A 144,179-nucleotide genomic window follows, 5' to 3' on the forward strand; every position below is an offset into this window, starting at 1 on the left:
CGTAACTGGCCACACACTCTCGTCACCCAGTCCCTTCGTGGCACTCCCCTAAGCCTGTCCACACACGCAACTACAAATTCACTCAGATCTTCGTGCGGTTCTCCCGCAAACTCCGGTAATGGGCTAGCCACCTCGACCACTCGCATCACTGTACTCGGATGACCATGACCTATGGGCTCTCTAATGCCCTCGTCGCGGTGACCCGGTAAATGACTCCCCGATTGTCTGTCATTACTCTCCCCGCTACTCTTCACGTCCGCTAGTCCCCATGGGCATTCGCACGAAAGGTCCTGTCCGTGTCTCCCCCTGAACGGAAGTCCACACCCCACACACGTGTCCATCACCCTCGCCTTTGTCTCATCCGGTCCCTCCATTTTTCCGGTCGTCACACGGCTTCACTTGGTTATCCGATCCTTCTCGGCTCAGTCGGCGAACTCGCCTCTCGGTGCGCGATAAGCCGCAGCGCGATACTGCGCGAATTCGAGCCCGGCGTGGGTCGCGCCGCCTTATCTCTCTCCCGCGTGAACCTGATCCCGGCGTGGATGCGTCTCCTTATCTCTTTCCCGCGCCGCTCCTTCCGCCTGCTTCCGCCGCTCCGCCGCGCCAGGCAGCTCCCGCGCCGTTCGCGTGACGCAACTCGCGCTACGTCGCACGCTACTCCAGTCCGTATAATGTCCGTGATGTCCTTTCCGCCCACTTTGTCCGTGTTCTTGGCAACCCGCACTTTGCCAAATTACGCCCTTTGAGACAAAATTTCGAAAGTTTGAAAGTTTTGAAAAATTTGAAAGTTTTGAAAATTTGAAAGTTTGAGAATGCGTTGCCACCTAGTTGGGGGCCACTTGTCGCCGCTCGGGCTGATCCCCTTATTGGTTGTGTAGGTTCTTGGGCTAGCTCAGGTGGGGGTGGGTTTCGGGCCGCGTGGCAGTTAAGAGGATCTAGCCTGCTAATAATGAAACTTCATAGGGTTTCGTGGCACTCACTCTTTTTATTGGCCACTATTTGCACCGGCACGGGGCTATCGCAGTTCCCGCCTACGACCGTTCTTAGGTGAGGCCTGACTACACGAGAATTTCCCCTTACACGGCCGCCTTTGGGAAGTAGTAGGCGCCGGCGTCGCGGCGCTAGCCGATGGCGTTTGTCCCCAAACCGGCAGGGCTTTGATTTCCTGTCCTATAGCGACTTCAGGCAAGCACTATCTGCGAACACAGCTTCTGAATTGTCCTATTAATATGGCGAGGTCTCGTCCATGACACAATGGTACTATTTTATCCTAGGCAATGCACGACTATACAAGCGAATAAAGATATATATATACATACATACGAGAGGAAAGGAAAAAATTATGAAACGCTAATAAAAAGAAAACTAAACTATCTACAATAAGGCGACCCCTTGGCAATAGTTGACATACTAATCTCCATAGTTCCGAACTGCCTGACACGACTCGAAGACTGTTGCCGATCTATTCCCCGCGTCACTGTCGTTAAGCCCGGAGGCCTCTATGCTCACCCGTTTCACTCGTCTTGGCGAGAGCTCGCGACCGACACGTCTCTGCACCGCGGTTCTCCAGACGCGACTCCCTCCTCTGCTCGCGCCGGCCCCCTCCCCGCGCGCGTCTCGTGCAGCACCTGACGTCCTCGTGGACGGGAACCCGCGACTTGTTCACCCCGTGCATATTAAAATACATGTTATTTACCCTTCTAATTTAAATTATACATGATGGATTATATTATAGTTTTTACAATAAAAATTATGTCCTGCTGAAAGAAAAGAAAATATACATAAAAAACTACGTCGGAGGGACACTGGTTTATTGAAGGTGGCACCACTGGCTCCCGCACACGCCCGCGCACAGAAGAAGGCGGTGACGCGCCATAACGGCCTGTAGGAGCTAGGGTGGCCTCTGGGTCGACGTCAAATTTTTAGATAATAAAACTGCTTGTATAGCACCATTTTCCACCTTGAAATACAAATTTTTCCGGGGGAGGAACCCCTGCTACAATAGGGGGGATCGATGATTCTTTATAAAAAGGTATATTGCCCCCCCCCCTTTTGAAAATTTAGTTGTTGCGCCCCTGCATACAAGCTAGTGAATGGTACCGATACGGTCTCGCTAGCTCTATCGATAAAATTAATGTTACATTTTTAACCTGCACATACACCTTATGCTTTTTCCTTATTTTTGACATGACGTCTAATAAATCGAAGAACGCCGACTGCACGCACGAAAAAGTGTTCCGTAACGCAACGTTTGTTTCGTATTTTCGTTTTGTCGTGTTTTTGTTTCGTTTCAACCGTTATGCTGCATTTTTTGGGTTCAATATTTCCGTGTCATCATCATTTGTGGGTTTTTTTTCGTTCTCTTAGTACATTTTTTTCTTTGTTTGGTTGACCATATTCCTGTTACGGAATATTTTGTGGTGTTTATATACGTGTTGACAACAGTAATTTTTTGCTTAATTTTGTGATTTTTTTTTGTCCTTTTTGGGTTTTATTTATTTATTTCTTTATTTTTTAGTTTAAAGTTTTTCTTCAACAGAAAAAAAGTTCTTAGCAATGGAGTATGTCCAAAAAATTACATAAAGTCCCACTACGATGTGTCCCGTTACGCTCATTGTACGCTTGCGCCGCATCTCTCTTCCACTCGATTGGAACAACCATCGATTTGATTTTTCATTCATGTTTTCGTCGTTTGAATTATTAATATTATGTAATTTAACGATCCTCCACCGATTTTCAGCACAATTGGTACGGTTATTTAAAAGTAATGTTGAATTTTCAAATATGTTTTTGTACGCACAAAGGTGTTTTACAGTTACACATAATAATTCTAATTACACCCGGGATCTTTTGCACAATGTTTTAAAAAAATATTGTAACACATTATAAATAAGTTTGGTGTATTTGGGATGCGTATTTGTTATAAAATTATATTATAAAAACGAAATCATATTATTCCCCTATGGTGCTGCCATCTATGGTGACAGACACGAGCCGAATGAATCGTGCTATCTACCCGCTTCCGCGGCAACCAGGCACTCGTTAATACATATTTTCCTTTGTTTATCGCGAGGGGTGTTATTATGAATAAATTATAAATAAAATTTCGTGCCTGGGGCCACAATTGTATATCATTTTGAGCACTGGAAGACATAAAAACATAAAATATTATCAACGAATTTTAATCTCAGCCCCAGCGCCCCACGAGTGTCTGGGTTAGAGATTAAAGCTGAAATTATTTCTTAAACTTACTAATACTTATTTTATTAACTGCTAGGGCATTTTTATTAAATTCTACGTTTAATTTCACGACGAACAAACTTCGTCGTTAAATGTGTAATTGCGTAAAACATTCTCGACGATCTTGAAGTTAAATAGCAAACATGTTGTCATGTCCACCAGTTTGGCCTCGGCTGGTATGATAGCACAAGCCCCAAGTGCGCCACCCATCCTACATATTCTATGGGGAGGAAAGTTAATTCGCCACCCGCCCCTAGAAGCCTTTAAATTATACATGTGAATGTAAATAGCATTGTAATTCGAATATGTATGCACAGGAAGGGTACAGATGTGCCCTCCCTGATGAATATGTATTGACGCCGTCCCCGCTACCTCTGACCATTTAGACGTGATTTTTGTTCAGTTCGTGATCTCAGGGAAGGTTCGGCCTTGTGGCTAGAGGTAGGGGTCAACGCAGTAGGGCCCCCCGAGCTGTTATGGCCGCTCGGGACGCCTGAATAATAACACAAAGCTTCTGAAGATAGTTGGTGAATTTAATACAGCACAGCCCAATACATGGTGCTGCCCGTTCTGGCCGTAACGGTTTTCCCGACGCGACTAGTCACACGCGCAGCTCACTTCCTCAGTGGCGGCTCACGATTTTTATGTGCGTGAGGGGCTAACTCGTACACGTGATGCGATAGTTACAAACAATACACTCTGACATGGCACACGATATCTTCACGCACAATACACTACACTATTACCTAACTCTAAATAAACTGGGCTAGCAGCACGTAGGCCCGTGTCTCCGGCGACTCTACGTGGTGTCTAGGTGTGTCCCAGGGACTGAATCGTCATTAAGTTCGATGGCACGCGTCGCCTGCTGGCTGCCCCGTGCGGGCCAAAACTATGTAGCCGGTAGGCTAGGTTGGGCGTGAAGCGTCGACGTAAATCCACATAATCTCCCCACAGTACTTACGTATGACGTAGAACACTCATCTTGGAGCACTGATTGAATTAAGTTAAGTACCTCATGGTAAATTTAGGCCGACCGCGGAACTGTACGTAAAAGGTTTGAAAAGAAATTACACTATTGAAAAACTACATGTCGGTGAATGCAAAGGTTGAAGGTTCCGCGTTGCGCGCAGGCTGCCGGCCTCTCGAGCTCCCGGAAGGACACTGACTGCGTCGCCGCGCGCGACCCCCCTCCCCCGCCAGTCCTCCCGCGGAAACGTGTGAATTTCGCGGGAAACTGAACCGGCCAGGTTCGGGACAAATCGCACAGTGAAACATGGTTTAGCAAAGACTGAATTATTAATTAATGAAAAATAATGTTTAATAAAATCCTGTGGAAAAACATAATTGTAACAACTTGTTGTAGTGCGGCGGAAGGATATGCCACACCCGGCCGGATCCTTCCGCCGGCGCAGCACTCGTTGCACGGCGATCGCCTCGACGCACGCACTACACTTAGCTGCGCGCACGGGCGCGTTCGGTGCACACGCTTCTAGGAGACGTTGATGAGGCATAGCGGTCTATGCGACATAGAGGAGCATTGGCGGTCGGCGTCAGTATATACATTGTATATTTACTCTGGCTGAGCTAAGCCAGGCAGAAAGCTCTTCTGAGTAATACTGGGTTAATTAAAGTGACAAAAAACTTGAGCAGTATTATTTAGGCAACTACCTCTCTGGAGGACCGCTCCTCCTTCCTACCTCTCCCTGCTCTTGGGCAGCGACCCCTGCTCGGGGACCGCTTCCGCGCTCCCCCCTTCCCACCTCTCTGCTCGATCACTCCCTGCTCTTGGGCAGCGACCCCTGCTTGGGGACCGCTCCCACTTCTCCCCTCTGCCTGGGACAAGTCAATGTATAAAAGTTATAGTTAAATAATCTCTTCGTTAAAGTAATAAACATATTTGAATTAATGAGTGCAAATAAAAGTAAGTTTATCAATTAAATTGTAGATTTCATTTCACTCCATCTTTGTATCCATACAAAATAGTGATAATCATTTCATCAATGTTTTGTTATGACGTTTTTACGTTAAACTATCGTCCGTAAACTGACTTTACAGACAACCAATTTTTTTTTTCAATTGCTTTTAATACTTTTTTTTTTCTGCATGAGACACAACTGTAAATGGGTTGTGGATATTGTGATCAGGAACCTGTAGTAAGTATGGTTTTTGGATACATACTATAATTTTAATCATTTCGGCATGTTTTTCTTAATATTTAAAAACATCGGTTAAAACATCGATGTATCGGTTGTCAGAACGATGTTTTTTTACATCGATACTTTTTCGTTTGAACATCGATGTTCGTGATATCGATGTTTTTAAGAGCGATGTTGCATCCCTATTACGTGATACGAAACTATTAGTACAAAAATGAAACCTACACCAGTGAAATGAAAATCGACAAAGTATTTTCCCGAAACAGGGTCTATATTATTTGATTATGAAAGAAATTTATGAAAGAAATAAGTGTTCTCTAGCAAAAATGTCATCCCTATTTATTTGTTTGTATAGAATTACTTCGTTAGTTTTGGCTTAATATATAACCTAACAAAATCATGAGTTTCAATACAAGAGTAAAGTTGAAAAAACACGGTTTTGAATCGTAGATTGTAATTTTATGGTTTAATACAAAGCAGGTTTGACGTCAAAGTAGTTTTTGGTTAATTTAATTATATCTGTTGCAAGATAAAGTTCGCGGCACATTTCTTTACTGCAGCTGTAAACATTCCGAATCACAATACAAACAAACAGCTGACTAACTTTCTACCAGAAAAAAAAACTGTCTTGCAACAAAAGTTACCAAATCCTGGTTTATTTCATGACCAACACACCCATTATTACACCACACGCTTCGTCAGGTTCCGGTTAGCCAACCGCAGGCTAAATATGGGTCATAATACACCTGAAAGCTAGCTAACCTGAGGATTTAGCCGGAGGTCATAATATCGGCCCTAAGAGTTAAATAAACATAGAGTTACTTATTTCTAGACGAAATCACGCTTTTTTGTTCAACCTTTTGAAACTAAAAGATCCACCAGTTACACAAGTCATCAATATCAATATCAATATCAATTCATATCATAATCATGATCATAATGTTTACATATTATGTAATCATATTTTGACATCAATATTATATAAAGTCAAACAAATTATATTAATTTCAAAATAATATCAAATAATAATAATTTGTTTCAAAATCATAAAATAATCATATCCCTCATAATATTTATATCAAAATCATATCACATATCAAATAATTCCAAAAAAAAAGTATCTAATTATAAAATTATTAAAAAAAAATTGGTTGTCGGTAAAGTAGGTTTACGGACGATAGTTTAACGTGACAACGTCGTAACAAAATATTAATGAAATGATTACATACTTTTATGAATAAAATTGAATCATTTTTATGAATTATCACTATTTTGTGTGGATACAAAGAAGGAGTGAAATGAAATCTACAATTTAATTGATAAATTTACTTTTATTTGCACTCATTAATTCAAATAATTATGTTCATTACTTTAACGAAGAGATTATTTTAACTATAACTTTTATACATGCTTGCTATTTAACTTCTTTCAATCTGTGTTATTCTGTTAAGGATAGGACGATGATAGGAAAAGTAGGAAACGAGTGGGAGTGTTTCAAGTTTAATGTACCTCGAAAAAGACAAATCGATGGTTGTTCCAATAGAGTGGAAGAGAGATATATGCGGCGCAAGCGTACAATGAGTGTAACGGGACACAGTGTAACGGGACATTTTTTCGTGCGTGCAGCCGGCGTTCATCGATTTATTAGACGTTGTCACGTCAAAAATTAAAATCTAATCTAATCAATATCATATGTTTTACATATCTAATCATATTGATTCACATCAAAATTACACATTGAATCATATAAAAAACATAAAAAAAACTTAAGAAAACATATCATTCATTCCATTCAGTAAGAACCAACTGCCTACGGTTTATATGACCATGCTAGGTCCTACTGCCCATGTAAAATTAGTTGCTAGTTTGCAAGGTATCTTGCCTCCTGGATTCTAAATAGTTCAAGATTTCATGCCAGCACCCACTAGGCTCATCCCAGCTCCAGGTGACGGCCTCGTAACCGTGGTTGACAGTAAGGTTGAAATAACAAAATGGTTTTAAGAAATTCTAACTTCCTTATTATGTAGACTACACAATCAGATTCCTTCAATCTTTTTATATATGTTCAAAAACAATATTGTTCTTTCTTTATTTTTCATTTTTCATTTACTGTGTAGTTAATTTGATATTGTTATAAAACTAATATTTATTGTATATTATTCTGAAGCAGAATGACATTTCCTTAAAAAAATTTACAAAGAGCATTTTTTTTTGTTTTTATTTACCAGGCATTTTTTTATCATTTTTAAATGAACATTGTTTTTCAACAAGTTTATATTTTCCCACCTGTTGCCCTGTGGATGATGGTGTTCCGGGTTTGAGCCCCGGTCGTTGGCTAGCTAAATCGTAGATTTTCAGGTGTGGGCCACGTAACTTTGAACAGGGTAGATATGGTGATATGTTATGTGGAATGACTACGAACTCAGCTGCAGGACCTCGGGTTTAATGCACAAAAGATGGCTCTGTACAGAGTGATGTCCATGGAGATGAACTTGCATGTACTGGTGCTGGAGCATGTCCTGGCACACTGTCTGATAATGTTAGATACGAGTCGCATGCTGAAGGTGGCGTAAGTGACAGTGACTATCTTAGTAGCGAGAGTTTTAGACACAAAATTACATAAATGAAACACTGAGAAATTAGGCCCTTAACAAACATAATAAGATTATACTTGACAATTACTACATGGCAATGAAGAAGTTCACACTAGATACTAAAATTTTGTACTGTCGCGTGGCAGCGACTACATTGTTAAACTGAAAGGAGAAATTACATATTAAGCTTGGGTGGAGGGCCCCTGTAGGTATGCATCTCTCATGGTCAATACATGACCCGTCCCAATGTTCCCATGTAGAAATTACTGTTAATTAATCGAGGCGTACTTTTAAGCTGTGGGCTGTCCAGAGTGGGCGATGTCCAAAAGTCAGGTAATTAACACTCACTGATCGAGGAGGGGTCCATGTGGAGTGGCCCTTCGACTGCACTCCTGCAGAGTCTCAACTATGAACACGTTAATGCAACGATGAAACTATTACATTAAGCGGCTTAGTTTTACCTCGAGTCGAATGGAGGTCGACTGCGGAGTGAAAAGAAAAGGTTTAAAGATGATTTTATTATAGCAGTTAAAAACGGTAACTGCAAATATATGATGGATCTGCGGTGTGCCTGGGCGTCCAGCCTCTGCGCTAGGTGAACGACGACTGAGTTGGCTTGTGCGGTGCCGTGTGGGGTCTCTTTCGCGCGCGAAATGTGCAGAAAACAAAAGATGGTTCAGGCCATTTTCATGAACGAAAACACATGTTGAATAAAAGTGAATGAATTATTGAAATAAGATGATAACATAAAAAGTCAAAAAATACATGAAATAAATAATTCTGTTACTAGTAGCAGACTAATACATAAAACTCCTGTAGAGGAGTCACATGACAGCCGTGTGGGTGGCTATCGCCATATCGGCTACGGGGCCATTCTACGCGCTGCACTGGATACATTTGTATCACTCACTCTGCACTCGTGGGAAAACTATCACATGGGCGGTAATGGGCAACAATAGCCTAAGCGACCAGGAGGGAGATGTCAAAGTAGTTAACTAATATTAGACACTATGTATAGGCTAGGTTAGGGTAGTTATACATGATAAAATGTAATAACAAGTTAACAGTTCATATAGTGAAAATGATTGGTTAGTTTTTCTTGTCAATATTAATAATTCAGTAAAATAATTTGAATTGTTTCTTACATTATATTAGCAATATAGTATTTTAATAAATATTTTAATTTATTTTATAGTATTATTTAGAAAATAGGATAATAGTAAATCGTTAGAACTAATAATACATAATGTCTTAATGTTCAACTCTCATAAGGAAGACAAAATACTGGCAATTCTTACTTTCATTCAACTTGTGTTACACAAATTGAAGAGGGAAAAGTATCAGAATATTTAATGAAGCAGTCAATTTTGTAAAGTTCGTGTATTTTTGGTTGTCTTAAGAATGTGCTTTGTAAATTCGGAAGTAAATAAAAGGCCATGCACACAATCTTCATTTGGCTAATATTATTCGCCGACTATGAAACATGAAAATTGAATTTGTTGTCTTGAGAAACAAGACTGTCTTCGCCAAGACGGTATCAAGATGGTGATCAAGACACATTTATGATTACCTGCCTTTATCGTTGTTAGATCCTAAACTTCGGGTATGATCGTTCGAGAATTCATAACGTGTTATTTTTTGTGTTTGTTGTAGGTGTATGGGGATTTCGGGTATCTTCGGCAAACAAATGAGCTCTAAAAGGTTCTTTATTTTTAACGCTGAGTTACAAATCTTGTGTTTATAGTCCTTGGAACGTGATGTTGATGGTTGATGTGGAAATAAAATTTTGAGCGAATGATACTCTTTATTTACTCTATGTAATTATATTTTGAAGGAGTGTATTCACGAAACGGTTACGTTGAGCAGTAAACATTCAATAATGTGTCCAATATACTTGCTTAGTGTTACTTTTCTCTTTATAGCTTTTTTCGGTTGTGTTAATAGTTATTTCATTACTGTTGACGCTCATGCCGAGGAATGTTTTTTTGATAAAGTAAAATTGGGAACTAAAATGGGCTTAATGTTTGAGATAGCTGAAGGAGGATTTTTAGACATAGATGTGAAAATAATTGGCCCTGATGGGAAAGTGATATATCAAGGAGAACGGGAGACCAGCGGCAAGTACACCTTCGCTGCACACGTGGAAGGCGTGTACACGTATTGTTTCAGCAACAAGATGTCGACGATGACCCCGAAGGTGGTGATGTTCAATATGGAAGTGGGCGATGCTCCTACCGGCGAGCAGGAAGGTGATGGCAAAGATGATCACAACAAGCTGCAGGACATGATTAAGGAACTGTCGACGGCGCTAACGGGCGTGAAGCACGAGCAGGAGTACATGGCGGTTCGAGATCGCATCCATCGCAGCATTAACGAGAGCACGAACTCACGCGTCGTCATGTGGTCGTTCTTCGAGGCGCTTGTTCTGGTGGCCATGACCATGGGACAGGTGTACTACCTGAAAAGGTTCTTCGAGGTACGGAGAGTTGTGTAAGTGTGTCGGACGACCTAGCAGCGTCTTTTATACTTTCTGAGCCACAAATATGTCCATATGGCAATCTCCAGCAAATTAACTTTACGATTTACAAAACTAGATTGGATTATAAAAAAAAAGTGTAATTGCTAAATACAAAATGTAATAAATTTGCTGTCACCATGTATGTATTCCTACAAAGACAGTGTTTCACTTTAAGAGGGTGTTTTCTTTTGTCACACACTAGCTATTATAAACTCTTTTTGACTGATGCCAAACTCACATGTTATCTTTCAGCACACCTTGTCATGATTACAGGATTCACAAACACCAAAGGTAAATATTAATATTTAGCTTGTTCCAAAAAAAAGTGAATTGATCAAATAATATTTCTTAATTACATCTTAAACATAATTTGTTTCCAGCAGTGCTGTGTGATGTATCAATTTTTTACCTTTAAAATGTTTATATTTTGTACTTTCTTCCATTTGCATTGTATCTTATTTATTATCCTTTTAATATTGAGTATGGAATTTACATTTTTGCTATTTGTGTCTTGTGATACAAAAGAACAATGTGTAATTGCTAGCAATTTATTTGTACCAATTTATAATATTTTGAGATTCATTCAATATTCTTTGTGATTTTCTTCCAGGATAGATAAACTTTTATTGCAGGTCCAGGTTAGATTAATTCTACTCCAGATTAAGAAGAAAACAGGTTTATATGGGCAAGTTTGGCACAGGAAAAATGTCAGTAGTTAGGTGTGCTGGTGTAGCAGTAGGGTAAATTCACTAATTGGCAGTATGTAAATGATAGAAATTTATTTTTGTGAAAGCTCAAAATTTATGCTTATTGTGATAATTTTTTTTAATAGTGTCAATTGTTGACTAATATTATATATGTTAAATTATGTAAAAGTATTAAAATTGTGTTTGAATGTAAAAAAAACTTTTGATGTAGGTACAGTTGTTTTAAAGTCTCTTTAGTTTTGTGATCCAACCTAGTTTGTATGATAGGTTTACCCAACCTTCATTTAAGAATTAAAAACATTTTTATAATGGTTACAGGTGATCAAATGCATTTCATTTGGGATTGAATTAAGCTTTTCATCAAGCTTGCATATTACTAAAAAATATTAATTTAATTTTGTACTTTGTATGGACCTAACAAGTGTTAAAAGTATACTACTGTGAATTAGTTTACTGTTTAGTTAAGTGCATTTCATCAAGGAATACTAATACATTCATATAATAATTTATGTTCAGATTTTACAGGTCTCATTAAAATTATAAGTAAAATGGTTATAAGATAACTGAAAATAAATAAAAAAACATTCTTGGGTTTTAAAGATTGAACTCAAAGAAGATATGTAAAGAACCTTCGGGGTGCTAACCATTAGGATTCTATTGATCATTGAATATATACAGTATGTAGCTTAAGCTAGCAGCAGCCATACAGTGATGTCTGTAATATATGTTAGGCTATCCCTGCTTTTTTTTTTTATATATTTAAAATAGAATTTAATAATGCATTCTATCCCCAATGAAGTGGAAGCATTGCTTAGTCTCCAATTTTTTCTTAGGGTCCACATTAGTTGAGAAGAAACATACGCCATGCACGAAATGGTATTTACACAATGCACTAAGGGTTAATAGTTTGATTTTTTATTTAATAGTAGGTAAAAATAATAAAAGTGACTTTTCAGCCTTACTTTGCACAACTTCATTAGTATTTTTTTTTTGCAACATTCCAAATCTACATTGAAATGCTGTTATATAAATGCCTCACATTTAGATAAATATGGAGTTTAGGAATTCTTTGAAGGAAAAATCTAAAACAAATTTATATTTTAAGCTGTAACTACCAAATTTTATTATCCTGGTGGATTCTAAGCACAAGAGTGGGGAAGGCTTTGAAGACTTGGGAAAATTTTTAATCATCAATGAAAACTCTTCACACAATGAAATACCCCAAATAAAAACTGAAAAAAAGTTATAGCATCCACAGTGGTGATGCAGCTGTAGGTGGGAAGAATAGTCGCTGGAGGTAGGCAAGAAGTGGCAGCCACAGCAAAAACCAAATTATGCAAATTTGTATTTAAAAAAAAAAAACTTTTTTCTTTAAAGTATTCTTTTACTTTATTTCTTCTATTTGTGCAATATTTCATAGGATTGAAATTAAGTGATTTTATGGCCCTTACTAATGAAGGAGTTCTTCAGAATTTTCAGAATAAAGATAAACATTTTGAGACACTCAAAAACTTACTAATGCTTTTAACTATTTTTGATATGGAAGCAGACCTAACCAACTTAATCTTCTGTTAGATGAATAACGGTGAAATACTTAGGCTTTAATTCACCTAGTATTCGTGGAACAATCATGGCATCAACTGCAATGTATTATAACATTAAAATGGTTCATGAACACAAGGGAATCAAACCCACAAGAAAAATCACTTCTTACAGAAGCTACAGAACTCATTTTTTTAATATACATGCTGTACTAAGAACACAACATTGTGTTCTTAAAATATATGATGCAAGATGGATTCAGGTGGTACTTGAAATTTCACATGGTAACAATTTTGACAACTGCAATAAATCACTTTAATGTATATTATGTATTTACAAAATTAATAAAAAAAATTTCAACCAAATCTTGGACTTACAATACCAAACTTAAATTATTTATTAAGATTGGCTAGGTTAGTTTTTAAAGGTAAAGTAATAAACACATCAATACCATAATGTAGGAAATAGTAATAACTCCACTCTGTAGTCTAGTTAACCACAGGCAATGAATAACAATTATGTTACAATTGTATACAATATCTAACTATAGAGTAGAAGCGGAAACAAAAATATTTCGCTCATTAATCCCCCTTTTAGAGCTGTCCAACTACACATTTATTTATATACTAGCTCTGATATTTTAGACTATGATTTGAATGGTTTTTATAAATAATATGTTCACCATAAATCAAAGGCTTCACATATACATCAGATCACAGCTTGGGTGTTGTTTAGTTCCCTTGTAAACTATTTTTAAAGTTATGCTTCTTTAAGCGCTTTGAGGGTGAAATTTAAGCATGCAATGGAAATGCATAGATCTGCACATGCACCAAGGATGGAATTTTAACACGATGAATTCTGTGTGCCCAAGAGTTGAAATTGTCCCGATATCGTGCCACTTTTGGCGGCATTAACATGAGGGGATGTACCAAGTACATTGGTGTGCCAGTATTGGTGATAACAAAACTATCCTGGAATACATTATAGACAATAGTCACAAAAAAAATATGTTGAGATCCTGAGATTACACCATTGATACATAATCCATTATTCTTTGCCATCTCCCACAGTGACTGTGTAGTTCATTTTATAAAAGAATGATTATGAACCTCAAGTCTGGTGGTCCGAAGCATAAACAATTTTCATGTGTAACATCTTAGCTCAGAATACTGCATTTGATAGGAGTAATTTCATGAAGGAATGGAAATATGTAACCACGGTGCTGCCTCTGTGGCAGATGGCATGAACCAGAATTCACAAATCCCAAGGATAACTTTATATATGTAGTATTAACATTTTAATGAATTTTAAAAAGATTGGCAGTATTTTCAAAAAATTTCTTGTCGAAAATTAGGTTCAAAGCAAGGGTATATTTGTTTGTTCAATTTTTTTTTTATTCATTTTTATTGGAACTATTTTATTATACAGTTTCACTCTGCAACTTGTATGATTCCAATAGTCGATAGTCCAATAGTTGCCACAAATTCTTGTGGCAGGTGTGACAACTACCTGCGATTCTCATCCATTTACCACAGTTCACACAAAGAAAAATGTTAAAGTATTAAATGTTTAATGAATTTTGACAAGATGGGCACTATTTGAATAAAATTCCTTGTCCAAAATCCGGTCCAAAGCTGTAGTTTGATATTTTTTCCCAAGAGTCTTTAGTTTTTTAGTTTTCATTATATAGTTAAAAAAATTTAGTTTTCAAATGGAATGATTTGATTGTCGACATAGCTGCTACGGCAGTGAATTCTAGCGGCAGGTGCAGAAACTACTGTGTGATTCACGTCCAGGAATTTAGTTGAAACACCAATTTCCATTTATAAACAAGCTTGGCATTATTTAAAGAATTCTACATTAAATTAGGTAACGAAAAATCACAGTGCAGTGATATTTAAATGCACCGTGAGTAGTAGGTGACTATCGGAATGCAGACTTTTAAAGTTAGCCAAAAGCAGTACATCACCCTTCGTTGTACGAGACTCCCAGTTTCGGGCAGTTGCAGGTTAAGCCGAATGAAAGTACATAAATGTTTCTTGTAAAAGCACCCTTGAAAATGCACACTACTGCTACTGCATTTGGTAGTACACCATTGACATATAGGCCATCTCCTTACACATGAAGCATTATATGTCACTGCACTGCGTATGTGAGGAGTACATAGCTGTAACCTTGCAGGGTGTTTTTGGACATATATTCCTTAACAAAAGTTGCTTGTTTTGGCATTTACTGCCACCCATTAAATTTATGCCTCGCCATTTGCAAACAACCTGCATCTATAAAGTACGTAATTGACTGTTGAGATGGCACTTAAAAATCTTAAATAATAAACAAAACACTAGGTCTACTCAATAGTATGTTCAATAAAGGATGATGATATTACCAAGCTGTTATATTTCCACTAATACAATTTTAAGAGTAATTAAAAGTACACATTAAAGCCCTTTTTATGATATGTATTTTTATTTCACTGATAAGTAATTAAATAATTCTTAGCCTAAAACTGTAATCCCCATGTTTGTGAACTAACATAATTCTACTGAAACAACCAAACATGAATACAAACTCTATATTCAAAGTCACATATTAAAAATTATATCAAATTATAATCAAAATGAAAATTAATAGAACACTTATTTTGAAAGTAAGGTTTCCCACAAAGTTGCAGATGCTTTAAATTTTGCTGCACATTGATAATGGTGCCTGTATTGAGTTGCTGAAAGCTGCAGTATTCTTGTTCACTCGAGCCATTCCTTCATGTACACACAACTGTGGGAAGTCACAGAGCCGATGTCACTGCAAGATCGCAACACCTGCAACAAAATGACTTTACAGTGTAACATTCTGACCCTCCAGCTAGCTCAAAATTAGCTTTGACTGCACAAACATAAACACTTGAGAATTTTGATCGCGGCTGAGAATAATAATATTAAGTTCCACAGAATATTACTTGCTTTTGACACACGGTACAAACAGATGAGAGACCTTTGTCTGCCAGCTGGCCACTAATTTAATTAAATTAAATTTAAAAAAACTCACTGTGGACTTATGCTCTGCCACCTGTGCGAATGACCACAAAGCCATGCAAGGTGTGGGCATGTCCCGAACACCCATAATTTTCGATATGTTCGATTTCAACTTTCATTTTCATAAACTTATAATAGCTTTGTAAATGCTTTATTTCTTGTTTATCATGCTTCTCATGCCTGGTAAGGGCTTACTGTTGAGCCCATCTGACACGTCTGCAAATGATATCAAAATTCATTTACGACACTATTGTCTGTCAATATATTAGTGTCTTGCATTATTTAAATTCTTTCCAAGGCACTAGGCTGGCTCGTATATGTGTTTGTATTTAAGCCAGTTTATAATTAACTTTGTAATTTATGTTCTGCAGTACAATTATTGTTGACTGTTACATTTTAAATGCATGTGTTGTGTCATAATTTGTAGAATTCTATATTATTGAATTTTTCTACTAGTAACTTAGTATGTTTGTGTGTCATGCATTTCACGTATGCGTTAAATACCCAATTGTTTGTAATAAAATTTACATATGTATTTCATGGTATAACTGGTAATCAGAGGTATACAAAATAAATATATTTATTTCATTATACAATTTTTAATTTACAATTATCAATTTACAATTTTCAATTTACAATTTTGAATTCATGTAGTTAATTTTGATTAACGTAACGATTACATGCATTTTTAGGAATCATGTCTTTGTAACAATTATAAATAATTCTTTTATAGTGCAGCTTGAAAGCACTTGTTACAGTTATAAACGCTCAATTTGTTTAAAGATAACTAACTTGATATAATTAATGTAACAAATTATGTAAGGGAGTTATAGTTCTGGAAGACGTGCGAGTGAAGCCTACATTTTATTTATTTTATGGTTTAAGGAGGGAAAACAGTTTTGGAAGTATTGATTAGTCATTCATGTCCTCTATGGAATTTATAAATTTTGATATTTCAAATTTAGCGCTGTTATCTTCTTCTTTTCCTTACTGGTTTTGTTTTATGAAAGTTTTAACGTCGATGGTTGTCAAAATAATTTGGCGGTTGTTTTAGAATGTTTGAAGGATTCGAGGCTTTGGTATGAAAGATCTACGAAGGGAACAGACATGTATTTGGATCGAATCACTATTTTCATCCGTTATACTATCTATAAATTGATCCGGGACAACCGCGGAGTTCATTATTTAGCTGACAACGACGAGTGAATAGAAACTTCTGCACTTTTAGTGACGGAATTAGGGAAATTTCCGAACTTCAAGTAAACTACCAAACCGCGTCGGTCGTTTCGTTTGTTGGGGATTATGCACGAGAAAGACATTTAAAATCTTCGGAAGAGCTCCAGAGGAGAACCACCAGGCGTTCCTAGCATTTGGCGATGCCGATCCCGAACATCCGAAGGACGAGTCTTTGCCGGGACGACATCCCGCTGTCTACAGATGTGACTGCAGTTTCTTCAGTGAACAGACTGTTGGTGAGGTCCATCCGTTTCTGATTTTACCACTTTCCAGAGCCAGAAGGACGTCCAGTCGCGGAAGAACGAGACGACGAATTCGCCGTAGTTTTGAACCCTATTTTCAGTTCGAATCCAGTGTCTACCCAAATCCAGGAAAAACCCAGGAGTCCTACTTCATCACTCATGCTCTCCGAGACACTAGCTTTACTCTTACGTATTAAAGGAAGTTATGACTCTTACAGTAATATTAAATAATAATGGAAATATAAATTGATAGTTTCAACTATATGGTGATTACTGTGATGAGTAAACGAGATTAAATCCTAATTGTACGAATGAATCCTTTCCGGTTTGTATGATTTATAAGTCAGTAGTTTCAAGGCGCCCTATAATACATAAATTTATATACCGACTAAGTTTCGCTATATATATATATATATATATATCTAATATATAAAATTCTCGTGTCACAGTTTTCGTTGCCATACTCCTCCGAAACGGCTTGACCGATTTTGATGAAATTTTTTGTGCTTATCCGGTATCTATGAGAATCGGCCAACATCTATTTTTCATCCCCCTAAATGTTAGGGGTAGTCCAACCCTAAATTTTTTTTTTATTTCCAGTTTTTGGTAGGAAATCACCATGGCAACGGCTGTTGCTTTGTTGATGCTTCATTCGTCTCTATGGCAACGGCTATTTCATTGTTAGTGCAGTCCTCATCACCGTTGAAATTTTGCAAGTACTTTAAATATCAAAAATTGCCCTTTTTTTTCAAGTATATATATTTTACAGACTTGAAACTTCACAGTAATGTTCCTTATGTTACGCAGGATGACATTTTCCGAAAATTAGATCCCATAGCATAGGTGGTTAAAACCAGGCAACAGTGCGTACTTTGTCTGCATGAGAACAGTATTTTGCATTGTTCATGCCTTCTGTGTCTCCATGGCAACAGGCATCGCGCGGCAGTGGCGTACCCACAACGAGGGGCATGTATTATGAGCGGCGCAAGAGTGATCTGCCTGTAGACTGCCGTAGCGAAGTACGGGTACATCAGTTTTATGTTGCGTGCACGAGTCGGGAAACCATCGGTACATTATACAGCATTGTAATAAATTTTCACGGAATTTTTTATTATTTACCATTACTGTAAATGGGAGATATGGCATAATTCTTTTTCCATTAGTATAGCCGTGCGAAGCCGGGTCGGGCAGCTAGTATGTATATATATATATATATATATATATATATATATATATATATATATATATATATATATATATATATATATATATATATATTCTAGCCAGAAGTAGAGTCATCTTAGTATGACTAACAAAATTTGAAGCAGGTGAGCAACCATACAGTGAATGCCAATAGTTTCTATCTTGAATGAATATCAAAAGAAAATAATTATAATTTACTGAATGATTTGAAACGTAATGTGTCGTTTTAACGTTTCATTAATTTTAATTCTCTTACTCTCCCCAAACATAATTATAGATCTGTAAATTTAAAGTAACATGATAACTTTTCGTAATTAATCACAATTTTACTTGATACTTATACACATACATGTTCTTGTTATTTCCATAGACAAAACGATAACAGTTTCTTTCTATCAACACAAAATAAAAACCGTCAATTTATATAAACAAACATAAACGAGAAATCGTTATAATGGATGGCGCTAAATTTGAATTCATTTTAACACGCCCCTCTCAAATTTTTGCGTCTCTACCAGGGGCGTATTCTCCATGAATGCAATGCATGCAGTGCATGCTCTAAATGAAACTAATATTTTATGGGCATTGTGGCATTGATCACTATCTCGCTGTTTAGTTCTGTAATTGTTTTCTGCTTAAGTTATTCCCTTTTCTTTATAGCTAATCTCGTTCCGTTCACGATTTGTGCGACGTGTGGCAAACAAATGTATTAGCGCTACCTATTGACTACAGCGTGAATGATACTTGTAATAGTTCCTCAGATTGTCGCGGTACGGCGCTGTGGTGTTCTCTAAAGCCACTCTCCAGATGTGACGTCACTACCAACTCTCGCGAAGATGGGGTCGCATGCATGCACTAGTTGCTTCTGCATTCACTGATCAGTAACACAGCGCGGCCACGAACGAGTCCATTTAGTGTCTGTTCAGTCGGTTTTTTTTTTAATTTGGGTTAGAATTATATAACATTCATAGACACATTTAGTTGTAATTCAACTCTTAATTTTACTATTTTTCCTTTTCACTGCAATCTTAACGCGTGCGGCGTGGGTGTTTGTCGCAGCTTGTGTTAAGCTTATGTGTCACGTGGGAGGTGCAGGTGCTTGAAGGTGACATTTTATTCAGCATGAACAGGAGTAGATTGTGTGATGGTTAGTGATTTAGTGATAAGTTTACAATTAAGTTTGTTGTAAAATTGTAATTTTGCAAGATGAATAACTGTAAAAATGACGTCGTAGAGACTATTTTTAATAAACCTTTTCAATCATGTTCATTTGATGAAAAGTTAGAAATCTTAAAAACGGGCGCCCGACGCCAGCGCTTAGTAATCTAAAAACAGATAACAAAACTAAAAATTTTGTACGGACATTTAATCCTGAGCTTTATAACAAAATTGTGTGGTTATGTGGCAGTGAAACATTAACAAAACTCTTCTGTTGGCCATGTTTGTTGCTTGCAAATGAAAAATCACCCCGGAACTGTAAAGACCGGGGTTATTCAGATCTTAATAATTTTCACACGGCAATTTCAAGGCATGAAATGTCAGTCTCTCATATACATGCGTGGATATCGCTCGGTACGTTCGGCAAAAGTAGGGTTGACTTGCAACTGGATTCACAGAAACGTGCAAGCATTTTAAAACACAATGAAACTGTAAAACAGAATCGGGTAATACTGAAGAGACTGACTACAGCTACATGCTTTTTAGGGCAACAGGAACTGTCATTTCGAGGACACAGGGAAAACAGTGATTTTAACAATTGAGGCAATTATGTAGAGCTAGTTCATTTGTTGGCTGAGTTTGATGACAAATTGAGAGTCCACTTGTCTACAAGCTCTGTGTTCACTGGATTATCACCAATAATTCAAAATGATTTAATTCAAAGTATCAATGATGTAATGATTTCGGAAATAAAAAATGAGATTAAAGAAGCAACGTTTGTTGCTATTTTGCTTGACGAAACATGTGATGTAACAAATTTTTCACAGCTATCAACAGTGTTAAGATATGTGTACAAGGGGCAAGTATACAAAAGGTTCGTAGGCTTTCATGATGTCAGTGGAGACAGGTCAGCAGAGGCACTAGCAAAACTTGCAATAGACACTCTTGAAGTATTTCAATGTAAGGACAAACTGGTCGCGCAGACGTATGATGGTGCGGCGGTCATGGCCGTACATTTGAATGGTGTGCAGGCAAAAGTTAGAGAGGTGATTCCTCATGCTGTATTTGTACATTGTTAAGCCCACAAGTTGAATTTGGTGTTATCGCAAGCAGTTTCATGTATAAGTGCATGTAGAGTGTTTTTGCTAACCTTAGCGACTTTGTCAGTTTTTTTGTCCATTCCTCAAAAAGAACCAATTCATTAGACACTATAGTGCAGAAGAGATTTCCTAAACTTGCACCGACAAGATGGAGTTATTCAAGTTGCTTAGTTCAGACTGTCGCTGATCATAAAGTAGAACTTGAAGAACTGTACGAGCACATTTTAGAAAATCCGGAAGACTGGGACACAACTGCTATTAACGAAGCTCGTGGATTTCTTATGATGTTAAGGGATTTTCAGTTCAACTTCTTGTTGTGTGTATTTGGAGAGTTATTTTCGTTGACAGATGTTACATTTAACATTGTGCAGTCAAAATACTTGGACATTAAATTTTGCAGCAAAGAAGTTGAAGCTCTGAAGGATAAGTTAAACACAAAGAGAAATTGCGATTTTGATAAAATATGGTTGAAAACTGAAACCGTATCTGACTGTGAGCCTGCAAGGAAGAAAAGAAAAGGAAACTGCTCAGAAGCCACTGTAAAGGACGATTTTAGGAGGATGTACCTTGAGATTTTGGACACAGTAATCATGCAGCTGAATATTCGGTTTCAATCGTTGCATGATTTGAAGTTCATTGAAATGTTTGATTCAAAAAATTCTCAACATTTTCAGATGTTTTCCCCGAGGAGGCAATTCAAAAATTAAGGACACTCAATGGAAAATTTTTTGATATTGTTAGGCTGATATCTGAATTGAGTGCTATGTTTACATCTAAACATTTTGAGGGAAAGACAGTGCAAGAAATGCACCATTTCCTGTATCAAAATGAACTCCAAAGTGGACTTCCAGAACTCTATAAACTGTGTGTAATGGTTTCAACTATTCCTGCTACATCGTCATCCATAGAACGTTCGTTTTCTGCACCAAGACGAATAAAATCATTCAAAAGAAATGCGCAAGGACAAAGTCGTTTGTCTGCACTCTCCATCATGTCCATAGAAAAAGATCTGTTGGTGCAGATGAAAGCCCGCAACTCGTTTTTCGACGAAGTCACGGAGCAGTTCTGCAGGAAAAACCGCAGAGCCGAGTTCCATTATAAGTAAATACATGGTGAGTGACAATTTGATATCTTTGTTAATTCTTCTCTCTAAGTTTATCACAAAAAATTTAATGTTGTTACCAGTTTTATGTTTAATTATTTTTTTAAAAAACTGCCTAAACAGCACCATTTTGCTCCCTGAAAACCAAAATTTTCCGGGAGAGGGCCCCCGGACCCCCCTTCTTCCGGGGGGAGGGGTGTTTGGATGTATTTTATATTGCATGCGTTACCAAATTTGTCAGGATACGCCCCTGGTCTCTACAGACTTTTAATCCAATTGCTTCTGCATGACGATGATGCGCAGGTCTTGGAAGCGGCTTTGTGAGAGCATCAGCAGGCATCATTTCTGTTGGTATATATTTTAAACTTAGTTCATCATTTTTCAACAATTGACGCACAAAATGGTATCTTGTAGCAATGTGTTTAGTGCGTGAGTGACAAGTAGCATTTTCTGCAATGTATTTCGCACCTCTGTTGTCTGTTCCGAGATCTATTTTTGATAAATCAGTCAAGTTCAATTCCAACATTAATTTTCGTAAATACAAAGCTTCGCGAGATGTTTCTGACAATGCTACATATTCAGCTTCAGTGGACGAAATTGCAACTGATTTCTGTTTCTTCGAACGCCATGATATTGCAGCTCCACTTAATGTAAATACATATCCTGTGTATGAAATTCTATCGAAGATATCATTTGCATGATCTGCGTCAGAATATCCTTGAATCCCATATGAGTTCTTCTTAAATGCTAGGCCATAATTTTGGGTACCTCGTAAATAACGTAATACACGTTTAGCTGCTGACCAATGAATATCTTGGTACTTTTCATTGAACTGCGATAATCTGTTTACAATAATTGTAATGTCCGGACGAGTTGCGATTGCCAAATACATCAATGATCCAATTAATTGTCTGAATGGTTTTTCTTCACTCCCTTTTCGATTTGAATTTCCATCTGGTAACTTTGCTTGATGTTCACAGGGAGTGTTTACAGGATTACATTCTTCCATGTTAAATTTTTTCAAAAGATTGTTTATATATTTTTGTTGACTCAATATAATTTCACAATTTTCTTGATTAATTTCCACTCCTAAACAGTGTCGTGCTAATCCTAAATCTTTTACTTCGAATTCTTTTGCCAGACCAGTATTAATTTCATTTAGCTTCTTTTCATTCTTTGATATGTACAAAATATCGTCAACGTAGACAACTAAAATCGTATACTGACCTTCACTCATGTTGTAATATAAGCAAGTTTCGCTTGCGGCCGAAATAAGTCCAATACCTTGCAACACTTCACTTAATCTTTTATGCCACTGACGACCAGCTTGTCGTAGACCATAAAATGCTTTCCTTAACTTACAAACTTTATGTCCTTGTGCTAGTGTCAGGAGCATTTTTTGAGCTTCTTTTCCTATTTTGCTGTTTATACCATCATTTTTAATTATTTCTTGTAAAGCTTCTTGAATGTACTCTGGGGGTTCCATAAATATTTCTTCTTCTAAACTTCCATTTAAATAAGCTGCGACAATGTCCAATTGAAAAACTGGCAATTTTTCGCGAGCAGCCAGTGCCATCAAAAGTCTAACAGAATCTAATCTTGCTACAGGAGCAAATGTATCAGTAAAATCAATCCCTTGTCGCTGCGTAAAACCACGAGCTACAACTCTTGCTTTTCTTCATTCAAGTGTTCCATCGAGCTTTAATTTATTTTTAAGAACAATTTTACATGTGATAACTGCTCTATGTTTAGGACGTTCAACTATTTCCCAAGTATTATATTTTATCAAACCTCGAATTTCTTCAGCGATAGCTTTCATCCATTCAGCTGCTTCGTTTCCAGTCATAGCTTCTTTCAGTGTTATGTTAACAAAGTTTGCTTCTTCGATTATGTCAATTTCATTTTCTGCACCACCAACAAATATTTCATCATCACTCATAACTCCTTGCGTTCCAGTATGGTTATAATTTTCATATTCTTCTCGATCTTCATTTACTTTTGCTGTTGGTCCAGTGTTATAAATTTTACGCGGTCTTCCTCGCTTACCTAATCTCTCCAATCGTGGTCTTCCGGGCATTTTATGCAAACTTGGCTGCAAAATTTCATCTTGTGCCTGTTCTTTTTTATTTATTTGCTCATTTCCTATTTCTTCATTTTCTTCCTGAATTTTATTTTGCATATGTACACATTCAAATTCATCTTTATTTCTCTCAATGGTTTGACTTCCCTTTTCTTCATTCAAAAATTGGTTTTCCAGTATTCGTACATCTCTTGCTACAACAACTTTCCTTTCGACTGTAATCCATACTCGGTAGCCTTCAGAATAACCTACCAGCACACCTTCCTGTGATCGTGAATCAAATTTTGATTTTCCTAATCCTTTTTCCAAAACAAATGTTTTTGCGCCAAACACTATCAAGTTACTCAAGTCCGGCAGTACTTTGTTCCAAGCTTCAAATGGAGAATGACTGCCTAAACTAGACGTTGGGCACCTGTTTCTCAAATAATTTGAAGTAAATACTGCTTCAGCCCAAAATCCATGACCTAATCCAGAACTTATCAAAAGACATTGTGCCATTTCAACTAATGTTCTATTTTTTCGTTCTTCCATTCCATTTTGTTGTGGCGTATAAGGAACTGTCAGATGTTGACGAATACCATTTTTTTTAAGAAATCATCAAATTCCTTATTGCAATATTCTTTACCGTTGTCTGACATCAAACATTTTATTTTACGACCAGTTTGTATTTCAACACAAACTTTGTATTCCTTAAAAACTTGAAAAACATCACTTTTATTTCTAATGAATCGAACTTCACACCAACGAGTGCTGTCATCAATGAATGTGACAAAATACCTAGCGTGTCCTAATGACTCTGTTCTTGATGGTCCCCAGACGTCGGTATGTATTAATTCCAATAATTTTGTAAATTTTTCAGATTTCTTGGGAAATGGCAAGGCGGTCATTTTTTCTCGTAAACATACCTCGCATGTTCCCAACTGCTTTTCTCCATTTCGCTTGATTCCAACAGCTAATCCTTTTCACGGAATCTTTAACAAGTCTTCTTCATTCAAATGACCAAGACGATGATGCCATAACTTCAAACTAGCGGAATTATCACTTGCAACATTTGTTTCTTCTCTACTACCGCAAACATAGTATAGATTTCCAACTCTTTGTGCTAACAGTTTTAACTTACCATCTTTCCTGAAAACAGTTGCACCAGTTTTGTGAAAAGTGACTGTATTTTCGTGATCCGTGATTCTCGCAACAGATAACAGATTTGTTCTAAATTCTTTTACTAACAGTGTATCATTTAGTTTTACTGACCTGTTTACTTTCCCATCCGTAGTAGTAACTTGCGCAGTTCCTTTCGCAACAATTTCAATCTCCGCACTGCTAGCTAACAAAACATTTCCATTTGTTGATGTCATATTTAGAAACGCTGCTTCATTATAACACATGTGAGACGTGCAACCACTATCCAGACACCATCGATCATCGCTTGATGTAATCTTCGTATGTAAAGATTCCTCGGTAATTTTCTCTTTCATTTGGAACACATCTTCAACTTCAGATTCAACTTTTGACGAGTATTCTTGACCATCATCACTTAATTTTCTGCAACAATCAATTTGCCTTATGTCCTATTTTATTACATTTAAAACAGTTGTATTTGAAAGGCCTATTAAAATCACTATTGTATCTACGTGGACTTCCTCGATATTGCTTGAAACTTTTCTGATTTTTCCTTACCCACATAACCTCAGAATCGTCTGTATCTCGTTGATTTTTAGCTTCATACCTTTCGATAATTTTTTCTTGAAGAATATCCGGTTTTGGCAATTCGTTTTGAGACTCCATTGCACATCTAAACATTTCAAAACTTGGTGGTAGTGCGTTTAGAAGTAACATTGATTGTAAATCATTGTGCATCTCAACACCCATAGCTGACAGTTTTGCAATTATATCAGAAAACTCCATCAGTTGTGTGTGGAAATCATAATTTTTCATTATTTTGTACGAAGTTACGTGTTTTAATAAACTTGCCCTTTTTACTGGTCCTGTGGAAGCATATTCTGACTTTAACTTATTCCAAACTTGCTTTGAAGTTTTTAAACCTTTTACCATATGTAATAAACTGGGATCTATTGCAATTATTAGATCTGATTTTGCTTTAGCATCATCATCCTCCCACTTTTCAACGTCTCGTAATGAAGCGTCCTTACCTTCAACTGATTCTGGTCTTGGCTTTCTTCCATTTACGTATACTCATGTTCCATTTTTAACCATCACAGCTTCAATTTGAATTGCCCAAGTATCGTAGTTCTCCTTTGTGAGAGGTTTAATCGAACTTGACGACAAAGACATCTTAAAAAACTTAAGTCTGATCAAATTTTCACGAAGCACAACTTTTACATTCAGTGGATCAAAAATTTATATTTTAAGCACTCTGGGCCCATAACCTGATAACTTTTCGTAATTAATCACAATTTTATTTGATACTTATACACATACATGTTCTTGTTATTTACATAGACAAAACGATAACAGTTTCTTTCTATCAACACAAAATAAAAACCGTCAATTTATATAAACAAACATAAATGGGAAATCGTTACAATGGATGGCGCTAAATTTGAATTCATTTTAACATAACAGAACTTTACATTATAGCATTCTCTCGTAATTTATCGCAGTTTTTGTACACTGTTGGAACTCAAGTAGTCCCGGGACACTATAATTCAAACTACCTATTCCACACATCCCACTGTTATCATCTTTGCCTTTTATGAAAAGACATTTTCCTACATAGTGAATCCAAGTCGTCATCATCATTAGCTGCAACTCCGGCTGCTTTCAAGTTTGTGAGTAACTCCTTGTGTAACTTGTACAGCCAACTCACTGCCATATTAAAAAAAAAAAAAAAAACTGCTACCCCAACTGCACTCCTACCAGCAGGGTGGCACTCTCACTACCAGAGCTTGTGAACACTACTCCAACACCCCGCTGGGAGCAACATCTACATGTTTAAATATTTTTTAAATTAATTAATTAAATTAATTAATTAGTGTTATGATTGTCACTTATTGTGTCGTGCCTAAGACAAAAATTATGTAACTGTTGGGAAGACTGTTACTAAAAAAATATTAAAATATTAATTTTTAATAAAAATACTTAACTTGCTAAATAACATATCAAATATTGTGAAACTCTTTTAAACTCACAAATTTTGCTCACCAATCATCCAGAATTAGAAATGAGCTGGAAATAAATTAAATGTCTGTATTTTGACCACACACATCAGATATAAGTATGATTCATCATCCAATCACTCCATTCAGCATTCAGTCTTCAAATGATTTCACATGGTCCTCATTTGACCCACAATTCCCCATGCCAACCAGAACATGTCTAACAGAGAAGAGTAACCACGCGCCTGTGTCATGATGCACTATTTCTGCTCACTTCTCAAACACACATGGGCAAAACATAATGCTTCCCAAAGAAACCAGTTACTTTGAGGTTTTAATAATTATTAAATAAAATGTTGCTCTCTTGCTGCTAGCTGACTAGTGAAGTGATGGCATGGCCCCGGTGTACCACTCACCGGACACACCCCGCACGGCATGCAGACTATCCCGGGGGACGGCAGCAGAGACTTGATTGCACGATACAGACGAGTGCTATCCATAGCCGTAGAGCGCTCCACCTTGCCATCGTACACCAGGGTGTCAAGGATAGTTTCCATGTCATCTACTGAGAGTTGCACCTGCCACACACCACCAACACCTTTACACCTAAATTGGTAATGTAATCATAATTACATTTAAGCAGTTTTGGCCAGGATTACTTTCCCTTCTAGTTAATGTGTAGTTGTATTCCTCACAAAGTTGTTCTGCCTTGCGTTGTTTTTTTTTTATTACGTACAAATTTTAAAGTAATTTTAGCTCTTTTTTTTTTTTTTTTTTTGTAAATTTCTCGCCTTCTGACAATGTAAAAGTTTTAGTGCCAATGTTCTCTAAATTTTTAAACATCTAGTCCCTCTGAATCCCTATGTGTATGTCTGAAACTAAGATTATGCTTCACTAATTACACCTCGTTTGCCTCCTTGTATCAGCACAAGGTTTTTCCTACTTTCTGTTCTTTACTCGTCAAGCATGATTGAAGGGTACTGGTAGCAACGATCCCAGTTCACTTCAACATTACCAGCACAGAGATCATACAGCAAGGCTCACAATTACATTTACAAGTGTGTCTCCATTACAGGCTGCTTGCAGTTCTAGAAAACCTATGTATGGTTTGTTTAGTTAAAAAATGAATATTAACAAATAAAAGAAACATATCTTGTTTATCTCTCACTTTCTAAAGGCATGCTTAATTTGCCTACTTCCTCCAAGCTTGGAGACATGTCTAAGAAGCAGTCCAGTACCTTCGCTTCTACAGGCCCTTCGACAATTGCTGGAGAAGGGTAGCAACATAGAACATAGTATGTCCACTCCTATCAACACCCTAAATACCAGCGACGAGCACATTTAACGGGGATAGAGGAAGAAATAGGTCATGATCATTGGCAGTGAAAACTTTTTGTGTCAAGATATTTGTCAAAATAGCAAGGATGTCAGAACATGTCCATGCATTGATTTGTCTGCAGATTCAGAAAAAATTAATCCGTGTTCGTGTTTCCTCCAAAACTCATATTATTAAAATTAACCTTGGAAAGAATTAAAATATGTGTAATAACAGTGCATGTAAAGTTCAATTTAAGCTGCACAGAATTAAGGGCCCCACCACGTGGATAGGCATGTGGACTTGGCTAGCGACTCCGTCCCAGAGTCATCACATGGCCCATGTGACAGCTAGGCCCGATTCCCCCCTTATCCCTATAAATCGACCTAACCAGCCCGCTCTGAGCGGAAGGCATGCTATAGTACTACAGTAGAACTCTGGTCGTCAATGACTCTTTGGGTCCCGGTCTCTAGGTAGGGAACACACGTGGACGAAGAACAAAGTGTGAGTGGTCTCTGATAAAGGTTTTATTTACAAATTGTTACTCAAGATTAGAATTAGTATCAACTTTAAAATTAAAGAAACTGTAAAAACACACCAATAGGAATTCCTCTGGCTTACATGCGGACCAGGGCACCCAGGTGCGTAGGAAGCAAATATTTGATGGGGGGGCAAAGGAGAGTATCATTATAAGTGGTGGATTTAACAAAGGGGGTGTCCGGGGGTTCTCCCCGGGAGAAAAAAAAATTTGTATTCTAAGGAGAAAAATGGTGCTATTTAAGAATCTTTCGTACATAAAAATAGAATGTACTACTAGCAGAAATTTTAACTTTTTTTTATAACAAATTTACTTAAGGCTCGGCATCACAAAACAGTGTTCACTTTTCGCCTCGTAGAATTCATTTTAAAGGCAATTTGTTGAATTTTCCCACTGCACAGAGTACATAAATCACAAGCACCTTCAAATTTAGTCCCCAGATATCATCAAGTTATCTAGAGCTGTAGAAAAGGCAAAGATGTATTTATAATTAAAAATATGTTTGACTAATTGCATCATAACTACATGACGGTGGTTGAAGATTAATATTTGTAGTGTGAGATAATATATTTTGCCAACTATCTATAGCTATAGTTACATTTTCTTAATATGTGCTAACAAACAACTGCAATAATCAAAACAAGCTATAATCAAATATTTAAGTGAGGCTGAGCCTTGAGTAAACAATTTAACAAAGACTTCATTATCCCACTCATTGCCCACTCTTAAGTAAATTCATTTGAATATCAGGACAGGAGAACTCTTAATGTTACACACCTTTAATTAAATATTCTTAGATGATGCCAATATTCAGAATGTATTGACACAAGCATATGGTGTACCTAGTGTCCACTGAATATTAATTTAAAACGTGACAGAAAAACTGCTTTACCATTAATAAATCTGAAAATATAAATATCTTATGATAAGTTATATGACAAAATAACACATTCAAATCACAATAGTATAACAAAACTCGGAATAGTGAGCCGTTCTACATATTACTATCATAGCATTTTTATGTTCCTCATAACTTAATTTACAATACATTAAAACATTCTCAAAATTCTCAGAATTATTTGTACGAACAATCCGTATTTTTTCATTGACAACTACACAGCTACTAGAAATGGCATCACAAGTTTAGATGTAAAGGAAAGAATTATTACAGCACCCAGACTTCATGTTTTGATGAGTAGCAACAGAAAAATTAAACTTTACCAAAAACGCTCTTTCTCTCGTCCTTGCGGCAGACAAATTCTTTCATAACCGACTTGATGTCTATTGATGCAGTTTTATCACTATGGATATGAAGCAAAGTCAAATGAGTGAGACGTCTTTGGGACATTGAAGATCGCAAGTATGCCTTCAAACGACGAAGTGCACTAAATGAACGCTCTGCAGATGCGGCTGAAGCAGGCACAGTCATGATGAGTATCATGAGTCGAGTAACTTGATCGAGCAAAGCACGGGTCGTATCACTCTCTTTACCCAACTTTTCAGCGAATGCTGCACAAGTGTCGGGGACATTTCCACGAAGATTCTTCAATAGCTGTAACTGTGTAAGGAGACTGTCTAAATTAAAATCTTCGGCAAAGAATAAAGTAACGCACAGACAAGAAAATCCCACAAAACCAATTAGCATTGCAATGAAGACAATGCCTCTTGTTCATCTGATTCAATGGCCGGGCAAAACCATCACTTTGCCCGGCCATGAAATGTTATGGCCGGGCAGTCGCCTGGGTCGCCCCCCCCGGTTCCTACGCGCCTGAGGGCACCAGGTGACCTGGTTTAGAGTACGAGTCGTGTCGTGTTGTTAAAAATATCCTTAAAGAACTTAAATTACTTAGCTAAACAGTCTACCACCCAGAGTAGCCTCAAAGATTAAGAAAAAGGTTTCAAAATTAATTAAATGCAGTGGATACTAACAGATCAGTTAATACATACAGTGAAGTAGATGAGGTGCGGAAGACGTCCTACACTCCGGGCGGCGATTGAGAGAGACTGGGCTGTGGTCTGGGTGTCACGGTGGCGGGAAGCAATGGTGTTACAATTAAGTCATTTAGAATTACATTACGAATCAACCCTTCACATACTTATTACTAATTAACAATTAATTATTATGTATTATTTTTACATACATATTATTTAAGTTTGAACATAAACTGCCTGCGAGAGGGTGCATTTAGTAAGTGCTACATCCTTACAACACACCTGAAAACACAAACTCTTGGAGGGAATTGAAGCAATGAATATATAAAAAAAATACAATCAATGGAATTGAGTAATTAGGGGGGCACTGGCTGTAAGCATGCCTCTTGCAGGGTGAGCTAACTCACTCACACCCGCACCTGTTGGTGGGTGGTTTAAAAGAAGTTGATGGTGGAGAAGGGGTCTGCAGCGAGCGAGGCACATCAAGCTTAGGGAGGGCGTAGCCCTGTTCAATGTCAAATTAATGTTATGTGTTTCAACATGTCAGATCAGCCTGGCTAAATAAGTAATTCTAACAGTCAAGAGTACATGAAAACATTTGCAAAATTATGAAACACTATAAAAAGCGGTTGGAGACAGTTATTAATTTGGATGTCGATGAATTTACAAGAATTGATAATGAATTTATGCTACAATAAAGAAAATATTTTTCAAATAAAAATTCACCATGACCATCATTACACATCCAAAACACCTTTATTATACCTTGCACAGAAAGTTTGCCATTAAAGACAAAAATGTACTTTTTCGTTGTTATGAAAATGGATGTATTTGAAGAAACATTACTATTGACAAATAAGTCCTACAGTTACGATGTAACTGGGTACAGCCAAGGAAAAACTTTGTTCTTGGAACAACTGCAAAGGCTTACCATTGTACATTCATGTACCTGACCGACATCTGTGATGAAAATAAAACTGTAAATTCTGTCCACAAAAAAGTAAAATACAGCATGGCCTGGACCAGCAAATGTTAAGTTTTCTCCCAAACTACATCTCACGTAATTAACTTATGAGCTTCTGAGCCGCACGACATACTGGGGCCATGTCTGAGAGGTGACTGAAGGACAACAGTTACGCCCTCCCACATAGGGGCGTGGTAGTCACCTAGGCCCACCAACCAATAATAACATATCTCCTATACTTCTTATAACAGACAAAAATATTTCCGAAGTTCGTAGCAGGGGACTTTCCCAATAAAAATCTCTAAATAACCTTCAACAAAAATTATAATCTATAAAAACTACATAGTTTCACCACTGTATAAACACTGAACAATTTTCCCATGCTATCATTACAAGTCAGAAAATGCTGGAAGTTTTCTACTTCATATAAACATTCAGTTACCGCAAAAGTGACCATGTTATAGAAACAACACAATATCCAAGCAATGAATTTAAAAAAATTAAAATTACTAAAATAAAGCTAAATTTAAATAAAACAAAAGACTAAAAACATAATTCCATACATGCCAATCTCAACAATTAAAACTATATAATAAGGGTCATATTTCCTTCCAGCAGAGAGTTTTTGAAACTCTATAGTTTTTAATTTATTAATTGTTAAGTGTATCAATGTTGGCTCTAAGACTCCTGAAGGCCAGCAGATAGAACCAAATGTTACAACAATTTATTAAACATATAATGTTTGTATTTTTTAATTGCTTCATGCCGCACTACATTATGTTATTAAAATAAGTATTTAAATAAACCAAAACTGTCACTGTGTGGCACAAGAACACTAACGAGCGACCATTGGAGTTACCATCCGACAGAGAAGCCCCATATTGCCACTTCGGGTAGGACATCTTCAGCACCTCACGGACATCATCTTTGCTAGTCATGTTTTGACTTCAATCTGGTAACTTAATTACATTATCAAAAGAGTGGATATGTATCTATAAATTTAAATAGCCTTAGATGTGTTAACAGTTTTAGAGGTGATTCCGTTGAATTTTAAAACTGAGTAGAGCACTGAATTTTATCTTCTTTCGCACCTAACAAACACCAAGCAATCTAATCACCACCCGAAAGGCTCCAGTTAACGATAAAAGCATTGGAGTACAGTCCAACCACTGTAGAGGCAGTACCTTGCTGATGCCCAGCTCAGAGATAAACCTCCACACGTCTTTGGAAGAAGCATAGGCCATGTTGCGTGCAGCCAGGGGCCCACCCTTGCTGTCGAGGGTTACCCCTGCTTTCTGCTGCAGGAAGCGGTAGCACTGTTGGTTCAGCACATCCACGAACTCTGCCTCAAAATCCTGGTCACAGTACCATGCACCACCCGTCACACTGCGGTCCGGCTCCAGGTTGTACAACATGTACACCTTCTTCTTGCTCGCCTGCAACACATGTGCCAACTCTGTACATTAATTGTAACATATATTTTTTTTGTGTTTTGAGTGGAAAAAATATTCTCTTTGTGATTGTAGTGAAGTAAAAGTTTTAATATTGATTACATCATAAAACATGTTTTCACTGACCCAACCATGAAAACATCAATATAATGGATATACTTGTCTACTATACTATAAAAACTATGGATCAAAGAATACTTCTGAACATACAACACAAGTTTCATATTAATTTTTTTTTATTTGCTAAAATAAATGTTTAATTAATGGATATGTATTTTACTAATGTTCCATAGCTCTGGAGACTTACGTATAATTCTATGTTATAAATTTTTCAAACAGAATGTGAAAGAAACATTTTGTTTTAGTATAATTACTGAGCCTACAATCAGGAACAAACTGTTATAGTGAATAACATTCTAGAACTAAAAGATGTCGCAATATAACCTGACGTGTGTCCAATTGTTCCATAAAATACAACTTTATACTGAATAGTCACTGATAATTATTAAGGTGGTCAAAATTGTGTCTAAAGAAAAAAGAAGAGTTAGTAAATGTATTTATTTGTGAGTGCTGAAACTGAAATATTTTATGTAGCATTGCCATGTATGGCTGGAACAATGCTAAGAAAAATGTAAAATATTGTCGGACTGAATTTGTACGTCAATTATAGTGAAAGTTAACATTGTTCATCGAGGAAGATCAGAGACATTGCAGTTACCAGAGCCATTCAGTTGTGAGGAGTCATGAAACGAGAGACCAGTTTGAACCCCGGAGGAGTGAATGAGCGGTTACAACATGAACATGGCTTTGTGAAGATCTGTGCTGGTGTCAGCACAACGCCCAGCCATGAGGATACTTTGGTGAACCAAGATCCAGTTTGCTTCCCGTAGGATTGAAAGAGCATTTAGGACCTGACATCAGTGATACCAAGCCATACTTATTCCAGTAGTATAGTGACATCTGCCTTGTCACTACATTTCATCCAATATTATTTTATTTAGACTGTATGTTCTTTTATTGTAAACAAGTGATTAGGGGGTAGTAATTTAATTTCTAATGAAATTAGATTGTGTAATTGAGCTCAATTGGTAATTTCTTTATAATTTGATCTAAAAGTAATAATTTTTGGATTACCAAGTTTAATACACTGGCAAGTTAAGGGGCCTCCCTAGTAGCATCAGAAGTTAGCGGAACACTATGTTTTTAAAATAATGATGGGACTTTATTAATCGACACTACGAATCTGAAAATTTTTCACCCACGAGAAGATACTACACAAATGGTCTGTATACTTTTACATTTTTGTTTTTTTCTATCAAAATATGAAATAAAAAATCACCAACTTGTCCAACTTTGGGGCCATTTTATACTGCTTAGGAGAATGACAGAAAAAAAGTACAAGTCTAGAAAAAAAGATAATTTTTTTCTGAAGAAATTCATGTATTTAAAACATATAGTCATCGCTTTGAATTCCGAGATATCTTTTCCACAATTTCTGCAAATCCTGAAAGTTTTCCACCGTCTCGTGCTGCCGCTCGGCGAAGCCAGCTCGCAGGCCACACAGCTTAGGTAGCGGGGTGGAGGAACCCGTTCCCGGAGGGGAGGCAGGCTACCTGTGTGTGCGTGCGTGCGTGAGAGGGAGACAACCCACAACCGGCACCGGTAAAAGATAATCCCGTGACCGAAAGAAATTCTCAGAATCGCTTTTAGTGTGACTCGCCACAGTACCATGTGCTCGACTTACTCTGTGACTATATTCGTGTATCTCTAAAACATTGCTTTTGTTTAAACTACAAATATCCTAAAGCTTACCATACTAGAACATGTATTACGAAATAAAGTATTGAAACTAATCAATCAACACGTTGAAAGTTGTCGTACAAACTATTTATTGGTGGCTTTACAGTCTCGCTAGCTAATTCGACAAATTTTTTATTTAATTTTTAACATGAAAATACACTTTGTTTGTTTTTCCTTCTATTTTTAATAAAAATTCAAGAAACAATTATTATACTACCCAATATTTTTTTAAATTATTTTAGTTTTCCAAAATGATTTTACACATCTTACAACGCCGGGGAAGAATTTTATACTGGTATTAACCAAATGGTTAACTATTTACAAAAGTTTTGATACTTAAAAATGTAGGTTTATATAAAATGTATCTTAAATTAAAAGAAAAATCATATTTTGAAAACTAAATGTCTTTTTGCTATGCTTTTTGGTTAGATAGATATCTGATTGTCTGCACTGTTTTAAAAATGTTCATGGAATGATAAATAAAAAATAAAAACTAGGGAAGTTCTATATTAAATAAGCTAGTCAGAATTATGTAAATGTTCCTCCTGGCGCAGGAATCACGAGGAGGATTGAAGATGAGGTCAGTGACCGATCGCTCACATATGTAGTTATGGATGGTACGTTATTAATTACAAAATTCAAAAACCATTTTGAAGTTAAAAAGTATAATTAGTGGCAATGTTTAATAAAGATGGCGTAAATTTTCAGATAAACTTATTTCTACAGCTCGATTAATTAATAAGGGCAGGAAATAAATTTTTTTACAGCAATTATACAAAATTATTAAAATTTTACAAACCACAATTAATTTATCCAAAAACCAAAATTAAGTAAATATTGCCCACACATTACAACATCCACGAAAGAACCTTGCAAATTATTTTTGTTAGATGCATTATTTTGCATTCAAGTTCGTTATTTTTTAATACTTCACCTACTTAAAATTGTTACATATTTGGCACATGGTCCGTCACGCCCAATTAAAGGGCCTGAATAAGTAGAACGCGTTTCTGATCAAATTGCACGCCTGTTACTTTACCTGCAACCCGGAGCGGTGTGAAATAAATTATTGTACATTCGTGACGTTGGCAATCAACTTAAATATTTATGAGTTAAAACAAAACATAACTATAACGGATAATCAAAAAAATTGTGAAATTTTGAAAGCTTGTTCTGTTTTTATATAGTACACAAAGCAGTTAAACCATAAATTATTTGTTGTTGAAAAAAAATAATCCTTAATCTTTCATGTTTTTTTTAAATTTATTTTTATTACCAGATATTTCCGTTGAAGTAATACTTATATATACATATATATATATGTATGTATGTATGTGTATATATATATATATATATATATCTAAGTTAACTAACGTCTATCATAACATATTTGGAATAAGGCTACCTAATTTTTTTTTCTAGATTGCTATATTTTATATATATATATATATATATATATATATATATATATATATAAAATATAGCAATCTAGAAAAAAAAATTAGGTAGCCTTATTCCAAATATGTTATGATAGACGTTAGTTAACTTAGAATATAAATTCGCTTTACAACCACAGCTTGTACACAAGTAAAAAAACATGGGTTCTACTTACAGGCCGTATTGAACGTAGTAGGTTTATGACAAATACAACAGCAATAAACATATGGCTGAGTCTGCTTCCACGTACACTTTTTTTTAAGTTTTCACTTTTAAAGCGGGTAAAGTGTACCTATAAAGTAGCTTAGCATTACCCAAAGTGAATGTCGTGCTCCAGAAAATGTTCGAACTATGTAATATTTGTATCACTGTTGCGTTACAGACCTGCAACTTTTTTCAGGGCGCGATGTCACTCTTATGTAAAAAAAATATGTCGTGTTTAGCGCAAACGTGTTCGAATTAATCCACATCGAGCTGCCAAAGAATACCTATCGATGTCGGCAACATACATAAGTATACAAACCATCGTTTACAAGTGTATTCATACGTAAGTATAAAACTGGCGGCGGGCCATGATGCAGTTGGTTCTTCGCGTACAGTCCACTGACGGGATAAGAAGCGTCTAAGATCTTATATGGCTATTCTGTAAACTTGTATGACATTTCACTGCCTGCTTTAGACAAACAACATCCATTACTTTTAACTTTGGCTTGAAAAGAATTACTCCGGCCGGCTTTCTTATAAGACTTATTTCAGCTCCTCGTGCGACCAGTGTGTATAATTTGTCCGCGGCCTTATCTTTGGGTGAAAGTTATTTGGAAGGGAAGTTGTTTCGGTAATGTTATTGTTCATCATGTATTACATAACAATTTGACTTAGATACGCACATGTATTTTTAATATATGTTTAAAAACTTGCAATACGAAGTATGTGTTGAATTTCATGTATTGAATTTTTTTTTTTTCATTATGTACGAACATAATAATCACAATATTTCATGAGAAATTTTTAACACTTTTTACAAAGCAATCTCTAATTTCTTCCACACCTCATGGTTAACCTTACTATTTTATTTCATGTTTCAGTTTATTTAAACTGTTTGGAATCATAATATGACGGACAATGCAGGATATTAGTTTCAGTAATTTTTATGAGAGGATTTATTTATTACTTTAATTTACCTCAATTTTTACCTCAAAGGAAAATATTGCATATCATTAAATGATAAATATTTGTTTCCCATTAATATAGTTTATGAACATTACTTATTGTGATAATATCTACATTAGTTAAATTGCGTTTTTGTAATGCTCTCATATTGCAGTAAAATTCTTGGGCAAATTGAATAGCATATAGTCGATCTTTAACATAAGCCTTTGGAATACATAAATGTAATAAATTATGTTCTCGTGATTTTTACAATTAAATATTTCTTCGTATGAAAAAATTAATTAACTAAAAAAAAATATTTCAGTAAATTTATACTCAAGGACTAAAATTTTTTATTTAAAATAATATTGTATGTATACTTATCTGAAAAAAGTATATTCAAGAAAACAAATTTTCTTCTTTTTTATTTTGTTCTTTAACTGACTTGACAAGCAATATTGAACTTCAACATTATAATTTCGTTATAGCACTTTTTGATTTATTCTTCTTCAAACGGGAATTAAAAGTAATGAATAAATAGCATTTTCCTCTATAATAATTATTGCAGCCGTATACTGAAAAGTTTAACTTTCCTTTATTTGCATGACGCGGAGCTCCAAACTAGACAAAACTTTTGTTATTTATTTTGAACGTTATATTTATGTTTACTTACAAACTTAAAGGAACCTCTTAACATTTAATTTCATCAAAAGTTATACAATATAAGTATCAAGTTAAAATATTTTTAGCAATTAATTTATAAATACTCCAAAACTGATCTGTAATTTATTTCATCTCATGTTTTTCAACCGCATTCCTTTCCTTGTGCGACAGTGCCTCTCTAGAAGTCTTCCTGGAACTGCCCTGACTGGACAGTTGTAATCTGGGGTCCCGTTGCTACCCGAATGTCCAGTGACGTCGGCGGGCACAGGAGTGGGGGAAAAATACACAGGCGCTTACCTAGTTAGTCTTCCTACTATCATACCGTGTGCGTTATCGTAACCCAAAACGCTGTGTTTGTAATTAAATAAAGTACTAAAAGTGTTAAAAATACAGATGGAAGAAAACCTAAGTGAACAGAAAAAAAAAAGACGTCGCTTGAAGCTCAGTGAGCCACGCAAGAAAAGGAGAGCGACTGCTTTAATCGCGTACACCAAAAAGAGGTGAGCTTCACTTAACTACTCGTATTCGTTAGTGAAAAAGTAAACTAGCCAAAACATATAAAATAGTTCTGCTTGAAAAAAAAATTCAAACTTTTTTTTGTGACCTCAGTAGCCAGTCTGGTTCATTTCGGCTGCTTAGACGCATGAGTTTGATTCCCTGTCAGGGTATAGGGATTTGTAACTTATATTTCATACTAAACAGATTAAGACTCATGTGTAAGTTAGGTTAATTTGTTTCTAAGCCCACCCCTGAAAAACTTGCCTGTTTAAAAATGGCAGAATTTGATTTGATTTTATTCTTTTTCCTAATGTATAGAAAATTGCAGAGACTGGAGGATGCTGCTGCTTCAGCATCAGCAGCCATTGTAAACAGGGGTGCTTATTCTTTGTCTGAAGGGATCGACACAGGTGGTACACCAACTCTAAATATCATCGATGGAAATAAGTAAGTGATTTTTAGTGTAATTTTAATACTACTTTTTAGTTAAAATGCGAATGTCTAAATAATCGCGCTGGATGGTTACTGTTTCGGTTAAATTTTGGCCTACGTACTGCACCAGCCCTATTAGGTCAGTGTGCCAGGTTAACCAGGATATCATTGTGCTATAAAACCAATAAATTTATTAGGTATTTGTGTCAAACTTCCGACATTCATATGAAACAGGTAAATAATTTTATCACATTTAAATTTTTACGTATTTTCCGCTCATTTGGTAAGGAATTTGTTAAATTATTTGGGAAAATAATGGTTACATTTTGTAGAAATACTAAGTATGAGAGCTTGGTAAGTTGAGATAAATATCGTATTAAAATCGTTAAAAAACTTTAGAAATATAATTTGTTTTATAGCATCAGTTTAAAATTTATTTATAAAACGGTTGATATTCTAAAATAATTTTTATGTAGGTGTATTTTGATGTTCACAGTGATTTTACAAAATCAGAGGAAAGTTCTAATCCACAACACGAGAAAGCAATTGGCAAATACCAATTAACAGAACTACAGCCGACACATCTGTCTGCTTTCTGCAGAAGCGAAAATATTGAAGATGATTCTAGAACAAACATTTCGTCAAATTGTCACTCTGCCGAACAATCAGACAATATTAGGTTAGTATGTTTTTTTTTATTTAAGACATTTGCAATGCGTAATTTTGTGGTTAAATAAGTGTGTAGAAACTATTTGATTTTTACTGAATTTTTTTTTATTTCAGGGACTTATCAAATAAAGAGCAAAATCAGTGTTCGGAAAAAACAAAGGATGTGATGAAAAATTCATTCTTAGAATTTCAATTGGTATCCAATTCAGAACACAGTATCAACCACGGGAGTGAAACGGCAGAAACAATTCCTAAAATAAGGGAAAATAGCTTCTCAGATGCAGAACATTTCCGTGGGGATGATGTATTTACTTCAAATGAAGATGATAGGTTAGTAAATGAAATATTTATTGGCCAATACTGCCCAAGAGCATTGTGACATGATATTGTACTTTATAATTTTAAAACACTGTTTTCTGAAGACTATGTTTGATTTTATTTCAGAACTCTTGAAATCACTGATACGAACACAAATAAACTTGAATTTCGTATGGAAGGCAGAAGAATTGTGGACCTAGGCTATCTTGTAGACAGCATTATGTCTATTGGACGTCATTATCCATTTGACTGCACGTTTTCGGACATGAAACTTATCAACGAAAAACGCTTAGGTTTCTGCAGTGTTTTAACTTTTAAATGTTTAATGTGCAATATGATTAAACACGTTCGCACAGAAAAACCTGATCAGGCTGCCGAACTTATGAATGTCAACGCGGCTGTAGTTTCGGGTGTTGTAACAACCGGAGGTGGCTACTCGCAACTGGAAGAAATGTGTGCTTCTGTTAGTATGCCGTGTATATCGAGAGATACCTGGCAGGTATACCATGGCCAGGTGTCTGAATCTATAAATAAGACACTTCAAGACGTCATGAGAGAAGCTGGAGCAGAAGAGGCTGAGTTGGCAAAGGCTGCTGGCGAGGTTGACAAGGATGGAATCCCTCTAATTGTAGTCGTCGCGGATGGTGCCTGGGCTAAACGATCATACAAAACCAAGTATGATGCACTTTCTGGTGTGGTGAGTAGTAATGCATCAATATTTTTTTTTGTTCAAGCTGTGATTTTCTAACTTTGATTGAGCCAATTAGTTTATTGACGTCAGTGTAGTTCGAATGGTTAAATTTTTTAGAAATATTTTTATGTCTTTTTAACCTTCCGCGTTTTTGGTAGATTTTGAAGAAAGTCAACCTATTGTAGCTATGGCCGTACATGTAAATTTATAAATCGATATAATTCGCGTTTTTATGGGCACAATTACATCTGCAGTTTTGTACAAACCACTTCTGAACCAATACATAAATTGCTTGTAATTAAAAAACCTTGGTTGATTTTGTGAATGGGCATAATCCGACCAAAAGGGTATAAATGAGGAAAGTTATTTGAATATAACAGAAAAAACGCTATAATCCCCACGGTATGGCAATTATCACGTCCGTTTGAACTTTTTATAGCTCGTGGGAGTAATGCTAAAAACCTATGTCTAAATAAATTTTTAATCGACAGCTGTAACTGCAAGGTGTAGAAAAAACAGGGCTGGGAGGACAAAAATGTCGGAACTTCCTTATTAGGCAGACCATCAAATCGTTTCAATTTTTTGTAAACTTTATCAATTTTATCTGAAACTTAGTCTCAAATAATTTTTAGTACATGAACCATTGCTGCAAGGAGTTAAAAAAAATAGAGATAGAATCTAAAAAAAAAATTCCCATACCATTAACACTATTTAATCCGTTCTTATTTATTGTGAAAACCTAAAATACTATCCTCAAATTCCATCTGAAATTATTTATCATACGACCATCCTTGAAGCATGGGGTGGAAAACAAAATAATGGCTGAAGGACAAAAAATAATTCATAACTCATTTAGTAGTCACGCCATCAAATCAGTTCGGATTGTATTTTAGTAAATAAATTTTATATAAAACTTGTGCCTGAAAAAATTTTGATACCACCAACCATTGATGCAAAAAGCGAAAAAAAATGAAGTTAAAGGGAAAAAATTCGTAATACCCTTATTAGATAAAATATAATATCTATAATAATTAGTTGTAAATCTTATAAAAATCAACTTAAACTTTGGTCTGAAACAATTTTTTTTACTGTAAGGGGTTGAAAAAACACGGGGTTTTAATACAAACATTTTCTAATGAAATTTTGGTAACAAGTACACTATCGAATTCATTCTTTTTATTTTTTAACTTTCTAAATATTGTCTAAAAATACTGCTTAAAGTAAATTTATATGGAACCAATTATTGCTGCTAGGGTGAAAATAAAAATAGCTGAAAAAAAAACTTTTTTTTAGTAGATACGCTACTATATCAGTTATAATTTATAATTTATTGTAAAACTCTTAAACATTTTCTACAATTTGGCTGAAACAAATGTGATGAAACGAACTATTGATGTAAAAAGAAAAGTTGAAGTAATCAAAAAATTAAACTCTCTATCAAATTCTTTATTTATTTCTATCCAACTTACTATTATCTTAACCTAGGTCCAAAACAAATTTTTATACTATCACTTATTAGTGCAAGGGATGGAAAATAGTTTTGAAAGGACACAAAAATTCATTAGGTACTACCTTAGTACACATAATATGATATTCGTTCTGAGTGATTCAAAGCTGGATGCATTGAGTTTAAAACAGCCAAAACATTTTTGCTGCATGGAATATGAGAACATGTTAAATCGATCATTTCAGAATATTCGAGAATATATAGGATGTTACGAACATTTAGTTCTTAAATTGTTCCAGATGTTTCCTAAACATTTCCATAAGAAATAGGTAGGTACTTAGAAATATACTTACGCCTGTAGGCTGTGCCGAAAAATATTGTTTTGCTGAAATTATTATTAGGATGGGGCTTCCAAAATTAATTTAAACAACTATAGCTACACGTACAACCATACTGTAGCCGAAATTTAAATCGGGAATTCCTCCTACCTTTAGTGGTTGTTGTCCCATTTTAACAATTGTTATTACAATAACTAACAGAAGTTTTATACTGTAAAATCAATCACTTCTTTACTAAATATGACAATTAATGGTAAATGAACGATTTTTTTTCAGGGTGCCATCATTGGATACAGAACTAAGAAAGTTCTTTTTGTTGGAGTTCGTAACAAATATTGTTCTATTTGTGATCGACAGTTGGAAGAAGGAAAATCAGTTAAGTCACACAAATGTGCCAAAAATTGGGATGGTCCTTCATCGTCAATGGAACAAGATATCATTGTTGAAGGTTTTTTGCAGAGTGTTAGTATGCATGGTTTGAAATATCATAAGCTGATTGGTGATGGTGACTCCAGCGTACACAGGAAACTAATTGACTGTATGCCATATGGCCCTACACTTCCAATTCAAAAAATTGAATGCCGCAATCACATTTTGCGTAATTATGCAAACAAAATTCGTGATGTTTGCAAAAACAACAAACTAGGCGATGTGCATTTGAGAAATAGTGTTCTCAGCAAAATTAAAAGATTAAGAACAGCTGTTGTTTCAGGAATCAAATATAGAAAAGCACAGATCAACATTTATCAGCACTTAAGGGTTACAGAACTGAAAAAAGACATATTGAATAGTCCTTATCATGTTTTCGGTGATCACTCATGCTGCCAAGAAAGAAACTATTTTTGCGATGGTTCTTCTAAACCAGGAGAAGTTAACATTGTACCACTTTTGAAAGAGACTTCTATTTTGGATGAATTACAAGTCGCAGTTCAACGGGTTGCACATAATGCATCCAGTTTAATTTACGATGTAGACAACAACGTTTCAGAACTTTTCAATTCAATCATAGCAAAAACAGTTGGAGGTAAAAGAGTAAATTTTTCTCTTCGTGACTCGTACCAAACAAGGTGTAATGCAGCGGCAATCTCTATGAATGCAAAATCTGACTTGCACAGACTCATTCATAAAACCTCAGTGAAAAGAAGTCCTGGCATCCATACGAAGAAATTTATTGAGAGACGCAGAAAAAGAATGGAAAATAGCAAACGTCGCCGACTTAACTTCAAAAAAAGCAAGAAAAACAAAAACAGTGGAGCTACATTTTCTGAAGCAAATGATGATTATGGTTTAGGTGCATCAGAGATCCAAGAAGATATGACAAACTGAATTCGCAAGGTGCAAGGATCAATTTCTCTCAGAATTGGAATCTGAAGACAAGAAAGAAATAGAAGAAAGTACGAGAGAACAAAGTGCCTCATTTTGTTGGAGAATGCATCGAAGCAAAAGACTAACGGCTTCATATTTTGGAAAGATTTGCAAAATGAAAGCTACAACATCGTGTGCTTCAGTTGTAAAAGAAATAAGGTACCAAGTATTCAAAGGAAACGCAAGTACAACGTGGGGTTTGCAAAAAGAATCTGTTGCAATTGCACAGTTCTCTTCAGAAAAACATATTGAAGTTCAACCAAGTGGTTTGGTAGTAGATGACGAATTTCCTTTCCTTGCTGCATCACCAGATGGCCTAATAGGGGAAACGGAAATAGTCGAGATTAAATGCCCAATATCAGTACAATCGATATCAATAGAATGTGCAGTGGAAACAAAAAAAATTAAGTATCTAGAAATGAAAGATGGAACCCCACAGCTAAAGAAAAATCACGATTACATGTATCAAATACAAGGTATTTTGCATATTACAGGGCGGAAAGTTTGCTACTTTGTCGTTTGGTCTCCTTTGGGCATGACTGTAGAAATTATTGAGAAGGATGACTTATTCTGGGAAGAAAAGATGCTACCGAAACTTAAACAATTTTATTTCAATTGTCTCCTTCCAGAAATTATTGATCCACGTGTTGGCCGAAAGTTAGCTATACGTGACCCAAAATACATTGTAGATGCTCAAAATTCGGCCACAAAAGTGAACTAGACACGCTGAAAAAGAATATAGTGTATTTATGTTTGAGTTTTGCTTATTGTTATAAACAGTTTGAGCTGCAATGTGTAATTTAGTTAAGCATTAGTGTATACAGTTTATGGCTAATTTTGCTACAAAGTAACTGTTCTTGATTAAATTGTTGATTTTTGTCATCTCAACTCTAGCGGCTAGTGAAAATATTTTTTTAAAAGGTTTTCCATAAATATTATTTTCAATTAGTGTCTTATGTAAAATAGTAGCCAGAGAACTAGAATACATGAATACTTAAATACTGTACTTCATTGATGAATTGGTCAGTTTGTGAATTTTATGGGTTACATGTTGAGGTAAACCATGCATAATATGCTAGAACTATGTCTGTTTCATAATATATATTTCAAAGGTTTATTTTGAATTTATTTCGAGTAAGTAACACTTTTTATGTTTTTAAGTGAAGTTGTGGCTATTTTGTTGTTGAAAATGACACTCTTAAGTTTGAATGAAAGTGAGATATGATAAAATTATATTTGTAGTTAAAAACAGATAATTGTTTCAAATTCAATCTTTTGTTACATGCATATTGCCAAATAAATTTGACAATATATTAAATTCTATGCATTTGAATCTATTCGTATATTCTGCAGCATTAATTCCTATAAGCAAATACTTATTACGTACAATGTACTTTTAGTCCTGTCGTATAATTATACAAAAAAATTGTATCAAATGTATTGTGAAGAAAAAAAAAAGTAATTTATATTATTTTTAAATTCGGTTGTCAGTAAGAACACGTATTTAGTGTAATATGATATACATTATTCTGTTTATTAAAACGTTACTATCGATAACTCTATTTTAGATTTATCTGTCTATGTTATAGGTATTTCAACTTGATTATTTTTCTTCGGCTTATGACAGCAGCAAATTTTGTTTTATCGCATATGTAATGTTTTTATGTTTTGCATATTATAATTAATGAGTTAGTATTGTTAGCGGGTGAGGCTTTTTCACAAATGGACGCGTTCTTGGCGGCTAGCAGGTAGGACGCTTGTATTACGCAGGCTGGATAGGGAAGTACGACTGCGGGCGAGCTCCAACATGATAGAAGCAACGGTAGTAGTAGCACTCTGCTATTTGTATAGGTTTGGATAGCTGTGCGAGTGGTAGAACAGACCAAGGGTCTATGGTGAGGAAAAAGGTCCCAAGCTCGACATCCCGACGATGAGACCGTTTACGAACTGTCGATGGATCATCATGTCAACAACTTGTTCAGAAACTTGAGTCCCTCTTTCGAAATTCAGTTTAATACCTGGAGATGACTATATTCGGAGTTCTACCAAGCGAAGCAAACTCTTAATTCATTACTAGTTGATGTTTAATATTTTGGCTCAAAATAAAATTGTGAATTAGCTTACTTTGCTCATGCCAGGTTTTACAAGTTTTGTCAAAGTTAATTAAATGAATAAACATTGTGTCCCTTTGCTGCTGGCCACTCGCAAATAATTATCATGGTGAATAATAATAACTTTAAGTTGACATGTAATATATTATTTTTATGGGATTGTGTTTTGGTAATGGTGTGTGTATTTTTAAGAAACTGTCTTGTGTATTTTATTACATTCACTGCATGTAACGAATTGTCTGAACGTAATGCTATTGTTTGTTTTAATATTTCGTTTTATTGAACAAAGATACATAGTTTGCCGCTTCGAGCGATTACAGAAATTACAATACAATTAGTTTACAGTGTTCCAAACATTTTAGTCTCCTCTACTGAAAATGGGACGAATATGTTTTATGTTATGTTTACTGAAACTATTATACGCGCTAAGTGAGATGTTGCGATTGAGTAGAAGGGAAAATATGTCTTAAAACCCTGCGTAATGTTATGAATTCCATTCATTCGTTTACTCTGTGATCCTGAGGGTCTGTTGTTAAGACTGAATACATATGCACTTCCTCTATGTAGAGTGGCTTCATTGAGATGAAAGCATAGCTCACGTTGATGAAATACTTATTAATTAAAAAATAAAAATGTTATTTTATGTTTAAATTTATGTTAGTGTCGTACACAGATTTAAAATGTAATGCAGAGTTCCTTTGTTTTATGTATATTGAAATTTGCTCATGTGTAGAGTAGTTATTAAAAGCATAAAAACCATATATGACGAATTGTTGTGTATTATTTCCATTAGGCGTGACCATGAAAATAGATCATTATGTGAAACCTACATTTGAAATGTTGGCGTTTAAATATTTAAGAAAGCGTGTGAACTGTTAAAGTGCTATTTATCTATTTAGGAAGTAGGTAGTTTCTTTGATTTTAGAAGGGTTTTTAAACAAACAACTAAATTAATTCAAAATTTTGAACTACTGCAAGCAAAAAATACTTTATTCAATTTTTATTTTAAAATTAGCCATTGTATTCTACCTTGCTTACACTCTATTATCGAAAAAAAAATTTTTGACAGGGATGAATACTGTAAATTAATACACAAAACATACATGTTTTCGTATTATACAATAACAGCTAGTGACAGTGACGAAACCAAAATTATTTTGATAGTTTGTACAGAAAATCCCCAACAGTAGTATTGGTATATTTAGGTATTTCGTTGTAGATGGGTACTATTTCACATTAAAAAGGAGTTATCGTCAATTATCAAAGCAGCCATATTTCGTATCTTCTTTGACAGCCTAAATACAGCACCAAATGACATACTTGGCTGAAAATTAATTCCAGCTGAATGCGTGGATTCCGGGAGGAGGGGAGAATCTCAGGGTGGCCCGAACCTCCCTGAAATAAAAAAGCCCATCGGAGGGGGCCCGCTTGCATTTGCAAAATCTTCACGTTATCGCGCGGGCCTCATGGGAATCCTACAGATTTTCGCCCGTGATTCCAGCTATACATTTCACTGACACCTTGAGTACAACAGTCAGTGCACACTGAGTTCTTACATACCACCCGCACCTGTCTTCGATAAAATCTGAACTCAGGTGGATTCAGCATGACTGACTAAGCCTGCAGTCTGAATCCACCTGTAGGCCGCTGTTGCAACAGCTAAGAAATTTACACTGCTCGTAAACAGTCTGTATGTAACTCGGAACGGGATTCCAGTTCATTCGTGTATATTTATTCATCATATTATGCAACGTTAAAGTCATTAAAAATATTTAAAAAAATAAAATGATAAACATGTAATAAGTGCCAGAAAATAATAATATGCTGTAATATTTAGTGTAACTAAATACGACGTGAACCCTAGAATACAAAGTTGACGATGTGTCGTTGGTGGGAACACTTGTTTGTTCCTGACATTTTTTTCTCTACGGAATTTTAAAGTGAGTTTGACATGCACTTTTTCTTCAGGAAGTAAGTTAAAAATTTGTTTGTCGTTATTGCGATTTCAAAAGTTGATTTGTGTCTAAGAGTAAAATTTTTAATATTATTTTCATCATTTTATTCCCAGTTTTATTACTCAATCTATTAGTAGGACGTGATTTCTCGTCGCGGTGCGGAAGACTTTTATGAATGAAAGCATAATGTTCGTGCAAAACCATTCATCACACAAATGTCAGTTCTAAAGTATAATGTTGGAATTTTTATTTTAATTATAATAATTTTTACAATTTTTTTTTTTGAAAACACAAGCTAACGCATTAATTTTTGGTGACAATTTTTTGCCATACATAATTAAAAAATAAAAATAAATGTTTTAAACAGAATTGACGATTGTTTGCATTTAATGGATATGGACTGGATCGCAACACTAATTTAATGTTTCAAGTTAATAAACTCTGTCAGGAAGCAAGCAAGGCAATATGAGAACATTATCTTTTGGTTGAATGTAGCGAAAGGGAAAAACACCTTTCTTGCCACGATCTTGTTCGCAGATAACGCAGGTATAAGTAGTAAATGGACTCCACACAATGACAACCCTCCCATTATTCCGCCCCCCTCGCTGAAACGCCCTCTCCCCCCTCCACCCTCGGCGCAGGCGACAGTCTCAGGTATATCGCCCCGCCCAACCACTGGCAGTAGCACGTGGCCAGTGGCCCACCGCGCTAAACATTTTTACTAGGGAGGCCCCTTAAGTTATACTAATAATAAATTGTAAAATAACAGTGCGATTGAAGTGATTAACACTATGAGTAATATTTATTCCATCAGATAGTTTGTTATTTACCGTATTTACTCGCATATAGGTCGCCATCGCAGATAGGTCGCACCCATAATTTGAGGTCTTGAATTTGGTATTTAAGATTCCCCCCATGTAGGTCGCACCGGTAATTCATTACCGCGCCGTGCGCCGTGCGCGGAGAAAGGTCATTGTACCCGATCAGCTGCTGTTACGGCGCGCCTGCTCGCTCTTTGTTCACTGAGCTGCGCATGCGCAGTATAACTCACTCAACGCTCCGCCCAGACTCGTGACGTTCCATCAGCAGCCAGCCAATAGATGCGAGGTTAGCGGAAAAAATATAAGCTCCACCTCCCGTGTACCAGTTTTGTCCAGTTATAATACCAGTTTATTGGTATACACACCAGTTTTCTCGCTGCCGTGACATGTTCAAGTTTACGTTAATCTTGATGTCTTGATACCAATAATTAATTAATTACGATCCCCAGAAATAAATTGTTAGTTTAAAAAATATGCGTCAACTGTACAATACTTCCGAAATTATAAAATACGTATAAAACAGTTACCAAGACTCCGCTCATTTTATCTTGTGAAGTTTGTCTCGTACCAGTATTTCAGCTAAGTTGTGACATAAATCAGTATCAGAAATTGACAATCAGCCACGTTCTACATTCGTGAGTAGAGGTGGGTTGTTACAGCAATTTTCGGTATCAGTACCAACATGATACTGATACAGTAATGTACTAGTTACAAGTATCTGATAATTTTGTATCAGATAGAGCAGTAGCGGTCCGAGGAAGCGACGAGGTATCAGCATTATCGTTACAGGTTACACATCCTCCGTGCCGTCATCACCAGCGTAAAAAGGTATCGGTGTCTCTGATACATTATTTATCACGCCCGGTAATTCTCTACCTCTGTTACTCTCATGCCCGCCTGATACAGCCAGTATCAATCAGTTCAACATTCACTGCAGTTCGTCCTGGCCGTGTATTACCATGTACATTGTTGCGGGTTGTCATGCTTTGTAGTTAGTATCTTTATAGTGAAATAAGGAATGGATAAGTGCAAGAAAAAGACTTCATTTGTGTGGAATTTTTTCACGGAAAATAATGAGTTTGCTAAGTGTAATTTGTGTAAACAAAAACTGAGTTATAATGCAATACTATTTGTTAAATAGTGACTGAACTTGCAAAGTGTTTGTTTTTTTATCGATATTGGCACTGCTATCTGCCTGATGTACCTAACTCAAATGTCTATTGATATAGTATGCTCACTAATGTACCTATCTGTTTTTTTTATTTTTAATTTTTGATAAAATCGTAATCTTTTAATGTATGAAAACACTAGTTACTAATTGTTTTCGAAAAAAGAAAGTCCATATGTTGATTACATCTGTTATTAGTGTCAACTGAGAATTTATTTTCATTTTCATAGCTGTTAGGTGCACAAATATAAATATTATATCTTGTATTAATGTACTTTTTAATATTAAAATTTCATTAGTTTTATTATTGAACGAGACGGTGCACGCACTGCGCACTGAGCATACTTTGATGTGGGACAATAAACAAAACGACTCGTAACAATTTCGCTCTGCGCCTCTCCTTCAACTCCTTCCCCTGCGCTTCCTCCCCTACATTCTTTCCCTTTATCCCTTATTCGTCGTGCCGCTCCCTCCCCTTTTACAAGCTCCGCCCAAGTGACCGTCATCTGCGATCGGGTTCTGCGCACGCGCACATTGGCCGTGGTGTTGTTCCAGGCGAATTCAAAAACTGATACTAAAGTACTTGATACTTTTCAAGTGTACTCGTTTGTAGTACCTGATACAGGTGTGTATCAGTTACAAAATATCAGGTTGATACTTTTCGACCCACCTCTAATCGTGAGTTTACGTTTTTCCCTCGTGCGTTTTAGATTGTCTCCTACTATAATTACTCGTACTTTTACACGCCTAGGCTTAAATTATTACATGTTTAGAAATAAAAGCAACTTTTCATGTTATAAAATATGTATATTTTACGATTTAAAATGTTCATTGCCGACTATAAACGTTAATGTTTTTCACTATGTTTTTAGTGTTTTTAGGCCTACTAGCTAATCTTATTTACTCTTAAAGTACCCACGGTATTTTCTGGTTGTTTATGGTTGTTACGTGACGTAAATAGCGGGATGGATTCGATTTTTGAGTCGTAATTTGCGTTAAAGTTTTGTATTGGACCAAATGGGAACTAAACGGGACCTGAAGAATATAGTGCAAATAACGGAAAAACGATATAACAGTAACGTAAATAAGGGGTTTCGCTGTATGTGTACGTTGTAAATAAATTTGCCTATACCTATATAAACTTCTTTTTCACATTTTAAAGCAAAATATTGCAAAAAAATTCCTCAAAATTTAAAAAAAAATTTTTCTTCACATATAGGTCGCACTTCATTTTTTCCCCACCAAATCTGCTAAAATTGCCGCGACCTATATGCGAGTAAATACGATTTTCTGAGCATTCTTATCACAAAATAGTTTTACTTTCCTCGCAGACGGTTGCTTTGTTGACGGTCACAGTCTAAAAATTCAAGACAGAACCAATGAGGCCTAGTAACAATACAATGTGTTCGGCAGCCCTTCAGATACACCCTGTGCTACGCCAAGTGGTGCATTCCAAAGTGTCCTAGAGGCAAAGGAAGCGCTCCTCGTGTACACTTATGGGCTCAGAACAAGAAGTAGGTGGTGAGGCATGGCCAGATTTTGCCCAACAGTTGATGCAGCATGTAATACATGAAGATAAGTGTTACTCAATGTTCTTTCCCGCTTTATTTTTCTTTTTCAGCTTGCATGTGCAACGAGTATACATCCACAAATGAGATGTGATGCCAGTAGGCAATGCCGTTAAGAAGTTAACATATTTTTCTGTGTATAAAACAGGAATACAAGGTGTGGAAATTAAATAACCAGACTGGTGCTGCTACTGGCAAACAGTGAGTATTCTGCAGCAGATTTGAACATATCTGTGCCTGTTGATGCTTTCCAACCCTGAGCTCATTGGGCACGGTTGTACGTCGCTCAGTCTCGCTGTAGCAATCACTTGTTCAAGTCCTTGCGCTAGCATCTCGGAAATATGCAAAGTGTTCAGATGGAGCAATGAGTTAACCTCAAGGTTCTTTTGTAAAACTGGAAAAAAACTGCTACAGAAGCTAATAATTATCATGTTAAAGAAAGTGTACAAAGTAAATGTTTTATCACGCACACAAGTTTTTGAGAGGTGTAAAAAGTTAAGGAGAAACGTGAAATGACGTAAGATGATCTACGCCTTTGACACTCAACATCAAAAATGGATGAAAACATCAAGACAATTGGTAAATTGATCAGTGAAAATCATTGACTGAATGTCCGAGCTCTTTCTAAAATCTCAGGAATTAACAAAGAAAGTGTCCATCAGATAATTCAACATGCACACAGTTTACGCAAAATTGGTGACAAAACTACTCACTCCAGAGCAAAAAGCATCTTACCATGAGCAACTTCACTCATCCTCCATGCCACCAGAATTCTCACCCTCACAACTTGACTGGTTTGATGAGCATTTTGCCTATGAGTATCTTTACTCACCCTCACAGACTTGACTGTCTCGATGAGCATCTTGCCCATGAGCACCTTCACTCAACCTCCGTGCCTCGAGCACTCTCTTCAACGCAGATTTACTGCTGTAATGAGCTTCTTGCCCTCAAACACGAATACTTAACCTCATGCCATGCGTATACTCACCGACACAGATTTAACAGCCTTGATGAGCTTCTTGCCCTCAAGCGCCTTTAGCACCTTGTTCAGCTGCAACGGAATGAGGTTGGACTTATAGCGAATGTCTCTGATCCATATGCCCTTGTTGCCTGCCTCCTCGATGATGCCATACACCACCTTCTCTTCTGTATCTGCTCCCTTCATGCTGCCTCCTGCAGACGCATTCTTCGTTCTGTACCACAAGCTTCCACCCTGGCTGAACACATCCAGGACACCCTGCGTCGGGCAAAAACACATTACAGACTGTTTATTTGACAGTTCTTTATGATGTTATTTTAGATTTTGCATATAAATTGTAATTATCATTACATTTGTCTTGTTGTCTAGTGATTAAGAGTAACCATGGAATAAGTGAAGTAAGGATGGACCAACAAAGATTTTAACCTAGGTTGCCAGAATCAAGTCGGTGCCTTAACACTGCACTATATTGTTCCAGTGCACTGAACTATTAACTGAAGATTTTTTTTAGAATAACATACGGATACTTTTTAAAGTCAAAAATTGAAATATTATCCCAATTTACTGAGATTATTGTGGAAAATCATATACACCTATCCCTCACTTAGCATGTCTTCAGATTGCGTGGATTCATTTAGCACGATGTTAATTTTACTGCCCCAGTCTTGAATAGCACGTCTGTAAATTTCAGTTAGCACGAAATCTCCGCAGGCAAAAATAAAAGTCGGACACGACGCCACAAAGTATGTTTCAACTTCTGTAAACAACAGATGTGCCATGGGATAGTTAGCCAAACAAGGGAGGAAGAGGTGTGCGCGCAGGTCTGACTAAGCTATCGGCTGTTGTACAAACATCAGCTATGGTGTAGAAACATCAGCTATGGCAAGTTAAATTGCGGCTAAGGAGTATAAAGGACCAAATGTTTTTACGTCCGTGCGTATACCGCCATGCCGTACCGTTGTCGCCTGGCCACAAACCGGGCCGTGAACTCAGTCTAGCCAGTGGCAGGGAATTCACTCAAACAAAAGCAACGTCTACCCATTCAGCTGCCGGTAACTGTACGTGCTTAATCACTCACAATGCATTGTGTTCAAGTATTTGAGACAAAACTAGAAGTATTATGGCGCGCAGATTGTCATGAAGGCCACGCTTACGTTGGTCACACTTTAGTTTTAAGCAAGTCAACTGTGCGCACAATCGTACAAAATAAGGACTCTTATCAAAAGTTTATATAAGTCTGATGCTGATGGTTGTACTAGCGGGAATATATTTGACATTAGATACCGGAACAGAAATGAACAGATGATTCACATGGAAAAGGTTGTTAAATGAATGTTGCAATGAAAAAAATAATCATTTACCCGACAGGATTGGTGTGAACCAGGTAGTGATATACAAATAAGCACTTTAATTTTTTAAAAATTAAAATGTAATTATATGGACAGTAATATTGATTTCACTGTCATTAAAGGATGGTTTGGAAAGGTACGCGACGTGAGTTGAAGGTCACGCCCGGGTGGGCAAGTGAGCCAACCGACTGACGATAAAGTACATAACCACGTATGTCCTGTTACGCGGTGTCGTATTTGTCATACATAGTGCGATGGGAGGCATATAAAGATTAATGGTGTGACATATTTATAGTTTAGAGTTATTCTACGTATTTATACGTAAAGTATATTTTCATACACAATTTTGTAACACATTAATTGCTATTTATGGAAACTAATGCTTCAGAATTTCGAATAACACGAGCATTTTTAGGAACAAATTAGTCATGCTAAGTGAGGGATAGGTGTACATGAAAAAAATTAAGTATATCAGAACTGACAATGTAACACTGTATGTGAACTTGGACTTTACAGACATGTTGGTAAGAATGCATCAAGTGCCGAAGTTGAGTTACCCAACTCACCTAAGCAAAATGGCATTCCTGAAAGAGCAAATACAACTATTGGGATAAAGGCAGTTTCTCTGTTTCAATGAGCTGGGTTAGGAAATGATAACTGGCAGAAGCTGAAAACTATTAAAGAGCCACTATCCTGCCACAGGAGACAAAGGAAGTCTCCCTCCTGCGGAGAAATGAACTGCCAGAGCAGTTATTTTGAGTCATCTCAGAGTTTATGCTGCACAGTTTTTTTTTAAAAAATAATAATAATAATTTGTTTTATACTGTGATGATACTGAAAGTTTTCCTTTGGTGGACCACATGCACCCTGTACCACTTTTAGTTAATTTTTAGGGCACAATTATTTTTTATTAATTTGAGTCAGTTATTATTTTAATTTATAAATATTTTGGAACTACAATTTTATTATCTAGTACTTTCGTTATGAGGGTTTTCATCTTGGCTGCAACTGGGCTTCAGCTCGCTACAGCCTCCTATCACACGCATGGTTAGCTCACACCAGCGTACCTTGCGTATTCCGCTGTGCCAACCCAACATGTGCACTGCATATTAGCTTAGATTAGTGTGCCTTGCAGTGCTGTCTCACAATTCGAGATGGCTATTGCCAGTTCTTACGGTGACAGTCTTGTTTACAGGACAAAGCAGTTTTCTTTCCCCACAACTAAGTTTTCAAACTGTGACAGTGGTGCCCCTCCTCTTCCCAGCAACATATCCTTACTTGTACCTCTGCAGTCTGAAATTAGTTCTTACCTGAGGCCATTTTGTATTTTTCCATTACTCAGACTGCAAGTATACTACAACTCATCAATGTTACCAATGTGTGGAAACATTTAATTGAAAGCTTTTAATTACTCCTCAGTTGGTAAACTGTATTTTGTTTGTTTTATTTTATTAATTTTAAATGTTATAAATTTTGTTTTATATTTCTTGATTTTAATTAACATCAGAATTTACTTTAGTGTATGACCCCTGGGCTTCAGTTTGCTTGCTCCCCTTTCGGGTCTCTCACTTAGCTCACTTAGGTCATTGACCTCAATTCGAGAACAGCTGGGTGATGTTGGAGGTGTAGCATTAGTGTGAGGAAGCATGGAAACTGTCTCAGCGAGCTTCCCAGTATGCACGGTGGCTGTACCTGTAAGTGTTGAGCTCTCGGCTGCTACTTGCCAATTTGTTTACTTTCTTAAAATAAAACAAATGGTAATTTGATTTGTTTTATTATATTTTTATTTAAAGATAGTAAATTTATAGAAAAAAAACTTACAAGTCTGCCAAAAGCCAAACTAAAACTAAAAAAGTGCCAACGCCAAAACTATTATTGGCAAACATGAGATGGTACCTAATTAATATATAAACACGGACCATATTCTATAACATCACATAAAAAAACACACATTTGTGCACCTTATATGGAAACAATATTGTTGTGGTTTATATCTGTTTATGTGTGTGTGTGTGTGTGTGTGTGTCAATGTGTGTGTCAGAGTGTGAGTGTATGTGAAAGAGTATGTGTGTATGTGTCAGAGTACGTATGGGTCAAAATGTGTGTGTATATATGTCAGTGGTTGTGTCAGTGTGTGTATGTGTCAGTGTTAGTGTGTAAGAGTATGTGTGACAGGTTGTATTAGTGGCAGTGAGTATGCATGTTAGAATGTGTGTGTATGACTACGTTTGTGTATGTCAGAGTGTGTTTATGTAAGTGTGTGTATATATCAGTGTGTATGTGTCAGTGTGTGGGTGTGTGGGTATGTGTGTTTCACAGAATATATATGTGTATGTCAGAGTATGTGTGTGAATTAGTTTTTTTTTAAAGCAAATGGAGTGAGACTACTCACTTGAGACAATAGCTTGTTGATGACGACAACTTTCTGCTGCGGTGTGATGTATGGCAACTCTCTCTGGATGTCTGCATCAGATATGCCCTTGGCTGAGGACCTGGCAAGCTCCATCACCCTAAAAGTACCAGCCACACCACTCACCAATCATTGCTAGTGAACCTCTATATAATACATTCTAATATTACACTTTATTTAATTACAAACCATTCTTCAGTGGTGTACAAATTGCTCTTTTTACACTTTCCTACAATTTTCACTTTTTTCTAGGCCTCTGAAAAGCATAATTAAAGTTTATTAACAGTATTCCATTAAAAACTACTAAGCAGGCGTTGAGGAAGCTGTTGCGTCAAATGTTTGAACTACACGTCAAGCCTCAACTTCGGCCCAGCCACAAGGCTATCCCATCTGGTTTTCCTCTGACCCTTCTCCGTGCTAATGTATCTTTCCTCCCGTGTGTCACTGCTTAGTGATCTCTTTCCCATCAGCGCATGCGCAGAATTTATTTAAATTTGTTTCATTATGCTTGGTCGGCTGGACTGATCTTCTTCCTGTATGCAAAGCTGGAGCGAGTAACATGTCTGTTTAGAATTTGTATGCATTTAGTTTGACCTTAAGAGGCATTTCACGCCAGTCTGTGTGAGGATGGCGCAAAACATAAAAGTCTAAGTTTAAAACATTTTGTTTTTTCCCTTTTTTAAAATGCTGTCTGGCATCCTTCCATCCCAATTTCTGTTTTGGAAAAGTTGCTTAAGCGGCCCACTTAGTCATGGGTATGTTTGTGTTAGAGAGTCAGGATGATAAGTGCGATGCTCACTGGTTCTCCTTGCATGGTATCTAAGTGCAAGGCTCTGAACTAGAGTGCAGTCTCTAAATCGTGCATAGGAGAACTATGAGATGGGAGTTGTAACATTAACATTATATGGTGGAGAAATTAAGAACGGCATGTGCACACCTCTCTGAATTGGGGCTCATTTGTATTAAGCTATTTACTGCCATTCATGTCTTGATTCGTGAGAGGTTTAGATCTTTGTCTCAGCACCTTTATTTTGTATGTTTATACCAAGTTACTACTACAAAATTAGATAGGCACACAAATTAACAACCAAAAATCTGAGAATTGATTTTTGAATAGTAGGTAGGTCTAGTTCGTTTTAGGCACCAAGTCCTGAATCAGAATCCAGGTATCCATGTGGCCATCTTGGATTACATAATTTCTGGCAGTATCTTAGATTACATCCTTTCTGGTGGTCATCTTGGAATTGAGCGCCCCACTCATGTGTGTTACATTTTTCACTATGGTGGCTATTGCCATGTATTCTATTACATCATTTTCATGTCATTTTTATCTGCTGGAAACAGCCATCTTGATTTCATCTGATGTATGACATCATCTTTGTTTCTGGTGTCACTCATCCTAAAAAAAAGTTAAACTTCGGCCTGGCCCGACCAGTAGGCGTTATATTATCCATCACGACTTCACATGATAATTTGGCGAGTTGCCAACGTGACTGCACATGGTGACAATCAAGCGACAACTACTCTGCATCTTCCCTTACAAAGGTGAAAGCAAATGGGAGGCAACCCCATGTTTCAACTCACCAATCACAAAACAGAAATAGAATCATGACCAATTAGGAAATAATACTGGAAAAAACATTGTTCTCTGAAAGCCTGAGAAGACACATCACATCACCTCAAGGTTCATTCTGATTGGCTGGCAAGACAGTGCCGAGTGACAGTTCTAGTCCAGTGCTGTGCAGCCATGCGCCTATGCGCTGGGTTTTTCCCAACAACGCACTAACTTGATGCATGGAAAATAATGAACTGGCAATGAGTGTCGTGCCCATGTCTTCCTTTTTTTTTTTATTAAAACTTCTCGAATGTTATTACCTCACTAACCAGAATATGCTTCATAACTGTAAAAACATAATTAATATACATATTATTTTAACTGACCAAACAAATTAGAGTGAAAAAATAATAATAAAATGCACTACATTCAGCTTTATGTAAAACCTAAACAAAATTAATAAATACTAATATTTAAGCACAAAAAAGCTACCATATATGCCTATGCATAGTAGAAGTAACATGAGTGTAAATTAAATTTGAAAAAAAAATATATGTATATATATCAGCAACATTACTCATTTTCAGTTTAAGTACATTATCACCAAATAACACACAGCGAGGCACAAACATACATGCAAATATATACATATATATTAAATGAGTATCATAATTAACAAGAATGAATATGACCACAAGTACATGTTCCAGGTGAAATCTAGCCTATAAAGTTATGATAAGGGGCCCGCCTCGTCAGGGGTGTATGTGTGTTAGTGAGGCTGGATCATAAGCGCGACGCTCGCTGGTATTTCTAGCGCGGTGTCGCCTCTAAGCACAAGGCTCTGAAATGGTGCGCAGTCTTCTCGTCGTCACAGGATAACTGTGAAATTTGAGCGGTGACCGTAACATTATATTGCGGAGAAATGAAGATAAAGGGGTAATGCAAGTCCCTTAAGTGCTTTCAAGGGTCTGTGTGTGTTGTTTCATGCCTAAAAATTACTCTGAAAACATGGGTTTTAGCCATTTTAACTCTTACAGTTTATAACTTTAATCCGAAATCAAAAGTACTTTTCGGTCCTCGGCAAACTCTTAAATGCTTTTCGTAAGCAGACTCCACCCGGATATCTTGACTAGTTTAGAAATCGCGTTGTTTTTCCTGAAGCTCTGCGCACCGTCTGTGTGACCAGGTAGGCGGGCCCCTTAATGCACTACGTCGGTTGACATAATCAAATGCCAGTATAACCAAAAGTAATAGTTAAGTTAAACTAGGCAACTGAGACAGTCGCTCAAAACATTAGGGGCAGGCAATCCTTTTAAGTAATTAATTCCTTTAATGGAAAGAAATTTAACATAAGCAACAATAACACAAAAGAGATAGATAACCACATGGAAAAATACATGATAATCTACTCACGTGGACGCATCACACCGACGCACGCTACACTGCAGAATGCAAGTACAGAGAATCTCAATCTAGTGCAAACGAATTTACAAGCCAAACATAATTTTGAGGTGGCAGGCCAAAAATGAATTTAGACACAGTAACAAACTTTAGTAAAGTTACATTATGAGCTAGGCCACAACTAACCAAACACAATAATCTCCTGTACTTATATACCGTTGAGCCTATGCTCAAGAGGACTACATGCAAGATCCTAAATTCTGAAAAAAGTAAAGTCGAAGTGAACACGAAGTGAAGAAGTGCCGAAGTGAAGGACGCAAGGCCGGGAGCAAGCGCTTAAAAGCCCTGCGGAGATACCAATGTGCCTGCAGAGATACCAATGTGCCTGCGTAGGGATACCAAAGGGGGAGCAAGAAATAAGAGGGGAATTAGCGTGCATTTTAAGTCTTCCATGTAGCACTTGACCACTACAAAAGAGAATAAATGAAATACATTGACAAAAACCTTCAAAAGACAAAATATACACAGCAAACAAAATATGAAACAACAAAACTGCAAAACTATTTACAGCAAAATGAAATCTATAATACAGCACACATAACTATTTAATCGTCGTCTCCAACATATCCGTGGGAGAGCGTACACCATCCTACAATGTCCTACGCTTATCATCCTCCCACATAATTGCCAGTTTGTTTGTGCACTCACTATTTAGCGCATGCTGCCTCGAGCATATGGCTCTACCAGGCGAATTCCAATTAAAAGTGCCAAGTTCAAAGACTTGTAAAATGAATACAAACCTGTGCAACCATGAAGCTGACATCTTCAAGGGCCAAGGCCACTTGAGCCCGATGTGCCGCCACCTCCCTCTTCACCCATAACCTCCCCTGCGTCTCTACATGTGTGTGTGCAACATGACGTGTGCCAACACTCAAATAGCGCGCCACCGGTCTGGAGGAGTGAGCAAGTGATTACCGCTGGAGCAGTATGATGTTTCCATAAATAAGTACATTTAAACATGAGATATTAATTTATTTTCTTTTATTTCCCAAGGACTGTGTTTCTTTTCAGCCACAATGAAAAACCTTTTATTAAATAACATAATTAATTCTAGCGAACTCAGGTGGACTCGGACACTCCGGAATGTACTCCTGAGTAGTAGCATTATTTACTTACTTAAAAGATTCATATATGGTTATTGTAAAGGTTTTTTTTTAATAAATTAATTTGTTTTAATTATGTAATGTGTTTTATGTATAAGTTTTGCAAAGTAAGCAGCACGGTTCTAGTAACTCATAATTGTCATCAGCAAAGCTCTTTGAAACTACCACGTGAAGAACTGGTCAGCCATGGGTGACTAACCACAAATAAACACATTCGAGTATTCCATATAAAATCAACCAATAAAAATATTAATTTTGGAATATGATGTTTACAATTCAGTTCATTTTTCCAACATCTGTTTAACTAATTAAAGAGATACTAAATATAAAACTTTTGATTTTTTTTTTTATGCTATCCATTTTTGAGTTATTAATTTAAAAATCATTATTTTGTAACTTTTGCAATGTTTTAAAATCTTAACATGGCTCTATTTTCAAAACTTATTGAGCTCAACAGCTGGTAATTATGTCATTCTCTTCCAATTTCCATAAGCTTTAATATAATATGCACCTAGCCTATATTATGTAATATAACAGTGTTTTAAATATCTAAAAGATACAGCATTCATTAACTTTTTGAGAGCATATTGTTGCTTAAGAAACTACACTTCCTAAGTAACATTTTTCATTCTGTGTAAAAAGTTTTGTAATTTTTACAAAGTTTTAAAATCTTAAAATGGCCATATTTTCCAAACTAACTGAGCTCAAGAGCTGGTAATAATGTCTTTCTCTTCAAATTTCAGTGCGCTTTAATATTAAATGCAACTTAGCTATATTATATAAGACAAAATTGTTTTACATACTTAAAAAGTGTAACATTCATAAACTTTTTGAGAGCATATCTTCGCTTGAGAAACACCACCGCCTATGTGACGATTTCAAAAAATGTTTCTTAGGTGGTATTATTTCTTAAGCGATGATATGTACCAAGTTTGAAGATAAGATAGCAATGAGGTCACCTTTTAAAAACGAATTTCAATAAGGAATAAAGAAGTTGGTTAGTTTTAGTCAGTAAACATTTTTATAACATCTAAAATACATAAGTGTAAACCATTACACAAACATAGGCCAAAATTGAGCTGCACTAACATCAAATCTAGGATTTTTCTTATAGTCCAAATGATATAACTGAGCCCGTGCATTGCATTCACGCTAAACGTCCTAGTAAAATACTTCCTGAAGCTAGACAGCTATGTTGAAAACAAAATATGAGCTAGGAAACAAGGTTTATAAATAACTGTGGTAAATTACACGTCAGTGCAGTGGCTTAAAATTGATCAAATACGTTCGAGTAATTCACATGTATGGAATTGGCAAAATCTTGACCAAATTTTTAAGCGCTTACTTAACGTGGTGAATGTTCAAAATGTGGTTCAATATAACTAATTTCAAAAGTTGACTACTTGAAGGAAGGAGTATTGGCCAGGCAAAACACACATTTTTTGCCGGAGCTACCAAGACTAATTTTACTTACCAAACCAAACCAGAGAAATTCCTGGAAAAGAGATTTAATATTGCCACTGCAGTCCCTGGTAAGCATATCAGTGTTTGCAGCGTGTGCATATGACCACGGTGGTTGTCACATGTAATCTCAAAAAATGACGAACAAAAGTCAATGTATAGATTCTCCATCTTTCCATCTTACCCAAGAAGAGCAGACATTTAAAGTTTACCAAAGAACTTAATAATTTGCAAAGTAAATCCAACAGCTAGTGGGAGAATTTACAAACTAAATGAAGAAAAATTACAATTGAATCTCAGACTCTGTTAAAAAAAACAAAAACTTCTTTATTGATAGTTTGTGCAAAACATGACATTTTATAACTGAAGGTGTTAAATTATATTATATGTGGTAAAGTAAGTTAAACCCATACATATACTAATTTTATATAAAATCAATAAAGAATCAACACAGCATTGTGCAGAGTAGGCCTATGCGTAACAACTGACTATGGTAGCCTAATTATTAGTATAACACCAGTTATATTTTTAAATACTGCATTAATAAGTTTGTTATTAAACTTAAAATAGGTAACCCATGTATGTTTAATACTTATGTAGCCTATGTCAGTTTTAATAAAAAAAATTATAACATAACTAATTGGCTACAATTTAATATAAAAACCTAACTGTACTTTAAATTTGTAAATCTCATGCTTTTGGTTACATATTTACATGGCACTTATGCACTGAATATTAAACTTGACTGGACATGCTCTGCTAATTGGCAATCCATCTCTAAACTTAATACACATGCTCTGAAAAGGTTCCAGAAAGTAATATTTTTAAATATTTAAAAAAATTTATATTTTTATTTTAAAATATGCCATGAACTAAAGTATAGGCAAGTTGCCTACCATATTAAAGCTTATGAAAATCTAAAGAGAACAGCAAAATTTTCAGCCCTCTAGTTGAAATAGTATTAACACTATTTAAAGAATTCAAAACATGGCACATATTACATTATTTTTAAAAAATTTTAAATAACTAATTAACCAGTAATTCCATCTTATTCTGAGATATGAAGGACGAGACCATTGGTAGATTTCACTTGGAATGACCCAATCCTGCCGTGAGGTGTTTTTACAGTTATACGAAATGTAAGCTAGGTGTAAGGAACCTGATAATAAATTGTGTTAATGGTGAGACGTGTTCAGTTGTTTATCATAGATTGACTGATGCTTCTTAGAGCCCACTCTTCGTGCAAGCGTGTCCGGCGCTCAAAGTGGACTAGGTCTGGAAGGGTTGAGGAGGTTTGAGTAGGGCAGTCGGAGTCTAGTACACACTCGGGGGACATCATGACTCTGTCAAGGAGTCTCCACCCGGTCCGTGTGCCCATAAAACGTACGGAGACGTCCAGGCACACACTATCAATGTGCACGTGAAGGACGTGTTCGGCCCTACATCATGCTGATATGCTGAATGGCACACAACAGAGTGTACTTAGAGGTGAGGTTTACAATTTCTCTTTAAAAGTACAAATTAGTTTTAGGTGGGTATTAGGCACATAGGTTTTGTGACACCAAGCTGGGATTTGTTATTTTACGTTGGTATCATACCAACGTAAAATTTGGCATTCAAAGCTAACTTATCCTCAGTCGATGAAATCTGTTTTTGTTTTTTTACCACAATGTTGTGCCATGTTGACAATCATTGTTCTCGTACTTTTTTCAAAAGGTAAATCAAATACTGAAGTTGCTTGAAAGTGAATTCTTTGGGTGAGTTCATGCATTGCCTATGGATTCGTGCATTGCACGCATCCTGCATGAAACACTGTATCCAGCATTACCTTACAAAAAAAATGAAACAGAATAAACCTACCTGAGGTAATAAACCAAAAAGTTTTAATTCAAAAGTTGTTTTAAAAATAAATTCTGACGTTGCTGATATTCCGTAAATACAATAATAAAATTTATAAAATGGTGTTTTTCAGCACTACAGAAGTTCCTTGTTTTATTCTGAAAAAGGCATTTTTAAATTCCTACTGATATCTGAGAAATTACTGCATCAATGACATTTAATAAAACTAACAGATTACAGTAGTGTCTCGCTAATCCAGACCCCGCTAGTCCGGACATCCGGTTAATAAGGACGGATCTAAAAAAAAAAAAAAAATTATGAAAAAGAATGTTGTGACAAAGGAAAATAAGAAAATACATTTCTAAGAGAGGGTCCTCTTGCCCTCAGTTGCCGGGAGTCTTACCGCTAGTTTTCCGCTCATCGTCTGTTTTCCAAGAAGTGACACACTCTATATCTGTGAGTTGTTTGGTTTTATTCCCTTCAGTCGACGTTTACTTGTGCTGGTGATAGGTGCTCGTGACAGTTATTTTTATTCAGTGCGAGTGTTGTATACTTATTAAGAGCAACGTAATGGCTACTAAACGTGACTGTAACAATGGAGCAAAAACACAAAGCCTTATTTCATATTCATGCCGGTGAATCATTAACTAGAATCGCGCAAGATTTAGGAGTGGGAAAACAAACTGTTTCTGATTGTAAAAAAAATCAGAAAGAAATTAAAGATTTTTGTGCCAAAATGGTAAGAACAGTCTGGGTAACAGAAGCACGTTAAAAAAAAAACAAAAAAAAAATGAAACTTTAGACGAGGCTTTGTACATTTCGTTTTGCCAACAATGTGAACAAGGCGTTCCCCTGTCGGACGTAACTTTACAAGCGTTCACGCTCAAACTCAACGAAAAATCTAAAGGTGACCCTGCTTTTACTGCCAGTGTGGTATGGTTATCTCGTTGGAAAGATTGACATAGTGTTTGTGAACTTATGTAAGTGGTGAAATTTTGTCAGGTGACAATAGTGCAAGTGAAGACTTTAAAGTAAAATTTGAAAAGTTTGTTAAAGATGTGTTTAACGCTGATGAAACGATATTAAATTATAAAATGCTTCGAAAAAAACCATTATCATCAAAATTGGATTCTGTATCCAAAGGTCATAAGGTAAAAAAAGAAAGAGTAACTTTGCTTCCTTGTAGTAATGCTTCTGGCAACTTGAAAATTTCACTTGGTTATAGGCAAATCGGCTAAGCCTAGGGCCCTTAAAAATCTTAAAAGAAATGCTCTTCCAGCCCAGTGCACTTCACAAAAATAGGCATGGATGGACAGAGAAATTTTTACAGCTTGGTTTTTTTAAACATTTGTTCCTAAAACAAAAAAGTTTTTGAGAGACAAAAACCGCCCAGAAAAGGCTGTTGTTAATTGATAATGCACCATTCCACCCGAGTGAAGAATTGCGAGATGGTGAAATTTTTGTAAAATTACTGCCACCAAACGTGACTGCTTTGATACAACCTATGGATCAAGGTGTGATTGAAGCAATAAAACTGTGATATAGGAAAAAAATTATCATGTCTCTTTTAGAGCAACAAGAATCAGACCCATCAGCTAACTTGGCTCATATTAAAAAGTGACAATGAAGACTGTCATTTACTTGGCTGCAAAAGCATGGGAAGAAATTAAGCCGTCAAAGCTGGAAAAATGTGTGGCTAAGAATTTCACAGGAAATACAGGGACAAGACGAAACTCAACCAACTTCAACTAGCTTTGATTTGGTACATGTTTTTCAACAGTTGGAGGGTTGTGCCAACACAGAGGAGAATGACATATCAGAATGGATTAACAGTGACAGCGGTATTGGTCATCAAATGTTAAGTGAAGATGAAATCGTGGAGGCGTGCATTGCAAACATGGCAACTGAAATAGACAGTTCGGAAGATGTCGATGGAGGTACGGAGGAATCAGCTGGCCCAACTCATGGCGAAGTGACTACAATGCTGGAGGGGTTGCTGAGTTACTTTGAGAAGCAAAGCGACACATCGTCTGCTGAGCTACTGACCTTGAGGCGCCTACGAGATCGCACAGCAAAACGACGGCAATCTTCATTAAAATAAAAGAATATTGCAGACTTTTTCGAGTAAATTGTAATTGTTTTTAACCTTTAATTGTTTTCCACTTTTTAATTACATGTAGGCATGTACAATACATATTATTGTTTTATATATATAAGTTACATACATATGTACATAGTGTCACCACTTACCACCTCCGGCTAGCTCAAATTAGGTGATGAGTGGAACATACAGGTTGCAGGTCACGAAGAAATTAGACATTTACACACAAAGTTCAAGGTATCACCTGATTAATTTAGTCATTTAAAAATCACACTATATTTCATACAACAGAGCACTCAAAAAAAAAAAATTAAACTCTACGTCCAAAAAAACGAATATTACACGAGCCATTGCCCGGCCACGGCCTGCTCGGCCCGCCGCCCGAACAATGATCGCTCGGCCTGGTGCTTGGACAATGACTGATCTTACAGCCTTCCTTTCCTTCGTGCGGGCAGTGTCCTGGGCTCACTGACATAATTTTCAGCCAATCGCGGCGCATGGTAACAGAGGCTTCCACGAAATGCTTACTTCTGTTCCCACGACACAGCGATTTCGTATCTTTCTCGCACTCCCGTGACCGTGACTCAAACGCCTAGCGTGTGAAACAAAGCCTCGGTCGTGGAAAAAATGAAGGAAAATCACATCAGCATGTCTTCCCACACAAAGAAACCAGCAAAAAAATACTTGGAATATAAATTTATGAATTTTAAAAAATAAAAACAATAAAACCGGAGAATTACGTTTACAATAACTTTTAAAAGGAAAAATTTACATCTAACCTGAAATATGATAAAAAATTTATAACAAATTATTATTAATGGATTGCATGAAGAAGGCTGTAATCTGGGTTGTTACAATAGTTTCTTATGTACTTGATAATAAAACACAGTTGATTTTTAAGCATAAAGATTTTTTCTTTAGCCTAGAAAACTTGTTTTTGATAAATTTTAAAGTTGATTACGGTTAATCCGGACTTTCGGTGATCCGGACAAGTCCGGATTAGCAAGACTCTACTGTACTTCCACATATATTTTAGTGAAAGAAGATGATGACGATATTCTGTTCATGACAATGTTGGCCAGTTTACATGAAAGAATGAACATCAAAGTGAATATTATGTACAGGCAACGTACTGATTTCGGTATCTTATCTACGTACATAAACAGATATTTGCTGAAAAATGACCACTTCGTGAATTCTTCTGTCTCGATGCACCACAGGTCAACGTCTTGTTTTTACTGAACAATAACTTGAAGAAAAACTCAACCAACTGTATCCCATACCTGATATCATCAGACGATATGCTGGCTTTGACACTCAGGTGTGTCTTAAATGTATCAAGAGTAAAATTACAATAAGTTAATCATAGTTATATTGTTCAAAGCAACATTTGTAAAAGAATATCAAAATTATTTTTTTTTTCCCTTCAGGTTTTTAAGTAGGTATATAGAGTTTTTCATTCACTGTCTTTTGAATTTATGATAACGCCTAGCTAAATCAGTAAACTTATAAGAGGAACACTTGATATTCGAGGGCAAAACTTGTTTCCCTTTTCTTGCCAGCTTTGTCTTTCGAAGGCTCCCAGGAGCAGTGTGGTCGTGGTCGCATTACAATGCTGCTGGTCACACGCTCTGGGCGACAGTCACAGATGACTCAAAGGAATTGAACACATGAAAAACTATTAAATCCAGTATAGTCGCCTAGTTACATGCTTGCGTTACATAAAAATAATCTGACCTTTATATGAGAGGTGTGTTTCATTTGCAAAGGTAGGTGGAATAGTTTCTTTGGTTAAGTGAATATAAAATTTATTAGTAATGGAGGTTATTTTTTTCATTTGTTGAAGTGATAAAAAAAACTAAAAATATTGGCACGGGTAGGTCAGCTAATAAAAATAATGATATATGTTTAAATCATGATATATTAGGGATATTGATGAAGTCGTCAACAAGGCTGTGCTGAACTAATAAATACCTCTACGTTCTTACGGTATAAGCACTGTAATTAGCATTTAGGATTGGAAAAATTCACATGCTTGGTTTACAAAAGATATTGTTAAGAGAAGTTAATTAGTGTATGGAAAATATTTTTAGTATTGTGTTCTATACTAGAATAAGTACGACCTAAGTATACTTTACGATACCTGAGCAGTTTAATTATGGTAAAAACAGTAAACAAAATATTGTGTTATGTCCTATAACAGGTAGAGCTATAACATAACTTACGATACCCGAAATGTTAAAATCAGTTCGAAAATTAATAATTAAATTATAAAATGTGGTATTGTTAAATATACTAAACCTAGTGGGATTACAGTGTACCATACTGTAGAAAGTATATCTTTGGTATCGTGTACTATAGTTCAATAGGTAGGGCTGTAGTATAGAATATATACCCAAAAGTTAGTTTAATAACGAAAAGTATTTTGTGCAAAAAAAAAGCATGTGAATGCTCTCCGCACAAAACCCCCATATTCCCTTCAATTGTGCCATAAGAATGTAGGGGTAGTAATGATGTCAGCACAACCATGTTGGTGACGTCATCAATATGTTATTGGGATCTGGACTGCTCCTGAAGATCTTTAGTGATTGAAAAATCCATTATTGGAATTTTATTATTTTATTTACGGAAAAGCTGTAACAATAGATTTTTACTAATCATAATTGAGGCCACTGTTGGGAAGCAAAAGAGACTCGAGCATGGTGGCGGTTAACACAGGCTAACATTAAAATGGTTAATTACATGTGAAGTTTTTGAAACAACATAATGTGCCTCTACAGAAAGATTAGAATTGAAATAAGAAATAGAAAATATCGATTTTCGGGATACTTTGTTTTTCTTTTGGTGGCTCCGCTACAATTAACTTCAATTTGAGATGTTTGACCACAATAAAAATATTGTAAGTTGGTGTGAACTCTTGGTAAGGTTGTTAACAGTATGTGAAGTCATCCCCCCCCCCCCCTTACAACCCAAAAAAAAAATCGAAGAAACTACTTAAAATATATTTCACACTGTGCTATCTATTATTGATGCAGTGAATGGCAACCCACTCACGTTAATTTTAAGTCAAAAAGAAAGTCTTACCTTTGTTCCACATCTGTAGTTGTAGACGATGTGGCCTCTGATTGCTTTTCTTGTTTAATTTTAATACCGTCTGCCATTTTAGAGAGAACTTCAATTGGAAAATCACATTTGCCCGGTTTTACTATTACTAAATAGAAGGTTGTTTATTTACAGGTAACCTTAAATACACAATAAGTTTAGCACCCGGGCATAAATTTACAAGAATAAAAATATGTGAAAATCATGGTTTTCGGATTGGTTAGGAAGTAAGCCGCGGCATTGGGGCATAGGTTTCGGGACCGGTCATAATGAATTAATTACAATCGTTGAATCGTTTAATTACAATTGCCTGTCGCCTCCGGCTGTCCCGTTGATAAGGGAGGGGATAGATGGCAATCTTCCATAGAATAGAACAAACATTGACAGTGCTTACAGCGCTCCTGGTGGCTGTACCTCGAACTAAACAAAAAAAAATACTTTAGCGGTCAGTTCAAAATGCACTATTGAGACTTGCATTCCAAACCCATCAATGAATTTGCTTAACTGTAAGAGCCAATGAGTAATTAAATTTCACAAACAATAAATTCCATTTACCGAGTATACACCTTAAATGAAAGTAATGTTTGTAAATTTTAATAAACATTAACATAAATTGTTAGAAGGAAAGCAACATAAAAAAATTGGTTGTCGATAAAGTCGGTTTACGGACGATAGTTTAACGTGACTACGTCATAACAAAACATTGATGAAATGATTGCATAATTTTATGAATAAAATTGAATCATTTTTATTGAATTATCACTATTTTGTATGGCTTCAAAGAAGGAGTGAAATGAAATCTACAATTTAATTGATAAATTTACTTTTATTTGCACTCATTAATTCAAATATGTTTATTACTTTAATGAAGAGATTATTTTAACTATAACTTTTATACATGTTTTCTATTTAACTTCTTCCAATCTGTGTTATTCTGTTAAGGATAGGACGATGATAGGAAAAGTAGGAAACCAATGGGAGTTTTTCAAGTTTAATGTACCTCGAAAAAGTCAAATCGATGGTTGATCCAATCGAGTGGAAGAGAGATAGATGCGGCGCAAGCCAACAATGAGTGTAACGGGACACAGTGTAACGGGACAATGTGCGTAACAGGACACTTTTTCGTGCGTGCAGCAGGCGTTCATCGATTTATTAGACGTTGTACCAAGTCAAAAAAAAATTATGAGTTAAATTTCAAGTCTTATCAGTTCATTATGAACTGCCCACCACATGTGTGCATGTAAATTGTTTGTTGAGATAAAATATTGTAATAACTTTATTAAAACAAAAATAGGTATATATGATACTGGTGACTACAAAAACAAGCATTAAGATTGTACATTTGCAAAAGCATAGAGCAAACATATTGCCAAATGTATAAAGCAGTAACTAGACAACTGTATACAATATAATTTATTGGAATGTACATATAACCGGCAAAAAAGGTTTCATCATTTATTGACATTGCAGAATAGTAAAATAGTTAGTACCAACACTAAAAATGATATAAGCACAAATTCTATCAAGAAACAGTGATTGTACTGTCCATATCATATGATTGGCTTCATTTTAGGTGGATTTCGAAGAAAGACTACCAATTGTATCCGTTCACACGGTGCGATATCCGGAAATTTTTTACATAGTTTTCTGTTTCGTTGTCCAAAGATCTCAAAACCATAGTCAACTCAAAAGTTTATATATATAACTTTCAGAATTTTTGGCCAAAAAATCTGCCGTAATTTTGCACAAATCACTTCCAAACTGATACATAAAATCAAGCAAAAGTAAATCCCGGCGAGTTCATTAATGGGCAAAAACCACTCCAATCGGTAGAAATGGAAGTGGTTTTTTGAAAACCAGAAAAATTGCAATAACTCCCATAATATGATGAATATCACATCCGATGGAACATATAATAAATTATAGGGAAAACACAATTTTTTTTTCTAACTTTTTTTTTTTTTTAATATTTATTTATACTTCTGACGTCGTCTCCACCATGGCCTCCAAGCCTGTGCTCCGCACCGCTAGTACCTGTTCCCGTTTTCGAATCGCACCCCTAGCCCAGCGGAAATGAGTCAGGCGAGCGCCTCGGGCGTGACCCTACTAGACGCAAATTAACTTAAGGGCACGAAACCCCAGGAGCTCGACCCCATAAAACAATTAAGGAACAAGACATTAGGACACAAGTATTAATTCACAGGCATTAAACAAGTGTGTCGTAGCTAATACGTGCGAGCACCACACGCACGGAACAGACAACGAACCTCACTAACAGTCACTGCGGCCACTGGCCTTAAATAAAGTGCTCGTGACAATGATCAAGTCAGATTAGGAGAAACCCCACTAATGCAGTTCACAGTAAGACAATATGTTAATAAATTAACAGTCGCCAACTTGATGCCACAATTCAAATTATTAAATACTCTAAAACAGTTGCTAAGCCTTAAGCACCCAATTACCAGGTGCTACCTTTTAATTGGGCACCTGGAATGTGTTTTTAGCTTATGATAGAGCAAATTAAGTTAATATAAGTTTCTGGTGCCGACTCACAAAGGAGGTGAAAGTTTCCCTCCCTTGCAAGGCGGCCATGTTCCGCAGTCTCCAAACACTCCACACCGGGTCAAGACATGTGTCCGTGAGCAGCCTTCAATTTTGTTCCACCGATCATTCACTCTGTACTTGATTTAATATCCAAACCCTTTTACTTCATTGCTGCTCACGTCGACTCGGCGTGTATTTAGCGGACCCGGAGTTATCTCGACTGTTTCGTTAGTGGTTCCGCACTGCGTCGCGGACCACGCAATTTACGGCACTGGCCGACACCAGCCAACTTGCTTTCACTAAGGCCGCTGCGCATACGCCTGCCGGCTGCAACCTCATGTAAGTGTAATGTGTAATTTAGGATAACACTCACTGAGCCCCCCTAAGACAGTTAACTTTCGGTGCTGGCCGTCTCCAGAGTACTAGTAACTGGGCCCCCGCAAGCTGACGCGGCATATTCACATGACGTCGTACCGACCATGGCCGTTAAGCCCGTGCTCCGCACCGCCGGTACCGTATCCCGTTTTCGGAGCGCGCCCCTTGCCCAGCCAGATTGAGTCAGGCGAGCGCCTCGGGCGTGACCCCAATAGACATAATGAAATTTAAAGGTACGGAACCCCGGAGGCTCGAACCCATAATTCAATTAAGGGGAAAGCCATTAGTACGAAATTACTAATTACCCGACATGTAATAAGTGCGTTGTAGCCACTCCGGGCGAGTACACCACGCACGGAGCAGACAACAAACCTCATTAACAGTCACCGCGGCCATTGGCCTTAATTAAAATGCCCGTGACTATGATCAAGTCAGAATAGGAGAAATCCCTCTAAAAATATTTGCAGTGGGACAATATGTTAGTAAATTTACAGTCGCCAACTTGATGTCACAATTTAAATAATTAAATACATTAAAACCATTGTTAAGCCTTAAGCACCCAATTACCAGGTGCTACATTTTAATTGGGCACCTGGAACATGTTTTAACTGGTAATAGAGTAAATTCAATTAATATAAGTTTTTTGACGCCGACTCACAAAGAAGAGAAAGTTTCTCTTCCTTGCAAGGCGGCCATGTTCGGCAGTCTCCAACCACTCCGCGCCGGGAACAGATGTGTGTCCGTGGGCAGCATCCAAGTTTTCTTTCATTGATTATTTTTACTCTGTACTAAATCTTTAAATTTAAAACCTTTTGTTAATTCACCGCTGCCCACGTCGACTCGGCGCGTATTTTGCGGAACCGGGCCTATCCCGACCGTCTTCATCGTGATACCGCGCTGCGTAGCGTATCACTCACGTAAGTGTTTCGCCGAACTTAGGAGCCCGCTCATCTAGCCCCCCCCTCCCCCCCCGGGTCCAGCACCCGTTAACTTTCGGCGCTGGCCGTCTCCAGCGAGCATCGACCCACGTCCCGCGAGACTGCCGCGGTAACCATTGTCACGAAGTGTTGTGTTTTTTCCCTTGTTAACAAGTGTTGGTGAGAATTTTTGTAGCGGGGCTGAACCGCGGAGCGGACTTGTAGAGCTTACCGTGTACCCACATGGACCCCCGGTGAAACTCCCAAATTAAATGTATTCTCGCCAACTCGTATATCATTTTCCGTAATCTCCCGTCCTCCACACGGCCGAGCGGCCTTCACAGTCAAGTTAGAACCATTCAGGTTACATTCAAGCCGTGTACCTGGCGGGGCACACGGGGGCAGAGTACCCACGACCCAACATCAACGGCCTAGCAGTCCGCTAGCCTGGCGCCCCTCCGGACAACAAAAGCATCGCGACGCCCGTAGCGCCCGTCAGGTACCCCCCGGACCTTTCACAGAGGTCGGGTGAGGGCACAGAGTGTTATGTTAGTGTCGTGTTTTGTTCGGTAATCAGCGTGTGCTAATGTAACTGTACAACAGCTCAGACGCCACATAGTTCATTCGCATAGTTTTTGTACCGGTTCTGCAACCGCATAGTGTATAGGGAGTACAGCGTACCCATGCGTACTACTGGAGAAGTCCGTGGATTAAATGTCAATTTAACATAAACTGTGTCTCTTACGAATATTACGTACCACTCCGTCCTCCACACGGCCGAGCGCCCTCACAACCAATTAGGGACGTTCAGGATATATTTCAAGCCTTGTACCTGGCAGGGCATGTGGGGGCAGAGTACCCACGACCCATCACCAATGGCCTAGTGTCCCACTAGCCTGCCCCCCCCTCCACAAAGGACAACAGCAGCACCACGACGCCCGTAGCACCCGTCAGGTAATTCCCGGGCCTTCTGCAGAGGCCGGGTGATGGCACAACCAACAATGTAAACTATATTATGTTATTATTAACAACTTTGAGGTTATATTTTAAAACAACAGAGTGGGCAAGAGGGTGCAGTCATATGGTATCATTGCTCACTCACCCTTTCAATTGGGACAGCAGAGAGTAAGTACACTGACAAGAGGATGCAAGAGTAATCTCTCGAAGAATTGGGACAAGGCACATTTTTGCCAATCTTCTTTATGTAACATTGGCAGTGCATAAGTTATGTGAATGTAATGACAACACAACATTTTGGAATGCCGAACCCCTTTGCAAATCTTTGAGCTTAAGTTATAACATACTTTTGCCAACATTTGTAGTGACGTACATTATGCCGGCATGAACGAATACATTTGTAGTAACAGAAACAGATAATACTAGGGCTAACTTTATATTACTAACCTGGCAATAGGAGAGTTGGTACAGAATTGGCATTAAGCCTCTTCGTCCCTGGGCTGAAGCAATCTGCACTGAAGTGACTGTTGCATATCCTGTAGACTTTGTAAATATGCTCATTACTAATGAGAGTTAATTTTGGCGAAGCAATCACACATTTCCAGTGCTGAAATCTTTCCATGTCACAAACACAAGGAAATCTGTGATGGGTTTCTGTCCTGTTTTGACAACCCGGCACACAACAGTTTTTAGTGTAGTACATATTGATATAACACAAGTACGACAAAAACACTAAATATAAATTACACGATCAATAGGAATAAGCTAACCCAAACTGTGCACAGTCCATAAGCATTTAAGCGGGGGGAAATGTCAGTCAACGTAAACAAAACAGACTACTAGTGCTCAAATACACTCATGTGGGTGTACCTCGAACTAATTACACTGTAAGCGGTTTTCCCATAAGAGATAGCCCGCCATGGGCTGTCCTTCGGTCATGTAACCTGCAGACAATTGAAGGGATCAAAAAATTTCATTCGGGCGCCCGTCAAAAGTTCGGCAAACTCATTACCTATTTAGACGGACGGACGAATGGAATATTTGAATGCTTTAAGCTATGGCAGTTAATTGTTATGACGCCGTCCCCGTTGCCTGATCTGAATCTACGTGAATTTAAACTGTTTAATTTAATTTGGGTCTCAAGGGCGGGGTTCCTGGCCTCGTGGCTGCAGGCAGGGACGCGTCGATAAAGGGCCCCCCGGGCTGTTATGGCCTCCCAGGACGCCTTATTAATAAAACACACACGTATTGTTAGCTGTTTTATTCCGTTGCACAAACTACACGTCACACGCTCACGTAACTGGCCGCTTCATCGTCGACCTAAGCCCCGCGTATGGTGAACCTATATCGGCTTGTGCGAAAATACGTGGACGCAACGTGAAATGCGTGGACGGCAGGTCCCGCGAATTTACTTATGACAATACATTACACTAAAATCACTGTGGTTAGTCCCGCACAGGTGGATATGCAAAGGCGGCTATTCCGCGAGGTGGCGAGGGCCACGTTATGCTGGGTACGGACACGGTGGAATCTTGTATGATGTCACACACGTGGCCGTGGCACGTCCCAGTTGATGACTCGTCCTAATGTTTGGTATCGCGTTTGGCGCAGTGCCGCCCTGCGTGGGCAATGAACTATGTCCCGATGTGGGGCGTTACAGCGTGAGGCGCAGGTGCCACGGTGGGCCACCTAATTAATTACGTATAATAATAAAAGTCCCTGGATGGACTACACATTTTATCAATAGACCGCGCGGGGTCGCGAACGGCCGAGTTGGGCCGACCGGGGAGCTGATATAAAAACGGTTTGGCTATAATTACCTATTGCAGTTACTGGATGTTGGCGCGAAAGTTGAGAGCTCCCCGTGCGTGGGCTGCCGGCCCGGGCGAGTGCTGGATGGCGACTGACTAACCTCCCTGGCCCCGGCGGCCAGGGAGGGGGGAAATTCCGCGGGAAAACTGCGGAGCGCGGGAAGATGACTTCGGCCAGTTTTGTAAATGATAACCCTTTATAACATGATTATTACATTAACATTAATTATTGATGGTTTTAGATTTATTAGTTTCTGTTTATCTTATTAAATGCATGAATAATTAATACCCTTGCGCAGTGCCACACCCGGCCGGGCGCTTTGCACTCGTAGGGGGCCGTGACTGACGTCACGCCGTTCGGGGCACTGCACTATGTTGCGCGTGCGGGCGCGTTCGAGGCGCGGCACTGATCAGGTGTTGAGGACACATAACGGCCTGTGCTCTCAGAGGGAGTACTGACGGCGGCGTCAGTTACTAGAAAACTGGGCCTGTGGTATTTTTATTTTATTGTTCAGATGTTTTGTATAACATTGCAGTTCTTAAAACTCATTTCCAAACAACTCAGTCACGAATTATACAATACGTACATAAACAGAATGTAAATAGTAAAGAACATCGGAAAATTGTATAGGACTAAAACACTGATTACTTGTAGCACATACGAGTGTAAAAATTATTCTTACACTGAGCTTTTTTTTACAACAAAAAATCGTGTATCTCTATCGAAGAATTTGATAAAAAATTATTAATTTTTCTTCTCTTGATAAGATTGAACAAAAAAACCAATGAATAAGAACATTTTAGTTTTTGGAACAAAGAAATAACGAAATATAGTGATTTCGGGAAGTGCCAAAAGTATTCGTACATTATGAGACCAAGGACTACATTCGATGTTAGGTTGGGAACATTGTTCGTACATTTGTTTACATCTTTCGGTTTGTCCTTCCCTCCATGTCTATTGACAAAAATTACATGGGGCGACTGAATTGTTTCGACCCGGCGTAGTGACTATTCCGGATTCCCTAAGTAAAAGAACGGATTTTCATCGAACGGAATAGTGACTATTCCGTCTACGAAATAAATTCTGAAAGGTGGCCCGGATTTGTACCGACACGGAATAGTGTATATTCCGCACTATCGTAGGAATGACGGAATTGTGTCGAAACGGCGTAGTGACTATTCTGTTTGTTGTTAGCATCTACAAATAGCACACGGAAAAGTGTCGAAATATTTTAGGTGAAATTCCAGTGACTAACCTGTACGCCAGAACCATACCGATCCGGAATTCTGTCGAATCTGATATTTTAAAACTAGATCATATAAAATGACGGTAGATTGCAGGCTTATCCTGTTTGAGCGATGCTGCCACCTGGCAGTGAAGCTAAAAGTTATGAGTTTGACTTGAAGTTGAAATACTATCCACGGTGTTTCGCAAGGGTCGCAAGGATCATCAAATTCAACGTTTTCATAATAGGATGACGTGTCCCGGCAACAGCGTCGGGTGATGGAGTGACGTGAGGTGGGGCGTAAGGCCCTCTGGTAGGCTGGCAGCTGCTCCTTGACTCACAGATATTGGCACTATCCTGCCCTTTTGCTGGGCCAGGGGTATAGTGCGAGGAAGGGGTGGTAGTTGGTGCCTTAGAGCGAGCACCCGAAGGCCACTCCAAGGGGCGGGGTAGTTGGGCTCCTAGAGCAAGCACCCAAGGGCCGCTCCAGAGGAAGGAAGAGGAGAGGTGAGCAGAAAGCAATAACCCAATTTCCAACTATCTGCTTTATTTCCCCCAGATTTCTCTGGGGTAGGGATCTCTGGCTAGGCACATTTCGACCTAGCTTAAATACAGCTCCTTCAGACATTGGTCACTGACAAAGCGACAATCTTTCCCCAATACAGAAAAACAGGCCATCCTGTGCCCTCCCCAGTAATTCACACACTAGGATATTATTTACTTATAACATATATAGCACTGACACACATTTTATATTATACAGTCATTAATAAATCTATATGCACTGCTATAACCGTTCAAAAGATGCGTGCTGCCATATATGATATGTTCGCGGCACCACTCGTAGCCTATATCCCACGGCTGGTGTAGAGAAGCCTGTTGGGATACGGCTTTCTTGGCGCAGCGGCCATGTTGGTTGCAGAGAGAGGCCGAGGACAAATATAGGACACAACAATTCGCCCCCTCCCTCTGTGGCCTCGGCCTGGATCGTTGCACCTGCCAGAGGTCAGTATGCTGGGCTTCAGTCCCAGGGCTGACCTCCCTACACTGGCCACTGCACTATGCGGAGGCTAGTCGGTAGCAGGCCGGTCTGACCAGCCAGTCCCGTGGTCTGAGGATTCTGGAGGCACAATCTTGTCCCGGTGAGGAGGGACTAGCAGGTTCCTGGGGTTGCGGGGTATTGTTGACAGATCTGTTTTCTGTCTCCATGGCTGCAGGTGAATCTTGTTCTGGGGAATCCATAATCCTCGGTCTTGTAAGGACTCCCTATTCCAGTTGCACCCTGCTTTTAAGGAGGCATCGCTCAACGGCTGTCTCCACGACTGCATGGTTGATTTCCCCTTTGGGGTTCCTCCTTTCTGACGCCATTGAAAACCACTGCCTGAGTTATTTTGGCTCAGCTTGGTTGTGGCCGAGCGTGGGGAAGGAGTTTCTTGGGGTCGCTGGTCTCCTTGCGTCAACACAACCATAGGTTGGTCTCTGTGTTGTTCAGTGCAGATTCCAGGATTAGGGTTAACACCACTTTGATTAGGGGCGTTCGGATCACCCATTCCTTTGGTGCCCCAGTTAAGAGTTCGGCGGGACGTTCGTCCGAAGTGTATAGTTTTATCTTCGAAGTCCAATGTCGCCTGCTGCTGGGTGAGCCAATCTTGGCCCAACACGAGTTCTTCTCGAAGGTCCTTCGCGACCAGACATGGGATCTCCATCTCCACATCGGCTATGCAGCATTGTACCACAGCATTGCCCAGTAAGGTCATGGTGGATCCCTGGGTGGCAAGCTGGGCCATTTGGGGTTAGGACTTAATAGGGGTCCCTGTTCTCTGCACAATACTCTCGTGCACAAAATTAGTGGTGGCGGCTGAGTCGATAAGAGCCTGAATGGGCTGTGAGTCCACTTGCACCTTGACTCTTGGCAGTTCTTGTTGTGGGTGGTGCTGTACGCACATAAGGCTCGGGGTCGGTCTACTTTCGAGCCGAGCTTGGGAGTTGAGGTTTTCTACCTTCGGTGTAGGGGTAGGGCTCGTTGGCACCACTCTTTCCCTCCAGGGGTCTACTGTGTTGAGGCTGTTCCTTTCAGACTGTTGGAAGCGGAGCACCGGGCAGTCTTGATGAAAGTGCTGTTCAGGACAGTGCCAACACTTAGGCAATCTTTTGTTGGGGGTAGCATATTCCTGTACCGGGGTTGGTGGTGACCACGGTTTGCTGGTTACAGTGCCCCTAGTTTCGAGACAGTCTCGCTGCACGGTAGGGGCTCGAACCATAAGTTCGGATAAATTCTCGGGAGGTGGATGCCGCAGAAATGCCCGAAGGTTGGGCCGCACCAGCTCCAACAAGGTAGGAAGAAATTCATTTGGGTCTCTCCCTGGGTGTAGCCTCTTATAAAGTTTTCTTTTCTGTAGTAAGAAACTTTCGACATCCTCTCCTTCCTTTTGTTTGGTACCATATAATTGGGCAGTAAGATTTGCCAATCTTGATTGGTTTCCAAACTGGTTCAGGAAGCTCCCTGTGAACTCTTCCCAGGTGTCATACAGCCCTTCATGGTTATTCCACCATCTAGAGGCTTCCCCAAGTAGTAATGGACCTATCTGGTCCACCCATTCGGTGGGGTGGATTGCATGTGCCCGTTGCCCCATTGGTGTACAGCTTGCACAGGGTCCTCATGATCCTGACCCCTAAAGGGCCGAGGTACACTTGCAGATCTTGTACTTGAAGGTAAAGTGGGATTCACTCTACACTGGGCGCAGGTAAACGACATCCCAGCAAGGTCCAGTGGTGTATCTTCCCAGCCTAGACAGGCGAGATGGTAGTCGCGCTGGCAGGCCTGGCAGGTGACGAGAACTAGGGCTGTCCCAGGGCAGTTCGGCGCAAAGCAGCGCCGGGGAGCTGGAACTGTTGGCTTCTTCTCTACCAGAAGTTGTCTGCAGGGCTGGCATATGTGGATATACGCCTGTTCAATGACTTGTTCCACGATACCAAGGCATTGTAGGTGAAACTAGGCATTGCAGCATACACAGGAAACGCTGGGTCCATCCGGTACACTGCAGCGGGGTGCTGCACAGGATCCAGAAGACATCCTTCAGTTGGGTTGGGCGCCACCAGGTGTTTTCTGCACTCCTGGAAGTGGGTGTTGGTCCGGCAGTGATGCGAAGCTCTAGCAGCGATAGGTCGTGGTCCTCAGCCTATCCAGACTGTTGCTGGCCCCACGTTGGGCGCCAAATTGACGTGTCCCGGCAGCAGCGTCGGGTGATGGAGTGACGTGAGGTGGGGCGAAAGGCCCTCTGGTAGGCTGGCAGCTGCTCCTTGACTCACAGATATTGGCACTATCCTGCCATTTTGCTGGGCCAGGGGTATAGTGCGAGGAAGGGGCGGTAGTTCGTGCCTTAGAGCGAGCACCCAAAGGCCGTTCCAAGGGGCGGGGAAGTTGGGCTCCTAGAGCGAGCACCCAAGGGCTGCTCCAGAGGAAGGAAGAGGAGAGGTGAACAGAAAGTATTAACCCAATTTCCAACTATCTGCTTTATATCCCCCAGATTTCTCTGGGGTAAGGATCTCTGGCTAGGCAATTTTTTTTTTTTTTTTTTTTCCTAACCTAACTAAAACTAAGTGTATTTTGTTTGGGAGGGTCTGGGTTAGGGAAGACTCTAGGTGCGTCCCAGGCCGAAGCCTTTACGCCTAATCATGCTGGGTTTAAGCCATGCAGACAAGGGAGCGTGCATCGTGTGCTTGTTCGGGGATTGGCCAGCCATGGCTGCAATTGGCGCCATGACTAACTCCCCTTCTTAAATACTAGACTATAACTAGATAAGTTGGGCCCAGGTAAAACCTCCATAGACAGAGGGAAAACCCTGAGCACTTTCATGCGTGATGCAAAATTTCATGCATTAATTACAAGCAGGTCGGTTACAGGAACAGAAGAATGGTTCAGGAAGAAGAGTTGGTCAGAGTAGAAAGAGTCTAACATGCGGGGATTGGGCGCATGGACGGTTGTGTCCACTTGTGGTGTTTAGGGCACTGGTTTTTTGGGGGCGACTTAGTCGTTTCCCCCCAGCTGCCAGCCAGCTGAAAGTTAATACTATTTTTTTTCCTAATTCTAACTGACATGTACATTTCGACCTAGCTTAAATACAGCTCCTTCAGACACTGGTCACTGACAAAGCGACAATCTTTCCCCAATACAGAAAAACAGGCCATCCTGTGCCCTCCCCAGTAATTCACACACTAGGATATTATTTACTTATAACATATATAGCACTGACACACATTTTATATTATACAGTCATTAATAAATCTATATGCACTGCTATAACCATTCAAAAGATGCGTGCTGCCATCTATGATATGTTCGCGGCACCACTCGTAGCCTATATCCCACGGCTGGTGTAGAGAAGCCTGTTGGGATACGGCTTTCTTGGCGCAGCGGCCATGTTGGTTGCAGAGAGAGGCCGAGGACAAATATAGGACACAACAAGGATTATAAATGCCATTAACAGAATCTTAGTATCAGGTTTATTTCCACGTAGTTTAAATACAAATAAAGTCACATACCTATAGATGAAATAATAATTGGTTCATTTATAATAAATTGACAGTTAATGTTAAGAAAACCTGCTATACATGATTATATTATAATATAATTATACATCAGCAAATCTGGATATAAATTTGAACTATTATCAAATCCAAAAAGTACACAAACAGCAAATAAATTGGGCTTAAATATTGACTGTACTTTATTTAAATCATGGTGCTGTACATGTTGTGACGTCGTCTGGCCGACGACCACCCCAGAGCCCGACCTGCACCCGCCAGTATACGCTCCCGCTAACGGAACACACCCCTGGCCATGGCTTACCCGAGTCAGGCGACCCGAACAGCAATTAAAGACAAAGCCGTGGAAACCTGAGTAGACAAGAGAAGAACCGTACCCATTCCTCCTGAAACATTAAATGAGGATTTTAGCGACAATAAAATCTCTTCCAGAGACACCCGTTTGGAGTCTAGCGTAATGAGGTCACGCCTGGCGCGAGAGAGGCCGAGCCTCCCTCGGACGCCATGCCAGTTCGGCAGTTCAGCGCAGCTCATGGACCGGGGCGGACCTACGTCCCACGGAGAGGCAACATCCTTTGTCTACATTGAAAGTAACGTCCGGTAAATATAGTCACTAATTAACCAAATCCCTTTTATTAATTAACCTCTCCGTGAGTACCCGGTCCCTTTTTTCGGTCCCGGACCTAATCCGGCCGCATCAACTTAAGGACACCCCGCACCACACTTGGTCAGCGGGGCTGCTCTTCAGCATACGGCACGGGCCGTCTCCCGCAACGTACAGAACTTTGTTTAAGGTCACGTGCACGGCGCTGACCACAAACCCGCAAGGGAACTTGGACAAACTTAATTGCGGTGCGTGTTTCACCACAGTGGGCACAACACCCGCGCCGAGACATTTGCATACGGGATTGGCCGTCTTCAATCGCCCGCCCCTTAATTCAGTGTATTTTTGTATCCCGTGTTTTGTATTGCTAACTTACGTTACCCGAGTAACGAGTGCCACGTAACTTGTGCGCACCCCCTTAATTCAGTGTATTTTTGTATCCCGTATTTTGTATTGCTAACTTACGTTACCCGAGTAACGAGTGCCACGTAACCTGTACGCGCCCCCTTAATTCAGTGTATTTTGTGTCCCGCCTTTGTGTTACGAAATTACGTTACCTGCGTACCCAGTGAGACGTCTGAGACATAACAGCGTCCGAGGCCACGTAACGCGGAACACAAACAATACGGCGCCACGGAATAACAAGTAAAACCCCCCGGGGACCTCTGTAGAGTGTTGTATTGTGTACGACTCGCTCCTCTGAATAAAAGGTACGACACCGCCACCTCAACTCCACGTCTCTTATTTAAAATCATCTCACGCAACACCGCCGCCGGCCCTAGTGGGCCACGCAGGGGCACATACATCCACGACCCCAAATTCACGACTAGAAACGAGCTAGTCTGGCGCCCACCCGGACAACACAGATCAAGAACCGCCTTTTCCCACTAGGAGCCACACCAGGACTCGAGCCCGAGACCCCGGACGACGGCATTTGGCGCCCGCTGCGTGGGGCAGAAAATAACGTGAAAAATTTGTTTTTTCTCACTTCTGGACATTTTCGAAATAAATTCACCAACAGGCGACAGCGGAGACACGAAACGGCCATTTTGGACACAGGAAGGGTCGAAGGCCAGACAGACCGGCGCGACGAGGCGAGCGGACAAAGGACACTCCAACTACCCCCACCTCCACACGTCATCACGGCGAGGCGAGCAACGGAGCGACGTCACCACCCCCACCCCGCGCGGACCGTTTTCGCCTCCTCTTTGTGCGGCTGTCCGGGCGCTCTCGGCCATCGCCTCACACGCCCATCCGCACCCCCGCCCATGCCGCGGCCATTCTCGGCCTCTGTTTTGTGCGGCTGTCCGGGCACCTGCCTAGCCGGCGAGCGCGACCCCGCGCGCAGACTTGCACAGCGCGCACAGAGCCACGAGTGAAAAACACGACTCGACACAGCTGAACACGCACGATAACAAGAGATGGATGCAGACGAATGCAGCGGGTGTTACCACCTCTACCCGAGATGGTACTTAAACGGCAGGATCGCCACGGGGTACGAGTGTGGCTATTTTCAAGAGTATCGCACATACGGGATGACGATGTGTGGAAGCCGGTCGTGTCCTGGAGGAAGTAGCATGGGCTACCACTGCGACGAGTGTACCGACCTATGGCATCGTGACTGCACCAACGAGCGTGAAGGTACTTTGAGGCGCGAGTCCTTCACGTTCACGTGCGCGCGATGTACAGCAGAACGAGCCACCCAAGTGCAGTATTCGGGAGCAGCGCTACTAATTCCTCCCCTACGATACGCCGCGACAATTCACGACATCGAGACGCCACTCACGCAGACGCATGACGTATCACGAACTCACGCCCCGACGACATCCGCACCATCACGTACAACCGTCCCGACGCCGACGACCTTCATCATGCCGCCAACAATCCCGCTCCCGTCGCCTCCTGTCCCGGAGCCACCAACCTCGGCATCCCTCGTAGACCTGACGCCTCCCGACCCAAGTCCGGAAACACCGTCACCAGCGAGACCACGCTACATCAACCTGACGCCACTCACGCCGACGCACTACGCCTCACCAAGGACGCCTTCCGTCCCGACGCCGACGCTCGTCAACCTCTCGCCGCCAATCCTGCTCCCTCCACCCCCGGGCCCAAAGCCACCAGCCTCAACACCCCTCGCAGACCAGACACCACTCAACATGACTGTGACGACGCTGGACCCGCCGAAGCCGACCGAACGACGCATGACGCCGACCGTCCCACCGCAGTCTGTCACGACGTCACGAACCCGCCTCGTGTCGGAGACAACTCACGACGCCGGGATGGCCTCGCCACCGCACCTGACCACCGTCACCGTGCCACGAAGGACCATTCCGACGCAACCCGCATCGTCTCCGACACACGCCTCATCCGGGACGCCACCAGACTCGACAACGACACGTCGCGCCACACCGTCGCCACCGCCTAGCTTCAACGTCATGCAGCCGGCCTCACTGCCACATGAGTACGCGGTCTCAAAACAGCAGCTGGACAAGGCAACGCCCAGGGCCACGACGCCGAGACGCCTGTGCGAGGCCCCGCCGCCTGGATTCGCCCCGCGGTGCCCGCCTGGCTTCGAGGCTCAGGCGCCACGACGCCGCCCCTCGGCCGGCCTGCCACAGCAGCCACCGAGGCGACGCGCACTCTGCGCTCCAGAGGCGCCACGACGCCGCCCCTTGGACAGTCTGCCACAGCAGCCGCCGAGGCGACGCGCGCTCAAGCCGCCAGAGGCGCCACGACGCCGCCCCTCGGACAGCCTGCCACAGCAGCCGCCGAGGCGACGCGCGCTCAAGTCGCCAGAGGCGCCACGACGCCACCCCTCGGCCGGCCTGCCACAGCAGCCGCCGAGGCGACGCGCACTCTGCGCTCCAGAGGCGCCACGACGCCGCCCCTCGGACAGTCTGCCACAGCAGCCGCCGAGGCGACGCGTGCTCAAGTCGCTAGAGTCGCCATGACGCCACTCCTCGGCCGGCCTGCCACAGCAGCCACCGAGGCGACGCGCGCTCAAGCCGCCAGAGGCGCCACGACGCCGCCCCTCGGTCAGCCTGCCACAGCAGCCGCCGAGGCGACGCGCGCTCAAGTCGCCAGAGGCGCCACGACGCCACCCCTCGGCCGGCCTGCCACAACAGCCGCCGAAGCGACCCGCACTCTGTGCTCCAGAGGCGCCACGACGCCGCCCCTCGGACAGTCTGCCACAGCAGCCGCCGAGGCGACGCGCCCTCAAGCCGCCAGAGGCGCCACGACGCCGCCCCTCGGTCAGCCTGCCACAGCAGCCGCCGAGGCGACGCGCGCTCAAGCCACCAGAGGCGCCACGACGCCGCCCCTCGGTCAGCCTGCCACAGCAGCCGCCGAGGCGACGCGCGCTCAAGTCGCCACAGGCGCCGCGCCACAACACCGTGACGTCACCGCGGCTACCGGGTCGCCTGAGCTCCCTGCATCTGCCTGACGCAAAGCAGGTCGACGCCACGGCACCTGGACGCCCGACCGCCCCACCACCGCACGTGACTGTCACTCGGCCGATGACACCTGTCATCCGTCTGGCAAGACGAGCCGCGAAACGCCCGCATGTCAGCAAGGCTGAGCCGGGCCGTGCCGAGCGCCGCCCGCGCTTGCTGCCCGCCTGCCGAGAGCCACCTGACCTTGGTCGCCGCCGCCCCTGCCGGCCGGCACCCTGGCCACCACCGCACCGCCGCTCGCTGCGAGACACCGCAGCCACACTCGAAACCACTGTCACCCCCCGAGAACGAGTCCGGGGAGGTGCTTAGGGCACAACCGCACAACGACCACGCCGACACCACCCTCATGATGATGGAACTGGACGACGGGGACGAGGAGGCCTCTACTCCAAACCCGCCCGGCACACCGGAACGGGACAGGAGGCTGTACCCATCCACGCCGTACCAGACGCTGAGGGCCAACGTCAACAGGCCACCTCGACGAGTCGACCCCCGGATGTTTGGCGTGGGACGACCCGGGACAGGTGCTCGGGCCCTACCAACTGCGGCCACCGCGAGCACCACCCGGGTGGGGCTGTTGCCGGAGCTAGGAGGCGCCACGACGCCGCCCCCGGCACACCTGCCACGACGGCAACCGGGGCGGCACACACGCTGGCCCAGTCGGCCACGATCACCAGGTCCAGTACGCTGACCCTATCAGCCGCTGACCCCGCCCAGGCGCCACGACGCCGCCCCCGGCACGCCTGCCACGACGGCAACCGGGGCGGCGCGCACGCTGGCCCAGTCGGCCACGATCACCAGGTCCAGTGCGCTGACCCTATCAGCCGCTGACCCCGCCCAGGCGCCGCGACGCCGCCCCCGGCACACCTGCCACGACGGCAACCGGGGCGGCGCGCACGTTGGCCCAGTCGGCCACAATCACCAGGTCCAGTGCGCTGACCCTATCAGCCGCTGAGCCGCGAACCACGCCGGGATGGAGCTGCCGGAGCTAGGGGTGGCCCCATGTTAGCGGGACCATAAGCGGCGCAAGGTCGGGCTTCACAGGGGGGGGGGGCGTTTGACGTCGTCTGGCCGACGACCACCCCAGAGCCCGACCTGCAACCGCCAGTATACGCTCCCGCTAACGGAACACACCCCTGGCCATGGCCCACCCGAGTCAGGCGACCCGAACAGCAATTAAAGACAAAGCCGCGGAAACCTGAGTAGACAAGAGAAGAACCGTACCCATTCCTCCTGAAACATTAAATGAGGATTTTAGTGACAATAAAATCTCTTCCAGAGACACCCGTTTGGAGTCTAGCGTAATGAGGTCAAGCCTGGCGCGAGAGAGGCCGAGCCTCCCTCGGACGCCATGCCAGTTCGGCAGTTCAGCGCAGCTCATGGACCGGGGCGGACCTACGTCCCACGGAGAGGCAACATCCTTTGTCTACATTGAAAGTAACGTCCGGTAAATATAGTCACTAATTAACCAAATCCCTTTTATTACTTAACCTCTCCGTGAGTACCCGGTCCCTTTTTTCGGTCCCGGACCTAATCTGGCCGCATCAACTTAAGGACACCCCGCACCACACTTGGTCAGCGGGGCTGCTCTTCAGCATACGGCACGGGCCGTCTCCCGCAACGTACAGAACTTTGTTTAAGGTCACGCACATGGCGCTGACCACAAACCCGCAAGGGAACTTGGACAAACTTAATTGCGGTGCGTGTTTCACCACAGTGGGCACAACACCCGCGCCGAGACATTTGCATATGGGATTGGCCGTCTCCAATCGCCCGCCCCTTAATTCAGTGTATTTTTGTATCCCGTGTTTTGTATTGCTAACTTACGTTACCCGAGTAACGAGTGCCACGTAACTTGTGCGCACCCCCTTAATTCAGTGTATTTTTGTATCCCGTATTTTGTATTGCTAACTTACGTTACCCGAGTAACGAGTGCCACGTAACCTGTACGCGCCCCCTTAATTCAGTGTATTTTGTGTCCCGCCTTTGTGTTACGAAATTACGTTACCTGCGTACCCAGTGAGACGTCTGAGACATAACAGCGTCCGAGGCCACGTAACGCGGAACACAAACAATACGGCGCCACGGAATAACAAGTAAAACCCCCCGGGGACCTCTGTAGAGTGTTGTATTGTGTACGACTCGCTCCTCTGAATAAAAGGTACGACACCGCCACCTCAACTCCACGTCTCTTATTTAAAATCATCTCACGCAACACCGCCGCCGGCCCTAGTGGGCCACGCAGGGGCACATACATCCACGACCCCAAATTCACAACTAGAAACGAGCTAGTCTGGCGCCCACCCGGACAACACAGATCAAGAACCGCCTTTTCCCACTAGGAGCCACACCGGGACTCGAGCCCGAGACCCCGGACGACGGCAGTTGTATACAAAAATCTAAAGTAGTCCCTATAACCGTACTTATATTTTAAACCATATACATATAATTTTTTTATTAGTTAAAGTCATATTTTTTAAATTTTGAAATGCACTTTCATTGGTTGCCATTTGTAACGTTTCCGTGCATTGTGGAAGCAGCAGATGTTAGGGAGATCCTTCTCCGTTTACGTTTTCGGTGTCTCCGTTTCCGTGCCATTGTAGAACGGGCCTGAGAGTGCATTTCAATATTAATAAATAATAATAAAAATAATTATTAATTTTTTAAAATCTAAGTACGGGCAGAATTTGCAAATATATAAAATTAACGACAAATTAATAAATAACTCTAAAAATGTTAGTTTTTCAAACAAATGTTAACGTATTTAGAACATAAACAAACATGGCTACCACCACATCCAAATACTCGGCGTCTATTGGTCGCACGGAGCAACGTAAACGGAAGAGCTCAGCATTGCCAGCGAGCGAGTTATGGGAACGTAAGAGTTCCTGGTATCGCTGTCACACGCTCCCGGTCGAGCATATGAGGAAACGGCGGTGCCGAGCTAATCCGTGCGGGTCCGTCTCCGTCTGCGTGCCATTGTGGAAAATCTGTTCCGTGAGATCCGTCTCCGTTTCCGTGCCATCGTAGAACGGGCCTTAAAAAGAACCGTATCATTATGTTTTTTACACCTGACTTTCTGAATTATAAACATGACTTTTGTTGCTTTATTTTGGATGTCAGGAGCCACAGGAATAAAATTTATTAGGAAATGAGAATTGAAATCGTTAGAGTTAATACATTTTTCGCAGTTGGAGCTTTGTTTGCAATAACATTATTTCTTAAATCACGCCTTATTTGAGCCGGGAGCCGGCTGGTGTAAGCAATTTAGCCTTGCGTACATCTTGGATACAACTGTTTCTTAGAACACGCTAGGATTCAAAAACTGTATTTGACACTTCATCGTCGCGTTTAATAGCTCCCTTATATTTTCTAAAAGCATTATCCCCTCGAGCCAACAATAATAAGATGACGGTGTCATCTGTGCAGAATAACTAGACCACTTTGTTAAGCAAATCAGTTTTATAAAAAATTTTGATATTTCTTTAGCTAGAAACTTAGGTGCGCGAATGGAAAAGCATGGTAAATTAAATAATATTGTGGCGCGATAGACCCGGTGCAGGGAGATGTCCATGGCACACAACTTTGTTAGAATTAGAGGTGATGATTAGGTCAAGCTACTTACTACCCAGATAGTAAAAATACTTGAATCGAGCTTGAATCAAACTTGCCATGACAAGCTTACAAGCTTGAATCAAGCTTGTCATGGCAAGTGTGTTAGCTTGAATCAAACTTGATTCAAGCTAACTAGTTTACACTTGACAAGCTTGCAGAAGCAAGCCTGTCATGACAAGCTTGCAGCAGCAAGCCTGTCATGACAAGCTTGCAGCACGCTTGCCTTGACAAAATTGCAGCTGGCTTATCGTGACAAGCTTGCAGCAAGCTTGCCGCGACAAGCCTGCAGCAGGCTTATTGCCTTGACAAGCTCCCAGCTGGTTTGCCATGACAAGCTTGCAGCAGGCTTATTGCCTTGACAAGCTCGCAGCTGGTTTGCCATGACAAGCTTGCAGCAGGCTTATTGCCTTGACAAGCTCGCAGCTGGTTTGCCATGACAAGCTTGCAGCAGGCTTATTGCCTTGACAAACTCGCAGCTGGTTTGCCATGACAAGCTTGCAGCAGGCTTATTGCCTTGACAAGCTCGCAGCTGGTTTGCCATGACAAGCCTGCAGCAGGCTTATTGCCTTGACAAGCTTGCAGCTGGTTTGCCATGACAAGCCTGCAGCAGGCTTATTGCCTTGACAAGCTCGCAGCTGGTTTGCCATGATAAGCCTGCAGCAGGCTTGCCTTGACAAGCTTGCAGCTAGTTTGCCATGACCAGCTTGCAGCAAACTTGCCATGACAAGCTGTCAGTGGCTTGCCACTAGATGTCATGAGATGATTGCTATGCAGCAAGCTAGTAGTGATGTGCTTGCAACAAGCTTATAACAAGTGTGCTTTCATATGCTTGTAGTAAGTCTGACTCAAATTATTATACTATCAAATTGGTTTTGCTGCAAATTTGCAGAAAATTTCAAGACTGTCATTAGTTGTCTGAAGAGTAAAATAAATTTTGTACAATCAGTGCAACACTAAGGCGGAAGAACACATAATGCTTATATTGTTCTGTCAATAATCATTATTGTAGAGGAACTTCGGGTATTATGGAATACCACTTTGTTTTCCAAATGTAAAAAGTACAATATTTAAGTTATGGTTACCGGGATTGTGCTAGTATGATAGCAATACTATTGTACATAAGTCCAGTAAATAGAAGTACTTAAGCATAAATAACGTCTTTACAATTTCAATTTTTCCACAAAAACATAATTTGGGGGCAATATGGAATAGTATGGGTAATATGGAATACTACGAATTTTCAATTGTCTCACTTATTTACTGATAATATATCTTCAAAGACGCTATACAAAGTAATCAATTGTAATTTTAAAACAAAAGGCAATAGTACAATGTCGAGAGGTTTAAAAAAATACCATAAAATACTAAACACTAACATTAAATAGGGTTTCAAAGAAACACCTCCTTGCAGAATTCGTAGACGCAATGAATTCTCAGTTAAGGAATCAATTACTAATACTTGTTTACAGAAACTATTTCAATTAGTAAATCACAAAAAGAAAGTCAAACCTAACAAAACCAAGTTTAGGTTTAAGTTTTCTTCGAATAGTTGAAGGTCCAGCTTGACAAGAAGATTCAGTTGTAGTAGATTGTGTGATGTCTGGGTCATTTGTTGTATTCATGTTCATGTGAATGTTGCTTTTCTTTAGGCCACATGTTTCGATCTTTGTGCTCTTCTTCTCACTCTCTCTTTTACTCTTCTTTTCGTTTTGGTTACACTTTGCAAGTGCTTCTTCAATTTTGGTTTTGTATGATGAATCAGTGATTACTTCAGCAAGAGTTATTTTTCGACCGATATTGGAAGATGTAGATTTTCTTACAGGAACAGGAGAAATATCCTTGGGCAGAACCATGGTTTTGAGCCTTGAAGATGAGTGAGCAGGACATTGATCCATTGAAGGGGAATCTCTTGAATGTTCACATAATTGAGACTTACAATGTGATTCAGTCATTGGTATATACCTACCATCACATTCTAAGTCGTTGGCTTCACTCACCACACGCACTTCTATTTAGGTTTCTTCGTTGTCAGCTGTGTCAAGTGGTACTCTATAATTTGGGTTAGGACTAGGTCTAGTAATAGTAACGTCATTCCCTGCAGCAATGAAGTCGACATCACTGAAAACATGTATGTTTACGGGATATATCCCTGTTGCTTTAAATCCACTGACAGCGAACTCTCCAGTTTGTACTTTAAGGTATGCCCTCCCAAAGAGTTCTGCAATGTCATAAGGCTTCATGGGACCTGAACTATGCCTGATGAATTGCCGAACCTCTTCGCTATAGTACACTTTAAGGGGCCCCATAAATGTTTTGTCTAATGGCTGTAACTTGTGAGTACAGTGTGGGGGCAAACTCACAATGCGTATGTGGTTTTCCCGTGCCAATCTGATGACTTCTAGGTTTTTTGTGTGACTGTAGTGTCCATCGAGGATCAACAGGATGGGTGATTCTTTGGTTGTTTTCGTATGTGATATGAAATGTTCAAACCATTGGCCAAAAATGTTTGTCTGAACCCACCCTGATGGGTGGCAAACCCTAACAGCACCGAGAGGGGCCCCTTCGAGTTGTTGCACAAATGTTGTCTTTACATATATTTATTTCTATAACTTTCATAAACATATCACGAACAACACAATAGTTTACTGCATATTTTGAATAATAATAATTGTCCAATTAAGAAACAAAATGTGCGGGTATTATGGAATACTTTGCAAAATGGAGGGTAATTTGGAATACTAGATATTCCATATTACCCGCACTAGCCATTTTGTAACTAACGTGGTGGCAACTACAGAAAAAAGCCGCAAGACGCTTGAGAAATATATAAAAAAACACTTCAATACTTCTACTTTACATATACTATAACAGTGGTAATATTAAAAATAGTTAAATAGTTATTGTGCTTACAGATAAGCTCATCTGCACAATATTCGTGATTTGTAGAAACACAAAACGCACGATGTACGGTGCAACGCAGCTCCAAACAATATGGCGTCTGAGCAGTTGAAAAGGTGTACAAAGGAGCAGAAGTTCCACTTGTGTCCGCATGGTTGCGACTCTTGTCAGCCGAGAAACTGCGCTATTCCATATTAACCGCCTATTCCATAATACCCGAAGTTCCTCTACATCATTCTACAAAAATCCAGCTGCAAGTAAAACAATTACAAATTGTTGATGTAGGACAAGCTGCATTAACTTTCTTTCTACTTTCAAGAAAAAAAGAACAACTATCGAATAAATCGATTTGCAGATGAATGCTCCGATTAAAGCAAAAAAAGACCTGGAAAAATAGTAAACCCGGTTTTGGACCTGTTTTCTACAAGGAATTAAATAAAATACTGCCCATCTTGTTATAATACACTAAAAAGTTAGTACCTACTCTTATCAAATGTCGTATACCAAGAGCTAAGATGTTATACATCAAAAGGTAATCAATAATAAAATTATATTTTTAAAAACTAAAAACACACGCTTTAATTGTATGAACTAAAAAGTAAAAAAAAATTAAGTTATATTACTTTGTTCAACTGCGACATAATTAAATACAGCTCTGTACAACGTCGGCGCTACAGGTCGTCAACCTGTGTGCGTAGTTAGCCCCCCAAGTATGGAAATGACACTTTATAAATAGAATCGTTTTAACATTATTTGATCACATTTGATAAAATAAAATTATCATTTGATAAAATTAATTTAAACAGATACAGCCTGTCAAAAAAGTGCTAAATTAATTAATTTTAAGTTACTATAATTTAATTAATTTTTTAAGGTTTCCCGGCACCATCCCCCCTCCTTTTACCCTGCAACGAATCGACTGAAGCAGACGTGTTTTGGCCCAGTGGGGCTCTAATTAATGGCGTCAAACCCCCTTTTTTTGGCCCATGCGGAGCTCTAAATGGCATGCGTCTACAATCACTTTTTGGCCCATGCGGGGCTCTAATTATTTTCACTCTTTCCCCTACTTTTAAGCCTAGCTAGCTGGCAGCTTGGTGGGAAACGACGAATATCGCCCCCTAAAGACCAGTGCCCAACCAAATAAAGAATACAATGCGGACATAAAATGTCCAAGTTCCCTCCCCAATTGCTTAGTAGAACTTTCTACTCTGTCCAACTCTTCTTCCTGAACCATTCTTCTGTGTTCCCGTATTCAACATGCACGAAATTAATGCATTAAATTTTGCATCCCGCATGTAAGAACCCAGGGTTTTCCCTCTGTCTATGGAGGCATTACCTGGGCCCAACTTATCTAGTAGTTTAGTCTATAGTTAAGAAGTGAGGGGAGTTAGTCATCACGCCAATTGCTGCCATTGCTGGCCAATCCCCTCCTAGCACATGATGCATGCGCCCCTTTCTGCATGGTAGAGCGTATAGGCTTCGACATGAGACGCACTCAGGCTCCTCCCTAGCCTGGACCCCTCTCAAACACGCTTAGTTTTAATTTAGGTTAGGGGAAAAAAATTCCTTCCTTCCTTCCTTCCTTCCTTCCTTCCTTCGGTAACGGCTCTCGAATCAAAACTGGGTTGATTCCTTGATGTACTCAAATCTTCGGGTCTTCCATCAGGCTAAATGTTCTTCTTGTAGTAGCAGATGGTAACGTTATTCAGTACCATGCTATTTACAGATTTCAATTTATGAAAATTCTATTAGTTGTCGTTGTCAATGTCAAAACGCTCTTCTTTAGATCAAATTTCTTATTTCTATTATTTTTGCTTTCATATTTTGAGTATTTCTTCTTTTTCAAAAGATTTTTTTTTTTAATTGTATTAAGTAGTTATTTCCAGATAATAGTTTTAAACAGCTATTCCTTCATACGTCAGTCTAGTTGACTATCCAAAATCATTCTCCCTAATGTTCCAAAGAATTTGTTTTATCCATTATTTTCGTAATCCGATCTTCTGTTTTTTTATATAAATGATTAGAGAACTATAAATTCCTATATGTTTACAATACTATCAGAAAATTAACAATTAAAATTTTAAATATTGAAACTTTGCTGTTTCATGGCAAACAAACAAAAAATCCTAAGATAAGAACATATTACATAGACAAACAAATAATTTAAGATGGTTTTGAATCCAAATGAACCATAGAGTACAAATCCACAAGTTACTAACATAAAACAAATATTAAACTAAATAAATTTTTACATTTCTATAAAGTGTCAAAGTTTCATTTATAACACTTAAAAAATATATAAGTGAGTAGCACATATTCTGGGAAGCCTTTTGTGACATCGTTACATCATATTTGATTACTACATCGTTTGTTTTTTGCATATAAAAAAATTTTAAAAAAAATCAAAATGTTAAGTTAGAATCCTCCCACTTTATAAAAATTATTTTTTTATAATTTTAATTGTGTAATGAGTTTTAGATGAGATTAGCCAATATTTTTTTTTCAACTACTTAGTTAATTAAAAAAAAATACCAATTTAGTTACGTACCTTCAAAATTCAAAACGTTTAAAAATCGAATGCTATTTAATTAGATTTAATACAATTTTATGTTTCATTCTATCAGCAACATAAATAGTAATAGTTCTATCAGAACCTCAAATATTTTGTAAAAATATATTTAAAAGCATTTGTGACGTATTAAAAAATTGAAAAGCAAGTATCAGTATTATGTTATCTGATTTCTTAGTGTAGGTAGTACACACAGTCAGATAAATAAAATAAAAATGCTTGCAAAGGAAAATACTTCAACTTGATAGTCCAGGAAACCAAGACTTAAAAAGGCACAAACCTGTGAAAAATTTGTTCAAAGCTGAATTTTTGCACAGTGGTAGAGTTGACAATGCTTAATAATATACCGAATGTTTACCGCTGTAGACCTTGTGCGTATCACCGAAAATTTGCATTTAAGTCCTAGATGACAGCGACTTACATCAGTCCATTAAAATGCTACCCATTTGTACAGTTTTTAATTTAGACTGTCCAAAAAATTACCAAAATAATCTTGAGACACTAATACAGCCATTAATGTTGTAAAAAGCATAAATTGTTAATATTAAAGATATAATATTAAGCGATTCATTCATGACATATATTTTTTTATCTTTGCCACCCAGATAAAAATACGATTTACACCAATTTGAAGAGCCCAATGCGAAGAATGTCCAAATTAATGTTTTTGGTTATACATTTAGCTTTAAAACAGTATATTTATAAAGAGTCTAACGTAATTAGTTGGCTCATTAAAGCGGCCCGAGCGTTGCAGTGTACTGCGGCCGTACTGATCTCTCACGGCCACCGCCGTTCCAGCGCGGCATTGCGACAAACTGCATACTGCGACACTCATTCAACTTGGTCTTATTTAGGGATTACTTAAAACATAGCTAATTCATATGATAGGGTGTATTTATGTTACATGTATTGAGATTATGCATTTTTTTCTTATATGAATGTTTTTTGATACAATAAAATTAACAATAAACGATTTCTGCTTGGAACTTGTAAATGAAAAACTCTAGAGGACCTCTGGTTTTATATATGCATGCATTTTATTCTGTTACAACAATTTTATTATTAAAAATTATTTTTGTAGCAACTAATTTTTTTTTCTGATACATCGTTTTATTTTCGATCAGAACAATGCAAAATTTTAATGTAGCCTGTATTCGAAAATATTAAAAATTATATATTTACTTCTTTAAAATCAGTTTACTACATAAAAATTGAATAAAACGATACATCGTAAATGTACTCTGAGTTTTTTTTTTTTTACTTTTATAACATAATTCCTATAATAATATGTATTATTTTTTTTACAGAAAATAAATAAAACACGAGTTGTGTTGTAAAATGTATAGGTAGCATTACATATTTTTTTTTATAAGTTAATGTATTTGAGTGCTGCGCCTAGCTGACGTCGTTGGATTGCTAGTGGCAAAGAGCGGTGGTGGATGTTTTTGCAAGAGTTTGACCGTATTTTATGACCCTACCTGTGAGAGGGTGTTCGTACCAGAAATCCTAATGGTTAAGGAAACTAGCCATTCTCTGTAGTCACGTACGGGTGTGCTACTCGCGCAATATCGTCAAATATCACAACTTTCCGGGACGCTCGGTCATTTCTCGGTTAGCTCTGGTTTCACCATAGTAAACGGAACAAAATCTTGTCTGTAGTGATTTCATATTCCTATTACCGTAGCAGTATGGCGTTTGAAGAAAAAACAAGTTTGCTGTTATCTGATAGCCTACTTAAAAAAAGTATTTATGGAGTTATTAAATTATTTACGAAACACAATTTTGTGGATCGTTTGGGAAATTATCATTTAGGACTTAAATGCTCGTTATTGGTGTGATCACAAGGGTTACATCGGTAAACTTTTGATATGTTACTAAGAAACGTTCATTCTACAACTGTACAAAGTTTCTTCTTTGGGATAATTTTCCATGTATTAAAAACCTTTGTTTCTTAACAGCGAAATTCGTCCCGACCCGAGCCAACTTCGGCAACCTCGCAGTAGTGCACACTACGCGGCTCGGATCGCTTCGGCGGTCAGACAAATTGTACCAGACTCTCAACAAATAAACTAATGTAAAGTTTAAGAACTTTGCAACTACTTTTATTTAATGTTTTCACATCGGGCTTTTCATGCGTATTTCCATTTGTGCCATTGTTGTTTTCATAACACCTCTCTCCTAATATTGAATACATATCATATTTAGTCAAACGTAGTGAAAGGTTTTTAAATTTAATAATAGAGATTAATGTTTTGAGTTAGTTTTGGTTTGCTATTATGAAGGTCTACTATAGTAATTACGTTTAAGGAGTGCCATATTGTTAAATTGCCAATAAAGTATTATTTAGTACTTAAATATGTTTTCGGTGTTACGCGCAAGGTTTGCGGAGGTAAACATTTCACATGTTGCTAGAAAACGTGTATGTTACTACTGTTTCAAATTTAAGTTTGGAGCAAATTTTACAAAGATTAAAACTCTTCGATTTCGTGGGTGTGGAAGTGGCCCCAGCGCTTGCGGTTGTGGCTCTGTCGCAGTGCGTAGACGACATTGATGCGCTCGGAAGGCTCTAGTGATCCAATAAATTAAGCTAGACCTTTAAGAGATATGTCGCTGTTAAGCTTAAGAATTATACAACAACTTTTGTTTAAGAAATATCTTCGCAAAACCCTTTATTTTTAAGTGAATAATATTTTTATTTCCTTGCCTGAAATAAAAAAAACTTATTTCATTAATTAAACAATTTTTTTCTTACCTTTTATATTAACACGTAGAACTTTATTCATTATAAATGTGTGTAGTAGTGCTTTAAGATTATTTTCATAAAGCTATCGAGAGTCTACGGTAAAGAGTGCGTAAATGGAAAGCATTTTAATGAACTGCTGTCAGTCGCTGTCATCTAGGGCTTACTGCAAATTTTCGGTGATACGCACAAGGTCTACAGCGGCAAAATTTCGGTATGTTATTAAGCATAGTCGACTCTACCACTGTGCTATCATATTATTTATCTTGTTTGGTATCCTTCCGCCCAGTGGTCAAATTAACGTTGTCAAGGGCCTAAAACTCGTGCCCAAGCGTCTATTACGGGAAATGTGAACATATTACAACTTTTAAAAATTAACTACACACCAATTCTTACGCAAACTTCACTGTACGCAGTCACATACACCTTTACCTGTAACTATTTTTAAATGTAGTTTAAATATAATATAATTAATGTCCATATGGTTTATATATAATACTAGCTGCAGTACCAAACGTTTGCCAGGCTGAACCCAGGGTGATATATTGTCCGCGAGTAAGGCCGGGCTTCAACCAAATTCACTCCGGCCGCGGGATAGGCATTTACATGCAAAACAAATTATGGCACGATTTCCACAATTTTTGTGATAACAGTGTCAAACAAAAACCATGTTGTAGATTTTGAAGACCTTTAACAGTGCTATGGATTCAAAAGTTTTAATTTTTTTATTTCAAGATGGTGATATCATGTGATATAATATTCAAAGTATCATAGTTTTCAGGATATTAATTTAATCGCTTAAACAGCTGTACTGCACCCTTGACTGAGTTGAATTCTTTAAAAAAGTCAGCGGGGCTGATACTATACTAAACAAAGACACAGCATCAGCATGGTTATTTGTAATGGAAACATTGAGGCCGTGAGGCTCCAGCACATGGTTGTGGGTGAGGGGTGGCAGGGGGGTGAGGATGACGCGCGGGGTGGCGGAGATAGGCTGCCGTGTTGCCAGCTCCTTCCTGGAAGGTCGCCCACCCCTCGCGACTGTGAGCCAGGGAGACGGACACCCCTTGCGCGCGGGGTAGTGACAGTTCTGCATTTACAACTTCAGTGGTTAGTGTTTAACTCTTTACAGGACAGCAAATAAAAACAAAAACTGATAGCATGATGGTCATGCATTAAAAATAATAAAAATTGTGCTCGCGCAGTTCGTCTTCACAAATTAAATTTGTACATTAATTTAAATAGTTTTTTCTGTGGTCGTTTTTTCATATATAATTTAGGAGGATTTTATGTCACACTGTTATGCACACTGAGGCTTCTTCGAAACAATCCTGTCCAAACCAAATGCTTATTAATTTTTTTTACTTCACATTTATTGTGACAAGAGATCTCAAATTCCTATCTGACTATCTACACACACTTGATTAAATTTTATTTTAATAGCGAGTTTTAAAAATAACACAGAATAGTTTTTGCTATCTTTAGATTTAGGCTGCTCCTGAAAATTCAAATGTTTCTGAAGACGCACAAACGATCACATTAGTTCCAAACTTTGATATTTTTGGTAGAGCCGTGTAGATAAAAAAAATCAAATGACACTCACATTCTGTCAATTAGACATTTTTTTAAGAAAAAAATTTGATGTCGCCCAGGTCCGTGGCTAGCTGCGCCCTCGGCTACCGAGCATGATGGGAAGGGATGGGGAAAGGTGTGTGACGCCAGCGTCTCACCGAGGTCACTCATTCTCTCTTGTGTAGTATTAGTGTTCGGAACGCTCGACTACGTGTGACTTATTCAACGAAGTTTTATCAAGTCTTGGTACGCAGTGTGCGATTATGGGCAGCACATAATTCCTCAAGAAACAGCCACAATAAATTGTCAAAGCGAAAGAAATCCGCAAAAAAGAAAATGCTTCTGGCACGTATGCTAAAAATAAAAAAGGTACCTATGTACATTGAGTGTATAATTATTATTATGCATACACGGATATGAGACATTTATATGTGACCTACTGTAAAACTTTTAAAATAAGGTTGAAAACTGACTGTCCTGGAAATTCATTTTTAACATTATTAACAGTTGAAAAAAAATATATTTGCTCTAAACACATTTCAAACGGATTTAAGGTTTCCATTTATGCTTAAAAATAATTTCTATATGCCTATAGATTGAAAATTTATTAATGATACATTAAACTTGTGTGCTAGTGACAATGTTAACCGTAAAAGTGCGGATGCATACGGGACAATTTTGATTTTTATATGCAGCTATAAATACCATTTTTATTAGGATGCAATTTTATATCTATAATTTTTTTTGTAATCTTTACTGTCAATTTCACGTGCTGGCACTTATTGCCAGCGACAATAGATTATAAAACAGAAACTGAGAAAACAATCCAGAAATATTTCTGTAAACTATTCTTTATGTTATTCCACTTTAAAATTTTACCATGTGTATATTTTTTTAGACATATACGTAAAACAAACTTTTTATTAAAATTTCTCTTAATGTAAGAATCTATTTACGTTAAAAGTAGTACTAAATTAGATTTTCTGAGTTTTGGTGACACCTTTGCCCACTCACCGATGGACTGCCATTGTGATTATACACACGTCTTATATTTGCTACAATGTGACTGAAAAACGTTATATAATTAACGTTTATATAGTTTTATTTAACAGTAATGAATAGTATCAAAATGTATATTATTAATGTCATGTTATAATTGCATGTCTAACATCTAACAGGTGCACAATGTTAGTATATTTAGGAGTATCATTTCTGTGACAAAACAACTTATGTAATTAATGTTGATTGCATCCCATCACTGCAAGTCACTTTGGAAGAAAGAAATAATATCGTAGAACGAACAAAAATGCAAGCTGATTGTGAGCTATGGCACAAAATGAGACGTGTGCGGTTAGAAGCCAGTCATTTCGGCGTTGTTTGTCGCCGGAAAGAATCTACGTCATGTTCAAATCTTGTTAAACAGTTACTCTACAAGCCCCCGTTTTCGACACTGGCAATGTAATACGGTCGTCACAATGAACATATTGCCATTCAGAGGTTTCAAGCACAAACCGTATTAGTTGTACAGAAATGTGATTTATTTTTTGATCTATAATACGGATATTTGAGTGCTAGCCCCGACGGACTTGTGTTCGAAGATAATGCGATTGTTGAAATCAAGTGTGTGCCTTCTGTAGTTGACCAAGGGCTCCAAGAATCTGCAATAAGAAAAAGAAAGTTTTTTCTACGTGTGAATGACGATGGAAGTTTAATTCTTAAACGTTCACACCTTTATTTTTATCAGCTGCAAAGGACATTAACAAAGCGCGAATATTGTTACTTCACAGTAATGTCTGGCATTCGTCAGAATTTACACGTAGAAAGAGCAGAAAGAGATAAGCTCATGTGGAAAACAGAAATGTTGCCGAAACTGACTAGATTTTATCGTAGGTGTTTACTGCCTGAGGTAGTGGTGCCAAATCAAAGCATAGGCAGAGCCATTAGAGAACCAGACTACATTTTGGAAGCTGAAAGAAGCTTGGTAAAGAAACAGCAATCAAGACGTTAAAAACTGAGCTGGAAACAGCAAGGGATAAATGAATGTAAATATAATAATTGAAGTAAGATATTTTTGTTCTTTGAAACTCTGGACGATTAGTCATAAAATGTTCTGTTGTGTTCAAATTTGTTCTAACATCGAAAACATTAAGTTAAACGAGAGAAAATTTTTTTTGGAAGTAACTGTTCATGAGTTTTATATACGGTTCTAATTTTATCTGAAGTTTATAGTTTATGTTCTGTGGAGACATACCTTTTAAAATATTGTTTACAATGAATTCCGAAGAACTGTTATATGTAGTTGTTTATTTTGTGTGTACTATGATGTAAGAAAAAACGAAAATTGATTTATTTATTGAAATGGATGTTCTAGTAATATAGGTACATGTCTTTTGGTCTCTATGTTGATGTAAACTGCGTTTCTACTATCAGTGATATGGTTTTTCTTTTCAATATTAGTAATTTCTTATTTTTCAGCTTTTTTTCTATAGTGCTTTATAGAGTCTAGATTACATACAGACCACCAATTTTGAGATATATACGGGTAAATAACTATGCACTGGCAAAACGTCTGTCGGGATCTGAAAGTGATATAAATTATTTTGCACACTTGACATTCAAATCAAGAAGACAATTACTATCTACATCTGATTTAGAAAAATGTCCCATTCACCCTGTGTTCAGCCCGGGCAACGCCGGGTACTGCAGCTTTTCTACTATTTTTGAAATATATATATATATATATATATATATATATATAAACATAATTCAAACAATTGGTCACAATCGTAATATTCGCATACAATATGAGGAGAAGTTAAAAAATTCTAAATTTAAAAAAAAAAATATAGGTTTGCTCATAAAATTAAATGTGTGTTTGTAGGAAAACCCACCAGAGTGTCGGGTGTTACGGGACGTGTAAGTGCACGTAATCCTTGAACATGACATGCGATAGAGTCCAGTTTAACTGACCACTGGTTGTAGAATTATAACTAAAAAATATATTTAAAAATACGTTATCAATTTAGTATCTGAATTAATCTCCAAAAAACCCTGCTCTATACGATGCCCAATGAAGATTCCTGCTGTCCCGGGCTTCTAGTGCTGAAACACTGCTGAGTGGGTGTGCCTCGCCTAACGGTCCGCCCCTAGCTAGACACGCGGCTGTTCTCCTCAGTGGGACACAGAACTGGCAACACCATGATTCACAACCGCGACCTTGAAGCTTGCCCTTAAAACGAAATGTATAGCACTATATGAGAGTGTGGTGGACATAGAGAAATAACACACAATTGCTGTTTGTATGTCTATGAGCCTTTGTCCTATGAAAAAACTTTTCATTTGAAAAAAACAAATATTTAGGTCATTAATTGAGATAAAAACTATCCTACCCCTCAAGTTGGACTAAGTTACGTATATGTGCAAAATTTCATTAAAATCGGTTAAGTAGTTTCGGAGATTAGCGTGGACGAACATCGTGACACGGAATTTTTATGTATAAAGATATATCAATAAAAATATACAGCATTTCAGCTACCTATATATTTATATTTAAAATCACAACGACTAAAATTATGTTATTTAAAAAATTCTTCTGTCTGAATATGCTTACTCATATCAGCCTCAAGGGCAATATAATATTTTATAGTTATTAAAAATCAAAATAACTATATAATTATGTAACTAAAGACCAGAATTTTCAAACAGCTTTCAATCTATCTTAAAAGTTCTATTTTAAATGTAGTGCAATAAAATGTCTCACAGAAAACTCATTTATTAAATTAACAAGTTATTGTCATCATATTTTTCTGAGACATTTGCCCAAAATGGCAGACCACGGCCATCGCTGTTTTCAAACCACGTTATTGCGCACTGCTTCACAAGAAAAAGTCAGCTAGAACTCTGCCACATTAACAGAGGCAGCGCACTGGAAGTGTGACCCCACCCAATCAATATTTACAAGAACAATATAATATTAAGAAATAAACTCTTAAGTAGGTTTTTTTTTACGAATGTGAACTGATTTATTTTTATTTATGGAAGGGCCACGGGGTGTTGCGCTTCGTCCCGGAAGCCATAGCCTGGCTTTGGCTCGTGCGTGCAGCCGGCGTTCATCGATTTATTAGACGTTGTCACGTCAAAAGTGTCCCGTAACGCGCGTTGTCCCGTTACGCTGTGTCCCGTCACACTCATTGTACGCTTCCACTCGACTGGAACAACCATCGATTTGATTTTTTCGAGGCACATTAAACTTGAAACACTCCCATTCGTTTCCTACTTTTCGTATCACCGTCCTATCCTTAACAGAATAACACAGATTGGAAGAAGTTAAATAAGAAACATGTATAAAAGTTATATTTAAAATAATCTCTTCGCTAAAGTAATAAACATATTTGAATTAATGAGTGCAAATAAAAGTAAATTTATCAATTAAATTGTAGATTTCATTTCACTCCTTCTTTGTATCCATACAAAATAATGATAATTCAATAAAAATGATTGAATTTTATTAATAAAAGTATGCAATCATTTCATCAATGTTTTGTTATGACCATAGGTGTGCCCAGACATTTCCATTAGGGGGGGGGGGGCCTGCTAAATTATTAAATCAGAAGCTGAATTTAGATTGTTAAATAGCCTAAATACATTCACTCATTGACTTATTTATATTTTTGTGCAGTATTAACGAGATATGTTTACTAGTTAATATTTATATCCGTATAATTTTAACAATCTTGAAAATATGTTTTTTTTTTCCATAGACAATGTTTAAAGGGTACTTACACATTTCCCCCCCTCGAATTTTCAATAGCTTGGTCCAGATCTACCTTGAAATGAACTTCTTTTTAGTGAATGCAAACACAGCAATTCAAACAGAACTTTAACAAACCTCTTAAAATATTTTTTTTTTGCTTGGCCATTTTAAGGGACCTCATGTTTTAAATAAAATAAGGTGGCTGTATTTCCAGAACGATAAAATGTTTAAAAATATTGTTAATTAGCATGCTGCAACACTGAAACACAGTTTGAGTGTCACAGTGCCAGGAATATACGAATATTAACGAACGCATTAGAGAAAATGCCGATCTGAGTGATTACATTAGGGGGGGCCATGGCCCACCTGGCCCCCCCTGTAGGCACGCCTATGGTTATGACGTTTTGACGTTAAAGTATCGTCCGTAAACCGACTTTACAGACAATAAATTTTTTTCCTGAGATGGTGTATTTGTATTTGTTGTAGCTTAAGAATTTACGAAATTATTAAAGTTTTAAAAATATTTTTTTTTGCAAATAACTTTAGATAAAGGCAGTTAACACACATTGAGCCTACCCCACACAAAACCATAAAATAGGCCTATACATCAGGAGAAACCTGAATGTTAGACACTGCAACTGAAATAAATGTTTTCATCATATTAACATAGTAGGCTATTTGTTTGTACTATTTTCGAGTTCCCCAAAATGGAGAAAATCTTCTCTTCCAACGATGGTCTTTGAAAAAAAAACTCGCTTTATATATTACACAGAAAATAAACAAATATAAACACACATATACCTAACTATAATTTTATCGTATTGCAAAAATAATGTTTTGAATTAATAGTAATTAAGTAAGCATCAAACAAATAAAATAAAAATTTCTCCTAAAAAACCGACTTTCCGCCTTATTTTCAACTCATTAAAACACCAAGAAACGAACGAAAAAGATGAACAAATTTTGTTGCCTACTCTTGCAAATTAGTTTTAAAATCTGCGTTTTTCAACCAAAACAACAACTTAAAAATTCCACAATTATTTTAAAATCGTACTTAAAAAATTAATTAAATAAATGTGTGGCATCATCAAAATTGCATACATTTAAATATCTTTCTTAAAATTGTTTAAAAAGAAGTTGAATTATAAAATATTGATGCTATGTATATAAGATGCAAAAGAATCGGCAAATTAATTTAAATTTTAAATATAAATCTATCAACATAAATTTCATAAAAGTTATATAGCTAACTTTTGAATTCATTAAAATTTCAGTAATGATGTGGTAACACGTTTTATATTTTTTTTTTGCAGAATTCAAAAAAGCTGAACCTGCAATCGGCTTAATGGTACAATAATAAATAGCGTTACCGTATGAATTCTACTAATCTTGTTAGTAAATATAACACAATATATTTAATGAAACAGGGCTCGCGCGTCTACCACTAAGTCAGTTTTATAATTATCACATCACCATGTGCGGGACACTACAAATATGTGCAACATATTATTATATAACATAATACATGCCGTACGTGATCTAGAACTCCTGTCGAGCTGTGTCAACCGATTATAATTCAAGTTTTTGGTCTAGTATTGTGAAACAGGAGATTGGCAGTTTTGATGTTTCAGAGACATTTATTTTTTTGTATTTAAAAGTAAAAATTTATTCTGTATTGCACAGAAAATAAAGAAACATAGTCAGTGTATGAATTGACAACTTATGCACTTAAAAAGTACAGGCATAAAATAAATCATGTGTGCAAATAGAAACCGAGATACACAATAAATTATAATATCATAAATGGAAAAGGGTATACTGGCGCACCCTGCTCAGTGATAATTCTCAATGAGCTTCAACAATTAGTTATGAGTACCATGACAGATGGCATTGCTAAACCACGCTTACACTGCACTCTAACGTCGTTATCTAGGTACTACTTGAAAAATTCATATTCGAATAAAATCCGGATCGGACCATGTTTGACCAAACTACATGAATTCCATCGAAAAAAATTCGACACTTTTCCGTATACAACTAACCCGACTTCCACCATACCCGGAATCTTCACTACACGGAAATGTGTCGAACCGGAATAGTGAATATTCCGGGTCGGCACAAATCCGTGCCAACTTGTGAGATTTAAATCTTGTATGGAATAGTGACTATTCCGATTCGACACAAATCCGTTTTTTGCCATTGTTTAGGCGGAATAGTCACTATTCTTTTCGACACAAATCCGCGTCCCCAAATTACATCTTCATTCAGTTGTTACATTTCACTTGTCAAAAATTAGCCGTAAAGAAAAAGAAACTACAGAGGAAGAAAGAAAATTATTATTAGGCTCTATAATCAATGCAAGTTTCGCGCAAATTGGGAACATTTTTGATGGCCGATGGAGTCATGTTGTAAATCGCTTCCCATATATTAACAAAAATTTAAAAGTTTAACCAAACATCCTAAACCAAATTTATAACTTTAATATTGACGCCCCCGTCGGTGCTCCCTCTGAGAGCACAGGCCATTATGTGTCCTCAAAACCTGAATCAGTGCCAGTGCTACGAACACGCCCGCGCATATAGCCTTGTGCAGGGGGGAGCAGTGCTTCGAACGGAGTGACATCAGTCACGGCCGGCTGTGTAGACGAAGCGCCCGGCCGGGTGTGGCAATGCGCACAAGGGAATTCAGTGCATATGCAATTTAAGAAACAAACACAAACTAAAACTTTTAATATGTCAAATAATTCTTATTAATTAATTAATGATATTGTAAACTCTTTTCGTTCACAAAACTGGCCAGCATCATCTTCCCGCGCTCCGGGGTTTCCCGCGGATTTTCCTCCCCTCCCTGGCCCGGTTGCCAGGGAGAGTCGTCAGTAGCCTTCCAGCACTCACCAGGGCCAGCAGCCCCGCGCACGTGGAGCCTCCAACTTTTCGCGCCTGATCCAGCATGTAACGTCCATAGGTAATATTTCTAAATCTTCTTTCATCAGCTCCACGTTCGGCCCTAATTCGGCTGTATGACGTGTCGTACGGTCTGTAACTAAAATGTGTGACTCGACTACGAGTCTTTTTCGTGTGCTACCTAAATCTAAGTGTTTTTAGGCAGCCCGCCGAGGTGCCTGCGCTCACGCCTACATAACCCCATATGGATAACTTGAACATTGTCCACGCGGGGCGGCATTGCGTCCAACACGAACCAAACATTAGAACGCATCGCCTCCTGGGCGCGGTCGCGAGTGAGTTCCACGTCAGGTACCACCGCACCCATACCCAGCTTAACGTGGCCCACGCCACCACGAGGACGAGCCTCGATTAACGTAATTTCCCTGAATGTAGGGACTAACATCATCCCAAGCCCGGGATTCGCTTGTAGTAACTTTATTTTCAGATTTCAGTTTTAGTGTTAGTGTTCGCCATAAACCATGCATAAGTGTCCATTGCAGTGTTATGTATAATTTCCCATTCAGTAATTAGTAAATCTTCTGTATAACGCACCGTCTGGACTACCACGTGATAATCACTTAATTCTCCGGTCGCCTTAATCGTCGTTGCTGTAGCTCTCAGGATAGCTTGCACCCCTCGATGTGGTAGTCTCCCGGAATACCGCCAGACGCTAACCAGTACCACCAATCGAGGGCCGTGTGAGCGGAGACGAGGTCGACGATGATACGGCCAGCCACGTGAAATTGTATTATGCAAAGTGAAGTACTGTAATGTGTGTCAACAATAAAATCAGTAACGTTCACGTGTGTTATTTTAATGGTACTGTGTCCTGGGTGGCCATAACAGCCCGGGGGGCCCTTTGTAGACATGTCCCTGCATGCAGCCACGAGGCAAAGAACCCAGCCCTCGAGACCAAATTCTAACCAACGTAATTTAATTTTCATCTTTTCAGGGCAGGCAACAGGGACGGCATCAAATTGGTGCCCAATGTGGGGCTGAAATCTCAACAAACTCTTTCGACAGACAAACCATGGAAAACGAAACCGGAAATCAGCAGACAAAGGGCTCCAGTAGGAACCAGTGCAACAGCGCGCAAGGTGGCAACACCGAGCGACAGAGCGGTGCCGCGCCATTAAGATTAGCCGGGCCGAGACCAGACAACCTCCCGTCCTCCGCTCTCCACCCCCGCTAGTCACCTACGCCCTTCAACCCATCCCCACCCTCACTCTCCACCACCGCACTCCACCCCAACTTCCCACCCCGCTCTCCACCCCGCTCCACCTTCACGTCAGCTGTCAACAGACTTGTCATGCAGCCACGCCGCCATGGCCTCACGCGAGGCAGGAAGCGAGCGAGCATGAACACCAACTAGGTAGCGAGGGGAGAAGAACTCCCTACCGGCTTGCGCCCTGCCAGTGACGTCACAACCCGTCGCTCGGGTCGGCCTGCCGCGTCGCGATGCAACGAGACGGTACTTTTGACATGGGCGAGTGTTGGAACACGGACCTATTGACAAGCGAGAGAGAGGGGACCGCGCGAGCCGACGCGCACACAACATGTGAGTGCTGCGCGCGGGAGGATCCGGTCCAGGTCAAGAGGGAGATCAGAGTCACATTGGCACGCCGCTGCCACGCCGTGGGGTGCCACCATCAGGCAGACAAGGTGGCCTACTGCCACCAGTGCAGCACCACGAGGCACCGCACGTGCACGGAGGCACGACAATTCCTGAACTTCCACGACGACCTGTTCATGTGCGCAGCCTGCGAGGACAAGGTGTACGCGTCCGAACCTGTGACCGTAGTAAGTGAGATTCGGCGAGACATTGTCCGGGTCAAGCTGCCGTAATTCTCCGGACACACATACGAGGACCAGAAAAGTTCACACGGGCGTGCTAGGACCGCCTTGCCAGGCATGGCATCTCTAAGGATGAGTGGACGAAATGCGTCACCGAGTAGCTCAGGGGGTCCGCGATGACCTGGTGGACCATGACCGGCGAGTATGACGTGGAGTGGGAAGACTTCGCGCCGTGCTTAGGAGCCCGGTTCAACGTCGCCCGCGCACACGTCCAGTGCCAGCGCGCATTATTCTGCGAGCCTCAACGAGCGGAGGAAGACATAGAAACCTTCATCCGGTCCAAAGTGCGACTACACCGGCGTCTGGACGCCGGCAGACAGACCAACGCGGCGCTGGACATAGCAGTGAAACTGATGAAGAGGGAGCTACGTCCGCACCTGAGGGGGGCCATTGACATAGACTGTCAAAGGGGTTTCCCCCCCTTTTGGTTTGTTAACCCAGCGCTCTTAGCTTTCGCCCTACCGCCCTGGGGCCCCCACGGGCATGGATGCGGATACGCCGCATACGCAACCAGGAAGAGCGTTAGAGCTTTTGGCTATGCAAAGGGACTGAGGCTACCCATCTCAGTTTATGCACCACCTCCGGCCCCCTACTCCACTCAGCTAACCAGCAAGTTGGATACTCCCTTAGCCCTCTGGAGTTGTCATCACTTCTGGCGCCTACCCCAGTCTCCCGCCTCACACTGGGACTTCTCAATCACCCAGCGAACCCGCGGTCCGGTGGAGGCCTACCCAACCTCTGCCAGCTGTCCAGGCTGGTAACCGGAGCTGTCCTCGTCGCTCACAACGTCGGTACTTCAATGGGCTAGGGAACCCTGATACCTGCCCCTAAAGCACTCGGGGCACCACTCCCAAGTACGAGTCCTACCTCACCAAGAATACTGGGCCTTAAGGAAACCTCAGCGGGAAACCATTCAGACTTGATGGATTCTTCCCGTACTACGACCAACTTTTGGTCTCGTCGGCAGACTGTTCGCCGGTAGTTTGACAGACCACCGCGCTTCAGAGTGCAGCCACGAGGTGTCCTTGTCGCCTCGGAAAACCCTCCGACCCGCCATACTTCGGCCCGGCGGGTTTACAGCCGATTAAGGGGGGGGGGGGCGTTGACAGGGAGCTCGAGGACTTTGTGCAGCTGGCGAAGGAGATCGAGCGGGACCTCCACCTGTCACCACGCTCGCGGGACACTGTGGCCCGCCGAAGGGGGACGTCTACGCCACACACGGCAGCCCCAGAGGATGCTTGGGCAGTGGTGCCGTACGTGAACTCCCTCCCCCTCCCGGCAACACCCTCCGGGGGGGTGAGATGAGGGAGCGGGGATCCACGACGCAACCCGCCGCGCACCCGGCCAACACCGCCAACCAGAGGGCTGCACGTCCCAACCCGCGCGCGGACTGACAGCAGGACCGGCCCCCACGGTGCCGATACTGCAGGGAAGAAGCCTACCATTGGCACAAGGTGTGTCCCACCCGGGCCGCGCTGTGGCAGGACCGTCGGCCAGGTGTGAAGCAGCCGGGAAATGCCAACTAGGGTGCAGGATACCGGCGGGCTACTGCTCTTGGATAACGGCCATCGCACCACCTGCGGGGCTTGACCACGCACCATCGCCGTCCGTCAGACCAGGCGGTGGTGCCCCGCACCACCCGTCAGCGCCCTGCACCGGGTAGTCGGCGTGTGATGCCGCATCACCGGCACCCCCGACGCCCCCGGCACCACCTGCGGGGCCTGACCGAGCACCATCGCCGCCTGTCAAACCAGGCGGTGGTGCCACGCACCACCCGTCAGCGCCTCGCACTGGGCCGTCGGCGTGCGACACCGCGTCACTGACGCCCCCGACACCCCCGGCACCACCTGCGGGGAGCGCCCCCACTGACCCCTAACATCATCCTAGCAGACTTACATAATGAGGTGCCCCCAGAGTTCACGAACCTGTTCAATGAGGTGCTGGCCTAGCAAGCGCAGGTGTTCACCACTGCGGACATGCTGCGCCGCACCACCGTTACTCAACATACCATCCCGACACGACCCCACGATACCCCGCTTCGTCAAGCCCTTCGGCTTTGGACCCTTGGAGCGAGAGGCGATACAGACACAGATCGCGGAGATGCTGCGGGACGGGGTAATTGAGCCGAGTGAGTCGCCCCACAATTGCCTGGTGGTGATGGCTGAGAAAAAGGACGTCTCACTCCGGTTCTGCGTAAATTTTAAGCCCATCAACGCAGTCACCAATTCCGCACCACCACCAGTCATCAACATCACAGATACACTAGCCGGGTTGGGGGAGGCCAGCATATTCACGTCGCTGGACCTCAAGTCGGGGTACTGGCAGGTGCCCGTCTGCCCCAAGGATCGGCCAAAGACGGCCTTCACTGCGCCCGACGGCCGCAAGTTTCATTTCTGCGCCAAACCGTTCAGGCTGATGGACGCCCCGGCGACCTGCCTAGCCATGATGGTGCGTGTCCTGGATGGGTTCGTTGGCAAGTTTGCCGCGGCCTACCTGGACGATGTCATCATCTGGTCGCAGACGTGGGAGGAGCATGCGCACCACCTTGCCATGGTCCTCGAACGGCTGGCCCATCATGGCCTGACTTGCGCGCCCTGGGGCACATTATAGGCGCGGACGGATACCGTCCCCTGCCAGCCCAGCTCGACCTGATCGAGGCCAACCCCCCCCCCCCCCACGTACCCGGAAGCAGCTACAGCAGTTGGTGGGGCTGCTCAATTGGCTCAGGAGCTTCATCCCGAATTTCGCCGTCGTCACTGCCCCCATGACCGACCTTCTCTCGCCAAAGTTCAGGTTCCGGTGGACCCCCGAGGCCGGCCACACCCTGAACACCGTCAAACGCCTGTTCCGAGAGTGCCACACCCTTGCCCGCCTGCAACCCGCAGAGCACATCTATCTACAAACCGACGCCAGCCAGGAGGGCATGGGCGCAGTTTTGTATCAGCTGGGTCCCGACGGGGAGCGGCACGTCGTAGAGTACGCCAGTGCCAAGTTTGGGGCGGCGGCGCGCCGCTACCACGTGTGGGCCGTGGGGCGTTACCGGCACCACCTTGAGGGCAGACCCTTCACCCTCAGGACAGACAGACAGTGTCTCAAGTGGCTGGATTCGGTGCAGGGGCGAAAATCAAAATTCACCTGATGGGTGCTCACCTTGCAGACATTCGATTTCCATGTAGAGCACGTACCGGGTCGGGAGAACCAGCTGGCAGATAAGCTGTCGCACCACCCCGACCCGGCCACCGAGTTCGAGGACGAGGGGCCTTGGGACTAACTGTTGCCGCCACTAGCTGTGCCAACAGCGCAAGGCCTGGAGGGCCGACGGGGTCGAACAGCAACAGCCCCTCAGGCCACACGAGCCCTTCCACACTCTGGCCTTTGACATCATGGGCCTGTACCCGCGGACACTCAGGGGAAAGCGCTTCCTCGTGGTCGTCACCGACCTCTTCACGCGCTGGGTGGAGGCGTTCCCGGTGTCCAATGTCCGGGCCAAGACGATCACTATTGTCAACCTGGTAATGAAACAGGTTATCACTAATGGATCAAATAGAAAGTATAGTGAGTGTGTGATGATTTTAAATGTAATTCACATATATACACTTTTGTCTGAAATATTTTAAAAATCAATAAAGTTAGTGGACTTGGTACTTTTTGCAAATGAAGTATCATTCATTCAAACAATGGCACATAAATCATAATGTTTTGGTTAAATAATAGTACAGTGTTGGTATATTATAATGCAAAAATTAATAATATGATACACAAACACATATTTTACAACAACACCACCTGATACCATTTACCCATAAAGAAATGTTAAGTAGGTATTAAATTTACACATCTGAGAATGCATAGTGTCATTGGTATAGATTAGTGGAATCTTAGTACATGCTATTTAAATAACTACAAACAACATGAAAACAGATCCTTCAAAAACAATAATGTAAGTCATAAACAAAATAATGCACTTGTGGCATACATGGGCATGTCTGTTAGTCTGTGGCAGGCCAATATAGTATATTGTCGTAGAATGTGAGAGCTTCATCATGAACTGCAATGTACCGCAAAAACTTGTGAATGTCTTCAAGTTTTTTTTTAATTGGTAGGGGAGACCGGGGATAGTTTGGACACGGGGATACATTGAACATTAGTAAATTATCTGCCATGAAGCTATGGTTGGTACCATTGCTTGTGAATATTATGTTTCATTTGTCATTTCCTACCAAACCAGCTGACCTCCAATATGGCGTCCTAGCTTGACAAGTGGCAAGGTGAGAGACAATTGTTTGTTTTTAAAGTAGCATTATAATATTTTTAACTATATGTCATACTGATTTAAATACTTTATTACAAAATAATTTATTTATATCTTATGTTAAATTCTGTTGAAAGTATTTGAAATAACACAATGTTATTCAAAGATGAAATAATTCAATTAGATTATTGACAAATTCCAATTTTGTTTCACATTGACATATGGGGTTACATTGGACAGAGCAGGGGGTTACATTGGACAGCAATGTATCCCCGTGTATGTTCAATGTATCCCCATGTCTAACCAATGTTTTGTTTTGTGTGGCCATACTGTATTCACACTCTTATTTGCTACAAATGTTAGCAATATATACCTCTATTTTATTGTTTCCTAATAGATGGTGCGGAATTAAAAAAAAGGTGGACAGAAAGGCAGTCAGGAGAAGGGGACACAAAAGCTGCAATCGAGGATGTGATTGAAAGGGGTACATCACTACGTGTTGCGGCCACACGATATGGAATAAAGAAGTACGGTTTGGGGTATTTAGTTCAAAAAGCGAAAGAATGTGGTCTTGCTAACACGGTATGTAACAGCTTCTTAAAAAATATACAAGTTATTCCAGATTCAATGGAAAAATCATTGGCTGAGTATCTTGTTAAGTGCTCAGAAATGTTTTATGGACTTACTCCAAAAACTACAAGAAGACTGGCATATGACTATGCAAAACAGAATGGTTTTCTAGTGCCAACTACTTGGGATGAGAAGGGAGAAGCTGGTGTAGACTGGTTCTCAGCTTTTATTGAAAGACAACCTAGCCTATCCATACGAACACCAGAAGCGACAAGTTTGGCGAGAATGACTGCTTTCAACAGGCATACTGTGGATGTATTCTTTAATGAACTTGAAACTGTACTCAAAAGGCACAACTTCCAGCCAAATCAGATCTATAATTTAGATGAAAATGGAGTGACAACAGTTCCTCGTACTGAGAAAATCATTGCGCAGAAAGGACACAAACAGGTGGGAAAAGTCACATCTCGGGAGCGTGGGGAACTAATCACACAGGTGGGGATAATCTGTGACAATGGTAATGCACTGCCCCCATTATGGATTTTTCCTCGGGTGCGCTACGATGAAACATGTATGATGTCAGGGGCTCCAGTTGGTTCTCTTGGTCTAGTGCATAAATCGGGCTGGATGACATCAGACAATTTTGGCGAAGTTTTACAATTTTTCAAAGACAATGTACGGTGCACCAAGGAGAGCCCAGTGCTTCTCATAGTCAGAGGTGCCCCCCCCCCCCAAACAATATGAATCACACCCCCCCCCCTAACCTAATGATCCCCCCCCCTCGAAATTTTTTATGCTTTTTTCTCAATGATTTACTCAATTATTTTATAATATTATACTTTTTTAGTATTATATTTTATCACATTTTGCATTAATTTAAACTGATTTTCTAATAATAATTTTGGTCATATCAGGTAATATTTCCATCCTGAACCGACAGATAACTGCTTTTGTTGAGGAAAGTGTGGGGTTGCCAATTTGATTTACAAGATCCCTTTCAATTATCAAAGCACCAGAAACGTATTTTCACATCAGAAGCTATAATTATGTAAATAGTATATATGTACATTTTTCTCGTCTTTTAACCACCCCCCCCCCCTGAAATTTTAATGACACAGTCTGCGTCGTTACCCCCCCCCCCCCTTGTGGGCACCCCTGTCATAGTGGATAATCATGAGTCACACTTGAGTGTTCATAGTTTAGAATTCTGTAAGCAAAATGGGATTGTGGTGCTGACACTTCCCCCCTCCCCCCCACCCAACACATAGCAAGCTGCAGCCACTGGATCGTTGTGTATTTGGTCCTTTCAAAAAATTCTTCAGTGTGGCTGTAAACTCTTGGATGAACTCCAACCCAAATGTAACACTTAACATCTATGCTCTCCCAAAACTGTGTGGTTCTGCTTGGGACAGAGCAGCAACTCCACAAAATGTTAAGTCTGGTTTCAGAGTTGCTGGCATTGTGCCATTTGACAGAGATATCTTCTCAGATGAAGATTTATTGTCATCTGCAGTGTCTGATCGTCCCCTCCTGGTTATGAATGAAGACAACCCTGGACCCAGCATCCAAGTAGCAGAAAGAAGTTCCTCATTTCATGTTCCAAGCTCTGCAGCGATAGCTACGAGTTATGTGGCAATAGGTGCTGTCTTGCCAGAAGATGTTAGACCCATTCCAAAAGGAGCTCCTAGAGTTCAATCAACATGTGGCCGGAAACGCGGTAGATGTATGATAGCTACAGACACTCCTGAGAAGATGAACCTGGAGAAGAAGAAAAAACTGTTCCAGTGTAAAGAAGAAAGTTCTTATGACATCTTCAAGTTCGAGTTCCGAAGATGTTGATAAATTTTGTGAAGAGTCTGGGAATTCTCCGTTTTCTTCGTCAGAGTCAGAAGAAAGTAATGGAGAAGATGATGTTTCTGAACTGAAGGAGGCAGATTTTGTTGTAGTGAAATTTGCGCAAAAGAAAAAAGTGCTGCACTACATTGGTAGTATTTTGACAGTAATAAAACCGGTGTTTGAGTATGAAATAAAGTTTCTTCGAAGATGACATTGGTGTAGCTGTGTTCATAAAGTTTGGGGGGGGGGGGGGGACAAATAATGATTTTGATGTCATGTAAACCCAGTCCCCTCCTACTAAGACGGGGGTCCGGGGGTCCTCCACCGGAAAGTTTTGATTTTAAAAGTGTAAAATAGCGCTTTTTAAGCAGTTTTTGTATCTAACCATTGGATTAATCGATGTTAAAATTATTATTGTTTCCTTAAGATAAAATTTGATGAGTGAATAATTTACAAATAAAGTTGGGCGGAAGGCAGGGAGGGCAAAAGCTCTCGTTTTTTTTACTCGGATGGAATTAAATAGTATTATTTTTCAATCATAACGAAATTTTTATAAATTAATTTCTGCAACTAATTCATTTAAGATATTTTCAATCTAAATTTAAAAAAAAAAACATGTACACTTGGAAACATTAAAAAAAAAAATTGTTTATAATTCATAAACTTTGCCTTCTTGTCCACATAATAGGCTACATATTATGTCACGACTACTTTGACTGATTAGCCCTACACATTTAAAATCTCGAGCACATGTCACTATTCGATACCTTAAATAACACTGTACATTTTTTATATTAAAGTCTTTCTGCTGTACTAGTGCCCGACTGCCTGTAGCTCGTTATCGTTTACCAAACACAAGTCCCCGTCTCTCATTCTTACTTATAAATTGAGACGCGATGACGTTTAAATCAAGTACGTCCAGCTCATATCGATGAGCATGTAGTACAGCTAGCCTACATGGTTAAGTCTTGCCTGTGTCATAGTTGATCTGAAAAATTAAATTTAATGGTATGTAATTACTTTCCGACACATGAAAGTACAAAAACAATATTTATCAAAGCCAAATGATTTTTTAAGGTTTCACTAAAAATCAAACATACCTACCTGAGATAAGTTTTAAGCCTTCGTAGAAAGCTGAAACTTTTTTCAGCTGAACAAGAAGAGCTGGGTACAACAAGCAGCAATCTCAAAACCACTTCTATATTTGAAAACAGCTGCCTAACTTCTAGCACAGAGTTCAATACATCCTTAACAGATTTTGGCTTATGCCTCCGTAACTCAGTCGGTAAGGTACCGGTCTGCAGTGCGAGGGATCCCCTTTCAAATCCGGGTTCGGCCAATGATGTTGTGTTATATTTTCACCTCATTTCACCCCTATCGGCTCTTAAGACCTCCTTGTTAAAGGGCCGTTAAACACTCTTCACTCACTTAATAACAATGTAAAGATTTAATCAGGGTAAAATCTCCTGCAGTTACTACACTATTTTTTTATGAAAACTATTTTTAAGTACTTAAGTGGAGAGATCCCTTTTGATGGAGTGTATCTGGGCGAAAAAAAAGTGAGAGGGTGTTTGAAATGAGGTGAACGGTGTGCCGCGCCGATAATAAAAGTCAGGGAAAAGGGAAAACAGGAAATTCCTCAGAATACCAACTTTCCGAAGCATCATCCCGGCATAATTTTCACATCCGAGAAACGAACCAGGTAACTTATAATAACTGTATTTTTAAGAAAAGGACAACTTTTTATTTACATGAATACTTGTTATATTTTTAGTAGAATTTTTTATGTATGCATAGCCGTTAAATAGGTTATTAAATTTTTGTGGACTTTCTAAAAGAAACATTTTTATTTCAATGTTTACAAATCCCTAAGTTAACCTTTAAACTTTGTTATCTCTTTTATGTTTAAGGATGAGTTACTACCAGCAAGGGACAGAAACTTAAGACTACAAATTATAAAATTACAGTTAAGAGTTAAGTGTTAAATGTAATGGTTTAATGGTAATTCAAAACCGCCTCCTACCCCCCCCCCCAAACACACACTTGTTCTTGCGACTTTATTACAAAGAGAATAATTAATAATCAATTTTATAATTATTTGTACCGCCATAATTTTTCTCATGATAGATTGTTACTCACCTCAGTTCCACTTATTACTGGTTCACTTTCGTTCGATGAAGTTTCAGCATGAGCATCTTCACACTGTCTTTTGGCTATTGAAAAATATGCTAAAACAGTTTTTTGTATTTTCATTGTCGATAAAATGAAATGCTAATGCACACGTAAGTAGTTTGACTCTACATCTACAACTCTCTGGTCTACTGCTCAACACATGTTTCTACACCACTACTCCTAACACCCAACACGACAACAAAATAGCGAAATACTTAAGGTTATTCAAGGAATTTGCTAGTACACTCACAGACGATATGTATGATACACGAGGAGGGAGGGAGCTAAACTGCCTAATGACAGCAGACATTAGGTCTGGTTGCAAAGTGGAAGGTGCGTAGTACTGCAGGTATACTCTATTTCAAATAACATCGGTACGTTTTGACAAATTAAAGTAAAGTCACTTTACTATTTGTTTTTGAATGTTATAATTTCGATGCTGGACATATTTCTTGCACATGAACCTTTGATACATGATACCCGATTCACTTATATTATAGATTTATTCAAATAGCATAACAGTAATGCGGAATAGTAGTATAGGATAGATGGTCCGGAAACTGGCTTCTGGCTGTGGTGGTGGTGTCGGTGTCCGCCATCTTGGATTGTGACGTCACGGCAGCCATTTTTGACTCAAAATTCCTCAAAATGACTCAAAATTTCCCGTTTTCGAGGGAAAAATTCCCGTTTCGAGGGAAAATTAGGATTTCAAAAAACCTCAAAATCATTTTGCCTTAGAAAGAACACAAATTCCTAAAATAGGCTTAAGCATCCTTAAATACAGCCTCCGATAAGCCTCTTTTAGGATTATGACGTCACCGTTGCAATTTTCATTACGCCCGCCATCTTGAAAATCCGCAATTTTTATGTTAGAAAATCGGGAAAATTCTTAAAAATCATTAAAAAAAATTTTCATCGAATTAAATAAAAATATTAAAAACCACTGTTGAAGTTATCGTTATGGTCGCCATCTTGGATTATATAAATGTTGCATATTTCGTTACACCCGCCATCTTGGTTGAGTACCATGTCATTCTTACACTTTATGTTACGACCACCTTATTGGATCCTATTAATGTTGCAATTATCGTTATGGTAGCCATCTTGAAATTTAGATGCCATCTTGGAAATCAGTAATTTTTATGTTAGAAACTCGGGAAAAATACCAAAATTCATCAAAAAATTAACTTAATAGATTTCTGATTGATTATTTCGATTCCCGTCCTTGGTTCGAAACCGCTGAGGGCAAAAAATAAAAATAAAACATCAGATCCTTCCTCCACAGAAGCCACCTACAGAGTGACCTACCACCACCAATAACAAGGTATTTACCATCAGCTGGTATGACGTCATGTCCGCCATCTTGTCTCCATCCACTGGAGACCACCAACCTGTTTTCGTCTGCTAGAGTGTGCCGATACCATATTAGTATAATTTTCTGGGCACCATACCATTGTCCTCAACTGTTGACCTTGAACTTTGGCCTTGACTTTGACCTTGACATTTGACCTTGACCTTAAAATTTGACCTTGACCTTGAACTTTGATCTTGAAATTTGACCTTGACCTTGATCTTTGACTTTGACCTTGATGACCATCATGGATCCATCATTTTATGTTCAGTACATGCTACCAGGAGCTACCACCTGCTTGTGGTCATTGTAACCATCAAGTTTTCGTCTGCTGGAGAACACCATATTGTGTGTACTCGTCTTCACATCATGATAGTTTTATTCTAACCTGCTACAGTGCAGTAATTATTATTACTCAGGTGCCCGCCATTTCGAAATTAGGACGCCATCTTGAAATCATGTAATTATTTAGCTAGAAATGCGGGAAAAATTTCAAAAGTCTCCGAAAAATCAATTATTAATATACAAATTGAATCAATGGATTCCTGTCCTCGGTTCGATTCTTGACCAGTCACAGTTGGAACTAATTATTAAATAAATTTTAGGTTCTGTTTTCCGTTACCTTTCACGGAGTTTATTAATCATTCACTCTACGAAATTCAACTCAAGACAATATACCTGACCAACGAATTAATACAGTGCTGATTAACCTATTATGAAAGTCTAATTTTTCATTAATCTGAATAACCTATAAGCCGTTCATGTACAAAGCCACACATATAAAACAATTGTCTTCAGTCCATGCGACCGAGTCATGTCATTATCAGACGTATAAGCTAGTCTTTTCAGGACCGCATGACCTTCTTCGTCGTTAGCTAATTATATTCAATTAATCCATCATGACATTTTTTATACATACTAAAGGACCAAGTGACCTTGAAAAATATTTTAGTAACACCAAGAGGTTTTAAACTAGTAAATATTCAATCACTACATTTTGTACTACGTGCAATCAACAAAAAGGAAGCACAGACAACGAAAAGGCTGCACCCCCAACTAAACGGCAGCACATTTGGAAGCACCGACAACGAAAAGGCAGCGCCGCCAACGAAAAGGCAGCACATTTGGAAGCACCGACAACGAAAAGGCAGCACCACCAACGAAAAGGCAGAACATTTGGAAGCACAGCCATCGAAAAGGTGGCACCGCCAACGAAAAGGCAGCTCATTTGGAAGCACCGACAACTAAAAGACAGCACCACCAACGAAAAGGCAGCACATTTGGAAGCACCGACATCTAAAAGACAGCACCGCCAACGGAAAGGCAGCACATTTGGAAGCACCGACAACGAAAAGGCAGCACCGCCAACGAAAAGGCAGCACATTTGGAAGCACCGTCATCGAAAAGGCAGCACACAAGGAAGCACCTACAACGAAAAGGCAGCACAGTCATCGTAAAGGCAGCACATTTGGAAGCACCGACAACGAAAAGGCAGCACATTTGGAAGCACCGACAACTAAAAGACAGCACAGCCAACGAAAAGGCAGCACATTTGGAAGCACTGTCAACAAAAAGGAAGCACCGTCAACGAAAAGGCAGCACATTTGGAAGCACCGTCATCGAAAAGGCAGCACACAAGGAAGCACCGACAACGAAAAGGCAGCACATTTGGAAGCACCGACAACGAAAAGGCAGCACACAAGGAAGCACCGACATCAAAAAGGCAGCACCGCCAAAGAAAAGTTAGCACATTTGGAAGCACCGACAACGAAAAGGCAGCACCATCAACGAAAAGGTAGCACATTTGGAAGCACCAACAACGAAAAGGCAGCACCGTCAACGAAAAAGACAGCACATTTGTAAGCACCGCCAACGAAAAGGCAGCTCATTTGGAAGCACCGCCAACGAAAAGGCAGCTCATTTGGAAGCACAGACATCGAAAAGGTAGCACCGCCAACGAAAAGGCAGGTCATTTATCATTGACTCCAGTATTCATTGGCTCGAATATTCATTGGCTCCATTAGTTATTGACAACATCAGTCTTTTGGTTCCAAAAATCTTTTCAAAAGGCTCCATCAGTCTTTTGGCTCCAACAGTCTGTTGACTCCTATAGTCATAGGCTCCAATAGTCTTTGGCTCCAATATTCATTGGCTCCAATATTCATTGGCTTCAATATTAATGGGCTCCAATTGCTCCAAATGCTCCAATAGGCTCCAAAAGGCTCCGTCAGTCTTTTGGCTCCAACAGTCTTTTGGCTCCTATAGTCATTGGCTCCAATAGTCATTGACTAAAATATTCGTTGGCTCCAATATTCATTGGCTCCAATATTCATTGGCTCCAATAGTCATCGGCTCCAATATTCATTGGCTCCATCAGTCACTGACACCAACAGTCATTGACACCAACAGTTTTTTCAAAAGGCTCCATCAGTCTTTTGGCTCCAACAGTCTGTTGGCTCCAATAGTCTTTGGCTCCAATATTCATTGGCTCCAATATTCATTGGCTCCAATATTCATTGGCTTCAATATTAATGGGCTCCAAAATCAATTGGCTCCAATTGCTCCAAATGCTCCAACACGCTCCAAAAGGCTCCATCAGTCTTTTGGCTCCAACAGTCTTTTGGCTATTATAGTCATTGGCTCCAATAGTCATTGGCTACAATATTCGTTGGCTCCAATATTTATTGGCTCCAATATTCATTGGCTCCAATAGTCATCGACTCCAATATTCATTGGCTCCAATATTCATTGGCTCCATCAGTCATTGACACCAACAGTCATTTACACCAACAGTCTTTTCAAAAGGCTCCATCAGTCTTTTGGCTCCAACAGTCTGTTGGCTCCTATAGTCATTGGCTCCAATAGTCTTTGGCTCCAATATTCATTGGCTCCAATATTAATTGGCTTCAATATTAATGGGCTCCAAAATCAATTGGCTCCAATTGCTCCAAATGCTCCAACATGCTCCAAAAGGCTCCATCAGTCTTTTGGCTCCAACAGTCTTTTGGCTCCTATAGTCATTGGCTCCAATAGTCATTGGCTACAATATTCGTTGGCTCCAATATTCATTGGCTCCAATATTCATTGGCTCCAATAGTCGTCGACTCCAATATTCATTGGCTTCAATATTCATTGGCTCCTTCAGTCATTGACACCAACAGTCATTGACACCAACAGTCTTTTGGTTCCAAAAGTCTTTTGGCTCCAAATATATTTGCCTAGAATTCTTCGAGTCTAAGAGACTATGAGGCCACATGGCTACGAGTCTATATTGATCTACCTGGTTACGAGTTATACATGGCTTGCGAGGCTACAGAGCTACGAAGCTTCTAGTACATAAGTTTACGTGACTGTGAGGATACAGGACTACAAGTCTGCATGAGTACTTGACTACGAAGCTACTCGTTTACAAGGCTCCAGTTGCCGCATCTATCTTCGAAGGAATTTTCTCTTTTGCTCCAACTTTTCCATCAGCATTATGTTATAAGATTACAAGGCTGCTTGCTTACGTAGCTTCAAGTCTACGAGACTACGAGCCATGAGGTTACGAGTCTATGCGATTGCGAGTCTTCAAGGTTACGTGATCGCGAAAATTTAGGACTACGAAGCTTCAAGTCTACGAGGCTACTTGGATACGTAGCTAAAATTCTACGAGGTCCCAAGACATCATGTCTATGCGACTACGAGCCAAGTGGTTACGAGACTACGTGACTACGAATCTTCAAGTTTACGAGACTGCGAGGCTACAGAGCTACGAAGCCTCTAGAAAACGAGTTTACGTGACTGCTAGGATAGAGGTCTACAAGTCTGCATGAGTACTTGACTACGAAGCTACTCGTCTACAAGGCGCCAATTGACTCATCTGACTTCGACAAATTTTCTCGTTTGCTACATCTGCACCATCAGCATTATGTTATAAGATTACAAGACTACTTGCTTACGTAGCTTCAAGTCTACGAGGCTCCAATGCATCATGACTACAAGACTACGAGCCATGAGGTTACGAGACTATGCGATTGCAAGTCTTCAAGGTTACGTGATCACGAGGCTATAGGACTACGAAGCTTCCAGAACGCATGTTTACGAGACTGCATGACTAATTGGTCGCATGGCTACGAAACTTCACGTCTCTAACTGACTACAATAGCACTATTCAGTGGTGAGAGTTAATTTATCTTATGCAAAGGTACTTGCTGCAAGTAGTTCCGCTTTTCAACATCAGATGACGTCACGTGTTGCTTACAGGTAAATAATATTTTTTTCTTTTATGCAGGATGCGGGATGCTCACTATCGATCGCATAAGAAGGATGACTGCGATAGTCTCCAAGGAGAAGGAAGTTCGTCCTTCCTGCTAGTGCTTCTCAGATTTCTCACGGTCCGCCATCTTGGATTGCGACGTCACGGCGGCCATCTTGGATGAGTGTGACCTTGAACTTTGACCAAAACCGCAGGAATGATCGCAAGCACACGGATTAACCATCAAAATATTAACAAGAATAATCGGGAGCACACGGAGAAAACCACCATAATATTGACAAAAATAATCAGAAGCACACGGAGAAAAACGACACAAGTTTTCTTTGATATCATAAAATTTCAGGAAAAAAAATATTTAAAATTAAAAATAAATTAATAAAAAATAAATTAAATAAAAAAATACATAAAATTCAGGCTTGTACTAGAACTCTATCTTTGTTCAACAATGAGAAGTTCACAAGCTAGCAGAATATATTTATGTATTTTAGTGATGGGTCCATGATGGTCATCAATGTCAAAGTCAAAGATCAAGGTCAAGGTTAAATTTCAAGGTCAAAGTTCAAGGTCAAGGTAAAAGGTCAAGGTCATGGTTAAATTTCAAGGTCAAGGCCAAAGTTCAAGGTCAACAGATGAGGACAATGGTATGGTGCCCAGAAAATTATACTAACATGGTATCGGCACACTCTAGCAGACGAAAACAAGTTGGTGGTCTCCAGTGGGTGGAGACAAGATGGCGGACATGACATCATACCAGCTGATGGTAAATACCTTGTTATTGGTGGTGGTAGGTCAGTCTGTAGGTGGCTTCTGTGGAGGAAGGATATGATGTTTTATTTTTATTTTTTGCCCTCAGCGGTTTCGAACCAAGGACGGGAATCGAAATAATCAATCAGAATTCTATTAAGTTAATTTTTTGATGAATTTTGGTATTTTTCCCGATTTTCTAACATAAAAATTACGGATTTCCAAGATGGCGTCTAAATTTCAAGATGGCTACCATAACGATAATTGCAACATTAATAGGATCCAATATGGTGGTCGTAACATAAAGTGTAAGAATGACATGGTACTCAACCAAGATGGCGGGTGTAACGAAATATGCAACATTTATATAATCCAAGATGGCGACCGTAACGATAACTTCAACAGTGGTTTTTAAGATTTTTATTTAATTCGATCAAATAATTTTTAAATGATTTTTAAAAATTTTCCCGATTTTCTAACATAAAAATTGCGGGTTTTCAAGATGGCGGGCGTAACGAAAATTGCAACGGTGACGTCATAATCCTAAAATAGGCTTATCGGAGGCTGTAGTTAAGGATGCTTAAGCCTATTTTAGGAATTTGTGTTCTTTCTAAGACAAAATGATTTTGAGGTTTTTTGAAATCCTAATTTTCCCTCGAAACGGGAATTCTTCCCTCGAAAACGGGAAATTTTCCCTCGAAAACGGGAAATTTTGAGTAATTTTGAGTCAATTTTGAGGAATTTTGAGGAATTTTGAGTCAAAAATGGCCGCCGTGACGTCACAATCCAAGATGGCGGACACCGACACCACCACCACAGCCAGAAGCCAGTTTCCGGACCGGCTATCCTATACTACTCGGAATAATATTATAAAATAAATATATCACGGTCTAGAGTGTTGGGGGGGGGGGGGTGGGACAGTCCCCTCCACCCAAATAGTTCAGGAGGACACGTCCCCCTGTCCCCCCCCCCCGGTTCCTACGCCCCTGAGACGAGGAATATCATTTGTTTATCCAGCAGTAGAAGACAAGTCTGTTGTTGTATTCGAAGACATTTGCAAGAAACTTCCTTTGCTGTCGGAACGAAGAGGAAAATACTACTTTAAAGGGAAAAGTTTAACTAAGTTCACTGACTTACGTTAGTTATCATAAAAAATTAAAAAGTGATGTGCTATCAATGATAATAATTGTATTTATAGGTTAGTGACTGTGCAATACCTAACATAAACCTTGCTAATAGTTAACATAATGTTTGAAGTCAATTTAAATTAATGTGGAAATCACATACCATTTTTAATATTTGTCCAAACTATCCCCTTTCAATATCCATTGTAACCCCACATACGGGGATAGTTTGGACAATGTGCTTCTCTGCAATTTCTTTGTCGCAAAATAGTACTTGTGAATGTGAGGTATTTTTTTCTAGCTAAAATGAATTGCCGAGGGTCTAAACTATTGAATAATACTTAAATCATATTGAAAAGTTAGTTACAGTGTTCCATTTCTGTAAGCTTTGTTTGTAGGCATTACAATGTGTCTCATCTGTCCTGGGAGCTGGAGATGAAAGGTATGATTAACCAACCCCTGCAGCTGTTCATATACTTCAACAACACCTTTCACATCAGATTTGTACACAAGCTGGTGGTACTTAGAAATATAAAACTGTTCTTTCCTATCTCTTAGATGTCTCTAAAGAAATAGCCGTCTTTTTGTATAATGTGGTCCACCAGCTTTTGAAATCAAGGATATTTTCACCATCGACCATTACTGCGGTGAAGTTTCCTTTTTCAGAAGAATTTACAATACTTTCCAAGTATTCCTTCACTGTATAAATTCTGTCCTATTTCTTTATTGCTCTCTTCACTACGGAGAAGTTCCTGTCACAGGCTAGATACGAATGCCCACAAATAGGAAAATTGTGGACAATTTGATGAAACCGTTCCGTATTAGTTAAAGATAACCAAAATCTTGCTACTGTATTATTCCTGTTTTGTCCAGGACAACTATCAGAAAAAACATGAAGCTCTTTAATCTCAGTGTCTATGAAATTGTTCACATAGTGAAGCAAAAATGAACAACAGACTTCAATAGCACCTTTCTGTGCCTGACCTTCATAATGAACATAAAAATATCAGATTTACCAGTTTTTAAGTAATGGACATTAAACACACATACCCACAGCTGCCTAAGATAAAACATTTCCTGAACTGGAATCTGAGGTAGGGGAAGGTTCTGCATATAGTCTATCACAATGCCTCCTATATTATTGTCCTTGTCCCACATTTCTTTTACCAACTTTGTTTGTGTGTGGAACTTTTTGGCTTTTGTCTCGTGTACCATTTTCTCTATCACAGCAGCCCGTTTGGCCACATCATTAAGTCTAGGGTTCTTAATTTTATCGTTAAGCTCTTCGCATACACAGCACGTGTCAATTTGTGGTTGTCCAAAACATAAAGTAAAATTTTCCCGGAAGTACTTAGCATAGTATTTGTATGACACTTTTGACTGGGGATATTTGTCTTGAAATAATGCATACAATTTTTTTTTTTTCACATTTAGTCTGGTATCTAAATAATACTTCTCTTTACCAGAATAGTGCGATTCATGCACAGTAAATTAACTTATATGTGTGTCGATCCTTTGCAGTTCTACTCCTGGCAATTCTCTGTGGTTCCTATGTTGCCCTCTTGTATCTTTTGACGATTTACCTTGTGAGAGTAATGAACACAACCTTTTAACATGTTTCACAGTAACACCATGTAAGTTAATGAATGCACCTCAACACACACTTATTTTGTCACCATCCTGTAATACATTGTAGGTGTATGAGCTTGATTTCATTGATCCTTCACCACTTCGCGGTCGCCTGCGTTGCACATGTTTTGAATATATCAATCTTTGTAGATAGATATCTTGTTCATCTTTGGTTGAAAAACTGTTGATATGCTGGATAGTAGTATATGAATGTATTTCCGGCGGCAGGATTCAGGTTGCGGAGCTGTGTGTCCTTTCCGCCATCTTGGATTTTGACGTCACGGCGGCCATCTTGGACGAGCGTAACGTGACAATATGCGTAACGTGACACTTTTTCGTGCATGCAGCCGGCGTAACGGGACACAGCGTAACGGGACATAACGTAACGGGACAAGTATATCACGGCGGCCATTTTGGATCCGACATTTTTATGACGTCATTGTGTTCTCGAAAATTCCGGCGATGTGTTTTCCGCCATTTTGAATCATGACGTCACCATTGCAATTTTCGTTACGGCAGCCATCTTTAACTTTTTTATTTATTATCCGATTTTAACGAAATTTTTTTTAAAATTTATAAAAAAATTAAATTAATAAAATTTTAATAAATTATTAATAAAAAAATTACATAAACGACACGGAGCTCGGAGTCCTCGGTTCGAACCCGACAGAGGCAAAAAAAAAAATAAAATGACGACCAATCCTTCCCCCACGGTGGATGCAAGCAGAATGACCCCCACCACTTATGTCAATGCACATATACCATCAGGTAGTATGACGTCATGTCCGTCATCTTGAAATTTGGACGCCATCTTGGAAATCCGTAATTTTTATGTTAGAAAAACGGGAAAAATTCCAAAATTCATCAAAAAATTAACGTAATAGAATTCTGATTGATTATATCGATGTTCGTCCTTGGTTCGAAACCGGTGAGGGCAAAAAATAAAAAAATCAGATCCTTCCTCCACAGAAGCCACCTACAGACTGACCTACCACCACCAATAACTAGGTATTTACCATCAGCTGGTATGACATCATGTCCGCCATCTTGTCTTTGTCCGCTGGAGGGAACCATCTTGTTTTCGTCTGCTAGAGTGTGCTGGAGTCATGTTAGTATAATGTTCTGTTCACCATAACTTTGACCTTGACCTTGGACTTTGACCTTGACCTTGAAATTTGACCTTGACCTTGAAATTTGACCTTGACCTTGAAATTTGACCTTGACCTTGAAATTTGACCTTGACCTTGAAATTTGACCTTGACCTTGAACTTTGACCTTGACCTTAACTTTGACCTTGACCTTGAAAATTGACCTTAGCCTTTGACCTTGACCTTGAACTTTGACCTTGACCTTGAAATTTGACCTTGACCTTGATGTCCATCACGGATCCGTCATTTTATGTTCAGTACATGTTACCAGGAGCTACCACATGCTAGTGGTCATTGCCACCATCATGTTTTCGTCTGCTGGAGGACTCCATATTGTGTGTACTCGTCTTACCATCATGATAATTTTTTAATAACATGCTACAGTGCAGTAATCATTTATTATTACTCAGGTGCCCGACATCTTGAAATTCGGCCGACATCTTGAAATCATGTAATTATTTAGTTAGAAATGCGGGAAAAATTCCAATAGTCTCCGTAAAAATCAATTATTAATTTACAAATTGAATCGATGGATCCCTGTCCACGGTTCGATTCTTGACCAGAGACAGTTGTAACTAATTATTAAATAAATGTTAGGTTCTGTTTTCCATAACCTTTCGCATCATTCACTCTACCAAAAAAAAACTCAAGTCAATATACCGGACCAACGAATTAAATCAGTGCCGATTAGCCTATTATGAAAGTCTAATTTTTCAATAATCTGAATAACATATAAACCGTTCATGTACAAAGCCACAAATATAGATCAATTGTCTTCAGTCCATGAGACCGAGTCATGTCATTATCAGACGTATAGGCTAGTCATTTCAGGACCACATGACCTTCGTAATCCATCGTGACATTTTTATACATTCTAAAGGACCAAGTGACCTTGAAAAATATTTTAGTAACACCAAGAGGTGATAAACTAGTATATATTCAATCACTACATTTTGTACTACGTGCAATCAACAAAAAAGGAAGCACCAACAACGAAAAGACAGCACCACCAACGAAAAGGAAGCACATTTGGAAGCACCAACAAAGAAAAGGCAGCACCGCCAACGAAAAGGAAGCACATTTGAAAGCACCGTCAACGAAAAGGCAGCACCGACAACGAAAAGGAAGCACATTTGGAAGCACTGACAACGAAAAGGCAGCACCGACAACGAAAAGGAAGCACATTTGGAAGCACTGACAACGAAAAGGCAGCACCGACAACGAAAAGGAAGCACATTTGGAAGCACCGACAAAGAAAAGGCAGCACCGCCAACGAAAAGGAAGCACATTTGGAAGCACCGACAAAGAAAAGACAGCACTGACAACGAAAACGAAGCACATTTGGAAGCACCGTCAACGAAAAGGCAGCACCGACAACGAAAAGGAAGCACATTTGGAAGCACCAACAAAGAAAAGGCAGCACCGACAACGAAAAGGAAGCACATTTGGAAGCACCGACAACGAAAAGGCAGCACCGACAACGAAAAGGAAGCACATTTGGAAGCACTGACAACGAAAAGGCAGCACCGACAACGAAAAGGAAGCACATTTGGAAGCACTGACAACGAAAAGGCAGCACCGACAACGAAAAGGAAGCACATTTGGAAGCACCGACAAAGAAAAGGCAGCACCGCCAACGAAAAGGAAGCACATTTGGAAGCACCGACAAAGAAAAGACAGCACTGACAACGAAAAGGAAGCACATTTGGAAGCACCGTCAACGAAAAGGCAGCACCGACAACGAAAAGGAAGCACATTTGGAAGCACTGACAACGAAAAGACAGCACCGACAACGAAAAGGCAGCACATTTGGAAGCACTGACAACGAAAAGGCAGCACAGGCATCGAAAAGGAAGCACATTTGGAAGCACCGACAACGAAAAGGCAGCACCGCCAACGAAAATGCAGCTCATTTGGAAGCACCGACATCGAAAAGGAAGCACCATCAACGAAAAGGCAGCACCATCAACGAAAAGGAAGCACATTTGGAAGCACAAGTTACGAGAACTTAGTCTTAGTTAGAAATCTGAATACAAGAAAAAAAAACATTAAATTTTTATAATTGCAATTATTTATTTCTTTACATTATACAAATACAAGTAAAACAAGCCATTATTATATGTAGCCAGCTTTCCTCAGTTCTTTGAGTATGAATGATATTTCTTTGATGCACGAATAATTTCCTGCACAAAGCGAGTCATGTAGAAGTCTTAGCCGGTCAACCAATATGTTTGGATCGTTCCATGAAGTGTAATCAGTCTCTTCTACCACCATCTTACTTGTTTGATTATTATAAATATTATTTTCTCTGGTGTCTTCCGTTTTAACTCCATCCTCAGGGTTACTTTCATTATCGAGACAATGATCATCACAAGCTTGATCCGATTTATTTAATATATCACGTTGTTTCCATCGTTTCGGTCTCAGGACACCACCACAGTCTTCGATCTTGCCTGCTTTAGTTGCTTCATCACAGTCTATACCTTTGTCAACAGCCGCAGAGTCACTGTAGCAATCACCGTAGAAGGCATCATCTTCACCCAGATTACCGTAAGAATTCGATGTCGATGATGTCGAAGCGTCTTCATCGTCTTCATGCTTCCTTTTTAGGAGTCCATCATTTTTACAAAGTAGGAAAGATCTTTTTGAATTCGGCTGGAATGTATTCTCACTTTTTACGTTAAAGATTCTTCCATTGTCTTCATTCTTCCATAAATCATAATCGTCCTTCAATTTAAGTTCTTTGTCGAGATCGGAAGAACCGCGATCATAATCTCTCCCAAGACAAGGAATATTATTGTCGTAATGCAGATCACTCTTTCTTAGTCTAGTAGAGCCATCGTTGTCCTCTAGCTTGTACACAGGCTTGACGTTACAAGTTCTGTCATGTCTTTTTAAGCTCTCTCTCCGCGTAAACGACTTGCTACATCGAACACAACTTATCATATTACGTAGTGGATTTTTATCACAGTCATTCTTCTCGTGTTGTCTTCCATTCTTTCTCAAGATAAATTCTTTGCTGCAAAACTTACACCTGTGTCCTTTCGTTACAGCATCAGTCACCGAATCAGGATTCATATTAGTTACTGAGACTATGGTCAGATGCAAACTGAATTAATTAAATTAGATACATTACTTAAATATAATTTTTAATATTTCATCTGCAAGAATTAAGTTACATCATACAAAAGAAATTGTTACATGTGGTCTCGATTATTAGCATGTGATGTCGCCACGTGTTGTGTTGAGTCATAATTTATTTAGTTGTTTTATGTGGTATGCGGGAAGCTCACTAACGATCGCAAAACAAGGATGGCTTCGCTAGACATCTAGGAGAAGGAAGTTCATCTTACATGTTAGTGCTCCACGGATGTCTCATGACATATTATTTGACTGAGTAATGGTTGCTTAATTTTTATTTCCACCTGGTAAAAAAATTACAAGTGCTGATTTAGTAACAGATATTCTCTAATTAAATGTAACTCTAAATAACACGTCATGACTCATTAGGTAAAAAATCCGTCATGCAGAGAGCGGTTTCTCATAATAGACAGAAACACTTGAAGAATCCACAGGAATAATCAGGAGTTCAGGGAGAAATCCATCATAATATTGAAAAAATAATAGGGAGCACACGGAGAAAACCATCACACGTTTCTTTGTTATCATATAAATACAGAAAAAATATTTAATAATAAAATAAATTAATAAAAAAATTTTAATTGAAAAAAAAATTAAATTGAAAGCAGGAATAATCAGGAGCACACGGAGAAAACCATCATAATATTGACATGGATAATCAGATGCACTCGGAGAAAACCACCACACGTTTTCTTTGATATCATAAAATTACAGGGAAAAAATTTTTTAAAAATAAATAAAAAAAATTCAAAAAAGGAAAAAATTACCAAAATACATAAAATTCTGGCTTGTACTAGAACTCTATCATTGTGTAACAAAGATAGAGTTCTAGTACAAGCCAGAATTTTATGTATTTTGGTAATTTTTTCCTTTTTTGAATTTTTGTAACAAAGATAGAGTTCTAGTACAAGCCAGAATTTTATGTATTTTGGTAATTTTTTCCTTTTTTGAATTTTTTTTATTTATTTTTAAAAAAATTTTCCCTGTAATTTTATGATATCAAAGAAAACGTGTGGTGGTTTTCTCCGAGTGCATCTGATTATCCATGTCAATATTATGATGGTTTTCTCCGTGTGCTCCTGATTATTCCTGCTTTCAATTTAATTTTTTTTTTCAATTAAAATTTTTTTATTAATTTATTTTATTATTAAATATTTTTTCTGTATTTATATGATAACAAAGAAACGTGTGATGGTTTTCTCCGTGTGCTCCCTATTATTTTTTCAATATTATGATGGATTTCTCCCTGAACTCCTGATTATTCCTGTGGATTCTTCAAGTGTTTCTGTCTATTATGAGAAACCGCTCTCTGCATGACGGATTTTTTACCTAATGAGTCATGACGTGTTATTTAGAGTTACATTTAATTCGAGAATATCTGTTACTAAATCAGCACTTGTAATTTTTTTACCAGGTGGAAATAAAAATTAAGCAACCATTACTCAGTCAAATAATATGTCATGAGACATCCGTGGAGCACTAACATGTAAGATGAACTTCCTTCTCCTAGATGTCTAGCGAAGCCATCCTTGTTTTGCGATCGTTAGTGAGCTTCCCGCATACCACATAAAACAACTAAATAAATTATGACTCAACACAACACGTGGCGACATCACATGCTAATAATCGAGACCACATGTAACAATTTCTTTTGTATGATGTAACTTAATTCTTGCAGATGAAATATTAAAAATTATATTTAAGTAATGTATCTAATTTAATTAATTCAGTTTGCATCTGACCATAGTCTCAGTAACTAATATGAATCCTGATTCGGTGACTGATGCTGTAACGAAAGGACACAGGTGTAAGTTTTGCAGCAAAGAATTTATCTTGAGAAAGAATGGAAGACAACACGAGAAGAATGACTGTGATAAAAATCCACTACGTAATATGATAAGTTGTGTTCGATGTAGCAAGTCGTTTACGCGGAGAGAGAGCTTAAAAAGACATGACAGAACTTGTAACGTCAAGCCTGTGTACAAGCTAGAGGACAACGATGGCTCTACTAGACTAAGAAAGAGTGATCTGCATTACGACAATAATATTCCTTGTCTTGGGAGAGATTATGATCGCGGTTCTTCCGATCTCGACAAAGAACTTAAATTGAAGGACGATTATGATTTATGGAAGAATGAAGACAATGGAAGAATCTTTAACGTAAAAAGTGAGAATACATTCCAGCCGAATTCAAAAAGATCTTTCCTACTTTGTAAAAATGATGGACTCCTAAAAAGGAAGCATGAAGACGATGAAGACGCTTCGACATCATCGACATCGAATTCTTACGGTAATCTGGGTGAAGATGATGCCTTCTACGGTGATTGCTACAGTGACTCTGCGGCTGTTGACAAAGGTATAGACTGTGATGAAGCAACTAAAGCAGGCAAGATCGAAGACTGTGGTGGTGTCCTGAGACCGAAACGATGGAAACAACGTGATATATTAAATAAATCGGATCAAGCTTGTGATGATCATTGTCTCGATAATGAAAGTAACCCTGAGGATGGAGTTAAAACGGAAGACACCAGAGAAAATAATATTTATAATAATCAAACAAGTAAGATGGTGGTAGAAGAGACTGATTACACTTCATGGAACGATCCAAACATATTGGTTGACCGGCTAAGACTTCTACATGACTCGCTTTGTGCAGGAAATTATTCGTGCATCAAAGAAATATCATTCATACTCAAAGAACTGAGGAAAGCTGGCTACATATAATAATGGCTTGTTTTACTTGTATTTGTATAATGTAAAGAAATAAATAATTGCAATTATAAAAATTTAATGTTTTTTTTTCTTGTATTCAGATTTCTAACTAAGACTAAGTTCTCGTAACTTGTGCTTCCAAATGTGCTTCCTTTTCGTTGATGGTGCTGCCTTTTCGTTGATGGTGCTTCCTTTTCGATGTCGGTGCTTCCAAATGAGCTGCATTTTCGTTGGCGGTGCTGCCTTTTCGTTGTCGGTGCTTCCAAATGTGCTTCCTTTTCGATGCCTGTGCTGCCTTTTCGTTGTCAGTGCTTCCAAATGTGCTGCCTTTTCGTTGTCGGTGCTGTCTTTTCGTTGTCAGTGCTTCCAAATGTGCTTCCTTTTCGTTGTCGGTGCTGCCTTTTCGTTGACGGTGCTTCCAAATGTGCTTCCTTTTCGTTGTCAGTGCTGTCTTTTCTTTGTCGGTGCTTCCAAATGTGCTTCCTTTTCGTTGGCGGTGCTGCCTTTTCTTTGTCGGTGCTTCCAAATGTGCTTCCTTTTCGTTGTCGGTGCTGCCTTTTCGTTGTCAGTGCTTCCAAATGTGCTTCCTTTTCGTTGTCGGTGCTGCCTTTTCGTTGTCAGTGCTTCCAAATGTGCTTCCTTTTCGTTTTCGGTGCTGCCTTTTCGTTGTCGGTGCTTCCAAATGTGCTTCCTTTTCGTTGTCGGTGCTGCCTTTTCTTTGTTGGTGCTTCCAAATGTGCTTCCTTTTCGTTGTCGGTGCTGCCTTTTCGTTGACGGTGCTTCCAAATGTGCTTCCTTTTCGTTGTCAGTGCTGTCTTTTCTTTGTCGGTGCTTCCAAATGTGCTTCCTTTTCGTTGGCGGTGCTGCCTTTTCGTTGTCAGTGCTTCCAAATGTGCTTCCTTTTCGTTGTCGGTGCTGCCTTTTCGTTGTCAGTGCTTCCAAATGTGCTTCCTTTTCGTTTTCGGTGCTGCCTTTTCGTTGTCGGTGCTTCCAAATGTGCTTCCTTTTCGTTGTCGGTGCTGCCTTTTCTTTGTTGGTGCTTCCAAATGTGCTTCCTTTTCGTTGTCGGTGCTGCCTTTTCGTTGACGGTGCTTCCAAATGTGCTTCCTTTTCGTTGTCAGTGCTGTCTTTTCTTTGTCGGTGCTTCCAAATGTGCTTCCTTTTCGTTGGCGGTGCTGCCTTTTCTTTGTCGGTGCTTCCAAATGTGCTTCCTTTTCGTTGTCGGTGCTGCCTTTTCTTTGTTGGTGCTTCCAAATGTGCTTCCTTTTCGTTGTCGGTGCTGCCTTTTCGTTGACGGTGCTTCCAAATGTGCTTCCTTTTCGTTGTCAGTGCTGTCTTTTCTTTGTCGGTGCTTCCAAATGTGCTTCCTTTTCGTTGGCGGTGCTGCCTTTTCTTTGTCGGTGCTTCCAAATGTGCTTCCTTTTCGTTGTCGGTGCTGCCTTTTCGTTGTCAGTGCTTCCAAATGTGCTTCCTTTTCGTTGTCGGTGCTGCCTTTTCGTTGTCAGTGCTTCCAAATGTGCTTCCTTTTCGTTGTCGGTGCTGCCTTTTCGTTGACGGTGCTTTCAAATGTGCTTCCTTTTCGTTGGCGGTGCTGCCTTTTCTTTGTTGGTGCTTCCAAATGTGCTTCCTTTTCGTTGGTGGTGCTGTCTTTTCGTTGGTGGTGCTGTCTTTTCGTTGTTGGTGCTTCCTTTTTTGTTGATTGCACGTAGTACAAAATGTAGTGATTGAATATATACTAGTTTATCACCTCTTGGTGTTACTAAAATATTTTTCAAGGTCACTTGGTCCTTTAGAATGTATAAAAATGTCACGATGGATTACGAAGGTCATGTGGTCCTGAAATGACTAGCCTATACGTCTGATAATGACATGACTCGGTCTCATGGACTGAAGACAATTGATCTATATTTGTGGCTTTGTACATGAACGGTTTATATGTTATTCAGATTATTGAAAAATTAGACTTTCATAATAGGCTAATCGGCACTGATTTAATTCGTTGGTCCGGTATATTGACTTGAGTTTTTTTTTGGTAGAGTGAATGATGCGAAAGGTTATGGAAAACAGAACCTAACATTTATTTAATAATTAGTTACAACTGTCTCTGGTCAAGAATCGAACCGTGGACAGGGATCCATCGATTCAATTTGTAAATTAATAATTGATTTTTACGGAGACTATTGGAATTTTTCCCGCATTTCTAACTAAATAATTACATGATTTCAAGATGTCGGCCGAATTTCAAGATGTCGGGCACCTGAGTAATAATAAATGATTACTGCACTGTAGCATGTTATTAAAAAATTATCATGATGGTAAGACGAGTACACACAATATGGAGTCCTCCAGCAGACGAAAACATGATGGTGGCAATGACCACTAGCATGTGGTAGCTCCTGGTAACATGTACTGAACATAAAATGACGGATCCGTGATGGACATCAAGGTCAAGGTCAAATTTCAAGGTCAAGGTCAAAGTTCAAGGTCAAGGTCAAAGGCTAAGGTCAATTTTCAAGGTCAAGGTCAAAGTTAAGGTCAAGGTCAAAGTTCAAGGTCAAGGTCAAATTTCAAGGTCAAGGTCAAATTTCAAGGTCAAGGTCAAATTTCAAGGTCAAGGTCAAATTTCAAGGTCAAGGTCAAATTTCAAGGTCAAGGTCAAAGTCCAAGGTCAAGGTCAAAGTTATGGTGAACAGAACATTATACTAACATGACTCCAGCACACTCTAGCAGACGAAAACAAGATGGTTCCCTCCAGCGGACAAAGACAAGATGGCGGACATGATGTCATACCAGCTGATGGTAAATACCTAGTTATTGGTGGTGGTAGGTCAGTCTGTAGGTGGCTTCTGTGGAGGAAGGATCTGATTTTTTTTATTTTTTGCCCTCACCGGTTTCGAACCAAGGACGAACATCGATATAATCAATCAGAATTCTATTACGTTAATTTTTTGATGAATTTTGGAATTTTTCCCGTTTTTCTAACATAAAAATTACGGATTTCCAAGATGGCGTCCAAATTTCAAGATGACGGACATGACGTCATACTACCTGATGGTATATGTGCATTGACATAAGTGGTGGGGGTCATTCTGCTTGCATCCACCGTGGGGGAAGGATTGGTCGTCATTTTATTTTTTTTTTTGCCTCTGTCGGGTTCGAACCGAGGACTCCGAGCTCCGTGTCGTTTATGTAATTTTTTTATTAATAATTTATTAAAATTTTATTAATTTAATTTTTTTATAAATTTTAAAAAAAATTTCGTTAAAATCGGATAATAAATAAAAAAGTTAAAGATGGCTGCCGTAACGAAAATTGCAACGGTGACGTCATGATTAAAAATGGCGGAAAACACATCGCCGGAATTTTCGAGAACACAATGACGTCATAAAAATGTCGGATCCAAAATGGCCGCCGTGATATACTTGTCCCGTTACGTTATGTCCCGTTACGCTGTGTCCCGTTACGCCGGCTGCATGCACGAAAAAGTGTCACGTTACGCATATTGTCACGTTACGCTCGTCCAAGATGGCCGCCGTGACGTCAAAATCCAAGATGGCGGAAAGGACACACAGCTCCGCAACCTGAATCCTGCCGCCGGAAATACATTCATATACTACTCTGGATTATATCTACTTGGTTATTGTCATCAAACTTATCAAAGCAATGTTTCTTACATCTGGAAGTAAAAAGGAAGTGCCAAGTTACAACACTAACAAATCACTATTGTATTACTTGTAATGTTTAGACATCTTAAATTACCTCAAAATACAAACAAACATACTTGCACGACATTCCTGTCTTTCTTGGTCCAACCTCCTTGCCTCTGAGATTCACATGAGGTAGGCCTTTAATTGTAGCCTTCTTGATTATATTTCTTTTATAAACATCCACTCCCTTTCTTTTTCTGGTTCCGCAATACATTTCAATGTAATTGAATCAACAACTGCACAACAACCAACAAACCTTACACAACACATACAAATTAGTTCAGTGGTACCAATCTCTATGCCATAACTTACGGCCATCTAAACCATAGACTAAACATTAAGTAGATATATCTACCTAACATTAAAGAAGTAACTACATCACAACTTAAAAAAAAAATATTAGTGCAGATATGAACTATGAAGATGTTTTTGGTTATTATAGTTTTTATACATAGGTACACACATTGTCATGTATGTACATAAAATATTTTTAATATTTGGGCAGTTATCATTATTTAAAAAGTAACAGTTTTCTTTAAATAAAATATTAACATGCACATTTTTATGTAATGAATGAACATTATTATAATGCCCTGCCCATGTTCATTAACAAAAGATACCAAGTCCAGAGATTGATATCTTCAACAAAAGTACCAAGTCCAGGACTTGGTACCTTTTGCAAGTTCCACTCGCGCGGGTTGAAACCCGCCTTCCGATCAAATTGGAAGGAGGGTCCCGTCCCCGACTCACCCTGGGTAACTAACAAGACAAAAAAAAAGGCAAAATCTGAAATAGGTATTGCGCTCCAAAAGTTGCACCCGGGTGGTCGAGCTATGAAAGGGAGAATAATGACAAACGTACACAGCAAGACTTAGGCTCATTAAAAACACAACGCAGATTAAGGCTATCCAAAAATTTTATATCGGCAACATCTTTCGTAGGATTCATAAACAAAATTATTAAACAATCATACATGGTGTTTACCTCAACCTACTTGGATATAATATAATGTAAATATGAAACTATCATAAAAATCAGATAACACTAATACCATAAAAAATACTATATATAAAAAAGGATTAATTATGAAAGTTCAAAAAAAAAAGTCCTACTGGGAGCCGGATTTATACTCGCGCACGTCCATCAATACTTGCACGTCTTGTTTCTTAGAATCGAACAGCTGTTGACCGTGACCTTCATAAAATGCATTTATATAGTTCAGTCAAATGTGCCCTGAAAAATGTCACTTAGTCTGGGCGGGCCTTCACTGAAAATGTTTAGTTCCGAGGGCAAAATACGCAGGAAAACCAAATTTAAATTATAAATCTCTTGAGGTGATGACGTGAATTCCTACAAAAGTTTTGATGCACTCAACATTAATCAAAGTCAAGCAAAGTAGCTTGACCCATTTTAACAAATGGGAGGGTCTAATCAGTAAGCTTCCACTGTAATACGTGCTTCGTAAATAAGTTCGACTTGCAAAGCTATGCTGCTTTTGAATAATATAATCTTCATCCACAACCGCTACATCCAATGCTACGTGTAGCCTCTTTACCTTAGCGTAAATCTTGAATATATCGCCGCTGAAACACGCCTCCGGGCAAGGCCCCATCTCAGCAGGCCCCGTCAAAGGCTGGAAGGTTCAGAGTCGAAAAGCAGTTAAGCTTGCCTCGCGAAGTGGGCCCTCCACACGTCCGGTCGCGGCGACTCCAAAACCAACAGTCCCGCGGCCCACAGTTCACCTCGGCACCGCCGGCACTCGGGCGCTGATGACATCATCGGTGAATCGAACTCGCGCTCCCAGTAGCCGGCCATTGAAACACAATCGATATAATTAGGAGTGACAAGGTGGTTCTGGGACGATGTAAACATTGAAATGTAAACACAGCGCCAGTACCCCCCATGGGTCCGTCATCTTGTTTCATGGGGGCTGCCATCTTGTCACGTGGGGGCCGCCATTGTTGTTGACATTGATTACCAGGGCGCGCCACCGTCTGCTGGAGCCGCCATCTTAGTTCAGCCTTTAAGTAGGGAGAGCGTGCCGACTCTGGAACATAGGCGATGGGGGAGCGGGGTAATCCGGGGATTATCCCATTTTTTATGGTTTTTTATGCATTTTTTATGGTTTTTTATGTGCAAATCCAGTTTTTATGCGCTAATCCAGTGGCTAATCCGGAGATCCGCAAATCCGCAAATTCGCAAATCCGCTAATCCGCAAATCCGCAAATCCGCAAATCCGCCATTTTGTATTTCTAGAAATTTCCACCAACTTCGAATCGTGACGTCATGATTCTGTGTCGTCTGCTGGAGGCCGCCACCTTGATTTCTTCTGGCCGCCATCTTGTTTCGTCTGCTGGAGGCCGCCATCTTGATTTTTCCTGGTCGCCATCTTGTTTCGTCTGCTGGAGGCCGCCATCTTGATTTTTCCTGGTCGCCATCTTGTTTCGGCTGCTGGAGGCCGCCATCTTGTGTGACGTCATATAGTTCTGTTGGTCGCCACCAGGTAGCAGCAGGTATTATTTTATTTTAACTAAAATATTTTCAGTGCCGAGGCTGGGATTCGATCCATGGGACGTGAAAACGTCCAGGATGTCGTGGTTACGAGGCGGACGCCTTGACCACTAGACCACGAGACCAATTGGAATATGGTGGAATAAATAATCTATATATGCTACGTACTGACGGCAAGTTTATGATAAATGGGGGAGGGTGTTTTTGCCTTCCTTAATGCATACCTAAGGCGCCACATTTGAAATTAAAATTATTATACAGCCGCCATCTTTAATTCCAGCACAGACTACCAGATGGCGCCAAATTCAAAAATTAGTTGCCAGAGGCGCCGCCATCTTGGTTCTCAAGTTGGCTGGTAGATGTCGCTAGTATCGCGCGCCAAATTCAAAAATTAGTTGTCAGAGGCGCCGCCATCTTGGTTCTCAAGTTGGCTGGTAGATGTCGCTAGTATCGCGCGGCAAATTCAAAAATTAGTTGCCAGAGGCGCCGCCATCTTGATTCTCAAGTTGGCTACCAGAGTGTGCCACCGTCGCCATCTTTATTTCATATTTCAGCTGCCAGGGCACAGCACCATTCGATAGATCGAATGCTAATCGATATATTTACTTTTATTTCATATTTCAGCTGCCAGGGCGCAGCACCATTCGATAGGTCGAATGCTAATAGATATATTTACTTTTATTTCATATTTCAGCTGCCAGGGCACAGCACCATTCGATAGGTCGAATGCTAATAGATATATTTACTTTTATTTCATATTTCAGCTGCCAGGGCACAGCACCATTCGATAGATCGAATGCTAATCGATATATTTACTTATATTTCATATTTCAGCTGCCAGGGCGCAGCACCATTCGATAGGTCGAATGCTAATCGATATATTTAGTAACAAGTGTTGCTACCAGAGGGCGCGATATTTAAATTTAAAAAATATTACAACCTTTAAACAATTCTCCGCCATATTGGATTCAACAGCCCCACCATCTTGGAAGCACATGATACACCCAAGGACTCGTTCCAATACATGCACAGAGTGCACCGAAAAGATTGTTCCCTTACATGCACAGAGTGCACCATATTGAATGATCATGATATGTGTTCCTTTATATGCATCAGAAGCAGGCATAAGAAATTTTTTCTTATAGGCATACTTTAGTGTTAGCTTTCCTGTAATGCATTTAATAATAGTGTAAGCTCATTATTATTATTTTGTGATAGTGAATTTATAACTATGATGTGTAGTCTCATTCTCTTCGTTTCGACGTGGCGGAAGATTCTCTGGAGTGTAAGCTGAAAAAAAAAAAAACTTGTGTTTGAATTTATAGTGGTATGCTGCTTTCCACATCACCTTAGAGACTATGTCTCAGGAGGTACAGCATTATATGCGTTAACTCCTTTTTTTTATACATGGCGAGTTTCCCCGAGAGGCCTATTTTCCATGTTTAACAAGGGCGCAAGCATTATGCTTCACCGTCACTCTCTCCCAAGCCGCTGTCCACTCCATCATCTGGCTCCACTTGCTCTTGAGCCTCCATTACAGCTTCAAAGCATGCTATAATACCGTTGTAAAGGTATGTTAGAAACTCGTATTCCTCTGGAAATGCAGCGAACAAATTGATCGCGGAGACCTCTAGATGGTGTACTATCGCATCTATATTCATGCCGATGCAAGCATGAAGCGCATATTCAATGCAATCGCGCATTTCCTCAAAAGCAGCCATGTTCATTATGGAATTGTCAGAGACAGAATGAAGACTATAGTTGACCTGGTCTTGACGGAAAGATGACATGCAACCCCGATGTCGCGCTAAACATTCCAATGAGGCGCCCAGCGCGGGCTGACGTCACAGCTTGTTGATCCCAAGCTGCAGAGTGCTGGGTCGTGTTCAGGAAGTAGTCCACACATTATAAATACATTGCAGGAATATAATCTCAACAACAGCCCACACAAACGATTCCATAGAATATGCTTCGATTGAGAACAAGCAATAAGGTAAAATAAAATGTGTATATGTAATCTTAAACTCCCATATCCTTTCTTTTTACCCATGTCCTCACGGTATCGGGAAACCCCTTCCAAGACACCTGGAATCTTTCACCACGCTTTCGATGAATTTTATTTACCAATTATGTATCGGGGTATTTTGTAATTTGAATTTCTGAAGCATAAAAAACACCTTGTATTTCATTTCCATCCATATCACTCAAGTTATACACACGCGGAAAGCTGGATCTCATAGCTGTTACTTTAAACACTTCGTGAGACCAATTCGGTGTAAACCCCTTTTCAAAAACTTTCTTGTTTCGTGACACGCGTACATGATCCCCCACACGAGCCTTAGGTTTTCTAGGGTCAATTGTCTTTACATATTTGTAAACACTTTGTAGCAAAGAGTCATCCTTCACTTGATTCGGAGCCATGCCAATGGTGCGGTGGAATCTGTTATTGTAGACACGTAGAACTTGTGGTAAAATTTTAAGCCACTTATAATTTCCTTGAGCTGAAAACTCGCGAAAAAGCAGCGATTTTAGAGATCTATTAAACCGCTCTACCACACTTGCTTTAATCTCACTGTGAGTGGAATAATGATTAATATTTTTTCTTTTCATAAGAGCTCTGAAAGTTGAGTTATAAAATTCTGTTCCCGCATCACTTTGAATACTTTTAAAACTTCCTGCTTCTTTCAAAATACTTCTCATGGCAGCAGTAACCATCACACCTGTCTTTTGTTTAACTGGAACTGCATAAGCACGTTTGCTGTACACATCTATGGCAGTCAGGATGTACTTGTAACCACTGTTCACTTTACTGTATGGTATCATTTCTACCAAATCAATCTGTAGTAAATCATGGAGTCCATATGTTAAAACCCTTCTGCGAGGAAATATAATACGTTTGCCTCGGTGAAGCTCGTATGCAATCCCACGCTGTGCGTCGCTCATTTTGCAATGTATCCTGATTCTTGTAACTCTTCAAGTATCGAAAGGATTTCGTTATTGTGTCCGGTGTGGCCAGAAGCCTGCGAGGCCATTAACAACCTGAGTCGATCTACTATCTCATTCGGATCATTCCAATAAATGAACTCTCGTTTACGACCTAAATCCAATGTTTTATGTAACAATCCACTTCCTCGTTGCTGCGAACCAATATGTGGAAACAGTTGCTTAATGATATCAAATTTCGCATGTGACGTGCTTTTATAGAGATTTGTTGCAGGATCATTCTTTTTAAAATAAGCATTTGTAAGCTCTAGTAGATTACCATATTGTTTAAGGGCCGATTCCGAGTACGTATGCGGCTCTCTGCGAAATAAAAGTTCAAATAAACCAGGAGCAGGTTGTATTAGTTCATCTTTAACGCGAATCATATTGTTATCGTGAAAAAATACTTCCGTGTCCCCTAAAAACCAGCGGTTATGTCGTTTAGATACACCATAGGTTCCATCACCAGAGCGAAGGTTGTAGCTCTGCAAATAAGACTGCACTCCACCTAAAGAATCATCATATGGAACACCGTGATGTTTTAAAGGAATAGCGTTCGAGTCATCACTGTCGCTTGATTCTAAATATTGTTTCACAGTAGCTTCTTCCGCAGAATCCTGCTTCACAGTATCGATAGACTGTGCGAGCGATGTAGTAGGTCCAAGTTTATCCAAACGCGAATTAACAGACTTGAATATTTCTTCATTAATTGCATCCCTCTCCAAACGAGCTCGTTTGGCAAGTAGATACTTTGCACGAACATTTTCTATGACGCGCTCCAACTTACTAGCCTCAAGAGACATGACTGCAGAGTTAGCGATAGCATATCACCCTTTTATATACAACTAGCATCAATACGTGAGTGATCTAGGCATGTCTAGAGCTTGATGGTTTTGGAGGTGCTGGTTTTGGAGGTGCTGGTTTTGGAGGTGTTGGTTTTGGAGGTGCTGGTTTTGAAGATGCTGTTTTTGCAGGTGCTGGTTTTGGAGGTGAAGGTTTCTTAGACAACACACCGCGAGAATATTCATCAGGAGTAATCGTCAAAACACCAACAGTGCGATTCATTTGTGAAAGCTGTTGTACAATTCCAGCATTAATTTTCAATACCATCTCAACCATGTTAGCATTTAGTGCATCATTTAGTTCCTCTATAAATGTTTGTGCGAATAAATCTAACCTGCTCTCCAACGAGGTGCACATATCACCCAACTTTGTCGACACAGCTGAAAGACTTTCATTTAATTGAGCAATTAAATGCTGTTCTTTAGCCTCCATATTGCGCAAGAACTCCATAATCCCCACTTGCACATCTCTTGTTACAGTAAGTGATCTGTTGATATCTGTAACTTGTCGTGTCATACCATCAGTCATCGAATGCAAAGCATGTGTAAAAGCCCCGCTTACTGCGTCAACATACTTCTTATTAGCAGCATCACCATCTTGTTTAGGATCACCAACTCTCTTCAAATGTTTCCAGCTTAAGTCGCAGTCCCCTTCACGAGTAAACGTCATGCATGAGTCGTGCGATCGTTTAAGTCCACCACCACCGAACTTTGACATCATGATTCATGAACCTATCACAATAAACTGATCAAAACCACATCTGTAACGCCCTTTATGTAGAGGAAAATCTTTAGCTATCACAATGAAAC

At 39.5% G+C, this 144,179-nt stretch overlaps 3 protein-coding genes across 6 annotated transcripts; 2 read left to right on the top strand and 1 right to left on the bottom strand.

Moving 5' to 3' along the window:
* The first annotated feature begins 9,657 nt into the window (after window positions 1–9,657).
* Window positions 9,658–11,537, top strand: LOC134542232 (transmembrane emp24 domain-containing protein 2). The gene has a single exon (XM_063386323.1). It carries the CDS (start codon window positions 9,870–9,872, stop codon window positions 10,482–10,484), a length of 615 nt encoding a protein of 204 aa, XP_063242393.1. The 5' UTR covers window positions 9,658–9,869; the 3' UTR covers window positions 10,485–11,537.
* Window positions 11,538–15,200: 3,663 nt separating this feature from the next.
* Window positions 15,201–69,387, bottom strand: LOC134542231 (DNA-directed RNA polymerase III subunit RPC6). 3 transcript variants are annotated; one of them, XM_063386320.1, is made up of 7 exons: window positions 68,996–69,387; window positions 56,374–56,491; window positions 52,642–52,890; window positions 32,957–33,208; window positions 30,824–30,892; window positions 27,440–27,601; window positions 15,201–15,573 (listed from the first exon to the last, which is right to left on the bottom strand). In XM_063386320.1, exons 1-7 carry the CDS (start codon window positions 69,070–69,072, stop codon window positions 15,499–15,501), a joined length of 1,002 nt encoding a protein of 333 aa, XP_063242390.1. In that variant the 5' UTR covers window positions 69,073–69,387; the 3' UTR covers window positions 15,201–15,498. The 3 variants fall into 3 exon arrangements, with proteins under 3 accessions (XP_063242390.1, XP_063242391.1, XP_063242392.1); XM_063386321.1 differs by lacking the exon at window positions 30,824–30,892; XM_063386322.1 differs by lacking the exons at window positions 27,440–27,601; window positions 30,824–30,892 and having other exon boundaries at window positions 68,996–69,357.
* On the top strand, window positions 39,998–45,488 carry LOC134542230 (uncharacterized). 2 transcript variants are annotated; one of them, XM_063386317.1, is made up of 3 exons: window positions 39,998–40,201; window positions 40,316–40,886; window positions 42,942–45,488. In XM_063386317.1, the coding sequence occupies exons 1-3, from the start codon at window positions 40,038–40,040 to the stop codon at window positions 43,989–43,991; spliced, it is 1,785 nt and encodes a 594-aa protein (XP_063242387.1). In that variant the 5' UTR covers window positions 39,998–40,037; the 3' UTR covers window positions 43,992–45,488. The 2 variants fall into 2 exon arrangements, with proteins under 2 accessions (XP_063242387.1, XP_063242389.1); XM_063386319.1 differs by having other exon boundaries at window positions 39,998–40,886.
* Window positions 69,388–144,179: the final 74,792 nt, after the last annotated feature.

This window comes from Bacillus rossius, assembly GCF_032445375.1.
Source record: "Bacillus rossius redtenbacheri isolate Brsri chromosome 4 unlocalized genomic scaffold, Brsri_v3 Brsri_v3_scf4_2, whole genome shotgun sequence".
In the NCBI taxonomy this organism is placed as follows: domain Eukaryota; kingdom Metazoa; phylum Arthropoda; class Insecta; order Phasmatodea; family Bacillidae; genus Bacillus; species Bacillus rossius.

Bases quoted from the DNA above. Each gene is read 5' to 3' on its own strand.
- LOC134542230 (XM_063386317.1), top strand. From the start codon at position 40,038: ATGAAAAATTCATTCTTAGAATTTCAATTGGTATCCAATTCAGAACAC. The intron at 40,202-40,315 runs GTTAGTAAATGA...ATTTTATTTCAG, and splicing joins ACTTCAAATGAAGATGATAG to AACTCTTGAAATCACTGATA. The intron at 40,887-42,941 runs GTGAGTAGTAAT...ATTTTTTTTCAG, and splicing joins ATGATGCACTTTCTGGTGTG to GGTGCCATCATTGGATACAG.
- LOC134542231 (XM_063386320.1), bottom strand. From the start codon at position 69,072: ATGGCAGACGGTATTAAAATTAAACAAGAAAAGCAATCAGAGGCCACA. The intron at 52,891-56,373 runs GTGAGTAGTCTC...TGCCCGACGCAG, and splicing joins TCAACAAGCTATTGTCTCAA to GGTGTCCTGGATGTGTTCAG. The intron at 33,209-52,641 runs GTGAGTATACGC...CATGTGTTGCAG, and splicing joins AGGCTGTTAAATCTGTGTCG to GCGAGCAAGAAGAAGGTGTA.
- LOC134542232 (XM_063386323.1), top strand. From the start codon at position 9,870: ATGTGTCCAATATACTTGCTTAGTGTTACTTTTCTCTTTATAGCTTTT.